The sequence below is a fragment of the Myotis yumanensis genome, unplaced genomic scaffold (genome assembly GCF_028538775.1).
Source record: "Myotis yumanensis isolate MYYU_CA2020_CCGP unplaced genomic scaffold, mMyoYum1.0.hap1 SCAF_17, whole genome shotgun sequence".
Lineage (NCBI taxonomy): Eukaryota > Metazoa > Chordata > Mammalia > Chiroptera > Vespertilionidae > Myotis > Myotis yumanensis.
This window is the reverse complement of record NW_027223768.1, coordinates 36527982-36641398: the sequence shown is the minus strand read 5'-3', so window position 1 is coordinate 36641398 and position 113417 is coordinate 36527982. Positions and strand designations below refer to the sequence as shown.

The window sequence follows — 113417 nt, the reverse complement described above, 5'->3', positions numbered from 1 at the left end:
TTCCTTTGAGGACTATTTCCATAAGTGGTTTCTATATCTTCGAGGCCCACTTCACCCCGAGAGCCTCCGTGTATCCATTTTTAAAGAAGGGGATCGGAGCCTTGACTTGTAGCTCTTTCTCTGAAGTGGGGTGGGATATTGAGGGTTCCCAAGAATGGGCCCAGGAGTGCATACTCTGCTTCCTAAGAGAAAGCATGTAGGAGACCCCTGACAAGGTTGCCCCCGCCTCCCCGGGTGGAGGATTTTTGATCAAAAGGCCAGGGTGCGAGAATCTGACCTCGCCTCCCGTACCGCTACCCTCCACGATAAGTCATCACTTAGACTGTTGCAATAGACACCTAGCAGGTTTGTCTACTTCCACTACTGTCCTAGTTAAACATAGGGCAGCTAGGGTGTCCTTTTAAGCTGTAAGTCAGGTCAAAACTTTCAAGCTGCTCATGACACAGTAAGGATCAAAGTGATCACAGTAGCCTGTACCACAGGCTTACAGGATCTGGCACCTATTTCTCTGACTTCTCCCCCGCTGCCTACCTCTACTCTAGCCTTGTTGGCCTTTGGTGTCACTCCAGCGGAAGCATGTTCCAGCCCGGGCTTTTGCACTTGTTTTCTTTTTTTTAAAATATTCATCTAGCCCTAGCCGGTTTGGCTCAGTGGATAGAACCTCCCACTGAAGACTGAAGGGTCCCAGGTTGGATTCCAGTCAAGGGCACATGTCTGGGTTGCGGGCTCCATCCCCAGTAGGGAGCGTGCAGGAGGCAGCCAATCAATGATTCTCTCTCAGCATTGATGTTTCTCTCTCTCCCTCTCCCTTCCTCTCTGAAATCAATAAGAATATATATTTTAAAAAATGTTCATCTAAGATTGTTTTCTTCAGATATTAGAAGTGCAAATGACTTTGATATGTTGTTCTTGTATCCAGCAATCTTGCTAAACTTTCTAATTCTAATAGTTTATTTGTAGATTCCTTTGGGTTTCCACATATACAATTACAGTATACTAATTAAGAACACTGGTTTCATTTCATTTATTTTGGGGCCAAAACCAAGCTTTTCCTCCATCACCCCCACCTCCTACCCCTTTGGCAGTCATCAACTTGTACTCTATAAGTCTTTTTCTGTTTTGTGGTATTTGTTGTTGTTTTTCAGATTCCACATATAAGTGAAATAATATGGTATTTGTCTTTCTCTGACTTATTTCACTTAGCATAATACCCTGTAGGTCCATTCATGTTGTAGCAAATGGCAAAATTTCGTTCTTTTTTATTGCTGAGTAATATTCCATTGTTTGTATACCACATCATCCATTCATCTATTAATGAACACCTAAGTTACCTCCATATTGTGAGTAATGCTCCAGTGAACACAGGTGTGCATATATCTTTTCAAATTGGTCTTTTTGTTTTCTTTGGATAAATTACCCAGAAGTGGAATTGCTGGGTCATATGGTGGCTCTATTTTTAATTTTTTGAGGAATCTCCAAAATGTTCTCCATAGTGACTACACCAAGTTACAATCCTACAACAGATCTTTACTGGACTTGAGCTCTCCACTTAATCTCCACAAATCTCTACTCAAATACTGCCTGAAGCAGCTCTTGACCATTCCAACTAAAATGATACCTTTTACACACACACACAAAGAAAGGAAAATGGTACCCTACACCACCACCCTCCTGTATCCTCTTACTCTGCATTTTTTATTTATAACATTTACAAATATACACTTATTGATTTTTAGGGAGAGAGACCTCAATGGGAAAGAGAAATATCCTGCACAACCACCACCAGGGATTGAGCCCGCAACCCAGGCATGTGCCCTGACCAGGAATCGAACCGGCAACCTTTCCATGCATGGGATGACGTCCAACCAACTGAGTCACACTGGCCAGGGCTTTCATAACATGTTTTTACCTGTAACATTTAACGTATAATTACATATTTTAATCTAAATATATATTAGAATAAAACTCTGTGAGGGCCGGGTCTTTGTCATCTTTGTAACCCAACCATCTATAAGAGTGCTAGAACACAAAGTAACTATCGAATGCACTACCATTCCATTCATTTATTCTATCCAACAACTACTGAATTCCTACTACATGTAAGGTCCTGTTCTAGGTGCTGCGTATTCAAAGAACAGTAAGGAAAGCAACAGAGCATGTAGGAAATTAGTTTAGAGAAACAAGACGGGGGTCAGATGAATTATGGACTTATAGAACCAAGGAAAGGACTTTGGATTTTACCCTAGGAGTGCTAGGAAACCATGGAGGGTTTTGCATAAAAAAGTGACATGATATGATTTATCAATGAAGAAATTTACTTTGGTTGATTTTTTAAGAACTGCCTGCAGGAAGGCGAAATAGAAGCTGAAAGACTAGTTAGGAAGGTATTGCAGGCCTACAAGGCTAGTGTTGCAGTTTAAGTGGTAGGAAGCGGTTGGATTCTGGGTATACTTTGAAGGTGGCAGAAGTGATTTGCTAATAGATTGAATTTGGGGTCCAAGATAAAAAAAAATACATCAGACCGAGCAACAGGATAAATAGCAATGCCAGTTTCTGAGATAGAACTCCTGGGGGTGAGGGCACAGGAGCAGGTTTTTTGGGGAAATACCCAGTTACTATTTTAGATCTCTTAAGCTGGAGATGCCTATTAGATTACAAATGAAACTGCTGAGTAAACAATTATAAACTGAGCTCTCTAATCCTAAGGCACTCCAACTAGTAGTGGTCAGAGAAAAAGGAAATCCATCAAAATGTATTTAAAAGGAGCAGCCAGGAAATAGGAAGAGAGCAAGAGGTCTTATAAACTTTAAAAAATGTTTTAATGAAAAAAAATGTTTTAATGAGTTTAAGGTTGAAAATGACTGAAAATTGCCCAGCCAGTGTGGCTCAGTGGTTGAGCATCAACCTATAACCCAGAAAGTCACAGTTCGATTCCCAGTTAGGGCACATGCCCAGGTTGCAGGTGATCCTCAGTGTGGGGGCATGCAGGAGGTGGCCAATTAATGATTCTCATCATTGATGTTTCTATCTCTGTTGCCCCTCTCCCTTCCTCTCTCTGAAATCAATTTTATATATATACTAGAGGCCCGGTGCACAAAAATTTGCGCACTGGGGGGGGGGGGTCCCTCAGCCCGGCCTGCGCCCATTTGCAGTCCAGGACCCCTTGGGGGATGTCCACCTGTCAACTTAGGCCCACTCCCCTAGGGATCAGCCCTAAGCTTGCAGTTAGACATCCTTCTGGCAGCCAGGGAGCCCTTGGGGGATGTCCGACTAAAGGCTTAGGCCCCCAAGGGAGCTGTGATGAGGAAGCTGGGGTGGCAGAGGAGCCACGCTGTCCCGACCCACCGCCCTGGGTTGGGTCACACACGGGACGCCTGGGCGGGCCGGCAGATCGCTGCTGCCCTGCCCGGCCGCCCCGGGTCAGGTCGCACATGGGACGCCCACCACCCCGGGTCGCAGATAGCAGGCCCAGATGGCGGCAGGGCAGGCGGCATGGCGTTGACCCGCCTTGCCTGCAGTATGCAAATTAGCCACCATCTTTGTTGGCAGTTAATTTTGCATATCGCACTGATTAGCCAATGGGAGGCATAGCAAAGGTACGGTCAATTACCATGTTTGTCTATTATTAGGATATATATAAATTTTTTTTTAAGGAGAATGACTGAAAATTGACCACTGGATTTGGAAATATGAAGGTTAAGACCTTGACAAGAGTGGTTTTAGTGGAGCTATGGAGATAAAAACCTCCTCTTCTGTGATCTGGTTTCTGTGCTCACTGTTTTGGTGGACACCATTGCTACTACCACCAAATTAATTGCTACTATCACCGGATCTTCTCTTTCTTATTTTGGGCTTTCCAATTGCATTTGAGGTTGTGATGACCTGCTCTAAATATTTAATTCCACTGATTTCTGTGACACATATTCCATAGTTCTATTACATTTCTCTGTCCATTTATTTAGTGAGCTTCATTATACATGTTCTTCTAAACTGATCTTATCCATTCCCACAGTATAGACTGTTACCCACATAATGATTCCTAATTATTCATTTCCAACACAGGCTTCTCCTTCAAGGTGTAGACTCACATACTTGATAACCAATGGCACTTTTTAAAAAAGATAGCTTTATTGAGATGAAACTAACATACCATACAATTCACTCACTGAAAGTGTACAACTGAAGGGCTTTTAGTACATTCACAGAAATGTGCAATCACCACCATCAGTTAATTTTCAACCATTTTTATCTCCTTGAAAAGATACTCAGTACACATTAGCTATCACCCCCTAATCTTCCCACCCTCTCTAGTCCTAAGAAACCATTAATCTACTTTGTCTCTATAGATTTCCCTATTCTAGACTTTTCTATGAATGGAATCCTATATAGTCTTTTGTGACTGGCTTCTTTCACTTAGCATAGTTTTCTTTCTTTTTGGTAAAGAATTATAAATTCATTGGATCATCTAGAAATCAGATGGGCTGAGCACCAAAATGGCAGCAGCAGGCCAGAACGACCGGTGGGCAGGAGGCCCAGTGTAGACAGTCCACTGAAGAGTGGGTGAGGCAGTTTACTGGAGACTGAAAGCTGTTAATCATGTCTTGTGAAACAGGTAATGAGAATAATAGGAACACCACCGGGAGGGCAAGAGCCTCAGGGGAGTGCAGGGGAGAGGTAGAGAATGTGCCTAACACTCCAGCCTCTTATTTATTTTCCTGTAAGCTGAAGGTCTGTTTAACATTTTCCACCTCAAGGATTTTTGGCACTGAATTCATTCAAAGAAAAGGGGGCATCAGGTCCCTTCTATAGCTGCTTCCTGCTGGAAGCCAAAAATCCTTGCTCTCTGTCAGAAGGATGATGAAGCCTGAGCACAAAAGGAGGTTGTGATAGTGTCTAGGGTTGGTATTTCCTGAATACAAGTAGGGCTTGTTAACCTGGTAGAAAAAAAAATTGTTTATAAATTTCAGTATTATTGGGGCAAAAGCTAGAACAACAAGAATTATGACAAATGGTCTGGTGGAAGGAAAGAGACATCAGTTTGGAGGGTTGTAGCCAAATACTTAAGAAAACTAGGAAAAGAACTCAGGTCATAGCCAGCCCATGGACTGAAGGGTCCCAGGTTCAATTCTAGTCTAGGGCATGTACCTCACCTCAGTTGGAGTCTCAATCCCTGGCCCCAGGTCAGGGCGTGTGTGGGAGGCAACCAATCAATGTGTCTCTCTCACATCGATGTCTCTCTCCCACTCTCTAAAAATAAATGAAAAAATATCTTTGGATGAGGATTAACAACAACAACAACAACAAAATTTAGGATATAGTTTAGTTTAGTTCATGGGTGAAAAATAAGACTTTGAAGATAATGAACTGAACTAGAGTTTAACATCCAAAACTGCATTTGAGAATGCTTTCGGTGGCACCCAGAGTCCAGGCACATCTTTCTCAGACATGACATACTTAGTAAGAATTGCCATATTCTGGAGGGATCAGGTAGGGAGAAAAATATAAAAGCTTCCATATTGCTTATGAAGGTATAATTTACCAAATTGTTCCAAAATGAGGTTAATTCTCTTAACTTCATTTGTCCTTGGGTGTGGTCAACAAATGGATAATTGCATTTCTGCTATCTGTCTTATTGAATAGATTGATTTAAGCTATTTACCCTCTGGCTGGGGAGGAACAGTGCAAATCATTTACTTTTAAGTGTCCTTGGTTTAGGGAAAATAGGATTTACTAGATGGCTGCAGACTACTCAGCAACTAGATTTTCTAGTTGCAAAATGCTGTTTAACTATCTCAGTTTCCCTATTTTGCTTGTCCTGGCTTACAACTTTCACAAACTTTTTTCTTTATTTTTAAAAAATATATTTTTATTGACTTCAGAGAGCAAGAGAGAGAGATAAAAACATAAATGATAAGACAGAATTATTGATCGGCTGCCTCTTGTACACCCCACACCAGGAATCAAGCCCACAACCCAGTATATGCCCTGACCGGGAATTGAACCATGACCTCCTGGTTCACAGGTCGACACTGAACCATTGAGCCACACTTTAGAATTCACTTTCTTTTTTCCTTCGAAATGCATCTCCATTCCTCATACCTTCTGTTACTAAAACCATACAATTTTTCCAATTTAATTAGAATTCTGAACTCTTAGAAACCTTAATTTTCCAATGATAAACAAAGAGTAAACAACCAGCATTTCTTAGATTGACGTTTATGAACACTCTAAATTTCAAAGAACACATCTTCAACAAAGTACAAGACATTACATTAACAATTACAAATCTACTTTATAGATTTTCTGTGACAAAAGCTAAAATCAGGTGAACTTAGAATTTTTTGAAATATGTAGATGTTTATCATTTAACCCAGCAATGGTCCAAAGTTTTTAAGTTGCCAAAGACTGGAAATTATGTACAGGCATATGAGGTTGGAGAAAGGTGGAAGAGAGGCGGGGAACAGCCTGTTTTAGGGCTACAGTTTCCAGGCCTCCTGGATTTAAAACAGCAACATTTTCCCTTAGAGCAGCGGTTCTCAACCTGTGGGTCGTGACCCCTTTGGGGGTCGAACAACCCTTTCACAGGGGTCGCCTAAGACCATCAGAAAACACATATATAATTACATATTGTTTTTGTGATTAATCACTATACTTTAATTATGTTCAACCTATAACAATGAAATTGGGGGTCACCACAACATGAGGAACTATATTAAAGGGTCGCGGCATTAGGAAGGTTGAGAACCACTGCCTTAGAGATTAGCATGCTAAAGGGTTATACTGAGTTTTGCTTCTGATAATAGCAGGACTATTAAGCATTTGCAGTTTTGTTTACTTTTTTTAATTCTCACCTGAGGATATGTTTCCATTGGTTTTTAGGAAGAGTAGAAGAGAAAGGGAAAGACAGAGAAACATCGATGTGAGAGAAACACATTGATTGGTTGCCTCCTGCACGAGCCCCGACCAAGGCCCAGGCCAGGGAGGAGCCTGCAATCGAGATACATGCCCTTGATCAGAATTGAACCCGGGACCTCTTGGTCTGCAGGCCTAAGCTTTATCCACTGAGCCAAACTGGTTAGGGCACCATTTGCAGTTTTGCTGTAAAGAAAGTTGTTCTTTAGCAAGAATGTAGGGGAGAGAAGACAAAATCAGGGTTTCTCGTGGTTTTAGGGGCCTGGAGGTGGAAAGGAAGAGGGAGGCTTTAGAGCTGGGGGTGGGAGTCAGGGGGAGTAAGGCCAAGGCTGAAAAGAACAGTCGAGGGAACTTAGGGTGATAGAGGTACACAATTTAGAGAGAATACCCCTCCCTAGGACGGGGGGCGGAAGGGAGCTTTGAGTGGAGAAGCAGGATTTGATAAGTAGAGCAGGTGTGACACAGAGGACGACTATGGAGTATGAAAAAGACCTGGACGTAGGGGATCTCTGACCATTTCCCATTGCGGTGAAAGGAACTAAGTCCCGAAGAATATTAAAATCGAACCATCGAATGTTCCATTCTCAGGCCACGGTGAATCACTGTCTAATTTATACTGTGGCCAGGCAGCATCACAACAGAAGAGAAGGCGCTTTGGCTGGACCTCCGTGGAAAGGCCGAGGTTAAGATCCCAGAGGAGTGTTTGCGGGGGAGGGGGGGGATGGAAAAAGAATTATTCATGGTGTAAATTAGGAAAGGAGGTAAGAGGAAGACAGTTGGATCTGTGTGGCAGGCGTCCCGACAACGAAGACTGTGGGACCTGGTCCCAGCACTGAGGCTGGACAGGAGAGGATTTCTGACCTTTGTTTGAGATAGAAAACGGCAAATCAGAAATCCTGAAGGGTGATCTAATTGTTACTTGCAGAAGATGAAACGAGCTGGTGTTGAGTGCAGGTCAGCAATGGGAAGGAGAGGTTCCCGATCGATCAATCAATAGGGGCATCCTCCTTGGCTGGTTTGTGAGGGCCCGTAAGGGAGAGAGGCCTAATTGGGGTTGACCTTGTCACCAGAGTAGGTAGGATTTGGAGGGAAGCCCAGGTAGAGCTGCCACTGTCTACCGCTCTCCAAGTAACAGACTCAGGGTGACTGAAGCTGGAACAATGGCTCCCTTTCCCCTTGGAAACCTCCTGGGTTTTGGCACCAATGGAGGTAGGCACAAAGCTGAAAGTGGTAAAGAATTATACATTTACTAGAACATCTGGAAACCAGATAGGCTGAGCCCAAAAATGGCACCAGCAGGCTTACCATAGTTTTCAAGGTTCACCCATATTGTAGTATGTATCAGTACTTCATTCCTTTTTGTTTTTATTAATTCTCAACAGAGGATATTTTTCCATTGATTTTTAGAGTGGAAGAGAGGGAGGGAAGGAAGAGAGAGAAAAAGAGAGAGAGAGAGGGAGGGAGGGAAAGCATCCATGTGAGAGGGACACATTGACTGGTTGCCTCCCAAATGCGCCTGTACCCGGGGCCAGAGACAGAACCTGCAACCTAGAACTGGCAACCCTTTGGTTTGTGGGCCAACCCCTGAACACACTGGCCAGAGCTCATTTCTTTTTTAATATGTTTTTTATTGACTTCAGAGAGGAAGGGAGAGGGAGAGATAGAAACATCAATGATGAGAGAGAATCATTGATCAGCTGCCTCCTGCACTCCCCCTACTGGGGTGACCAAGCTCACAACCTGTGCATGTGCCCTTGACCAGAATTGAATCTGGGACCCTTCAGTCCGCAGGCCGATGCTCTATCCACTGACCCAAACCAGCTAGGGCTCATTCCTTTTAAATAACCAAACTAGAGGCTCGGTGCACAAAATTCGAGCATGGGTAGAGTCCTTAGGCCTGGGCGGCAATCAGGGCCGATCTGTGGGGTGACTGGCGGGGCAATAGGGGGACACCTACTGGCACCCGCCTTGGCTGGCCTGGGGCCTGTGTGCAGCTCCTGTGTTGAGCATCTGCCCCCTGGTGGCCAGTGTGTGTCATAGCAACCGGTTGTTCTGCCGTTCAGTCGATTTGCATATTAAGCTTTTATTATATAGGACTAGAGGCCCGATGCACAAAGATTCATGCAAGAATGGGCCTTCCTTCCCCTGGCTGCCGGCACTGCCTTTGCTCTGTCCAGAGCCGCCTTTCTGCCTTCGCTCCAGCTCAGAGTTGCTTTCTGCCTTCATTCCAGTCTGGAGCTGCCTTTCCGCCTTCCCACGCTGCCCAGAGGCCTGGAGCAGCTGGGGCGGTGCGGAACGCAAGCATCCCACCCCGACCCCGGCCGCTGGGCACCTGCAATTGCAAATTAACTCGCCCTCTTTGTTGGGTTAGTTTGCATACTCATGCCTGATTGGCTGGTGGGCGTTGCAAAGGTACAGTCAATTTGAATCCTTTTATTAGTATAGATATTCCATTGAATGGATATACCATATTTTGTTTCTCCATTTGTCTGTTGATAAACATTTGGGTTGTTTCCACCTTTTGGCTCTTATGAATGCTGGTATAAACATGCATGTTCATGTTTCTGTGTGGACATGTTTCATTTCATTTCTCTTGGGTATATTCCCAGGAATGGAATTGCTGGGTCACGATTAACTGTTTTTAGTCATCTGAGGTATTGACAGTCTGTTTTTCAAAGCCGTCATATCATTTTACAGTTCACACCAGCAATGTATGAGGGCTCCAATTCTCCCCATCCTTGCTAATACTTGATATTTGACTTTTTAGTTCTAGACATCCTAGTGGGTCTGAAGTGGTTATGTCATTGTGGTTTTGATTTGCAATACCCTGATGACTAGCAACGTCAAGCTTCTCTTCATGTGTTTATTGAACATTCCTATCTTCTTTGGAGAAATGCCTACCAGCTCCTTTGCTTTTTTTGTCAGGTTATTTGTCTTTTTTTATATACATGGTCTTTGGTTGATTGCCTCCCACCCACCCACCCTCCCCTGCCTTCTCTCTTAATTAATGAGTTGTAAATTTTTTATATATTCTGGATACAAGTCCTTTTTCAGATAGAATTTGCAAATGTTTTCTCCCATTCTGTGGGTTGTCCTTTCACTTTTTTATGGTGTCCTTTGAAGGACAAAACTTTTTAATTTTGATGAAGTCCAATTTTTTCTCTTGTTGCTCATGCTTTTGATGTAATATTTAAGAACCCTTAGTCAAATCCAAAGTTATGAAGGTTTTACCCCTGTTTTCTTCTAAGGGCTTTATGGTTTTATTACTTTTAGGCCTTTGATCTATTTTGAGTTAATTTTTGTGTATGGTGCAAGGGAAGGACTGAACTCATTCCTTTGCATGGTTCTATATCCAGTTGCCCCAGAACCATTTGTTGAAGACATTCTTTTGCCCAATGGATGGTTTCGACACCCTTGTCAAAAATTATTTCACTATAGATGTATGGGGCTTTATCTGGGCTCTTAATTCTATTCCATTGGTATCTATGTCTATTCTTACACCAGTACCACACTGTTTTGATTACCATTGCTGTGTAGTGAGGTATTTTATTTTATTGTTGATTCTATTACAGATGCCCCCATTTTCTCCCCTTGGCCCCCTCCACCCAGCCCTCACACCTCTGAGGGAGTGAGTTTTGAAACTAGAAAGTGTGAGTCTCCTTCTTTATTCTTCTTTTTCAGGATTGTTTTCTTGTTGTGATTCCATATGAATTTTAGAATTAGCTACTCAATTTCCACAAAGAAGTCAGCTGGGATTCTGATAGGGATTGCATCAAATCTGAAGATTGTTTAGGGAATACTGCCATTTTAACAATGTTAAGGCTTTTGCTCCATAAACATGAGATTTTTTTTTACATTTTAGATTTTTCCCTCTTTCAAAAAAGTTTTGTAGTTTTCACATTATCATTCTGCACATCTTTTGTTAAATTTATTCCTAAGTATTCTCTTTCCTTGTTTTCTTTTTGATGCTATTGTGACTAGAATTGTTTTCCTTTTTTTTTTTCTTTCTGGGAGGAGAGGGGGAGGAGATAGAACTGTTTTCTTAATTTCATTTTTGGATTATCTATCGCAAATGTATAGAAATATGATTGATTTTTGTATATTGATCTTATGTCCTGCAATTCTGCTGAGCTCATTGTTTTTGTGCCTTTCTGTAATCCTCACCCGAGGATATTTTTTCCAGTGATTTTTCGAGAGAGTGGAAGGGTGGAAGGAGAGGGAGAGAAACATTGGTGAGAGAGACAAATGGATTGGTTGCCTCCTGTACCCACCCCTGTTGTGGCTAGAGAACCTGCAACCAAGGTACACTGGATGGGGCTGCTGAGAAGTAGTAGTCCACATTTGGTTTGCCCTAACATATCAAGCCAACCCATCCATGAACCAGACCTGGATGTGTTTCCTCCTCAGTCAGATGGTTGAAGAATTCTTATGCTGCCCTAAGTATGAACTAAGAGAAAGGTATCAGTGCAATAAATGTAGGTAATATGGAGATCTGGAAACGCTTGTTCAATTTAACTTACTTGTGCCACTAAGTTTGCTTGGGCTTCTCCCTCAACTGTAATTTCCACCGTAAGATGGATTGCTATTGTATCCACCCAATCTTATGGCTTGGCAGGACAACCAGCTGGTTGGTTATATGGGTAACTGGTCACAGCCACTTTCTATTTTGTGATCAGGCACTGAGTCTCTATCAGAACCTAGAAGTATGCCAGGAGATACTTTAAAAATCCTATATAATAAAAGGCTAATATGCAAATAGACCGAACAGCAGAACTGATAACTATGACGTGTGCTGACCACCAGGGGGACATGTGCAGAACACGGCAGGTGTTGGCCACGGCAGGATGGTGGAGCGGGGCCGCCAGACCAAGGCAGAGCACCGGTCGCTGTCATCAGGGCGAGCCTCTGGTGGTTACTGAAAATTCTTTGCTCCCGCGCATCATGGTCCTGCCTGGCGCTCGCACCTGATGCCGGTGCCAGAGCTACTGCTCGAACCCACTGCCAGCACCGGCCCTGCTCACACCTGCAGCCAGTGCCCGGTGCTGGTCCCGATCACTCGGCGCCATCAGCAGGTGCGAGCAGCAGTTGCCGGCCTTAATCGCCCCTGAGGGCTTATCCACCTGCTCCTGAGGGGCAATTGGAGAAGCAGCTGGCACTGCTCGCACCCACTGTTGGCGCTGGCCCCAATCACTCTGTGGGTGGGAGTGAGGCTGCCGGCAGACAGGGGACACAGCACGGAGGCCTGCCACTGTGCCTACCACAGCCTCGCGGCCCAGTTCCTTTCAAGGTGCACAAATTCCTGCACTGGGCCCCTAGTGTGTGTGTATGCATATATATATACACACACACACACATACACATACATACATACACACACACACACACACACACACACACACACACACACTAGAGGCCCGGTGCATGGGAGCAGGGGGTCCCTCAGCCTGGCCTGCACCCTCTCCAATCTGAGACCCCTTGGGGCTGCTGGCACCTAACCGCTCACCTGCCTGCTGGCCTGATCTCCCTAACTGCTCTCCCTTGCTGGCCTGATCACCCTAACTGCTCTCCCCTGCCATCCTGATCCTTCTAACTGCTCTCCCCTGCCTGCCTGATCACCTCTAACCGCCTCTGCCTCAGCCCTGCCACCATGGCTTTGTCTGGAAGGTTGTCTGGAAGATGTTCAGTCTAATTAGCCTATTACCTTTTTATTAGTATAGATGTGTGTATGTGTGTGTGTGTGTGTATATATATTGATTTCAGAGAGGAAGGGAGAGGAAGAGATAGAAACATCAATGATGAGAGAGAATCATTGATCAGCTGCCTCCTGCACGCCCCACATTGTGCATCGAGCCCACAACCTGGGTATGTGCCCTGACTGGGAATTGTCACCTCCTGGTTAATAGGTCGATGCTCAACCACCAAGCCACAGGAGCCGGGCAGTAGATACTTTTTAAATGGTGAAACTTTATAACAAATGACATCACCTTACTCCAGAACCCTAGAGGTCTGTACTGGGACTCTCCTATTGTGGATTGCCAGAGAATCCACACAACATCTTTTCGTTCCTCTAGTACTGTGGAATTTTCCAGGTCATATGGTCCTGCTATCATAGCCTGGACTCTTGCATTCCATGTACAGAATATGCTGCCTCCAGAACTCAAAGAGGTCTACTGAGACACTGTGCTTCTTTCCTGGGGTAAAAGACACAAGATGCAGCCCGGCCGGCGTGGCTCAGTGGTTGAGTGTCGGCCTATAAACCAGGAGGTCACGGTCTGATTCCTGATCAGGGCATATGCCTGGGTTGCAGGCTTGATCCCCAGTGGGGGGCATACAGGAGGCAGCTGATCAAAGGTTCTCTTTCATCACTGATGTTTCTATCTCTCCTTTCCTTTCTGAAATAAAAAAAATACATATTTTTTAAAAAAGACACATGATGCAGTAACTTATCTTTTACTTTGGAGATGTTTCAGAATGCTGGACTCAAAAACCTAATATGCAGGGCCCTAAACTTTTTGTACGGTTTATCTCCCACTCATTAGAGTGTGTATCTCACCAAGGAATTCCTTATGACGAGATGCTACAGGAACTCATGTTTGTATTAATTAGCCTATGGTAAAATTTTTTCATTATATGGTTATTTTATTTAAAGTCACTAAACCTATCAATGTCATTAAATGCAGCCTAGAACCTAGGCAAGGTATTGTGACATTTCATTGAAGTTACTGACCTCTGCAATCTGTCCATCAACTTTTGGTCTCTCTTAATTATATAAAAATCAATATCCTTCCTGGCTGCCCATCTATCTGGTCTGTAGGACCACCCATGTTCCATTACCCAACTCCGCTTGGACTGTGCTGCCCAATGGAACTTCACCTACCCTGCCTCTGAGAATTAAAGTTGCCATTTGGCCTCTGCTATGCCAGAGTCCTGTCATCCCCACTGCTTTGAGGGAAACCAAATCTTAAATAACACCCCCCTCCCATCAGCTTCTAACAGAGATAACCACTTCTAAACTTCTCAAAGATGTTGGTGACCACTTTGTTAGTGCCTTTCCTTTATAAAAATTAGTCAGCTGGTAGGTTTTCCAGTGTAATAAACACTCATTCCTATATGCCCACTTCCTCTAAGCCTTTGGTAATTTCTCATGTGGTCTGTCATCTTGACTTCATTTACTGTGGGCCATCGTTTCTCCCCAGCTCCCCAAAGCCATCTCAGCAGCTTATTATAAGTATTTTCTGGGGAACTTGCCGGGATGTTCCAGAGTCACAGCAAAGTATCCCCATTATCACAAATTCTATATGAATTTGATTCTTAATTCTGAAACGATCCAAACCACCATGAACTTCTAACATACAGAAAGGGGCGTACAAAGGGCACCTCCTTCAAAGTTTGGGAGCAGCATAAACACTTTGCATTTAGCTTAAACCCAAGCTCAAGAATCGAACCGTGACCTCCTGGCTCATAGGTCAACCACTGAGCCATGACGGCTAGGCATGGCTATTTTTAAGTAACAGAAAAGGCAGGCTAGGAAAATACTAGCTGTCCTTACAGTGACACATCTTGCTGAAGGAAAAAGTTTACTGGGGGCACCTTCACCTAGGAGAGACCTCTAGAGCTACTAAGAGACTGGGGCAGGCCCAGCGCAATGCTACTCAAAGGTGGTTCGAAGACATATTGGTCTGCGAACTTTTTTTTATACCATTCTGTGACATGATGAGTTAGATTTTGGGTGTTTAGAAACTTTTAGCATTTTGACATTGTTGTGATATTCAAGTGTATGAGCAGTGGACTTATTCTGATAAATGAGGTCTGATCAGTTTTGTGTTGTCAAACTTTTGTGGTGGGGAACACTGAGTGTGAATTGCACACTTGTCATGGGCAACAGGAACACATACTGGTGGTATGAAGAACTGGATATTTATAAAACAAAAAACCAGTTTGAGAGGACTGCTCCATCCTTTCCAAAGTCTTACAATAATTCCAGCAGTGTTTTTAGAACGGAGAGTCAATTTGTTCATGATCAATCAAAGTAAAAATGAAAATAAATGGCTTGAGAACAAACTAAAGCAGATGAGGGCATAGGCTTCGATTCCTGGAGTAAGCCCTGGCTGACCCAGCAAAAAGCGAGAATTTATAAAAGAAAATTGGCAGCAGAGTTGGCACACAGTTCAATGGCCGGACTCTTTGGTCTTCCCTCTCTCCTTCCTATCCTCATCCAGTTTTTGGCTGGAGCTATAAGAAGAGAATTTGGGTCATTTAGGTCCATCATCACAAGTCTGTCTACACTTTTCTCTTCTCTTGCAGAGCACAGGAATCTCAGATTCCACCTGGGCTCTTCCACACTCTGATTAGGAACAGTAGTTAGACTTTCCCCAAAAGCCTGTGACCTCAAGAACATTTCCTTCCTTGGCAATACCATAGAACATGTGAGATCTGATGGGCTGAAAGGCTTACCCCATGGCAAGTGACTGAGACGGTGAACGTGAACCTGCTTTGGTAGTTATTTTCTGAGGGCGGAGCCAGGACAGCCAGCCGGTCTCACCAGATTATCCACCAATTATCCAGCTAAGGTCCATAGATCCACTAGCTCCCGTAGGAGGGGAAGGTCCGCTCAAAGAAAAATAATTTAGACGACACATTAACAAAAGTAATGTGAAATGTTAAAATCAATACAAATGAAAGGGCTTCCGATTGAAATACTCAGAGGACGTGAGGAAAGGTCATCCCGTCTCCTTTGCCAAATGAGGTACAGATTGAGCTGGGGAAGTGGGGAGGGCGGGCAGAACACAGCCCTGCAATGTTATGTGGAACTCCTCTGCGAACATTACTCACACTCCGTGCAAAAGCTGAGGAGGACCAGAAAAAGACCTGGATGAAAAACACCCCTCACTTAAAATATTTATTAGCCTGGAAAAAGGACCCAGGCTGCATCCCAACTTTTCCCAAACCACTTCCCGAATCAAGCCACAGGACTCAAAGGAGTTGTTTCAAATAAGCCAAAATGTATCTGGGGAAGAACAGTCATTCATTCCCTAGACCTGACATTACAATTACATGTGTTTGCCGGGGGGGGCGGGGGATACAGTGAGAATGGTAGGTGGACTAGATGAGGGAGGGGAAACAGGATGGGCCCTTCTTTGTCACAGTTTGGGCTCAGAGAAGGGCTGAGATAAACTGGTATTTTTGAAAGAGGGGAGATAAAAGGAGAGGCAAAGGAAGGTCCAGGGCTGGTTCACCCTGACCACATAGCATTGTCGAAACGGTAGCAACTTGAGGTGCTGGAACAGGGATTTGAGGACTCAGCACCTGGAGAGAGGAGAATCCCAAGGCTTCTTTTTCAACCCCACTGTGAACAGAGGCAAAGCCTCCACCTCCTTTCCCTTCGGAGAATTCAGAAAGGTCTGCCCGAAGGCAAGAGGGCATGGTGACAGACCTATAGCTCCAGCCCAGGCTAAGTTTCTCCCCATTCATTTCCAAAGGCCCTGCTCAAGAGAACTACTGAATAGAGTACCAAGATTCTGTCCCTGCTCCCCAGGTCCAAGAAAGGGGAGTGGAGACAAGGCACAAAGACCCTGGGTACAACGGTGAACATCAATGTGACCAAATATAACAAGGGATGCCTTCCTTCACCTGGTAGGTAGCTGGGCCTTTGCTAGCAGCAGAAACCACCATCAAAAGGGCTCACAGAAATGGCCTGCAGAACAGGCCTTATTCCTAGAAAGTCAGGGGAAAAGCCCCAGTTGGTATGGCACCATCTTGGATGGGATGACAGAGGGCGGCGGGCAGACCACTCCCGCGACAACACTCCTGCCTCAGCTCCCAGTGGTTCTCCAGACGTTCCCCATGGCTGGCAATCAGGGAGGAAACGCGTTGTGTTTCACATGATCAGACACTGTTCGCCGTTGGCACCTGGTGGGCCTGACAGATTGAGGGCATCCAGGTCAAAGTTGAGGCCAGGAGGCTGAAGAGAGATGAAGGGACTCCAATAACTGCTCATATTTCAGGTCAGAGCATCTGACAGTCCATCCCCAGGAGCCACAATTATCACCTGAGGTGGAATCACTAAAGGCTAAAGAATTCTGGAAACCTGGGCTCAGATTAAAATCTAGAAGATATACTCACCATCTCCCCAGCCAGCTCTTTTGGAGGATGGCCCAAATCCTGTAGCTGGAAAATAAGGAAAGAGGAACATCAGACAGAGAAAACCCCAGAAGAAGCTAAAAGCAAGAATCTGAGCTGTGGTCTCTCTGCTTTCTCCTGAGGACCACGCTATCTGGCCTCTCTTGTGCTCCCTCTTTCACCTGGGTTTGGCACTGTGGCCTGGGTTCCTTCCCAGATATGTCCTCCACCCAAAACCCCGCCTGACAGCACAATCAGGCAGACAGCAGGAGGAGGCCTCACCTGCTGCATAAGGTCCAGCACCGTCTCAAAACGAGCCTTCTGCGTGGCCTCGCTGTCGGTGGGGGTCTCTGCTTCAAACTGCTCGCATATCTTGCCCATGACGCTGTGCTGTTCCTGATATTTTTCAAACTGTTCTGGCGGTAGAGACTCCCGGTGACCCTGCAACCATTCTGGATACTAAAAAAAGAAAAAACAGGTGGGGAGGAATTAAGTGAATAATGGATAAGGAAGGGCAATAGAATATGAAGAACAATAAAGAACCAAGGAGAGGGGAAGACAAGAGAAGGAAAAGTTAAACAAGCTAATTCAGCATGAGAAATAGCAATGACTCCAACCAATCACCTGGCTATGCTAGCATTTGTCACTTGGAGGATGGTAAACGTTTTCCATGAAGGGACAGACAGCAAATATTTTAGGCTTTAAGGGTCACATATGGTCTCTGTAACATATTTTCCTTTTTGCTTGTTTTGATTTTATATCCTTTAAAAATGTGAAAGTTGGGTCCTAGCCTGTTTGGCTCAGACTAAAGGGTTCCGGGTTCAATTCTGGTCAAGGGAACATACCTCGGTTGTAGACTCGATCCCCAGCCCTGGTTAGGGGGTGTGTGTGAGGCAACCAATCGATGTGTCTCCCTCACACCGATGTTTCTCTGTCTCTCCCTCTCCTTTCACTCTCTCTAAAAATCAAAATACCGGGAGAAACCAAGATGGCGGCATAGGTTAATGCCGGAGTTTGCTGCCTCAAACAACCACTTCAAAAATACAACTAAAAGACAGAACGGACATCACCCAGAACCACAGGAAGGCTGGCTGAGTGGAAATCCTACAACTAGAAGGAAAGAGAAATCCATACCAAGACTCAGAGGAGGCACAGTGCAGAAGTGAAATACTAAGGTGCGGAGTGCATGTGAAGCGGGCCGGCAGCAGAGGGCGCGGTTGTTGTTTTCAATCGGGAGGGAGTTTCAGACTCTGAGCTCCAGATCCGGGCGAGTCTCTAGGGACCCAGACTCAAATGGGAGAAGCGGGACTGTCTGGCTTTGGTCGGAATTCGAACGCAGCTTTCTCTCCTGGGACTCTGAGAGGCAGAGCCCCTGGGGATGGAACTGAGAGCAGCCATAACTGCTTGCTCCGCCAGCACTGTAGAACCCCTGGGGACCCGCCCCGCCCAAGCCCTGCACAGAGGCATTTGCCAGATAGCCTCAGGCAAAGGCTAGATTAGCACCGCCCTAGAGATCCAGCACAGAAGCTCTCCCACTGCAGACACAGCTGACTCTCATAGCCAGTTAGCCTAGAGGTCAATTCACCCCCAGTATTGCCGACAACAATCAAGGCTTAACTACAACAAGACTGTGCACAAAGACCACAAGGGGGTGCACCAAGAAAGCATAAAAAATGCGGAGACAAAGAAACATGACAGAAATGGAGGATATAGAGCTAAAAAACGCACTTTTAAGGTCTTTCAATAATCTTCTAGAAACTGCCAATAAACTTGATGAGAGCCTCAAGAAATCTAATGAGACCCTCGATATTGTGAAAAAGAACCAACTAGAAATTAAGCATACACTGACTGAAATAAAGAATATTATACAGACACCCAACAGCAGACCAGAGGAGTGCAAGAATCAAGTCAAAGATTTGAAATACGAAGAAGCAAAAAACACCCAACCGGAAAAGCAAAATGAAAAAAGAATCCGAAAATACGAAGATAGTGTAAGGAGCCTCTGGAACAGCTTCAAGCGTACAAACATTAGAATTATAGAGGTGCCAGAAGATGAGAAACAGCAAGATATTGAAAACCTATTTGAAGAAAGAATGACAGAAAACTTCCCCCACCTGGTGAAAGAAATGGACTTACAGGTCCAAGAAGCGCAGAGAACCCCAAACAAAAGGAATCCAAAGAGGACCACACCAAGACACATCATAATTAAAATGCCAAGAGCAAAAGACAAAGAGAGAATCTTAAAAGCAGCAAGAGAAAGAGACTCAATTACCTACAAGGGAATACCCATATGACTGTCAGCTGATTTCTCAACAGAAACTTTGCAGGCCAGAAGGGAATGGCAAGAAATATTCAAAGTGATGAATACCAAGAACCTACAACCAAGAGTACTTTATCCAGCAAAGCTATCATCCAGAATTGAAGGTCAGATAAAGAGCTTCACAGATAAGGAAAAGCTAAAGGAGTTCATCACCACTAAACCAGTATTATACTAAATGCTGAAAGGTATCCTTTAAGAAGAGGAAGAAGAAGAAAAAGGTAAAGATACAAATTATGAACAACAAACATGCATCTATCAACAAGTGAAGCTAAGAATCAAGTGAATAAATAATCTGATGTACAGAATGAACTGGTGATTATAATAGAATCAGGGACATAGAAAGGGAATGGACTGACTATTCTTGGGGGGGAAAGGGGAGTGGGAGATGAGGGAAGAGACTGGACAAAAATCGTGCACCTATGGATGAGGACAGTGGGTGGGGAGTGAGGGCGGAGGGTGGGGCGGGAACTGGGAGGAGGGGAGTTATGGGGGGGCAAAAAAGAGGAACAAATGTAATAATCTGAACAATAAAGATTTAATTTTAAAAAAAATCAAAATACCAATGGAAAAATATCCTTGAGTGAGGATTAACACACACACACACACACAAAATTAAAAAAGACAAAACAAAAAGAAGAAAGCTTGCCCTAGCTTGTTTGGCTCAGTGGATAGAGGAGTCGGTGTGGGAACTGAAGGGTCCCCGGTTCGATTATGGTCAAGGGCACATGCCCAGGTTGCGGGCTCAATCCCCAGTAGGGGGTATGCAGGAGGCAGCCGATCAACGATTCTCTCTCATCATGGATGTTTATATCTCTCTCCATCTCTGAAATTAATAAAAATATTTTTTTAAAAAAGAAGAAAGCCCTTTAAGGGCTGTTAACATTAAAAAAAAAAAAGTAAAAGTTGGATGTGATCCACCCAGACCTTAGTTTGCACTATTCATTTCACACTTGATCTATGTTCCTCTATGCAACTGAAAAGCTGCTATTCCTGTATTTTATTTCTTTTTTAAAAAAATATATTTTATTGATTTTTTACAGAGAGGAAGGGAGAGAGATAGAGAGTTAGAAACATCGATGAGAGAGAAACATCGATCAGCTGCCTCCTGCACACCTCCTACTGGGGATCTGCCTGCAACCCAGGTACATGCCCTTGACCGGAATCGAACCTGGGACCTTTCAGTCCGCAGGCCGACGCTCTATCCACTGAGCCAAACCGGTTTTGGCGTATTCCTGTATTTTATTTATTTAATAAAACTATATACTCTTTCACGGCAGCGACCACCATTTACATTGCTCTTAAGTTGTTTTTAGCAAAAAGCCAGTAAATCCTCAGTGAAACCCTGTTAGATAACTAAACATAGAGATGAAACAAGGGGTTGCTCAGACAACTAAAGAATATTAAACCATTTTATAGTAAACTAGAGCTGAAGGATTTCCCTTTCTCCCTTAAATATCCTCAGTATGGTAAAGCTTTATTCTCTTAGAGACACAACTCTCCAACTCTCCCCAATCCAAATAAACAAACATAGGAGAAAGAAACAGATGGGAGTTATATACCCGAGTTTCTCTATCTTTGCAGGCTCTAAGCAGACAAAGTAGCCACAGGAGTTGATACATCGGGGAACAAGGAGGACTAGCAGAAATAGTTCACAAACCTTTTCTGTGATCTCCTTCAGCGATGGGTACAGCACATCCTTGGACAGTAGGTTCTGCATGATACTCTGCATGATGGGGAGGATGTTTCCTTCAGCATCCCCTTCATCCATGCCCAGTCCTTCCATGGCCTTGGTCAGCTCCTCTTCTGACATGCCGGAGTTCTAGAAAGGACAGGAGAGAGGTGAGCAAGTACACTGCCTTCTTGGGATGCTTCCTACCCTTTCAGGTGGGAAAGAACTATTTAAACTTGACTGTAGCAAAACAGTGAGGCAGGGACAGACTAGAGATGATACCCAAGAGTCTGTCTTTGAGACTCTGCTGGTGAAGTGTCTGAGAATGGGCCCCTTGTGGTCCCTTCCTTCCTCCCCCTCACCTGCAGATCAGTGGCATTTTTGGCCAGTCCACTTAGTGTCTCCTTTAGGCAAGAAGTGAATTCTTGTTGGGAAGTTACATCACTACCTAGGAGAGATCAAAAGAGCCATGGTCATTTACGATTTTAACTGTTTGCTTACCTAGACTGACCTGGTTACCAGCTTGGATATGGAGCATTTAGTTGTGAGTCACTAGCACTACCAAATTTTAGGATGCTCTATGGTTATCTTCATAGTCATTTTCACAAATCGACATGGACTGTGCGTTAGTCTGTGCTCCATGATGACACTCAGGATAACAATACCCCTTTGAATCAATCAGTTTCCAATAAAACTTCCCATTATGTTCCACCTATCATACCCCTTTCATCAGCAGGATTCCGATCCCTCCTCCCATCTCCTTATCCACCCCATGGCAGTGGTGTCATGATTGCTACCAACTTCATTAAGAATTCTGGTGGTCTCAAGCAAGGATGACGTAAGAGGTTTGTTCAGGTATTTCCAGTTGTCTGGGCCCCGCCTCACCCACTCTTCCAGCAGCCTCCGAGAGTTTTTGGAACTGCTCCACCAGGTGGGGCTCTTCCTCAGCCAACTCCTTCATTGCCTTCTCGAACTCGGCAGTGGCTTGGGAAGCCAGCTCACTGTCGAACAGTTCCTGGAAAAACTTCTCTTGTGAGGCGAAGAGGGCATCCTGCGGGGGAAGAGTGGCCAAAATGCATCTCTTGGCACTACCCTGCACCTGACCTCCGACGAAAGTCACAGGCAGAGGCTCTGGGAAACACAGTGCGTCCCTCCTACCCATCGCTATTGGGCATTCTAACCACCTCTCTTAAGGAGGACAGCAAGAAAGGCATCTGGCCTCAGAGGGAAAGGTATGGAGTGGTGTTCCCAAATCAATCATGTAAATGTCCTCTTTTCTCAAAGAATTTCCTTGAGATCCACTCCACCTCGAGGTCTGCAAGGGCACTCAGCAATGTGAGGTCAAGGCACCCTCCTCCCACTCCCCTCTGGCCCACAGGGACCTGCCCCACCGCTGCTCAGAGCTGCATACTACCTCCCCGCGCACCCCCCTCCCCCCCCCCCCCCCCCCCGCCCCAGCCCCAAGCAGGTGGAATTTATACTTTGGCAGTGTCTCCTGGCGATCTCTTCTGGGGCCCTGAAGCATCAGGGGCCGAGGTGGTAGGAGGAGGCACTGGGGAGGGTCTGGCCTTATCGAAATCATCAAGAGCACCTTCAGAGACAAGAGACATGGAATGTGTGTTGGGGATGGATGAGAATAGAAGGCTGGGCAAAGCACTGAGAGAACAATCTTTCAAACTGCCAACTTCCCTACTGCCGGAGTCCATTCATTGTCTTCACTAGCTGAGTTTAGACAGAGACCCCCAAAGCTAGTAACCTTTGAAGTCCTAGCAAAGGTCAGAACTGACCACCCAGTTAATCTAGGAACCACCCAGTTAATTTAGGTAATAATAGCTGAAGTATCCCCACCTTAGTTCCCTTAATTCCTCAGATACTTGTGTAGATCCTTGTTGATTATTGTTGATCAGATATTCTGCCTATTTCTGGAAATTGTCTACCAATGAGCTAATCCTTGTGTCCTTCAAACCACCTTACCCTAGGGCTACCCCAGACAAACCTCCTTGCTGAGATCGGTGGAAGTCCCTCTCCTTGAGTTGGACTTGCCTGCCTGGTCCCCCAATATTGCAAAATCATCTCGTGTCTTTTTCTCTCATTTGTTGTGCGGCTCCTCTTTCAGATACCGACCGCGGGACGTGGAAGGAAACACACTCGACACCCTACATACTTCTTTTTTTTGAGTCTCCTTGTTCTGGCCCACTCCTAAGCAAGCCTCCCAATTCTCTCCCCATTATCTAATTTATTGAAAAAAAAAAAAAAAGGGAGGGGGGGGGGAAACACCTTCAAGTAGAACAGGCATCTCTCTCAGAACCTGGAGGAGTGTTGCACAGAAATTCTGCAGGAACACCTCTACCTACAGCGCCTTCCCTGCAAACCCTACACATACATCCAACAGGAGCAGAGAACACAATACCCTCAACCCCCTGCACTCGCTCCGGAGCCCTAAAGGAACTCACCTTTGGCAGGAAAGCAGAAGCCACCCTCCGTCCCACCCACCTTCCCATGGGTCCTGGTACCAGTACACACTGAAGTCCAGGGAAGGGCATCCAACCCTCTCACCCTCCAACCTGGCCCTCCCTGGGCAGAGCTCCGGGACTCCTCTGGCCCCGTCTCTGCAGATGGCCGTGCGCCAAGTCACACAGAGTCACTTGGCACTCGCCACCGTTTGTTCATCCTTCCGCCTGTGGCTGACTGGGCAAGACAAGAACATTCACCTCTGCCCTGCCAGGCCTGTGCCCTCGCTGCCAGTCTGCGCGCCAGGCCCAGGGGGAGCGCCCTGGCCCACTCCGGGCAACACCGAGAGCATGGAGGACACGGCGAGGGAAGGAGACGTCCACCCTCTTTCCCTGAGACCTCCTCATGCTCAGTTTTTCAAAATAATAGGAAAGGAGTCGGCTCCAGCTCTGCCAGGAGGAGGGAACGGGACGGGGTCCGGGGAGAGAGGTGGGAGCCTGGAGGAGGGGCGGGCCCGCCGGGGGTGGCGAGTTGGGGAGCCACCGTGAGCGTTTGCGAGCAGCCCCCGGGGACCCCGAGAACCGACCAATGCAAAGTAGGGGCTTGGGGCCCAGAAACGCCGCCCGCCGGACTACCGTGTCCGCTCCGGCAGGGAGACCAACGGCCAGGGGCTCCCCAGCTCCCGCCGCCGGGGAAGGGGGCCAGGAGATGCTCCTCCGAGTCGCAGTCAGACCCGCCGCCCGCCCCCGTCCGATCCCGGGACGGCCTCCCCGCTCCGCCCCAGCAGCTCGGGTTCGCTCAACGCCCCGAGCGGGTCCTCACGCCGCCGCCGCGCGTCTCCCCGTTGCGGGCTTACTTTCCAGAAGCTCCTCCAACTCCCGGTCCGCGTCGGCCGCGACCCCACAGTCGCCCTCCGCCGCGGCCATCTTGCTGCCTCCGCTGCACCGTCTGGGCTGGGACTCCACACCGCGCGCCCCACCCCTTCCGCCTCTGCGACCAATGGTAAGGCGGGCCCGGGCACAGTCGTCATTTTTAAAGGGACAGAAAGGTGTGGGGTTTGTTTTTCTTTTCAAACCATTTAACTAACAGAAGGGAACTTACTGGGATCTTTTGCTAGGTTTCTTACTGGCCTGCACACTTTCTGACATACTGTGTATTTTACCTATTTATATTGTTTATATTGTCCTCCCTTCCCCTTCGCCTAGGCCTCTCCCTCTGGAATTTCAGCGCCGTGATGGCAAGGATTTTACTCCTGTCTTCACTGCTGTATTCTCACTCCGAGGCGAGGGCCTAACACTTAGTTGGCTCTCCCAGACCTTATATGAGGACCATCTTTATGTGGAATCAAATGGGCATCTCTTGTTTCCTAGTCTCCATGAGAACTGTTACACTAAGGCCTGGGACTTAGAACTCAATGTTGGTTGAATCAATTCAGGCAGGAAAAATTGCTGGGGTCCAACCCCAGCAGGTCCAGGGGTTCCCAAACCGGAGACAGCGTTCAGATCATCAGCATAGCCAGGTTCTCCTTTCATTGTCCTATTACATCTGTATTTGATCCTATAAGCATGCCTCTATAATCACATCATGGTATGTTTTGGGTAACCTTCTATAGTTCCTTGTTTCATTTCCAGTTTCTTATCTGACCTTTGCCAAAAATCCTGTCTCTATCTAGTCCTGTTGATTTTAATCTTGTCTAGGTTAATCTCTGTGTTTCATTATAAGGGCTATTCCAAGGTCACTGCTCTACTGATAAGCTACAAGGAAGTGACTGAAGGAGATTATCCTACCCAGTAAAGGTTATGTCCTCCCAGCCCTGCTGCTTGCCTTCCCTGGACTGCCCTGTGTTGGTGGGTCTCCAGGGGTATAGGCTTTGGTGCTTTCCCTGGTGGGCAGACCCCTGGGAATGTGGGCCCCACAAGTCCCAAATTTATTGCCAACAGTCTTAGTCTAAGTTCTTCATAAGTTGTACATGGTATTTCTGTAACACTAGGGGATCTTACTGATTCATTCCCTTCCTTGGTCCTGTTAATTCCTAACTCCAGGGAAACATCCTCACCTGGGGAAACAACCTTTCTCGGGGAGGTGGTCCTGGTTAAAAAACATAGCGCTAAGGGGGGGGGGGGGCAAACATATGCCATATACACAAGGTCCCTTGAAACATAAACTGTGCAGGTGTTTCTTCCCTGTAGGGACTGTGTCAAGCAGTAAGGGTGGACCAGCTTCTGGCAAATTCCCCCATTTTTATCTTTTAAATGACAGCACGTGTAAATCAGTGACCACCTCTCGGATTGGGTTAAGACTCGGAAGAAGACTTGTTTGTGACTTTGCCAACAGGTCAGTCCCAGGCTTAACCCTATATCGGCTCCCCACAAAAAATATTACCCTGGGACCTTGAACTGAGCAAGAGAGCAATTTGGATGTAGTAATAATAGACCTGCCTTCCCTGACCATTTCCTTTTCTCTGTACAGAACCCAACCGCCAATGGAGGGAATTTGGGGAGGCTCACATAGAGACACTCTAGACAACCCCTCCTCCTCTGGATTGTTCTATTCAGATCCATCAGAACACACACACTGCCCGAGATATAAATCTATTTTAGCATTTAGCGGGCACCTACTGTTGAAGACCCTGCACAGTGGAAGAGATAAATCAGGACCAGCTGTAAAGGAGCTGACTGGGGATTAGGCTGGAGGTAGTACTAGACATACACACAGTAAGAACAGCACAAGGTCTTAAAAGTGTCTTAAAAGAGGTCAGGATTAAGTGCTATAAAGTTTTAAAAAGGAAAAAATCACATTAAAATGAAAAGTCATTTCATGGTTTTTATCATTAGCTTCCCAAACACACCTGAATACTGTTTCAAAGCACCATATGTAGTACATCCTTTTTCCTTTACAAACAGGGCACAGACTTATAAAATCACACCTGTGCACAACTTACTGTATTCTTCCAAGCACAAGTGGGAGACATTCTGAACTAAATTCTAGTCCCAGCTCTCACTAAATCACTTTAAAACCCTTGCCACTCTAGACCTCAGATTACAAATATGCAATAATAAAGTTGGGACAGTTAGGTTCCTTTTCAATTATAATCTTCTCTAATCAAGTCCTCTGATTAACCTAGTTCTCCCCAACACCTGAAACAATTACAGACATTCTCATTCAATTCCAAACTGCCTACATATGTATCTCTAATATGACTATAGTCATATCAAGCACATGATTAAAAAATAATAGGCATTTTTATTGGCTTTTCATTAATGTGGTAATATAAGCATGTTAATAAGGAAAATACTAGATGGTAATTGAGAAAATTATGATGGAGTTGAAAACAAGCATGGATCTTCTTTTGCATTCTTTTTTTTATAATTAAATCTTTATTGTTCAGATTATTACATTGGTTCCTCTTTTTTCCCCCCCATAACTCCCCTCCTCCCAGTTCCCGCCCTACCCTCCGCCCTCACTCCCCACCCACTGTCCTCATCCATAGGTGCATGATTTTTGTCCAGTCTCTTCCCTCATCTCCCACTCCCCTTTCCCCCCCCAAGAATAGTCAGTCCATTCCCTTTCTATGTCCCTGATTCTATTATAATCACCAGTTCATTCTGTACATCAGATGATTTATTCACTTGATTCTTAGCTTCACTTGTTGATAGATGCATGTTTGTTGTTCATAATTTGTATCTTTACCTTTTTCTTCTTCTTCCTCTTCTTAAAGGATACCTTTCAGCATTTAGTATAATACTGGTTTAGTGGTGATGAACTCCTTTAGTTTTTCCTTATCTGTGAAGTTCTTTATCTGACCTTCAATTCTGAATGATAGCTTTGCTGGATAAAGTACTCTTGGTTGTAGGTTCTTGGTATTCAGCACTTTGAATATTTCTTGCCATTCCCTTCTGGCCTGCAAAGTTTCTGTTGAGAAATCAGCTGACAGTCGTATGGGTATTCCCTTGTAGGTAATTGAGTCTCTTTCTCTTGCTGCTTTTAAGATTCTCTCTTTGTCTTTTGCTCTTGGCATTTTAATTATGATGTGTCTTGGTGTGGTCCTCTTTGGATTCCTTTTGTTTGGGGTTCTCTGCGCTTCTTGGACCTGTAAGTCCATTTCTTTCACCAGGTGGGGGAAGTTTTCTGTCATTCTTTCTTCAAATAAGTTTTCAATATCTTGCGGTCTCTCATCTTCTGGCACCTCTATAATTCTAATGTTTGTACGCTTGAAGCTGTCCCAGAGGCTCCTTATACTATCTTCGTATTTTCGGATTCTTTTTTCATTTTGCTTTTCCGGTTGGGTGTTTTATGCTTCTTCGTATTTCAAATCTTTGACTTGATTCTTGCGCTCCTCTGGTCTGCTGTTGGGTGTCTGTATAATATTCTTTATTTCAGTCAGTGTATAGTTAATTTCTAGTTGGTTCTTTTTCACAATATCGAGGGTCTCATTAGATTTCTTGAGGCTCTCATCAAGTTTATTGGCAGTTTCTAGAAGATTATTGAAAGACCTTAAAAGTGCGTTTTTTAGCTTTATATCCTCCATTTCTGTCATGTTTCTTTGTCTCCGCATTTTTTATGCTTTCTTGGTGCACCCCCTTGTGGTCTTTGTGCACAGTCTTGTTGTAGTTAAGCCTTGATTGTTGTCGGCAATACTGGGGGTGAATTGACCTCCAGGCTAACTGGCTATGAGAGTCAGCTGTGTCTGCAGTGGGAGAGCTTCTGTGCTGGATCTCTAGGGCGGTGCTAATCTAGCCTTTGCCTGAGGCTGTCTGGCAAATGCCTCTGTGCAGGGCTTGGGCGGGGCGGGTCCCCAGGGGTTCTACAGTGCTGGCGGAGCAAGCAGTTATGGCTGCTCTCAGATCCGTCCCCAGGGGCTCTGCCTCTCAGAGTCCCGGGAGAGAAAGCTGCATTTGAGTTCCCACCAAGCTTCTCCCATTTGAGTCTGGGTCCCTAGAGACTCGCCCGGATCTGGAGCTCAGAGTCTGAAACTCCCTCCCGATTGAAAACAACAACCGCGCCCTCCGCCACCAGCCCGCTCCACATGCACTCCACATCTTAGTATTTCACTTCCGCACTGTGCCTCCTCTGAGTCTTGGTATGGATTTCTCTTTCCTTCTAATTGTAGGATTTCCACTCAGCCAGCCTTCCTGTGGTTCTGGGTGATGTCCGTTCTGTCTTTTAGTTGTATTTTTGAAGTGGTTGTTCGAGGCAGCAAACTCCGGCGTTAACCTATGCCGCCATCTTGGTTTCTCCTCTTTCGCATTCTTAAACTTGCTTCTGCTTTTCTGTTTTAGTACTGATACTACTATACCTCATCTCAGTATTTACTCACCTCTAGCCTTTCTAATGTATAGTGAACAATGTTGTGAAACAGTAATTCACAGCATTTTTTTTTTATAGCACTCTAGATTAAGGACATAATAGCTCTCCACTGTTTTTGACCAATTTCAAATTCTTGCCTGGTATTCACAATTTTACATTTATCCATTTTGTTTTCCCAATTTCATAAGCTTCAAGAAACATGGATGGAGGCGTGCAGGAGGCAGCCAATCAATGATTCTCTCTCATCAATGATGTTTCTCTCTCTCCCTTCCTCTCTAAAATCAATAAAAAATAAAAAAAAAGAAACATGGATAACTCACTTTTTTTTATATCCCTGAGTTCAGAATAACTCATATGTTTATATGCAGTTAATTTTGTACTTTAATTTTTAAAGTTACAGAAGTCTTTTTGGCCAAAATTTATTACCAACTTGCATATATTTACAGAAAGCATGGTTATAACTTGAGAAAGTGTTACCAAAATAAGGCAGGTTTAGTTTGGGGATACTTTAAGAAAGCAACTCTTAAAGCTAAAAAAATGTAAAGGACTATGCTCTTTTTTAAAAGACAATTTTTAAAAGCTATGCTTTTATTGATTTTAGAGAGGTAGAGGGAGAGATAGAAATATATTTTTTAAAAATATATTTTATTGATTTTTTACAGAGAGGAGGGAGAGGGATAGAGAGTTAGAAACATCAATGAGAGAGAAACATTGATCAGCTGCCTTCTGCACATCCCCCACCGGGGATGTGCCGGCAACCCAGGTACATGCCCTTGACCAGAATCGAACCTGGGACCTTTCAGTCCGCAGGCCGACGCTCTATCCACTGAGCTAAACCGGTTTCGGCGAGATAGAAATATTGATGAGAGAGAAACATTGATCGGTTGCCTCCTGCATGCCCCCCAGTGGGGATCGAGCCCCCAACCTGGGTATGTGCCCTGATCAGGAATTGAACCAGTGACCTCCTGGTGAATGGAATGACACTCAATCCACTGAGCCACACCAGCTGGGCAAAAAGATATATATTTTAATCAAAGACACAGCATGTTATTCTACTCAGTCTTAGCACATAGCAAGCAAAATACTATATCAGCACTGTAATCATCCTAATTTAATATATTTATCTCTAATTAATCTTACATATGTATATTACATGTAAAACATCTAGAACAGTGACAGACATGATAGATGCTCAATAAATACTGGCTGTAATTAACAACAGACACAAGGTTGCAGTCAATAATGGAACAGGGGAGCTATTTGCTTTCTACCATTCTCACAGCAGTTTAATGTATCCTATGAAAAGTGTATGCTTTGTTTTAAACAATGGGTATTTACTACTTTTGTAATTAACCTAGTTCCCCCCTAGTTCTCTTTCCTTATATAAAGTAATTATATAAGGAATGCTATGCTTTGGTGGGCAGCTGCATGGAGAAAGTAGAAACATGAAAGTGTCCAGGAAACAAATGGCAAGCCACAAAACTCTCGTAGTAATTTACTTTATTTAGTGTGAGAAACAACAAATAAGAACAATGATTATAAAAAACAAATCAATAAAAAGTGACATGCATTTTTGGAAAACCAGACAGTTTCTTTTCAGACTTTAAATTTCTGGGCACAGAGAGGGCAACTGCCTGGAAGTTTAAAATGCAGGATGGTTTAGTTTGCTGTGACGGAGTGAAAGATGCTATCTTATTACATCTCACTCCTTTCTAACAAGAAGGATACAAAGGTAGTAGGGAAGAAAAGGATGAACATTGAAGGAATTTACTAAACAAATGTTCACCACTGCATTTTCATTTGTTTCTTGAAAGAGCTAGGCTGGGAAAGCAAGTCCAACTCTGACCACAAGTGTATGATTGAGAGAATGAAAGGTCCTCAGAGACAAAAAATAAAAAAAGTCAAGCTTAGACATTTATTAGCCCTAGAACAAGAGAAAAGAACACTTGTTGGGTGGAGGCTGAGGGGAATATGGTGACTGACCCTATACACACAAAGGGGGCCCTAGCGAAACTGCAGAGGACTGATCCTTAAACCAATCACATCTTTGCCAACCTCTGTCACCTGTGGAAGAGGAAACAGGAAAAAGTTAGGAGTTTGAGAGGTTGAGACGCCTAGCAAGCTTACTTCCTCCACTCTTTCACGAGCACAGAAAAGTGCTTCGTTATTTTTTGTTAGTGTAGTGACTGACAAAGAGTGGGAGAAGCACTAGCTGTTTCCAGTATACTGCCTCAAGGCGGTAGGGGCAAATACAAGAGAAAAAGGACCAATGTGCTTCTTCTCTTTCCCCTTCCCTCAATATCGTGGATGCATTTCTTGAGGACAGTACTTACTGTAGTGACTCTGCAGATTTGACCCTTGAATTCAGGGGAATAGCAGGCCCCACTGAGCGGACATTTTTCCACTGGTTTTCCACGGTAGATGGGCCGGTAAGATGCAGCACAGATGTCGAAAGGGTTGTGCATGTCATAATTAAGTTGGTAGGCATCTGTGGGGTTCTTCTCGCAGGCTGCCAGGATTTTCCGGGTCTAAGAGAGGGAAGGAATATTTTATTTGAGTACTAAAAGCTTCACACAACTCAAATGATCTCATCTTTATGGTTTAGTAGTTTCTTTGGGGCAGGATGAAATTGCACTGAATTCAGAATACAACCTCTGTGCAGGACATGTATGAAGGGGTAATAATGACCATTCCTGTGGTATCAGGCTTTTCCTTCTCAACATCAAAGAAGTTGCCTGGATCTAGACCCATATTCCTCTACCAAGTCTGAGAATTATCAGGGACAGGCCTGAGTTAGAACTGGCTTCCACTGCCCAAGAATGCTTTTGGAGAACACAATGGGACATATATGTGGAGGTTAGTGGTAGTGGTACTGGGAGATCTGGAGCTTAAAGTCAGGCATAGGGTTATTTTCAGGTGCAGTGGAGCTATTCTAGGTTGCCAGTCACTCTCACACTGGTGCCATGTCTGAATAAGTTATTAGTTCAGTTTCCAGGAACAAAAGGAGATACCCATGCCAGTAAGTAAAGGGTCAAATTTTGTGGCTGTTTTTGTTGAGTATCATTCCATGCTTTATTTCAGCAGCAAGGGCCTTGGTCTACTACTCCCTCCATGTAAGGGCAGACCTGGTTCTTTTATGCTCACAGACGGAGTTCCTATCTACCTGTTGAGCCACCTCTGGCTTGGGCCCAAGTTCCAACAGACGTCGAGCAAAGGTGGCAGCTGTTTTAAAGTTCTTGAGCTTGAAGAAGAGGTTGAGGGCTGTCCGCAGCACCAGGATCATGTGCACAGGCTGCAGGTTTGAGTGGGTGAAATAGGCTGCCATCTGGTGGACAGAAAGAGGAACACATGAGAGGCTGATGGTACTGTTGAGATAGGTCATGCATAGTTGGTACACATGCATTTAAAAAAACCACACAAATAAAAACAGGACTGGTAAAAAGCAGGGAAGTCTTCTGCTTCCTAGGTATGGAAGACTGATGAGATGAGGAAGAAGGGTGGAGAAATGCATTCTCTTCTCACAGAAATGGGGCCAAATTTCTCTTACTTCCCAGATTGAGATCTGGGTTCAGACGTAATGGAGGAAGAAGGGAAGGAAACCTCTTTACTGCTCAGAGGGCCACAGATCCTACCTCACAGGTGCGTTTCTGCTGCTCCAGACTCTCCTTGGGCAGCTTCTTCCTTTCTATCTCCATGGACAAACCCACAATGTACTCTCGGCAAATGGTGATGAGCTGCTGGGCCTGAAGCAAGGGGCAAAGGAAGATCATGGTACAGAGGCAGGAATGTGGGGGTGCCCATGACTAGGACAAGTGGGAGACCCCTCCTAACCTCTGCAATCTCCTGTTTATTGTCCACAACAAGGAGCGGCACACTGAGCAAGATGGAACGGAATTTTTCCACGGCCTCTTCGAACTTGCCCACTGTGGTGAGCTGGTAGCACAGTTGCAACCGTTGGATGAGGTCATTAAGTTTCAGGCCCACAGCTGGTACACCATTCTTCAGCCCTGCATCCTTCCTAAAAATGGAAAAGTAGGAAGAAGATAGACAATAATTAGGAGCCCACTGGGACTCAACTACTTTTTCTGGCAACATGATCACTGTGAAAGCAGTAACCAAACCCCATAGAGTGCCAAGCCAAAAATCTTTCCCTATCAGGAAACCCCAGCTTTGGAGAAATTGTGACTGTCCCTGAGGCTACCACCTGAAATATCTAAACCATGTTGGAACAGATAAAAGTCAGGAACAAGGGGCCTTACCAATTGCGATTAGGGTAGCCATACATGGAGGGCAGGCAGGGCAGAGCCTGATAGGTGGTACGGCCTCGGGCGTAGGTCTGCATGAACAGTTGCTTGTAGGGGCCAAACTGAGTTACCCCCACCTGGTCGTGAAGGAGCTGAAATACAGGAAGCAAGAAACATAAGGATGTCTGTCCTACCTACCACTTAAAAACCAATTACCTTGGGCAAGGTACTTAACTTCTCTGTACTCGTTTCCTCATCAGTAAATTACACGTACTTATAGGACCTACCTCATTTGACAATACCTATTAAAGCATTTAGGACAGAGCCTGGCACACAGTGAATAAATGTTAGGTGTTACAGTTGTGGTGGCTGTTATCATTGCTATTGAACACATGCTTAGTGTTCAAAACATGTACCTGCTCATGAAGGGATACTTACTTCACTGACGTGAGCCAGAAAGCAGGCTATAAAATGAGTGGAAGATGGCTGGAAGGACTCACCTAGGAGATTACTAAGCCAAATGGAAAGCAGGTAAGAGGAAGGCCTTATGAGACAAGTTTCCTCAGTCAAGACCAAGGGTTTCCATGGTAAATACATGTCTCTGCCCTTGTGGGTGGGATAATTTCCATTTGGGTAAGGTGAGTCAACCATCTCCCTGGAACTCTGGTTGAGACACACTCAACAAAAGCCCAAGTTACTTTAAGACTTACCCTCATGGCGGTTTCAAAAGATCCTGCCAGGATGTGATCAACTGGAAGCTGAGAGTTATTGCACCAGGTCTAACAAAAAAACAGAAAACCCAAGCCCAGTGAAAGCTTATTCTTACTCTTCCCAAACTATGCTACGCATCAATACTCCTGACACATCAATCAATGATCGCCGCTCAGAAACACTCATCCCCACAGGGCTGTCTCCCTGCTTACCTGAGTTGGGCTGGTTCCCTTGGTTGGGGGCACAAAGAACCCATCCTCAGCCCCACCAGCTGCAGGGGGTATATCCTATGGGAAAAACAGTGAGTGAGTCACTTTTTAAGCCATTCAAGCATTCTGTCCTGATAAATCTTAACAGAGCATGATAGCTGGTTCCCAGTCTCTACTGGAGAGGAGGGATTGTGGTTGTGGGAAAAGACACTCAAAATGGGAGCAGCTTCCCAAGTAACAAAATGATACACCAAAGTGTGCTGACAAAAAGCCTGCTGCCTTTTCATAAGCTGCTGCGGGCACAACCCTGGTTATCTCATTCTTTCTTCTTTCAAATGGGAGATAAAGCATCAAATTAGGAGGGTTTAGATTCCCTTCCTTTTGGGGACCTCAGGACGGGGTGGTGGTGGTGGGGAGGGCAATAAGGCTACTGGCTTCCACAGGGAGAAGAGCGAGAACTTTACAAGGGTAAGAATTCCACATACCAGCTCAGGCGGGAGCTCCAGATCTTCTTCTACCTCCCAGCCACCTCCTTCTTCCTGTCCCTTCCCAAGAGCGTCATCCCCCAAACTGTCTGAAGCCTCCACAAACCCATCTGTAAGAAAAGCCCAAGCTCAGAATAGACCCCAGTAGTGACAAAATCTTAGCCAAAGAAAAGCAAAATGTTGAGATCCTTATTAGTCCATGGTTTGGAACCCTGCAGGACTGCCCACAGCCCATTCCAGGGGGCGCATCTGCTCAGACCAGTCCTAGAATAGTATTCTTACCTTCATCCAGCTGCAGCTCTGCATCCTCTCCCCAGCCCTCAGTACCAACAGTGTCAATGTCAATGTCAGCAGCCAGTGCTCCTCCCTTCCCTGCAGAGGGAAAGGACAAACAGAAGCTGGTTATAGTCAGGCAGGTGTGAGATGTGGCCTCCTCTGCAGGGAGCTGAATCCTTACAAAAGCAGGTGATAAGGTTCTGTCACCTTATTATTTTTGTTCATTATTTATAACTAGAGGCCCGGTGCACAAAAAAATATATAAATTATGCTTTCAGTAGGTTTCATAGAGAGAGGGAACAGAAGAGAGGGAAACAACTAGCCTTCCAGCTACCAAAAACTGCCTCTTAATCATTTTTTTAACTTACCAACCTTTGGTAAAAACTTTAGAATTTCTTACTGAGATCTTTGCCGAGTTATCACTATAGTGTGCACAGGGCATGAGGACATAGGGTTGGTTAGAGGAGCAGAGCTGGGAGCAAAATGCCTAAGGGTGTACTTAAGCTGTAAGTCAGGAGAAATGACTTAGTAGACATATCCAAGAAGACAGGAGGAGAGTTAAGGGTGGGTGTGGTGGCACACATCTGCATATACCCACATGACAGAATTTGAGGTAGCTGAATTTATACTTTTAACATTGTACGTCATGAGTGATAAAATACTCAATGGAGAGTATTACTATATATATGGTAAAACCTAAGGAAATACACCAAAATGCTAGTAGTGGTTGTTAGAAGCACGAACTAAGACATCTCTCTTTTTCCCACCTATTTTCCAAATGTTAAGGATCTCATAACGTTTTTTAGATTTTAAAACACTGTATACCGTAACTCTGGCATCTCAGTGCTCCATGAGGTTTCATACAGAAAAAAAGGACAGATGAAAAGGAGAGGAGAGCCGAAACCGGTTTGGCTCAGTGGATAGAGGGCCTGCGGACTGAAAGGTCCCAGGTTCGATTCCGGTCAAGGGCATGTACCTGGGTTGCGGGCACATCCCCAAGTAGGAGATGTGCAGGAGGCAGCTGATTGATGTTTCTAACTCTCTATCTCTCTCCCTTCCTCTCTGTAAAAAATCAATAAAATATATATTAAAAAAAAAAAAAAAAAGGAGAGGAGAGCCGAAGGTACTCCCCAGGACAGTTCTCCACAAAACAAACAACAACAATATGGGAGCAGTGAGCACTTACCCTTGCTGGCAATGGAGCCTTCAAAGAACCCTTTGGACACAGTCAATAAGGGCCAATTGGTATCCAATGGCATGATAGGTGCAGGTGGCTGGAGCAACTTGGCATTAGGGTCAATATCTGGAATCTGAAAGGTAGAAGATTAAAAGCAAACAACTCTCAGGAATCATGTAGGGGATAGTTACAGACCCTCACATAGGACAGTGACATTTGTAGGTTTAAAATGCCTGGCTGGTGTGGCTTTGTGTCGACCCATGAACCAAGAGATCACGGGTTCGATTCTTGGCCAGGGCACATGCCTGGCTTATAGGCTCAATCCCCAGTAGGGGGAGTGCAGGAGGCAGCCAATGCTTCTATCTCTTTATCCCTCTCCCTCTAAAAAAAAAAAAGAAAGAAAGAAAATCAATAAAAACATATTTTAAATGTCCCAAACCCTGCCTGTGTTTCTCAGTGGTTAGAGCGTTGACGTACACACTGGAGGGTCACGGGTTTGATTTCCGGTCAAGGACACATACCTGAGTTTCAGACTTGCTCCCGGACCCTGGTTGGGGCGCGTGTGGGAGGCAACTAATCGATGTGTTTCTCACATCAGCGTTTCTCTCTTTCGTTCCCCTCCCTTCTACTCTCTCTAAAAATCAATGGAAAAAATATCCTCATTCCTTGGGTGAGGCTTAAAAAAGAACACAAACGCCCCAAGATTGCAGAGTTAATCAGAGACTCATGTAAAGACTCACTGTCTCCTTCTCTGGGTCAAATGTCTCCTTCAGGCTCTCAGCTTCTTCATCTAAGCCATGGGTAGCAGCTGTGAGATAAGCCAGTGACTCTATAGAGAAAACAGACTGTGGTTCAGGTACATCCAAGTGGATGCTGCTGTGGGTAGGCAGACTCAAAGATGCCTCCCCAGTGATCCCTGCCTCCAGGTATTCAAGTCCTTGCATGATCCCATCCCCTTAAGTGTGGGCTGGACTTATTGACTTGCTTCTAATGAATAGAACATCATGGCAGAAGTAATGAGACATCAATCCTGAGATTAGGATACAAATACTGTAACTTCCATCTTGGGTGCCCCCTCTTGTTCACTTGCTCTGAGGGAAGCCAGCTGTCGTGAATTGCACTATGGAGAAGCAGAAAAGTGCCATCTCCCAGCCAATAGCCAGCGGGGACCTGAGGACTGCCCACAGCCATGTAGTGAGCGCAGGAGCGGATCGTCCCCCATGTGAGCCTTGAGATGTCTGCAACCTTGGCCAACACCTTGATTGCAGCCTCATGAGAGACACTAAGCCATGTTGCATATGAAAACAGTCAATGTTTGTCTACCAAGTTTGGGTGCAATTTGTTACATAGCAACAGAAAACTAACACAGTTGCTTATCTTTAAGATCTATCATTAATGTTGATGAGAACCTCGGAATCACTGCTAACTCCTCTGTTAAACACCCTACATCCAGTCCTTCAATAAATCACGTTGATTCTACCTTTATACACTAAAAATCTGACCATTGCTCACCCCTTCACTGCTAGCACATTGGTCCAAACCACAACTTGTACATTTCTTGTTCCCTAACGTATCTCACATGCTAGTACAATACTTGGTATATAGTGACATTTTAAAAATATCCCTGGAATATATAAACAAAAAATAAATGAGCAAAACCTCATTGAATTGAATTAAAAGAATAAAATTCGAATGGCATCTAACCAACTACATTAACTAGGGTGCCTGCTCTAGGATCTTTTACAACTTCTAACTTGTCCATGACTATTAAATATGGTCCTAAGAGTGCTTGAACAGACTGAATATTCTGGCTGTGCCTCCATTTGGCTTTGAAGAAAGTCTCTGAGCGTGGTAGGAGCATACTGTCTCTTCTGAAAAACTGCCAATGAAGGCAAATCCCTCTCTACTACACCAGATAACTCGCCATGAAGAGAAAATACTTCCCAAGGCCCCGAAGGAACAGGGGAGTCTGGGTGGATACTTACTCTGCCCACAGTTCTTCAGGATCCGCACCCGTTCTGACACATCACCCAGGTACAGGGCATTCTGATAATGGCCACTCATGTCCTTTCGGATCTCAGCTGTACCAAGTCAGTAACAGACACCAAGTTAGGTCTTCTCTCTTAAATTCTCTCTCTCCTCTCTAGCTTCCTCCTTCCCCCAAGGACCCCTCTTCCCATCCTTAGTTTCTGGGGCCTCACCAATCTTCATCATCTTGCGAAGTTTCTCTAAGTTGCCAGTGATAAGATAGAGGAAGGAAAGTTTGTCAAAGTTTTTGGTGCGCTGATAACACATTTCCACAATCTGGTGGTTCCCCTGTAGCAAGGCCACTTCTCCCAGCTTTTCCCAGCAGTTCTTGTCATCCAGTGCTTTGGCTGCTTCCAGAGCAATCTAAAGAATCCCCAGGGTCAGAGTTAACAGGATGGGCACTGTGGCTCCAAGCCAGGGACTACCGTCAGTGTTTGCCTCTAAATACACCTCCCAAGGAACTTTCAATCACACCTAACTTGCAGCCTAATTGTACTGAAAATCCTATCAACAAATATAACGCCTATGGAGCCATGGATAGAAGAATTACATCACATTGCCATCAGAAATTTAGTTTTTACACAATTACTTCTTAGCAGATGTTGATTCCATAGAGCCAAATCTTTCTTAGCTATGTTACTAGTATTTCCGACTTGCCAAGTCTGCAGATCCACAGGGGCTTTAGGAAAGACAGAAGAAATAATAAAAGAAGGAAGTTCTAAACGGAAAAATCTACATTCCTAAGCCCTCGCCCCATTTAAAAATAATGCCTACAGACTCTAGGGCCCAACATTTAATGAATACTCTTTCATCTAAGCAGCCAATCAGCAAGTCAAATGTCAAGAAAGTAGATTTTTCTAATCCCATGCTATCTTGCCCCTATTCTAAATGTACTGAATTCAGACTAACTGAGCATAAACAGAAGTGCTGTGGCAGAAGCAGATAGGAAAAAGGAGAAATGGGCAAATAGCAACAGAAAGATGGTTATAGCTAACAACTAAAAAAAAAAAAAAAAAACAACCCCAAATTCTATTATACTTGCTAAAGAAGCATAATAATGCCCAGAATAATGCCTTCCAATGCCACCCTAACCCTTACCTTCTCACATTGTTATGAAGCTTATAACCACATTGTTCTCACCTCAATGTTTCCACACTCTAGTGCCAGACTAAAGCGAGTTTTCTCATCCTTGACAAAATGCAGTGCCACTTCAGGATAGCCCTTCTTCTGGAGATAAGCAATAATAGACTGGCCTACTAGTTTGGCATTTCTTACCATGTGCAGTACCTAGACATTTGGGGTGGGGTAGGGTAGGAAATAGAGATTACTTATAGGAAAAAAGGAATGCTTCCCGCCTCAATACTCCTAGCGTGTTTTCTTCTTTCATACCTCATCATATTTTCTGTTGATCAGGGCCAGCTTGAACTTGAACTCGGTAGGATCAATGGTGAGCACACGAGGACGACACTCCCTATCTAGGCAATATACATTGTTGCCCTTCACCCTTGTGACATAGATGGGTAAATCCAGAGTTCGAATGATCCCATAGTCCCTAAGAGGAGTTAGAGAGTACAACTTTCAGTGAGTGAGGGGGGAAATCCAGCCTATAAAGAAATGGAACAAGCCTAGACACAGCCTTTTGTCTCATTACCCTTTTGTCTAGTGCCATTTGCACAATGGTATAGACGGGAAGTGATTCAAAATAGAGCAGAATTAAATGCCATGCTTATTTATTTTATTCTTTATTATGAAGTGGGAAAGATAGAGCAAATAGTATGATTTTTCTTCATAAACTATTTAGGAGTTAACAGACATGGCAATAGGAATCCGACCTAAAAGTGAACTGAAGTTCTGATATATAATCACTAGGCCACTATGGATAATTAATTTCTTCCTTATAAGGTATAAGAGAAAATAGAAGAGAGATAGATGTGAAGAGGTCTGACACACAAAGAAATGATAAAAAGCATAAAATATTTTAAACTGAATGAAAAGAAAACACAAAATTAAAACTTACAGGTATAACTAACATAATATTTGATGGATAATTTATAATGTTAAATGCATATGCTGTATTAAAGAAATACTAAATGCATATATTAGGAGGAAAACTAAAAATTAATAAGCACCCATCTCAAAAAATTTTTTTTTAAAGTTAAACCAAATAATGTACTTAGAAGAAAATAATAGCCCTAGCTGGTTTTGCTCAGTGGTTAGAGCATCAGCCTGTGAGCTGAAGGGTCCTGGGTTCGATTCCAGTCAAGGGCACATGCCCAGGTTACAGGCTCGATCCCCAGTAGGGGGCGTGCAGGAGGCAGCCGATCAATGATTCTCTCTCATCATTGATGTTTTTTATCTCTCTCCCTCTACCTTCGTCTCTGAAATCAATAAAAATATATTTTTTTAAAAAAAGAAAATAATAAAGCCAAAAGTAGAAATTAAGAAATTGAAAAAATACAATAGAGAAATTTAATAAGGCAAAAGGTGGATAAAACTGATAAAACCTCTTTGAGACTAATTAAGAAAAAAAGAGGTCTGACACACAAAGAAATGATAAAAAGCACAAAATATTTTAAACTGAATGAAAAGAAAAAGTTTACAAAATTAAAACTTACAGGTATAATTAACATAATATTTGATGGATAATTTATAGTGTTAAAGATACTGAGTCCCCTATACCTCAAACCATACACAAAAATAAACTTCAGGTAGATGGACCTACCTATAAAAGACAAAACTACAAGAGAATAAAAAGAATACCTTTATGATCTTGGCGTCAATAAAGAGTTTTTAAATAGGATAAAAAGTGCAATACCCATACAGGGTAAGATTCACAGATTCAACTGCATTAGGAACTTCTGCTCATTACTAGTAAAAGTTATCATAATGAGAGTCAAAAGACATGCCACAGAATGGGAGGAGATACTGATATCTGTAATACATAACCCCGACAAAAGACTGATACTCAAATACAGTTGACCTTTGAACAACACCCGTTTGAATTACGCAGGTCTAGTTACACAGATATTTTCAATAAATACTGTAAATGTATTTTCTCCTCCTTGATTTTTTTAAATAAAATTTTTTCTCTAATTTACTTTATTAAAGACTACAGTATATCATACATATAACATACAAAATATGTGGTTGGGAATCGAAGATGGCGGCATAGGTAAACACCAGAGATTGCCGCCGTAAACAACCACTTCAAAAATACAACTAAAAGTCGGAACGGACATCAACCAGAACCACAGGAAGGCTGGCTGAGGAGAGACTCTTCAACTAGAAGCAAAAACAACAGCATTCCGACGCTCAGAGGAGGCGTAGTGTGGAAAATTTAAAGGTACGGTGGTGCGGTGGTGAGGTGGTGCGCGCGCAAAGCGGGCTGGAGGCTGAGGGCGTGGTTGTCGTTTTCAATCAGGAGTGAGTCTCAGACTCTGGGCTACAGATCTGGGCGAGTCTCTAGGGACCCAGACTCAAACGGGAGAAGCGGGACTGTCTGGCTACGGCCCCTCCGAGGTTTGCAGCGGTTGTGGGGACAGAGAGGCAAAGCCCCTGGGGACGGACTGAGAGCGGCCATAGCGGCTCCCTCCCCCAGCCCTGTTGAGCCCGCCCCGCCCAGGCCCTGCGCACAGCCATTTGCCAATTGCCTCAGGCAAAGGCTGGATTAGCGCCTCCCCAGAAGACAGACGTTTTCCGCTCAGCTGATTCCTACAGCCAGTCGGCCTGGTGGTCAAATCCCTCTAGTGTTAACTACAACAATTAAGGCTTGGCTAGAACAAGACTGCGCACAGAGACCACAAGGGGGTGCACCAAGAAAGCATAAAAGATGCGGAGACAAAAAAACATGACAGAAATGGAGGATATGGAGCTAAGAATCGCAATTTTGAGGGCTTGCCATAAATTTGTGCAGAGCCTCACGAAAACTAATGAGACCCTCGATGCTACGATAAAGAAATTAGAAAGTAAGCATACACGGACTGAAATAAAGAATATTATACCCAATAGCAGACCAGAGGAGCTCAAGAATCAAACCAAAGATTCGACAAAAAACACCCAATTGGAAAAGCAAAATGAAAAAAGAATCCTAAAGTGTGAAGATAGTGTAAGGAGCCTCTGGGACAGCTTTAAGCGGACTAATATCAGAATTATTGGAGTGCCAGAAGATGAGAGACAGCAAGATATTGAAAACCTATTTCAAGAAATAATGGCAGAAAACTTCCCCCACCTGGAGAAAGAAATGGACTTACAGGTTCAAGAAGCGCAGAGAACCCCAAACAAAAGGAATCCAAAGAGGACCACACCAAGACACATCATCATTAAAATGCCAAGAGCAAAAGACAAAGAGAAAATCTTAAAAGCAGCAAGAGAAAGAGGCTCAATTACCTACAAGGGAATACCCATACGACTGTCAGCTGATTTCTCAACAGAAACTTTGCAGGCCAGAAGGGAATGGCAAGAAATATTCAAAGTGCTGAATACCAAGAACCTACAACCAAGATTACTTTATCCAGCAAAGCTATCATTCAGAATTGAAGGTCAGATAAAGAGCTTCACAGACAAGGAAAAGCTAAAGGAGTTCACCACCGCCAAACCAGTATTATATGAAATGCTGAAAGGTATCCTTTAAGAAGAGGAAGAAGAATAAAAAGGTAAAGATACAAATTATGAACAACAAATATGCATCTATCAACAAATGAATCTAAGAATCAAGTGAATAAATAACCTGATGTACAGAATGAACTGCTGATTATAATAGAATCAGGGACATAGAAAGGGAATGGACTGACTATTCTTGGGGGGAAAAGGGGTGTGGGAGATGCGGGAAGTGACTGGACAAAAATCATGCACCTATGGATGAACACAGTGGGTGGGGAGTGAGGGTGGAGGGTGGGGTGGGAGCTGGAAGGAGGGGAGTTATGGGGGGGAAAAAGAGGAACAAATGTAATAATCTGAACAATAAAGATTTAAAAAAAAAAAACATACAAAATATGTGTTAATCAACTTATTTACATTATCAGTAAGACTTCTTGTTAACAGTAGGCTATTACTGGTAGTAGTTAAGTTTTTGGAAAATCAAAAGCAAGGAATTTCAACTTCGTGGGGGGTGGTGCCCCTAGCCACAGCTTTCAAAGGTCAAGTGTATATAAAGAACGCCTACAAATGATCAAGGATAACTCATTAAAAAGAAGAAAAAAGGACGTGAATGGAATTCAAAGAAGAGGAAATCCTGATGGATGGCCAAATGAAAAGTTGCTTAATCTTATTAGGAACCAGAGAATAGCAAAGTAAAATTATAATGAGATATTGTTACACACCCACCAGATAAACAAAAATCAGTCTGACAAAGGAAGGTGTTGGCCAAGATGACAAGCAAGGAAACTTTTATAGTACAACCACTTTGGAAAGCAATTTCATATTACCTAGTAAATGTAAAGATATGCATACTCTATGACCCAGCAGTGTTTGCTCTGGGTAGACACCTAAGAGAAATATATGTGCATATGCACCAGAAACATGTAAAAGAATATTTAAAAGAACATTGTCCCATAATGGCCCAAAACTAGATATCACTCAAATATTTCTCTAGAGCAGAACTGATAAAATGTGGTATAATAATATAACAGAATATTATACAACAATGAAAATAAATAATATTAGAGCTACATCATGGATGAATGAATCTTAAACAAAATATTGAACAAAGCAAAATATGAAATAATATATTCAGTATGATTTTATTTACATGATGTTCAAAACCAGGAAAAATTAAGTCATATTATTTTAAGACACAAACTGAGTGGTAAAAATCACAAAGAAAAGCAAAGAAGAAGTTACCATAAGAGTCAGAATAATGTTATCTTTGGGTGGAGAATGAAGGGGGTTGTCATCAATAATGACCATGTGGCAAAGGGCTCCTGGGATGTCAGAACTGTTCTATTTCTTGACTTGGGCAGCAGTTGTACAGATGTTTACATAACTATTTGCTATTCTCTCTCTATAAAATTTGTATAATTTTCTATATTTGTGTCGTATTTCACAATTCTAAAAGAGAATGTTCGGATGCCCCTAGCACATGTATGTCTAATATGTTAGACAAAACTTTTCCATGAAGAAAGTTCAGGGAGGAGTTCAGTTATATCTCTTGAGACAGGACAGTGATTTCAAGAAGCCACCTTCTCCCAATCTGTATCTTAGATAAGTAACTTACCCAGTGGTGACAGCATATTTGATGTGGTTGCTTGTGGTATAGATAAATACCCCACTCTCATCCCAGGCCCCACTCTTGACACGAATGTTCTCATGAATGTTACACAGAGCTTCCAGTTTGCGGTTACAGATCACAATGGCTGTAAGAGGCAAAGGGGATGAGTGCTCTGCCAGATAGGGTGAGTGGGCTTGCAGGGATAGGGAGGGAAGGACTGGTTTCCACATCAGGGTGGATATAATGCAGACTTACCATGTTTGGCCAGTAGAGCTACATGGGACATGTCTGCTGACCAGATAACATATTTCACCTTGGAAATCTTCACAGATGCCAGAGTTCTGGGACCGAAAAAGAAGGGCAAACATGAGTACACCTGATTCCTTTGTCCCAGGTTAAGACCTACCTTCTTCCCATCTCCAAATTAATGTAAACTTCAATTTCTTAAAGAGTACCAAAGAGACATTCTCTGTATTGTAGCTTAGTGACTTAAACATTTTAGCTCACATTGTACACTTCCTCTTTCTTTAACTCTCTCATTAATGTAATAATACATGGCCTTATTTCCATTATTAGGGATTTGTATATGTCTGTTTTTACCACTTGACTATAAGCCCCTTCAAGTACAGAAACTGCACTTTTCATCCCTGAATCCTTAGCATTCTACATCCCAAGAGCATTCTTTGTTCAGGTTCTAAAAATAAATAAGCCCCTTATTATAATGTTATGCATATGTACAGGATGGAGAGTCACACAGGAGAAACACAGCTTGGAACTGTAGCCCAAGAAGTGATCAAGCCAAGAGGCAAACACACGTGGGGGAAAAAGCTCCCACTAAAGATGTCTACTCTCCCCCACTACACGCCTGTCTGTTAGGGGCACCCGACACGTTACCGCTTCTGCTGCACGTCAAAGAGGGTGATGGACTCTGCGTCTCGAAGCAGGAGGTTGCCTGTGCCAGCGTAAAAGATCTCGTCACAGTTGGGCACCTGAACCTTTTTGGTGATTTCATTCTTTAGATTCTTGATCAGAAGCTGAAATGACAGTTAGAGGGGGCTTAAGAGAAGTGTGTGTATATAAAATGACAACAGCTGACAATGCCCCTCGGCCATTGTTTCTTAGCTTCAATAAACGAGGCTTTGTGTGTTTTTTCCTGTCCAGGTTAATCAGCAGTCTTGGTAGACCCTCCAACCAAGATCCTCTCCAAGGGCCCTGATAGCTTTTTTTATTTTCTGTTTTATGTTTTTTTTTTTCAACTGAAATATCCTGAGAAGTCCAAAAAAGTCTTAATTATAAAGCCCAATAAAGTCTTCCTCAGTCAACCAAAGAAAGAGAACAACAGTGCTTCTGGGCTTAAATTTGTTAAATATTTTCTTGAGAGAGCTTTGTTTATATTGTTTAGGGCCTATGACATTTTAAGTACCAATGGAGGCAGTAGGATAAGGTCAGCTCCTCATCTAGACCACCTTTTTCAAATTTGATGTTGTCAAGGGTGACTTTAGCTTGGTTCTTAAGCCCAGGGCCACAGTAACCCAATCAAATCAATTTTAAGTCCATTTTTCCACAGGGGGATTGGGATAGGGCTAAGGATAGAGGTAGAGCTGATACACAAGGATTACAGCTGCTTACGGGAGAGTAAGGGGAAGGGGGGGGGAGGAAGGATGCTCTTTATTCTGCAATACAAAAGCCACTGCTATCATACTCCCCAAATTAGGTTCCCCTTTTAGTCTTGACTCACCGAGTGCATCCGATCTAGGACAGCAAACCGATTTCGAGCAACCCAAACAGCTGTCAGGCCCGAGGATCGTTTCCCTTCAGGAGCTGAGAAGAACAAAACCAAAGGGCGGGAGCATGTGGTGAGCCACTGGCAGGTGACAGAGTCAGGTGCCATGGAGCTGCCAGTCTGGCTGCCATGTTGGCTTTGCCAGTTCAGCTGCTTCATAACTAATTCAGCCATAACCGGGGGCTGTTGTCAGTGACTTTCTCCCACCAGTCCCCTCCAAACTCCAACCTCTACCCCTGCCAAGCCTCTTTTCTCTAGGCCAAGTGACTGCATTTCAGCCAACACCATGTACTGGCAGAAGGACTGCCCATCTTGGGAGGCAGCACACTCCATCAAGCTAATGAGCAGGGCCGCGCCGGCCAAGCTGTTGGCACACTGCAAGCAGCCTGCCAGTGTCATAGGACCTCCTATCTCCACAAGCTGCAGTGGAGACAGAGCCTCCTCCCCAGGATGCAGCTGCTCTGCTGCTTTTAACATGCAAATGCAGACCTCCTCCTAGAGCAGAGCGGGGCAGAGCACTCCAACAACATCTATGCTGGGCAGTGCTTAGCACCAAGTTGTTGCTCCAAAGACTTCTCATTACTCTGAAGAAAGTTACAAAATGTTCCCCAGTTCCCAAACATTTCACTGGCTGATTAGAATTCTGCAGGGCACTCCACTCTCTGGAAAACTTCAAGAAAGATACACCAAGGAGTGTGCAGCAATATTCTCTGATCTATTAGTATCAGCAGAAAACTGGACAGAATGTGCTGGCCAGCCTTTGTACATCTCTGGCGCCTGGAGGGAGGGAGTCGGGGGGAGACAGGCTCTTTACAAAACTAATTCTTACAAAACTAATTCTTAGGACAGCTTAAGCTCTCACTTTCTAGGAGCCAGGGAACCTCACTATCCAGGCTTTCGGTCTTCTTCCTCTCAGCTGCCTACCACTGGAATGCACCTTTACTTCTTTACTAATTATCATCTCCCTCAAAAGATGGAGAAGAGAAAATAAAAGTGGCAAGACAAACTAAGGTATCTTAAACTCAATTCATTGTAAACACATGGCTGCGGGGGGGGGGGGGGAGGGGGGTGGTGGGGGGGAGCAAGGGCTGAGTAGGGAGGGATCAAATCACAAAACTCAGTCAAAAATGGCTTAACTGATTAATTTATAGAAGAGACTTTGCTTTATTAATACCAAAGACATATAGGCTTTTTCTTTTCTTGCCATAACCACAATAAGAACAGAGCTAGAAAAATATTTCTCAGAATTTGTTGATGGGGTCTCAACTACCATGAAAGTATGCTAGTACAAGTGGGGACCCGAGGAATAAACCTGACCTATAAAACAACCGGAGGAAGTGCACTGACAGGAGCATTAGAAAGACTCAAATCTATTCTGACAATGTTTTGTCAGCAAGTTCTAATAGTAAGGACACCAACAAGATATGGTGGTGATGGAAGAGGTAGGCAGGGTCTCAGCTGGATCCTGGAATCCCTGGTGGAATGTGGGGCTGTTAGCAGCCTCATCTTTTTGACAAGCAAAAGGAAGCAAAGCGGATCTGGATGTGGATGGGGAGCATAAATCCCTAGTCCCAGGATGAGACATTGCAAGATTGGAACCACATTTTAAATAAATGAAATTTCCAGGGTGAAAGTCATATCAGCTGGCAATAAACTAGGATGACATGCTGTGCTGAAAGAGAATATGGAGAGTTTCTAATAACCAAATTATAAAATATATATATCTAGCTGGAGTAATAAAATGGAAGAGGAACATGAATATTTCACACCATGGTCGCCTGTGATGCAATTGTTAGTGCCACCTGCCACAGCCCTGAGTGATGTGGCCACAGCCCGAGGATGGAATGTGAAAAATTCAAAGAGGAGGGATGATGTGGGAGGGGAGAGCTGAAAGTAGAGTTGGGGAATAAAGAGAACACATACCATCAGGATTCTGAGAGTCAGCATCCTTGGGGATGGTGTATAGGTCATAGGTACTATTCTCTAAATTGCTGGCTCTCTGTAGAAAGAGAAGATTAAACTATTAGTAAGCGGCACCCAAGATATTAGTTTATTCTGACAGAGAAAACAGTATGAATACACAGACAACAACATGAAACTATACTTTTCTCATCCTTCACCCCAATGGCATTTGAATATCTCCATAGCTAAAACTTACAGGGCTTGTTGCCAAATAACTCAGCATTCCTGTCACTTTATTTTTCTTTTATCCTCCAAAGATGCAGATATTACTTGAATGAAAAGAAGGACTGCTCTCTATTCCACAAATTAATAGACTAAGACCCCAATATTCCAGTGCCCCAACTAAGTATACTCATCAACTTAAAAGTGTATCTGAAGGGAAAAAAAGACATAAAAGACTTTAAAGAAAATTGCCAGGAGGAAGATATGGGACTGTTAGATATTGAAAAATAACTGTAGCCTGGCAGGTGTGGCTCAAGTGGTGGAGTGTTGACCTATGAACCAAGAGGTCATGGTTTGATTCCCGGTCAGGGCACATGCCCGGGTTACGGGCTTGGGCTCGATCTCCAGTGGGGGACATACAGGAGGCAGCCACGCAATGATTCTCTCTCATCATTGATGCTTCTATCTCTCTCTCTCCATCTCTCTTCCTCTCTGAAATCAATAAAAATATTTTTTTTTTAAAAAAAGAAGAAAAAGGACTGGATTAGACACTCGAAGTCATATTGGGAAAGACAGGTCTCATTTTTTTAACTTGGCAACCAGGACGCGAAAATTAGAATATCATTTCTTTTTTGAATTGTATGGCAAGAAATGAGGATGATTCTACTTGATGACCCTGAAGACAACCGCACTGAGAGGAACTCCTCTCAAAGTCAGCTCTATTATTTTCACGCAAATGGAGGGATCAAAATAAGCATCTCTCTTCCCTAAGGTATAACCTTAAACATTCTCTCAAATTATTTTTAAGGGTCTGGGTCATTCATTTTGATGCTCCATACAGTTTAGAAGGCATCAGTTAGCCTTATGAAAGATAGTTCACAAACCCTTAACATGTTTATGACAACTGAAGCCTACTTGGTTTGAGCCTCTGTTTTGGGATAGTCCTCTCAAAACTTCTAAGAATACATTAGAGATTCCTATGGCACAAGAAAGAGACCTATGGGAAATGGGGAGGCCCCAGGAGCACTCAATGGTTACTTACTGTACACAGTAGGACAGCATTTTCTGCTGGATTGTATGACATATTGAACACTGGAAACTTGGAACCACTAGAAATATATAGAGAAAATAGGAAAGAGGCATAAGGATAGAAGGAAGAAAAGAATTATTCCCACACCTCTTACTTACCTAATCTTTACACATATACTGTCACTTTTATAATCAGGAATAAAAGTAAATAAATGGTGCATCTATTCCCTTCCTTCTCTTAAGGTTTGGGGACTTCCCTATCTCAGCTTTGAGCAAACAGTATTTTAAAAAAAGCAAACCCTACTACAAGTCAAATTATTCAACAGAAGTCAGGGTTAGCACTACTGTAATAAATAGGATTGGTTTTCCTTGAATACAAATTCCAACACATAATTGCAGTGGACACCACAGAGTAACATGTGATTTGTCTCTGGTTAATTTCTCCTGTTCCTATAAACCCATCTTTTTATGGTAGTCATGCTAGAGGGTCGTTATCAAGCCCTCATGCCAAAGTTTGCCACCATGAATGTTTCAGCGTGATGATGCAGCTGGTTCTTAAAGAGGACTGTTCCTTTTGCCAGGCACCCCAGAAGTTATTGTATTTTCAGAGTTAAAGAGTTTCCAGAGACATATATCTAGTTTAGAGTTGCATGTATTTTGCTAGAAAGCAAAGAAGAGTTATAGATATGCCAAATAAAGGCAACAAGGCCTGTCATCAAATTGGGCTACTCTCTACCAGGAAGCTTTCTCCTGTTTGCAAGAGACCTGGCAAAGTGTGGCAGTATGATTTCCTGCCCACAGGGTCACTAGCATTCTCAACAGGGGAACTCCCATTCCCCAAATGGCTATCTCCTTGTCCATCATGCTCTTGGGGTTGAAACTGAACAGTCTCAGCCAATGGGGGTTCAATCTGTGACAGAAGATGAGATCCAAAACGTTGTTAAAAGGACCGAGTTCGGTGTGAAGTGAAGAAACAAGTCTGATTTACCTCCGCAACTGCATCACAGCTACATCTTTAGAGCTGTTGAAATCCAACTGACGTAAGAACCGGTCCTTGACATAATGCAGCATATTGCCGTGAACAGCATAGGCTGGCCTTTCCCGTTCTAGTTTAAACACAATCATGCCACCATCATGGCCTGGGGCACAGAGAGAAGAGAGGAAATAATTAGCTGAAGGCAAGAAGGAAAGCTGGAAACAGGAGATATACGAAGATAAGGATTATATATGTATGCTAAAAACAAAGATAAGACATCTAAATGCATGTTATTTGCCTAAATTATCATGATTCTTGGACTTTTTATTCAAACAAATTTCTGTGAATCCTTTTCTGATACATAAGTCCTTACCTAACATGGTTGATAGGTTTTGCAACTTTAAGCAAAACGATGTATAATGAAACCAACTTTATCATAAGGTAATTGCTATAAAGAAAAGTTAAGTTCCTACAGCATTTTAACATTATAATAAAATGCTGAACAAAATGATATTGTTTTTATTTGAGGACCTGCAGTATTTTCTCACACTGTTACATTTAGACATGCCTTCTTGTGCTCTCTTAACACTTTGTGCAAACCTCCATATAGCACTCACCCTACACTGTAATTGTGTATGTCTACCATCCCCATGATGCTATGAGCTTCCTGAGGGGTGGAATTACAATAACTTCCATCCTTCCCCAGTCTTAGCTTATAATCCTATATAATAAAAGCCTAATATGCAAATCGACTGAATGGGGGACCAACCAGTCATTATGACGCGCACTGACCACCAGGGGGCAGACGCTCAAAGCAGGAGCTGCCCGCAGGCCCCAGGCCAGCCAAGGTGGGTGCCAACGGGCCCCCTGCCCCCATCACCCTGCCAGTTGCCCCACAGATCGGCCCTGATCTCTGGCTAGGCCTAGGGACCCTACCCATGCATGAATTTCATGCGCTGGGCCTCTAGTAAGAACATAAACATATTTGCTGAACAAAGAGATGCTAGTTTTGAAAGCCTTTGTGGTTTTGTTCTAGACAAATGTTTTGCTTTTTTCCTACTGGCATCATCCATCTCTTAGAGAAACCTTCAACTTTTGCCCTACAGTCTACTCTCCACGAATAAGCCAGATTGTGTCACTTCCAATGGCTTTCCCTTCAGAGTAACATGCACAGTCTGGCCTGGTCTTACTTCCTATACTTAGCCCCTTACTCACTGTGCCCCTATTGGCATGTTCTTCAAACATGCTCAGCATCCCTTACATCATGGTCTTTGGTAATCCCCACACTCATTCCTCTCTTTCTTCCTTACTTTTGCTTAACTTTCCTCAAAGCTTTTTCACTATATATTGTTATGGTCTAGCTCTCTTCACTGCAAATAAAAGTTCCATCAAGTAAGGGACATTGGTTTATGCTATTCCACCAGCACCCACACTAGGGCCTGAAACTAGTATGCTTTTGCTAAATGAATAAAACTCTAAGAAATCCATGTGTCCAGTATTACACTCCTAAGCCTCCTGGAACTAATGGGCTTTACTGTTAAATGGCTCTCGGTAAAGAAAGAACACTGCAAGAATACTACTCCAAGAAGGTATGAAGGAAAAAAGCCTCAACAACATGGCTCTGAGAATTCTATTTCTCCTTGTCACCCTACTATGCATTTACTGGAGACAAAGCTAATGGAGAATCAAACTTTGAACTAAAACAAGGAAGTAAAAGAAAAGATGCGGCCCTTACCTGCTGCAAAGAGGTTAAGGTTGGGGTGGGCAGCTAGGACCCAGAAACGATCATGGTCCCTACGGAAGGTCTGAACTCCAGTTCTAGGAAAATGAAAGATGCACAAAGAAAAATATTAATTTCTGAGGACTCTTCAGCCCATCCTATATAATAAAGAGCTAATATGCTAATTAGACCAGAGGGCAAAATGACCTTCCGGAACGACCAGTAGGCAGGGTTCGGGGCCGCAAGGCAGCTGGGGTTGCTGCAAGGGCCAAGGCGGCAGCCGGGGCTGCTGTGAGGACCGAGGCAACCGGGGCTGCGAGGGCCGAGCCCCTTGCATGAATTTTGTGCATCGGGCCTTTAGTCATATATAAGAGTATTGAGTGGTAAGCCAAAATGTTAATTTAAATCAGTAACAGTATACTAAATATCCTAAGTAAAGGTAGTCATGATAAAATCTACCAACCCCCCCCCCCCCCAAAAAAAACAGGAGGAAACTCCAAACAGACTCTATTATTTTGATATTTCAATTTCTCTCTCTATTTGTCACAATTTTCTACTATACTGCTTTCATTTCATATTTCTTATTTTTCTAGCTACAGAAGAACATGCTTAAATTTAAGAGAAAAAGAATACACATGGAGATTTCTATTTGATAGAACACTTGTAAATGTTGGTTGATCTTTCATAATACAGGAATACCTAGTTTTATCAAGCTTCACTGTATTGTACTTTGCAAATACTGTTTTTAACAAACTGAAGGTTTGTAGCAACCTGGCACCCAGCAAGTCTATTGATGCCATTTTACCAACAGGCTCAGTTGATAGTTAATATAACTTTTATATGCACTGGGAAACCAAAAAAAAAAATTGGTGTTTCTCGTTGTATTGCCATATTTACTTGACTACTGCAGTCTGGAACTGAACCCACATCTCCAAGGTGTGACTGTGTATGATCTGACTTCTTTATATGCTATATGCTGAAGACAATGAGAAACAAACGTAAGTATTCTAATTCAATTTTTAAAAAGAAAGAGGGTAAGAGAAAGGGGCTTCCCCTGGGTTTGATACCACTACATCATAATCCCCTTACCGTTTAGACATGTCCCAGACTCGGATACTCTTGTCCTCGGAATTACTAAGGATCAATTCTTGACGAGGGTGGAAGACAGCACAAGACACGTTGTTGTAATGGCCCCGGCAGGTATCAACCTCCCATGCCTTTGATTCTGAAGGACCAAAAAAAAGAGGTCATCTGGGATTTGGAATTATGACATCCTCTAATCAAATGCTAAGGTATACTACAAAGTGTAAAATTAGCAACTTCTTTTTAATAGGGCAATTCTCTTCATTTAAGCCTCTGAATCTTAACATATTTAATTGTTCTTATAGTTTGACCCTCTTATCAGTTATAGCACATTTTCTCCATTATTATTTATTCCCTTACCCTGTTTTACTTGTCACTAGCTGTCATTAGAAAATAAATATAAGCTCTGTATGGCAGGAGTTTTATCTGTTTTAGTCACCATTGTATCTCTAGAGCCTTAAAAAATGTGGGATATAAAACTGGAACACAGACACAGGCAACAGTATGGTGGTTACCAGATGAAAGGGGTGTGGGGTAGTAAAGGGTAAAGGGAGCCAAATATAAGGTGATGGAAGATGATGTGACTTTGGGTGGTAGGCACACAATGCAATATACAAATCATGTACCACAGAAATCTACACTTGAAACCTATATAATCTTATTAACCAATGTCAGACCAATAAATTTAACTTAAAACTAAACATTTGTTGAATGAATTCACTGTGTTCATACACTTCAAAATCAGTATGCCATCACAAGAAAACAGGGAATGAGGAAATTTTTATGCTCCTGGGATTAGCATAACCATCTAAGGCAGTGGTTCTCAACCTGTGGGTTGCGACCCCTTTGGGGGTTGAACGACCCTTTCACAGGGGTCGCCTAAGACCATCGGAAAACACATATATAATTACATATTGTTTTTGTGATTAATCACTATGCTTTAATTATGTTCAATTTGTAACAATGAAATTGGGGGTCACCACAACATGAGGAACTGTATAAAGGGTCGTGGCATTAGGAAGGTTGAGAACCACTGATCTAAGGTAAGAAAATAGGTCTCTAAGTCCAGAAGACCTGGCTACATCACCTTGCTGGCCAGCAATCAATTTTTAAAAATGTATTTTTATTGATTTCAGAGAGAGGAAGGTAGAGGGATTGAGAGATAGATATATCAATGAGAGAGAAACATCAATCAACTGCCTACTTCACGTCCCCTAACTGGGGATCAAGTGCGCTGACTGGTAATTGAACCATGACCTTCTGGTTCATGGGTCGAACTCAAACACTGAGCCACACCAGCCTGGCCAGCAAGCAATTTTTTAATCATGGTAATACCATCACTGTTCACTAACCATTCATGCGCCAGATCTTCACCTGACGGTCATCTGCTCCAGATACAATAAGGGGCATAGTGGGGTGGAAGGCAGCCCAGTTTACTCCACGATCATGACCCTGTGGAAAAAACAAGGAAAGAAGTGGTTCTTCTAAAACAGCTTTATGTCCATTACTCAAAGCAAACTAATGAACCATGCTGATGGTTATAAAATGTTTCTCTGATTTTTATTCTTCATATGAAAAGACTAAAGGGACTATTACTATATCAATCTATCCAATATTATCCCCAAATTCTAATGAGAATTCTTCTATTCCCATATTCAGCTTCATTTGCATTTGTGATGTATTGCCTTGTTTTATTACCTGTCTATTTATAAATTTCAACTAACTATAGCATCTCAAGAATAAAGACCAATTTTATAACTTAACTAGAGGCCCGGTGCACGGATTCATGCACCAATGGGATCCCTCGGTCTGGCCTGCAGGGATAGGGCCGAAACCAGCTCTCCAACATCCCCTGAGGGGTCCCAGATTGTGAGGGCGGTTCTTGGGTGACACACCCCAGAATCGGGCTCCCTCCTCTCTGGTTCCAGGTTCGTCACCCAAGAACCACAGTTGCCAAGTGACCGCAGCTTGGCAGCTCCTACTTTGAGCATCTGCCCCCTGGTGGTCAGTGTACATCATAGCTACTGGCGGGTTGGCCAGTCGCTTAGGGTTTTATATATATGTAGATGAAAAATTCTCAAAGTATAGTTAGAAAATTGGATAATAATCAAGATCCTTTTAGGAAATCTGCAAGATCAAAACTATTTTCATAATAACACTAAGATATTATTTGCCTTTTCATTCCTATTCTATCTTAAATGTAATTTTCCAGTTACATGCATATGATGCCATTGCTTTGATAGCTAATGGAATGTGTACTTATATATTTTATATTTTATAAGTTCCTGGTTTAATTTCAAATATGGTAAAAATTGACATCTATAACTTACATTAACAGACTATTTGGGGTCAATAAGTTTTCAGAGTATAAGAAAGTTTTCAGCCCAGCCGGTGTGGCTCATGGTTGAGCGTCAACCCATGAACCAAGAGTTCACTGGTTCAATTCCTGGTCAGGGTACATGCCTGGGTTACAGGGTTGATCCCCAGTAAGCGGCTTGCAGGAGGCAGCCGACTGATGATGTTTCTATCTCTCTATCCCTCACTCTTCCTCTCTCTCTAAAAAAATCAATAAAAACATTTAAAAAATACCTTCAGATCACAAAGTTTAAGTGCTACTTATTTTTTTTAAAATATATTTTATTGATTTCAGTGAGGAAGGGAGGGGGAGAGAGAGATAGAAACATCAATGATGAGAGAGAATCACTGATCAGCTACCTCCTACATGCCCCCTACTGGGGATTGAGCTCGCAACCTGGGCATATGCCATGACAGGGAATCAAACCATGACCTCTTGGTTCATAGGCTGATGCTCAACCACTGAGCCACGCTGGCCAGACAAGTGCTGCTGATTTTAAGATATATTATATCCTATTTATATAGTTGTACTCTGAATTGTGACATAATCATAAATAAGGTAGTTTCAAAATAGCAGCATTTTTGAGAGATACAGTGTGGTGGAAAGTACGTGTGTTTTGGAATCAGACAGATCCAAGTTTAAATCTATTTATTAAATAACCATGGACTTTGCCAAAACCGGTTTGGCTCAGTGGATAGAGCGTCGGCCTGCGGACCGAAGGGTCCCAGGTTCGATTCCGGTTAGGGGCATGTACCTGGGTTGCAGGCACATCCCCAATGGGAGATGTGCAGGAGGCAGCTGATCGATGTTTCTCTCTCATCAATGTTTCTGGCTCTCTATCTCTCTCCCTTCCTCTCTGTAAAAAATCAATAAAATATATTAAAAAACAAACAAACAAAAAAAAAAACCATGGACTTTGGAAAACTGCTTAGTTTTTCTAAATTTCCATTTTTAAATCTTATTTCAGCAAAATTCTTGGATCTCAATAACTCTGATTAAATCCACCACCACCACCACCACCAACCCGTCCTCCCTTACGAGAGAATGGGCTTTGCTTTGGGATGGTAAAGGAGCCTATGACAGCTCTCTCCCTCTTTGCACTGTTTTTATAAGGTAACATAATTCTCCCTTACGTGGCATGTAAGCTTCATTTCTGATGGCTCACCTACTATTCTATTTCCAGTGCCTCAAAACAGTGCTCAGTAGTTAATAAGCACTGCATAAACCTTTGTTGAAGGAATGAACACATGAATGACACACTGTCACTGTTTCCCTGGAAAACAGCCCATACCCAGTGATGGCTGTAAAGAGAAGTACCTCCAGTACATGCTTCACCACTGCATCCGTAGTTCCAAACAGATCAACCCCAGTAATTCCTCTCACATCCGACTCCACTGCGCCAGGGGACAAGTTTTTTTTCCTTAGACCTTTGAAGGGATAAGGAGTGGGATGAAAGATGTAAACATAATGTTACCAAAAAAAGCACAGTAACAGAATCACAGAAGGCAGTGATAGGCTAATTAACATTAACAAAAAGGAAGGGAGAAAGAAATTTAGAGAGACTGAGAAGAGGTACTCAAGAGCTCCCATCTCTTTCTAAAAATGTTCAAAATATTGAAGTACATTCACTGTCTTCTCTTTTGCTCCCTTAACACTGAACAGACCCACTACTGGGATTTCTTCTCAGAGGACAATCCAAACTTCTACCAGTTAAATTCTTCAACAAACCTCACCTCAAGAATTGTCTACTTGAGATAATGCTCATTTCTGTTCTTGAAATGTGGCCTCAAGAGGTAAACATTCAATTTCTACTTTTTCATTTTCAACTCTATGAAAACTATAGCAACTTTTCTTCTTTCATCTCAAAGAATTTTCAAAGAAAAGCCACTGGGGGAGGCTACAGATCAGTGTTTCCCAAACTGGGAGCTTTTAGGCAACTCATAGGGAAGTTCCAAAGGAGTTAAGGAAACTAGACCTATTAAATATAAAACAGCTATTTGGTGGAAGATACTGTAAAACTATAAACTATACAAAAAGTGTACTCATGTCTTCTACCTGCCTCTTGGGCAAGGGGCAAAATAATTCAAACTGTCATGTCCCATTAAGCTCCTACTTAAAAGACTGGTAATAGATCTGAATACATGTACTTTGCCATTAAAACATTTGGAGGCTAGTTTCATTGGGAGGAATTAGCCCATAATTTGAAAACAATGGAAAAAAGACACCAGGATAAAAAGAATCCTATTTGCAGCCATAAAAAGAATGAAATTATGCCATCTGCAACATGATGGATCAAGAGGGTATTGTGTTAAATGAAATAAGTCAGAGAGAAAAGGGGGAAATGCCATGTGATTTCACTTAAATGTGAACTCTAAAAGACAAAAGAAACTAATAATCAGAACAGAAACATACTCATAGATACAGAGACCATTTTCAGGATTTCCACATGGGAGGGAGCTTGTGGGGATGGGTGAAAAAAGTAAAGGGATTAAGAAGTACAAATTGGTAGCTACAGAATAGTCATGGGTATATAACGCACAGCACAGGGAATATAGTCAATAATATTGTAATAACTATGTATGGTGTCAGATGGGTACTAGATTTATTGCAGTAATCACTTAGCTTTATAAATGTCTAATGACTGAAACGAATATAATATTGTACATCACTATAATTGAAAAATAAAATATTAAAAAGAAAAAGAGTCATATTTGTATAGGATCCACATTTATGGCAAAACTACACTTATCTTTAAAAGCTAACTATTTGCATTATAGTCAAAATCAAAATTATAACAATATTACCACCTTACATTTGAAAAGAACTTTGTGGTTTTCAAAGCACTCTAACATATGTTATGTGATTAATAGTTTATAAATGAAATAATAGAACTGGAACTCAAATCATATCTTTTAAAGTATTTTTAGGAGGCAAAGACAAAAATGGAACTACCTGGCATTTGTAGAATAAAAATGAAATCTCTAACATAAAGGGAAAAATAAAAGCTATCACTGAAAATAAAATCTAAATAGTTTTAAGCCTAGATTTTGACACCTGTAGGAAAATATAAACATTTAAGTCCAATGATACTTATCTTCATTGTATCAGAATCATAATCTCTCTTCTATTATAGTGGCATGTAAACATCAGCATTGGAGAAACAAGTGCTTAAAAGGACATGGCAGTTTTAATTATCTTGTCTCCTGTCCAAGATGAGCATTCAGTCAATAGGAAAGGAGAAAGGAAGCCAACGCTTTAAAAAAAAAAAGAAGCACTCTCCCAAAGCTTCATAAATACCTCATCACAGAGGTGCCTCCTGTCACTTATTTCACTTGTCCCTTTAATGGGATCTGTCAACTTTTTCTGAGTATGGAGTATGAAACAGATTGAAAGAAAGATATAAAAGCAGATAGCTGTGAAGATCTTCCCCTCCAATAAGCTTCAACAAACACATGAAAAGGAAAAGCTGTATTACAGAATGAAAGCCTTTGTTGCACTTGCTTGTGATGGTTCAGGGAAAGGGAAGGGTATATACAGACAGATGAATATTTATGGGCAGTGAAAAGATACTTAGAAATATTTGAGCCTTCGACAAGTCACTCACTAGGACTGGACAGATGGAAAATTTCTACAGCAGCTACTCAAATCCAGAGGGAGAAGAGGACACTCTCAGAATGGACCAGTTTGATGCATACCTCCCAGTGGGGACCAGAGGAAGTAGTAAGAACAGAGAGTCGGATGAGGACAGAATAATTTACTAGGACGCTGAAGGTAAGAAAGCAACCTCTCTTCTAAATCTATCTTTAAATTGTAAATACTTATTTTGCCAGGCTAACCCAAAAGACTCAGATTAAGCTAAGCACCATGGGGCACAATTCTCATGGGAGAGGTATCAAGAAGACAGGTTTTCCTTTAAAGATCTGTTTACTTATTGCTTACCTGGCTCAGAGTATCCCCTTTCAGACACTCAGAAAAATTAGAATTCTGAACAGTTCTCTAAATGTGAGGGCATTCATTTCCTGACTCAGAACTAATGTTTCCTCTCCTGGAAATATTAGTTCCAGTCCCTAACAGACCTGAAAGCTAATTCCTCTTCCCGTGTTCAGACTTACTGGAACTCAGGCTAAAATAACTGCTAAAACAGGTAGGCTGCACAGCCAGTGTGGCTCAGTGGTTGAGTGATGCATTAAGAGGTCACAGGTTCGATTCCTGGTCAGGGCACATGTGGGCTCAACCCCCAGTTGGGGGCATGCAGGAGGCAACCAATTGATATTGATGTTCCCCTCTCATCAATGTTTTTTTTCCCTCTCTTCCTCTCCCTCTTTCTTACTCTCTCTCTAAAAGCAATAAAAACATACATGTTTTTTAATAGAGTATGCTTATTTCTGGAAAAGATGCAAAAGTCTAACCCAAAAGCGTCTTCCATTTGGTAAATACCAAAGCATCACTCTGGTTAAGGGGTTTTGGAAATCAGAACGGTTTTGTGTAGAGAAAAACAATTAGGAATAGTTAAGAGAGCTTTAACATTAGTATAGCTGTCAGCACAAACTTTTCAATATCACAGATACTAAAAAGAGCAATTGCAGTGTTATTAAATAGTAACCCATGCACTTAAAACATTCAAGAGCAAGTATAAACCCCAATTGAGGTCATACTCTCTTCTCTGATTTAAGGGCCTTAATTCTGATGCAAAGATGTTCTCTGGCCTACAAAAAGGAAAAAGACTTCTTGCCTTGAGCATTTTATGATCATTAGTGAGAATCCATCCACCTAACAGCCCAAATTGCCTTAGCTAGGCCACAGGGAAACCGCTGTGCTAGTAACAGGTGCATAAACTCTTTGAGCACCATAAGGCCCTTCTCAACCCGGTGCTCTAGGAAAGGATTAAGTCCTAGTGGTCAAAGCATCAATTTATGCACATAACAAATTAACTTTTTATGATCTAGAATGGCATTAGTTACACACCATTCTTGGAAGAACTGAGAAAACAGTCACTCAAAGTATTGGAGTAGCCTTAATTCTCTCAGAACCCCATCTGGGAAAGACTATTCTAAGTAACCACCCCTAATCAGCTGGAACAGCATGAGCTAGGATCCTACCCCATCGAGCTCCTATGTTCTGAGACAGAGAAAGCGCTCTGAATGTGCACATAGTGAAAACCCATAACTAGGTTACTGGGACAGTGAATAATAACCTCCCTGGCACTAGCAGTGAGGAAAGGGTACAGGTTCACAGAGCCTGTGCCTAACTCCTCTTGTGGGCATGGCCGGTCACATCTGAGTATACCTCACAATGCCTAGCCAGTCTGACAAAAACTGCAATGGCAAAAGCCCTAGCTAAAGAGGGTCCTACTGTCCTATCTCCAGTACAATCTTGTATACCACTCCCTTCTAATTCAGAACCTTTGAAAACTGCAAACACCACATGTTGTACAGGTTCTACTCTCCAGCTATCCTCATCTTCCCGGCTTGTTTCTGGGCCACATGAGTCTTAACAGCTATTACAACATTCCAAATGCTGTACCCAGGAATCCAAATTTTCAACTTGCTGTTTCAAATGGCTTTTTGGGACAGCAACTACCATACTGTCTCAGTTCACCAAGCCACAAGAGTTGGGACGTTATCACCTTGACCATACAATACAGAAGGGTGACTCCCTTATGACCAAAAAGAACCAGCAGGACCTATGTGAGGACCTTCCTTTTACAGAATAAAAACAGTGTTTGTTGTCTAGCCATTAACCTTTCAGAGAACCCAATTTCCAAGAATTTTTTTCTTTTTAAAAAAAATATATTTTTATTGATTTCAGAGAGGCAGGGAGAGGGAGAGATAGAAACATCAATGATGAAAATCATTGATCGGCTGGGTCCTGCATGCCCCCCCTGGGGATTGAGCCTGCAACCCGAGCATGTGCCCTCAACCAGAATCGAACCTGGGACCCTTCAGTCTACAGGCCAACGGTCCATCCACTTAGCCAAACCAGTTGGGCTCCAAGAACTTCTAAGGCAACAAACAAATAGAGACGATTCAGCAAGTGGTAAGTAAATTTAACTGGGCCGAAAATCATAGCATTTAGAGTCTCATTTCCCTATTCCAACTCCCAGCAAAGCACTTTCATTTACCCAGCATGCCAATCTCATAGCTACAGTCTTTTCTCTGCATTTAAATTTTCTGGTTAGCCAAGGTACTACCGTCACTCCCCACAGTAAAGCAACTGCAGTTCACTCAGTGCTTCTTGCGCCCTTCCTTCTTCCCCCTACCCAACTTGGGCATGAGGATAAAGGGCCACAGTTGCTGGGTGTTTATACAGAGAGTAGGTTGATTTTATTTTACATGCTTTTGAGTTAACGTTGGAAAACTAATCACAAGCAGTTTCTAAACCAAAAAGGACATGTTGTAAAAGGATAATAAATGTTGGATCAAAATGGAAAAAAAAATTTTTTTCTGGTTAGCAACTTATTGGATCCCCTCCATAAAGTACTAAACATTTATATACTATACAAAATTAAGATATATAAACTGAAAGGAGGGACTATTCCAATTACCCAAAATCTATAAGGTAATTTCTTGTCTTAGAAGTCTGTTATAACATTAAAAGGTATTCTGGACATACCACCTCCTGCCCCACCTCCCCATGATCCTTACACTAGAAAAAATACAAAAGATTTTCCTATTTCTAAATGAGGCCACAAGATTCGAGAGTTCTGTTTCCCTGTAATAATTTATTCCCCAACTTTGTTTTTGTCAAAGATTTTTTTTATTTGAGTAAAGCTTGATTTTTAATCAAATATTGCCAATGATATATAGATTTTAACTAAAACTGATCTAACAAAAAAGTGCAACTTCCTTCAAATTAAATAAATTTTCCAGAGCAAAAACTTTTCTTAGGAAATACCTCTAACATGAAGAACTATGAAAACAGATTTAATATACTCAGAAACAGAGATGCTATTATATGAGAAGAGAATTTATTCTAAATTTTGCTGTTCCAAGCCAACTACCCTATTTTAAGAAATTGCAGTTTTGCACGAGACATAATTAGGTTTTCCTCTGAACTTGGGCAGCTCACCAGAAATATCCCAAACACGCACAGTCTGGTCGAGGCTGGCTGATACAACCAGGTCTTCTGAGGGGTGGAACTGAGCACACATTACATAATGGTTGTGCCCTGTTAAAACACTGTAAGAAGAAGAAGAAAAAAGACAATGCCAAATTAGAGGCAGGAATCACCAGACTCCTACATGTTAAATACCATTCTCTTAATTAAACGGATGCAAATCCAATTACACTTTTTTTGAGGCAAAGATAAGTCAGCCTAACAATTCTAAACTAATAACAATAAGAAGGCCAGCTGTTTTAACAATAGCTCTCTTCTTACCTCTAATGCATTAGTATTTAATATTAATGATTTCAGGAGAACTGAGATGGCACAGCTCTCCTCTAAAAGCCATATTAAAATATCAAAATAAATGAAATCTTAGTAATTCATAGTGGAAATCATCTGTTAATTTTAGTGGAATATCTCTCTTAAGAGGTATCATTTAAAATGGTCCTTTCATCTTCCTTACATCCTGGAAAGCTCAAGGCAAAACAAAGCAAGACAGATGTCTAGACTTTGACTCAGGTTTCACAAGAACAGAAATGAAAACCAGCTAAAAGTTTTGTTCTAAAAACCTAGTTATATGACCTCCTTTCTCTGGTAAGAAATGATCGGAAAATCCAGATCCATATATTACAAGATTGCCTCTATATTTATCATTTCGTACATAAAAGCACCTTACAAATACAATCAGTAGTTAATCAGTAGACGCTGTGCATTAGTGGAGGGGGATGATTATTCTGAAGAGAAGTTGATTATAAAACACTAGGAAGAATGAAGACACGTTTTGAGCCCTCTGTTTCCTGCCTTACCAGACACAGGTTCTAGACTGCCAGTTCCACACTCGGATGGTCTGATCATCTGAGGCGCTCAGAATCCAAGGATATTCCTGAAAGATATTCCAGAGAAAGGGTTTGAACATTAAACGAATATGTTCTTTCAGGCTCCTGCAACCACTTCTCTCTTTGGAGGGAACATTCCATTGTCTAAATTCTCAGCTATATTAGCAAAGGGAGTGCTGATTCTGACTTAATTCAATATAACCCTGAGTGCTTTCTTTTCCAGAATGAAACAAAGGAGGAAGGTCAACACCACAGAGATCCTAGAAGAGTCACTCCAATAACATAATTGTTTTATCAATGTTTGGATTCTTGAGGGGAAAAAAAAATGATTCCTACAAGGAAACTGAAGAATGCTCTAAAACTAGAGGCACATGGATACTTACATGATGGAAAAATGTGGTACGTATGTAGTCTAAGTGCCCCAGCAATGTGAAGAGACAGCGCCGAAGCTTGTAATTCCAAACCTGCAAAGAGAGAAATACAGCAGAGGAATGGGACCTGAGGTTCTTGAGTACCTAAAAGGCTCGGGTTTCTCAATAAGTTTGGATTTACATTAGGGCACTTCTAAATAGGTGGGAACCTTGATAGGTCTTGTTTAAAGTTGGAGGGAAAAGATCAAATAACATGCGAGGAAGGAAAAAAAGGAAGGCTAGGGAAAACCTAAAGCTAAAACTATGAAAAAGGTTCTTCCTTTTTTGAAGGAGAAACCATCTCTATTTAATAACATGAGACAAGATGCTTATCTAAGCTTAACTGGAAGCTCTTCTTTCTATTGTATAATTGTTCTCAGCTTTTATACATACAGATCCCTTAGTACTTTGCTGATTATTTTATACAAGGGTAAAAAAATTTTTAAAAATGGCAGAACAAATACCATGAATCCAAAGGAAACAGTAACATAACATATGGCATCATCTTCTTTTAGACTCTGAACTTGGTGGCAAATGATGCCAATCCATTCACGATCTACACTCATCATGCAAGGAGACTTTAACTCATTACTATGGACAATAACACACTGCTCAGATTCAGATATAAAGTTGATTTAACTACTGAAGTACCAGGCACCAATGAGTACAGCTGAAGAAGACACTAAAATCAGGACCATATATGTAAGGCAGCTCATTCTCTCTAAAAAAGTACAAAAACAGATGCTTTTTGTTTTCTTTTTTAACATTTAATACTTATTTACAGTCTCTCTGGGCCACCTTGTTACTATTCTTCCTTTCAACTTAAATTTTAAAAAATTTTTTTGGTAAATAACAAAATTCAAACAACCCAAAAACATGATTGTTCAAACAAGAATATAAGCTCTGGCCCTGGCCAGTGTGGCTCAATTGGTTGAGAGTCATCCCTCGCGGTGAAAGGTCACGGATTTGATTCCACATCAGGGCACGTGCCCAGGTTGCAGGTTTGGTCCCTAGTCAGGATATGTACAGGAAGCAACCGATCAATGTTTCTTTCTCATTGATGTTTCTCTTTCTCTCTCTCTTTCCCCCTCCCTTCCTCTCTCTCTAAAAATAAATGAAAACATACAAAAAAGAATATAAAGGCAGAATCCTTGTCATTATGCAAAATACTATACCTCTACCATATAATATAGTGACTAGCACTTAGTAGGTGCTCAACAGGTGTGTATAGAACTGAGAAAAAGTAAATAACACATAAGTGAAAGTATCCTAATACCTTCACCTTCATCTCATGAATCATCTATATCAGTGGTTCTCAACCTTCCTAATGCTGTGACCCTTTAATACAGTTCCTCATGTTGTGGTGACCCCCAATTTCATTGTTACAAATTGAACATAATTAAAGCATAGTGATTAATCACAAAAACAATATGTAATTATATATGTGTTTTCCGATGGTCTTAGGCGACCCCTGTGAAAGGGTCGTTCGACCCCCAAAGGGATCACGACCCACAGGTTGAGAACCGCTGATCTATATATAAATATACATGTATACAATAGAGTTGGAGTTTCACACAAAAATTAGGTCATACTGCAAATACTACTCTGTAATTGGACTTTTTTTTCCTCTTATAAAGTTCAGTGCTTTTTTTTTTGTTTTTTGTGTTTGTTTTTTTTAAAGTTCAGTGTTTTAAACTTCCATATATCTAGTTTCAAACTGTCTTGGCTCCTTGATAGTCCTCTATCAAACCCCAGAACTCTGGATCCTTAAGTACCTATAGGATTTGTAGACTCTGATCATTTGCTGGGCTTCCTATCTTACTTTTTGAAAATATGGATACAGCAAACAATAAAATGATCCATAAACATGACTTCTAGATAATCCCCCTTTCATCAGAGAAATATAAATTAAAACCACAGCATGCAGCTAGCTAAGACAATTTCTTTATTCTATTATAGCTTTGAGATATAATTCAAATCTCATACAATCCATCCATTTAAAGTATAGAATTCAATGGTTTTAAGTACATTCATAGTTAGGCAACCATCACCACGATCAATATTAGAACAAAGTATCACTCCCAAAAGAAACTATACTCATTAGCAGTCACTCCCCATTTCTTCCCAACTACTGCCCCCACCAACCCTAGAAAACCACTAATCTACTTTCTGCTTTATAATATGGCCTGTTCTAGACATTTCACATAAGTGGACAGTAACTCCTTTTTTAAAATATTGTTTTGGGCCCTAGCCATTTTGGCTCAGTGGATAGAGTGTCAGCCTGCAGACTGAGGGACCCCAGTTCGATTCTGGTCCGGGACACATGCCCTGGTTGTGGGCTCAATTCCCAGCTGCAGGAAGCAGCTGATAAATGATTCTCTCTGAACATTGATGTTTCTATCTCTCTCTCGCTCTTCCTTTCTAAAATAAATAAAAATATATTTAAAAAATTAAAAAATATTGTTTTGGGAAAACTTTTTTATGAAAGAGTGCAAACTTTGATATTTTAAAAAATACGTTTTTATTGATTTTTAGAGATAGAAACATTGATAAAAGAGAAACATTATCGATCGACTGCCTCCTGCATGCCCCATACTGGGGATCAAACCCGGGTTTGTGCCCTGACTAGAATCGAACCACTGACCTCTTGGTCCATGGGCTGATGCTCAACCACTGAGCCACACCTGGCTTGATTTTTTTTTAATACAGGTTCAAAGTCTCTAGCTGCAGCTTTGGACTTTATCACAGTCAAGCTTCTTCAAATTACCTATATTCTGTATCTGCTTCCTCACTTCACATTAAAATGCTAAGATCACTAATGCTCTGCTAAATACTAATAAGCACTCCAAAGGTTACTTCGTCTTTATCTTATTCTGACCACCTTCTCCTTCCTAAAATTCTATCCTTCCTTGGTATCTAAGAAGCCTTTGCTTCTTCCTTTTGGTTCATCTCTAACCTCTCAAATCATTCTTTCCTGAACTAACTCTAATTCCTCCATCTTTTAAATGAGTTTGTTTTCTCATTCAGTGATTCCTGAGTGATATGTTCTAACTACTTCTGTTCTGGCTCCCTCCTTCATGATGACAACTCCCAAATATATCCCCAGTGCAGACATGCCTTTAGGTACCTCAAACACATCAGAGCCAAGATAGTATTCATTACCCATCTGTGTCCTCCCCAAAATTCCTATGTTGAAATCTAAACGCCTAAGGTAATGGTATTAAAGAGGTGAGGTCTCTGAGAGGTACTTAGGTTATAAGCGTGGGGCCCTCATGAATAGGATTAGTGTCCTTATAAGAGAGACCCCAGAGATCCCATGTGAGTACACAATGAGAAGTCAGCAGTCTGCTTCCTGGAGAGGACCTTCATCAGATCTCAACCATGCTGGCACCCTGACCTTGGACCTCCAGCCTCCAGAACTTTGAGAAATAAATTTCTGTTGTCTATAAGCCACCTAGTCCAAGGTATTTTGTGACAGTAACTCAAACAGACTGAGACACCACCCTTTTCCACTTTAGAAAAGCGTACCTCTTATTTTTCCTTTCCTGGTTAATAGTACATCGTCTACCCAGTGACCTAAACTAGAAACCTGACATGAATAATCTCATTTATTTTCCTTTACCATCCCGCCAATATCCATGCAAAAGACCGATTCATTTCTTGAGCATTCACATCAATCTTTCTCTCCATTTCAAATGCTATTGCCTAAGCTCAGACGCTGTTCTTCTCTCACATGGACTTATACATAAAACAGTCTCCTAACTGGTATCTCTGCCTCCCGTCTTGCCCAATTCATCCAATCTCTTCTTTACATTGCCACCCAAGTAATCTTTTTTTAAAAAAATGTGTTAATCTGGTATCACTCTTCTATACAAACCCCTTTAATGGTTCCTTGTTATCTGTATGACAACCAAACTCCTGAGCATGCAAACTCCATGATCACTTCAATTAAAGTGCTAAGATCACCCCTTTCTCTCATTTTCTCCAGATTTTATCCACACAAAACTAATTATAGTTTCTCAAATGTATCCAGCTATGTCATGCCTTTATGTCTTTGTACCTGAATTGCCCTCCCCTATTTCATTTTGGTTATCTCACTATTGTATTACTCACTAACCCAGCTATTATTTGGATATATATTTATCTCTTCTAATAGAATAAAATCTCCTTATAACCAGAGACCCTGTCTTATTTATTTTTGAATTCCCCAAAAATAAGTGTCTGGTACACAGTAAGCATTCATTAAATGTTGCTGAATAAAGTCAAAATCATGAGCTCTCTATGAGTAAGATGTACTACTGCTTTTTAATCCCTTCCACAATTCCCAAACCCCACATCCTCTGACCTTTACTCCAGTAATGTCAAACCCTCTGTACCTTAATTTTATAGTCATCTCCTCCAGAGACAAACAGTGGCTGCTGCTTATGGAAGTCAATGCCTCGGACTGGACCTGGAGAAGAAGGCAGGCAATATATGTAAAGAGAGCTATGCTTCCTAATCTCCAAGGTGGTTCTTATTCAGGATTTTTCAGTTCTATTCCCTCCACATTATTTAATCTTAAGGAATTAATGTCAAACAAGGCTTAAACTACTCCAGAAGACAATAAATACTTCTATCTCTAACTTCCTCCTATGAACAGTTATCTTACCATCATGTTCATCAAACTTGTCAATGAGGGTGCACATCCGATAGTCCCATAACTGGATGACCCCATTGTGTAAACTGGTCAGGATCCAGGGTCTTTTGGGGTGAAAACTGAGTCCTGGGGGAAAAAGAGAATGGTCCAATGAGCTAAGCCCCAAATGTCACTTCCTGTCAATTCTGATAGAAAAAGGAGCCGAAACCGGTTTGGCTCAGTGGATGGAGCGTCGGCCTGCAGACTGAAGGGTCCCAGGTTTGGTTCCGGTCAGGGGCATGTACCTGGGTTGCGGGCACATCCCCGGTGGGAGATGTGCAGGAGGCGGCTGATCGATGTTTCTCTCTCATGGATGTTTCTGACTCTCTATCTCTCTCCCTTCCTCTCTGTAAAAAATCAATAAAATATATTAAAAAAAAAAAAAAGAAAAGAAAAAGGAACAGCTTTGGTTAATTCTAGGTTCATTTATTCATTCATTGCTAGACATTGTGAATTTATGCTATAAGGTCCTGGATTTTTGTTACATTCCTTTAAATATTGTTGGGCTTTGTTTTATAATGTAGTTAAGTTACTTGGAATCGGTTAACCCTTTTGAGGCTTGCTTTTAAGTTTTATAAAAATTTTTAATTTTTTTTTATTGATTTCAGAGAGGGAGAGGGAGAGATAGAAACATCAATGATGAGAGAGAATCACTGATTAGCTGCCTCCTGCATACCCCACACTGGGGATCGAACCCACAATCTGGGCATGTGCCCCGACCAGGAATTGAACCGTGACCTCCTGGTTCATAGGTCGATGCTCAACCACTAAGCCACACCGACCAGACTGTTTTATTAGCGTGGGTCCACAGTAGCCTTTAGTGTAGGTCTAATCTGACACTACTATTAAGGCAATGCCCTGCTGAGGTCTTTGTGTGATGTCTTGTAGTATTAGGAGGTCTTCCCATCTTGGCTAGTAGGAACACAAACTATTCCCAGCCCTACGTAAGCTTCAGAGAGTTCTGCCTTCTTTTCTCCAGTGGTTCCTTTCCAGGCCTTGGGTCCTTCCCTCACATGCATTAGTACTCAAAGGCCTAACGGGATGCCCTGCAGAACTCAGGTGTTCTCTTAGCACCTCCCTCTTTTCTGGTATTTTGTCCAGCAAATTCTAGCTGTCTTGGCTTCCCTGAACTCTAAACTCTGTCCTCCTCAGTGAGACCACAAGGCTCTGTCCCCGCCCTCCCCTGCAGCCTGGAAACTCTCCCCAGGTAGTAAGCTAAAAGCCATCACAGGACTCATCTTGTTTATTTCCCTTCTATCAAGAATCACTTTCCTGCAGTGGCTGTCATCCAACGTCTGAAATTGTTTTATACATTTTGTTCAGTTGTGCGGTTGTTTAAGGTGGGAAGCTAAACCTGGTCCCTATTACTCCATCATGACTGGAAATGGAAGTTTAAGGAAGTAACAACTGCTAACAGTTTAGAGTGTATCCTTTTCAATTTTTAATGCAGACCATACACTTTATGAAAATGAAGGTAACAGTTTCCCTGCAAACTTCTTTTTAAAAATATATTTTATTGATTTTTTACAGAGAGGAAGGGAGAGGGATAGAGAGAAACATCGGTGAGAGAGAAACATCGATCAGCTGCCTCCCGCACACTCCCCACTGGGGATGTGTCCGCAACCAAGGTACATGCCCTTGACTGGAATCGAACCTGGGACCCTTGAGTCCGCAGGCTGACGCTCTATCCACTGAGCCAAACCGGTTAGGGCCAAACTTCTTTTTAAAAAAAATATATTTTATTGATTTTTACAGAGAGGAAGGGAGAGAGATAGTTAGAAACATCTATGAGAGAGAAACATCGATCAGCTGTCTCCCAAACAACCCCTACTGGGGATCAAGCCCGCAACCAAGGTACATGCCCTTGACCGGAATCGAACCCGGGACCCTTTACTAGTAGTCTGCTGACCAACACTCTATCCACTGAGCCAAACTGGTTAGGGCCAAACTTCTTTTATTAGTTAACTATTTATCATGCGTCTCATTATATTTAAGTACATATAAACAAAACCTCATTTTTTTTAACAACTGCAAGGTACAAATGTGCCATCTTAACATGACTCTAATGATGGGCATTAAAGCTTTTCCCCTTCACTTTTGTTGTATCAGAAAACAGCCAAATTGAGACACTTCCAAATATAGCCTATTTGCATTATTACTGCTTTATAAAGACCTGGAAATGGGATTGATAGATACTATTTGACTACAAAAGACTATATATATATATATATATATATATGGTCATTTTCTAAAAGTACCCATTTTGCACACATTAACCAATATGGGATGTTATCAGTTACTTGTTTTGTTTATTTTACTAATCTAAGACCCAAAAATAAAGTTATTCTCACTTTCTTTTTTACACTTCTTTAATTACTAGTGAGGTGTATAATATTTTCGTTTTATTTTTAAATTTTTTGTCAAGATTTAATTCTGTCTTTTTAAAATTAGTTTGCATTCAATGCTGTTTTGTATTCGTTTTAGGTGTACAGTGAGGTGTATAATATTTTCATTTGTTTATTGAACATTTCTTCTCTAAATTGACTTTTTTTCATTAGTTTGTTCACTTTTTTCCTGTATGATACATAGGAACACTCATGAATGGATATTCACTCTCAAATATTATGACACCTTTCCTTCTCTCCTCCCCTTCCCCCGCTTTCCTTCTCTACTGCCCAATAAAATATTAGGAGCAGAATGGAAAATACAATGATTATAAAGACCCATCTCAACCACCCAGGAATTTTTAATGGTACTCATCGTGATCACATTCTCACAAGATTTAGAAACTGCTCAGCATCTATTCTCACCTCAAAAGCGCCCTCTGGGTTTTGAGCCCGAGTCTATGCCAGGCACTGTAATAAGCACTTTTCACATACTTTCTCATTATTAATTCTGTCTGTACGAGAATGTTAATTATTCACACCTTACAGATGAGGAAAGAGAGACTTAGAAATGTTAAGTAAGGCGCCCCGCGTACTGGATCTTTCGGCATCCGAAGCAAGCCCACCCAACTCCACAGGCTAAGTTCCTACCCACCTTGCCGTGTGGCATCTTACTGAACAGTCAAGATACGTATTTCTCCCAAATTTCAGAAGCCCTTACTTCTCTGCCTTCCCCATCCTAACGTTCTGAGAGACCACCACTACAGTTTCAGCCACCTGCCCTCCAGCCCATCCACTGACACCCAAGCTCTAGGCTTGCCATGTTTAGGAAATAAAGATGCCCAGTTAAATCTGCATTTCAGAGACACCGCGAACAATACAGAAAGGTGTTCACTGTTCATCCGGCAACCTTAGCCAGCTCAGCCTTTGCTGGGGTTACAGGCCTCTATGTCCTGCTTCCAGGTGAGAAATGACAGCCAAGGGAGGCGCTCGGGGTCGAGCGGGTGCGGCCCAGGCCTCCTTAAGAGAGGCGGCCACTGCTCATCTCCGGGGAGGCTACCGACTCGGATACGAACAGACTTGGATACGAAGAGCAGAGGTCGAGACTCGATCGCCCGGGACACTCCCTCCAACACAGTCCTCAAAAAGCCGGCGGGGTTTGCAGGTTCAATTCCCGGTCAGGGCACATACAAGAATCAATCAATGAATGCATACATAAGTGGAATAACACATTATGGCACTCTCTCACTCTCCTTCTCCCACTTCCTCTCTCTCTAAAATCAATCAATCAATAAATAATTAAAATAAAATAAAAAGCCGGCAGGTTGCTGGGCCTTGGGAGCTGGACACGGCCCGGGGTGTGGAAGGGAGAGAACCGGGAAGGGGCCTACAGGTGATCAAACCGCAGGGACATCGCACAAGCAGAACCGGCCGGAGGGCCGCCCGCCGGCCTAACCGCCCTCCCGCCCCCCTTCCTCTGGGTCCGCACCAGGGCCGCTCGGGCCCACACATCGGTCCGCTGTCCCCCGTGACAGCGCCGCCCCGACACCCAGCCCCCCGGCTCCACTACCTTTGACCCGCGCGCTCTTGGTCTCGAATTTGGTTAGCATCCTGCAGGCCTGCGGCTCCCAGGTCCGACCCGCGCCCCGCCACTCCCCGCCGCCCCGCAGTAGCCTCCACGTCAGCCGCCCGCTGCAGCGTCCTCGGCTCCCGGAAGCTCCCGCGGACACGAACTTCCGGTCCCTGCCGCTCCTGGCCACCGAGACGGCGCCAGGGTGGCCTAGAGAGGCCACGGCCGGGCGGAAGGGAGCCGAGGCTTCCGGTCCTCCGAGGCGCAAGATGGCCACGGCTGGGGGCGGCTCCGCGGCTGAGCTGGGAAGTCGGGGTCTTCTTCGCCTGCTGTCTTTCTGCGTCCTCCTGGCAGGTGAGGCCTCCCCGCCCCGAGAGCTCCACTCTGCGAGGAGAACCCTCCGGTCGGCCCAGCCGCGACCGCCGCCGCCGGCCTCCTGGTTCCCGCCGCCCCGCCGTCCTCCCGCCCTGGAAATCCTCTTTCTCTTTCGTTCCCACGACAGAAGTTCCCCTTTCCTGGGACCTGAAGGTCCCCTCTGCCCCGTGCCTCGTCGGGTCGCCCCAGGTCCTCCTGCAGGCCGCCGCCTGGACTCTCACTTGATCCGGATGCCTCCTTTCCCCAGGTCCCCGGCCACCCCACCCACAATCAAGGAGGACAGGTGTCAACTTAGCTTCCTCCCCAAGGCGTTTTAGACGTTTCAAGGTGAAAGCAGCCGTGTTTCGTGGGACAGGGCAGCGCTATTAGGAAACTAGATCCCTCGTTTGTTTCTCTGTTGATTCCACCATCAACCCGCGTCCCTGTGCTTTGCCTCAGTTTGTCTCATCAGTAAAGTGAGACAAAAGGAGGATGTGGGTACTCTTAAGTGCAGACCGTGAAATAATGATTCAAGGGACGTTAGGCATTTATAATGGCATATGGCGTTCTAGGCTGTTAAGCCTTAAAAATGCAAACGTGCCTGTGTATAACCATGACCACGCCTTCCACCAAATCCATATTGGTTCCCAAGATCCCCAGAGGAGAAACTATAGCCGCCCCACACTATGCGCACATAAATCAGCTACTGGTGCTGGATGAGCTGACAGGTGTGTGGCATAGGTTTTCTCCCCATTCTTGTGCGTGTCCTTGCGGTTTGATACACCTGTGGTACGTCTCCCCTCAGGAGGCCCCTGCGGCCAGTTCCCTGTTCTTTCCCTCCTCGCCGGGGACTGTGTCCAGCTCCCAAGGCCCTGTAACTTGTGGGCTTTTTGATGACCCTGTTGTAGGGAGTGTCCCCCGGGGGAATGAGTCTCCACGTTGGCTCTTCGTATCCGTATCCAAGGCGGTAGCTTCTCCGGAGATGAGCAGAAAAGTAGAAGTGTGGTCACCCATGCAACCAGAAGTTGGTACATCTGAGGTTAAATGCCTTTCCTTTGACAAATGAAGTTTTCTCTCTTTGAGCTTCACTGTCCGTTGCTCTATGTAATAAGCACATAGCTGGGTGTCCCGATAATGTGCCCAAGAAGTGAGAAGAGTAGACATTAGTCCTGTTTCAGACAGTATTATATATCCAGGCCATACAGTGAGCTAATGACAAGATGGAGGCTAGTGCTCTCATCTCTCAATTTTTTCTAACACTTTTTATCTTCTGATCAGGCTTGTGTGGGGGAAACTCCGTGGAGAGGAAGATCTACATCCCTTTAAATAAAACAGCTCCCTGCGTCCGTCTGCTCAATGCCACTCATCAGATTGGCTGCCACTGTGAGTTGAGGTTGGGATTTGTGTTTGTGGCTGTGGATATTTCAGTCTGTGGCCTAGATATAAAGATCTAAGTCCTGCTTAGAAGTCTCAGCACACAAATTAAGCTATGTGGGTGGGAGGTGGTAGAGAACCACTTGTCAAACCAGGCAAGATAATTAGGAAGAGCTAACATCTAGAAAGTGCTGCATACTAAACTTCTTAAACATGCATCTCATTTAATCTTCATGACGTAGCTACTATTATTATCTCATTTTACAAGTGATGAAACTGAGACTTAAAGAAGTTGAATAACTTTTTCAAGGTCATCCTGCTATTAAGTGATGAAGCCAGGATTTGAGTCCTGGTGGTCCAGGGTCTAAGCCAGGACTCTTAACCACCCAGTAGGTTAAGTAGACAACTATGCTGTTTTCTAAGGAGAAAGACATTTCATAGTCTATGGAGCCCAGTCATCACTTGCCCTCTGAATGATCTTTTGGGAACCAAAATGGCCTTTTACAGGCAATAAACTATTTGAAGAGAAAGCCATATAATTGCAAGATGAATTAGTAAAGCATTTGAATTTGTCTTCAGGCTTTGTAAATGTGTTCCAAAACAGGGTACTGTGACAACATGGTTACAAAACTATGACAGGGGAAAAAAATTGTGGTCTAAAGGTTGAATCCCAGTTCCCCTTCTGCTTAACCTGCTGTCTTCAGATTTTGTTCTGGGGGTAGTAAGTAGCTCTGTCAGATTGCTTTTCAGGTAAGCAGGAAACAGAATCAGATCTTGGCTCCTTCGTCATCAAATTGGTCACCTTTGAATTTCACTTCTATAAAAACAGTTAGCATATACCTGCACAGAGCTTTAATAGATGTTTATTGATGATGCTGAGTAAGTAGTGTGCTCTCAGCAGTACTGTGATTTCCTGAAGCCTTTCAATTTGGTAGGAGATAAGTGAAACACTTGCTCAAGGCGACAGTTACTACTTTTCTACCCAGTCCTTCCCTGAGCTATACTCCATGCTCACTGTCCCATGTCTCGGCTGCAGGAGGTGCTGGGAGTAGGTTAACTGGTTCCAAATAAAATTTTTGTTGGACTTAGTTCTTAAACTGGTCTGTGGGTAGAAGACAGCCAGCTCCATGGTGGGCTGAGCTTAGACTATCCTGGAGCTGGCTTCCAAGATATTACCTTTGGGAATGAGTCATTCTGCTGCAGGCTCTTAGAGCAGCCCTGTGGGAAGCAGAGCAGTAGCCAAGTGCCAGTGCGGAGAAACGAGCGGGGAGGAGCTGGACTCTGGCCACTTCCTCATTAAGATCTTGTTTCCTTTTCAGCCTACTCATTTGTAAGCCTCCCTTCATCATATCTATATGTATTTAATTAGGGTTGCTAGCAGGATAAAATTAAGGAGAAATGGACCCAGATTTGATTTTTTGATTATAATGCTCTGTTTCTGTTGGACCATTTTAAAGTACTCAAAGGGCATATGTAGGTGGTTTTGTTTTTTTTTTTTTTTTTTTTTAGTTCCTTCTTTTCTATCCTTTTTTCATGTGTCCCCACAGTATGAGATAAATAGTGGAAAAACTTCTCACTGAAGGCCCGGAGAAAATAAGCAAGTTACTTAAGACTACATAGTCACTCACTGGAACCCAGGTTAGAATCCAGGTGTTTGAAGTTCAGTGTCATAGCTTGTCTTCTTCCTCTAACCCACTTAAGGCCCACCAGTGAGGAGACTGTTCAGGAGACCTCAGAGTTCTTGATGAACTTTACCTAAAACTGGCCAAAAGCAAGTAAAGCTGCTCTCAAACGGGGCAAAGGAATGAAGGTCTAGAGAAGCTACTGAGGCCAATGGATTCCACACATGTTTTCACAAAGGAAGATTTGGTGGCAGAACAATGCACTAGAGATTTAGAGCCTGCCATTTTCTGGAGAAAATACGGTTTGAACACTTTATGTCTGCTGTCCTAGAATCTTGTATATTTGGCTAAATGAGGTTGAAGGAAGAAAGCAAGAAAATGAGTAGACTTCCTGGGCTCTTTTGTTCTCCATCCCCTCCTGATAGTCCTCAGGTGGAACGGGGCCTTTCAGCTCTTAGTTCAAGTCTAGACGTGGTTGTATCAACCCAGATGTCTTGTAACATGTTTGGGGATAGATGATCTGCACAGTCTCATCAAAGTCAGAATTGTCAACTGTGAGAGCTTTAACTTGAGCCATTCTGTCCTGGCAGCTTCCATTAGCGGGGACACGGGGGTCATCCACGTAGTGGAGAAAGAAGAGGACCTGCAGTGGGTGCTGACTGATGGCCCCAACCCCCCTTACATGGTTCTGCTGGAGGGCACGCTCTTTACCAGGTAAAAACATGTGTCTGCTGGAGACTGCATGCAGAGAGATTCAGGGCAGTCCTCACACTGAGTGACAACTTCCCTTGGCTTTCCTGGTCTGGTCAGGACAGGGGGTGGGGTGCTCCTTACAAGGAAAGGTCACTGTCAACAGGAATTATCTCGGTGACCTTGTAAGTAGAACTCTAGTGAGTAAGGACCCCAGGGAGGAAGGAGGGGTGCCCAGGGTCACACAAACACAGGGTAGATGAGATTGAGTCCTGAGCTCAGATTGGGTCATGGACCTCTCAGAAGTTAGAGGCTGAAAAGGCAAAAAGTGAGTCAACAAGTTTGATTCCCCTAATTCCCATTTGTTTCCATCCCGGGGGGGCAGGATATTGGGCTGCCTGATGAGCTTCCTGTCTTCCTTCCTGTCATTCCCTCCTGTTAGGAAGGTGATGGAGAAGCTGAAGGGGAGCACCAGTCGAATTGCTGGTCTCGCAGTGTCCTTGGCCAAGCCCAGTCCCGCCGCAGGCTTTTCTCCTAGCGTGCAGTGTCCCAACGATGGGTTTGGTAAGAGCCCGAAGGATCTTCGGAGCCTGCTGTCACCCAGAGCTCACTGTTGCATCAGTCTTGTGTCTTTTTGTGTGTGGAGGGGTGGGGGGGGTGGAGTAACCTGTGTGTAGCGTGAGCAACTGACACCCAAACAGAATATAGTGTTTCTTGCTCTTTGCCTTTCATCCCTTCCCCCTCCTGCTTCCCCTTCTTCCACTGACCTTCCATTCTTGCTTCTTGTCACATGCTCAGACCCCTACTTGGCCAGCCTAGGGCTCCCTGATACCAGTGCCTGTTTCATTGTGGGTGGTGACAGGTTGATGCTTGCTTCTTTCGGTTCCCCTCTTTTGGAACTCTTAGTCCCGACCCTGTAATATCTGAGCCTTCGCTGGTCCTTAAGTGCTTGTGTCCCAACATCCTATGCCCCCTCCTCCTCCTCAGGCCTTTACTCCAACTCCTATGGGCCAGAGTTTGCGCACTGCAGGGACATGCAGTGGAACTACCTGGGTGATGGCTTGGCTTATGAAGACTTTAGTTTCCCCATCTTTCTTCTTGAAGATGAAAATGAAACCAACGTCATCAAGCAGGTAACGACTCTGCCAGCTCCCAGCAATTCCAGGGAGGAAGAGGCTTTCTTAGGCTCTCCTCTTGTTTGGAGGGACTCTCATTCCACTAGTGCTCCCTCTGAAAGACATTTGCTTCAAGAAGAGCCAGGAAATTTATTTTTCTTACATTCCCCTCCCATTTCTCTCCCGCCTTTCCTGCATTAAGGGGTTTAGACTGGAAGAAAATGTAAAGGATATTTAATATGAAACAAGGTATAAAGCCCTGGTTAAGAACCCTTAGTATGATCAAAAGAGCATTGGACTAGGAATTGAGAGATTCCATTCAGTAATGTCTGAAGTTCTTTTCAGCTCTAATATCCTCTAATTCTAGTCTAGCTTCTTCATTTTATCACACAGAGCAGTTAGATTCATCCAAAGTTACATGGTCAGAAGATATCCAAGCTGACTTGAATTTGACGTTAGATTTCCGGTCCAGGGTTCCTTACATCAAATCACATTAAAACAGTGGCTGATGCAGGTCATTTGATGCAGGTTAATTTCATCTGCTCCCAACTAAGCCATTGAGACTGTGCCCCTTCACAACTCTCAGTGAGTTTTTCTCTGACCTTATAGATCCTGCGGTTGCACCGGACAACTGTAACTCCAGGACAGGCGTGGGAGTGGCTTCAGGATAGAGCTGGGCCTTCCCCTTTCCGGGAAGTATGGGCGGGACTCCCAGCCAGCTGCCTCAGTGGGTCCCTCTCCCCTTCTAGTGCTATCGAGATCACAACCTGAGCCAGAACGGCTCCGCACCCGTCTTCCCGCTCTGTGCCATGCAGCTCTTCTCACACATGCACGCGGTCCTCAGCACTGTCACCTGCATGCGGCGCAGCTCTATCCAGAGCACCTTTAGCATCAACCCAGGTAGGACAGGACCGAGGCATGCTGGGTGTACTGGGTGGAGGTGAGGCACCAGCATGTTGGGAGGCCTGCGGGGGAGGAGTGGGCACAGGCAGCGAGCACTGGTGGGAGAAGTAGGAACCATTCTCAACAGTCATACCTTGTCCCTAAAGTGGACAGTGGCAGAGAAACCAACGTGGAGCAGTGGAGAGAGAGAAGGTGACAGGCCATGGGGCACTGGTCTGAGGAGCCTCCCATACCTGCTGTTGTTTACCTGTAAGACCCTGACACCAGCTGATGTCTCACTGTCTGTGTCCTGCTCAGAAATCGTTTGTGACCCCCTGTCCGACTACAACGTCTGGAGCATGCTTAAGCCTATAAATACATCTGGGACATTGGAGCCTGATGACAAGGTTGTGGTTGTTGCCACCCAGGTGAGCGCTGGCCCCTGAGCAAGGTGGGCAGGGCTGGCACAGGAAGGGCAGGCAGGCCTCGGTTTCGCATGGCAGGTTTCAGAGTTGCTACGGGGGGAGCCTCCAATGGAGAGGGACCTGGGCTGGGAGACTCGCTTCGGCACATGAGTGTGCACTTGACTGAAACAGGAGCGGGGCTGGGCCTGGTCCTCATTTCCATGTTCAAAGTGTACCTCCCTGCCTTCTCCGCTGGACCCAGCTGGACAGTCGTTCCTTTTTCTGGAATGTGGCCCCAGGGGCTGAGAGTGCTGTCGCCTCCTTCGTCACCCAGCTGTCTGCAGCTGAAGCTTTGTACAAGGCGCCCGACGTCACCACCCTGCCCCGCAACGTCATGTTTGTCTTCTTCCAGGGGGTAAGGGCTCTGCTTGAGTGAGATGGCCAGGAGTGGGGGTGGGGGAGAAAGGTGGGAGTGGCCACCATTTGGGGAAGATCTCAATACCTAAGTTGTTATTCAGCAGAGAGCTTCTGGGTGTGCCTACAAGTATCTCCCCTTGAGAGACCCCTATTTAAGGAGGGCTCTGCATCCTGACCTGGAAGTGGTGTACTGCCCACCCGCCCTCCCCCACTGATTCCATCTACTAGAGGCATTCTCCTACTTTTATTCCCTGTGCCTCTTTACTGTCACCTCCACTCAGGAGCCCTGAGGCTCCTGACTCACACCCCCATCCCCGCCCCAGCCTGGCCCTGGACTAAGGAACAGCAGCTGTGGCTGAGTTGGTGGAAATATGGAAGGGGCAAGAAGTAGCACATAGCAGCTGATGTTTGCCTCCGGCCTTACTGAGGCTTCTCTACTCTTTTTTAGGCTCAAAAAATCATGTGATACATACATGTGGGGGAGAGTCATAGCAGGGAAGCGGGGTAAGGAGGAGGAAAGCCACATGATTGCAAAAGCTAGCCTGCAGCTGAGATGCCATGAGACAGTGGCCTGATCTAGCCTCATGAGAGCTCTGATCTAGTCTCAAGGAGCCTGGGCTGCCCTAACCCTTGGAAATCCCTCTGTTCCCTTCCCCACCCATCTCTACCCCTCAGGAAACGTTTGACTACATTGGCAGCTCGAGAATGGTCTATGATATGGAGAGGGGCAAGTTCCCTGTGCAGTTAGAGAACATCGACTCGTTCGTGGAGCTGAGACAGGTGTGCAGCATGTGTCCTCGCCCCTTCCTTTCTACTTAAAGTCCCTCCTCGTTTGTTCTGTTGTCCTCACTGCAGGTATCACCTCCTCTTCTCTTGAATTCTCTTTTGATCCCACTCCTTTCTCCCACAACGGCAGACTGATTATAAGTGTTGCTTCTTCATCCTTCCCCCAGGTGGCCTTACGAGAGTCACTAGAGCTTTGGATGCACACAGATCCCGTGTCTCAGAAAAATAAGTCCGTACAGAGCCAGGTAACCTGAGCATCTCTCCCCTCACTTCTATTTTCAACAGCTCAGAATATGGGCACCTCCTTGCCCTGGCCCTCTCCCCAACAGCCCCCCAGGCCTGGGAGACAGGACCTGCAGCTGGGTGTTGGTTAAAGGGTGAACACCACGGCTGCTACAGCTCCCCAGCAGGAGCCATGAGCTCAGCTCCTGTCACTGGTTCCATGGGGCAGTTGTTCTCTGATCATTTGGCGCCTTGCAGCCATTGCTGCCCATTGAGGACAGGGTAGTGACTGGCTCCCTTCTCTCATTGCTGCCCCCCAGGTCCAGTTGTCCAGGCCATGCTGCCCCATTCCTGTCATGTCAGACTCCCAACCCAGAACGTCCTCCACTTTCCTCACTACTTGTTCAAGCTCCTACTTCCTCTCAGCGCCCAGCCATAGGCCTCTTTTTTCCATGAGGTCTCTTCCTGCCGTTGCAGCTTTAGCGTTATCTCTGCTCTGAGCTTCTACAGCCCTTACCACCTGGATTCCCTGTTTTGTATTATTATTTGTCCCTGCAGTTCTGCACAACAAATAAGCGAAGCTTTTACTGAGGATAAGACAGAGTTCTGAAGACAGTAGGGTTTACCTGTAAATATGAAAAACACAGGCCTCTCCCTCATTAGGCCATAATTTTAAAAGGATGGTAGGAGTTGCAGGAGATTCAGGAGGCCATGATCCCAAAATGCTTGAGGAATTTAGATCTAGGAGGGCTTAAGGCAACTCCCCAAGCTGGAGGCTTGAAGTAGGATGCATTTCAGGTCTAAAAGGCCTCCCGCTTGCCTCTCCCCAGCCTCCCCTGAGTTAACCCCCCCACCCTACCCCACCCCCAGGTGGAGCACCTCCTGACCACACTGGAGGAGAGTGGTGCCGGCGTCCCTACCGTCATGCTCCGGAGGCTGAACCAGTCCCAGCCTCTCCCACCGTCTTCTCTGCAGCGATTTCTTCGCGCTCGAAACATCTCTGGTGTTGTGCTCACTGACCATGCTACTGTCTTCCATAACCGGTAAGAGGGACCTAGCGTGCATCCTCTTCCTTCTCAGAGAGTCTGTGCTGCAGTCAGGGGTCCAGAGAGAGAGATGTCTTCTGTGTCGAGAAAGATCACTGCTCCCCCCTCTCCCCACACCACCTCTCCAAAGCCACCCTTCGTGTTCTTTGTTCAGTGGCCGACTTCTATGTAACCTGGTCCCCTCATTTGACTTGATGTTCATCTTGAAAACAATCTTCCCCTTAGCCCTTTCCTGCTCAGTCGTCCTTGCTTATGATTCCACTTCCTCCAAGCTCTCTGGGGGCCTGACTTCCCCAGGGCTGCCGGCAGAAGGCATCATCTCAAGAGCGCTGGTATGATGAGGGGGCTCCCGAGGTGTAGGACGGAGAGCTGTCCCTGTCTGGGGCCCACCCGGGGCTGCCGCAGACCATACTCTGAAATGCCACATGTTCTTGCCGTGTGGTGCAGTGTGAGGGTATAGTGTCCCCTACAGGTGAGGGAGCTCCAGAAATAAGGGGTGAGGCCTGTTAGTCACCTCTCTCCTGGTCCTAGACACCTCCAGACTGCCTCTAACTTGAGCCCTGGGCGGGCGGAGAACTTCTAACTCAGGCTGAACGGCTAACCCCTCAGGTTCTCCCACCACAACCAAGTAGCAGCTTCTCCTTTAGTTTGGACAGCGGCCGTTCTGGTGCATTCAGTCAATTCTCCCAGTGTCATCCATACCACTTTGGGGTGAGGGCTGATTCATCATTTGAACACATTTTGGGCTTATGTGGCTGCCTTGATTCTGTGTGGGACGGGCATTCATGGATGGTAAAGGCTGGGAGCTCTCTTAGCCTTGCTTCTAAGGTCTGTCTCCTGGGGGCTCCCCAAGGAGCGTCAGAGTGGTTTGACCCAGTGTCGTGTTCATATCTGTGAACAGATGTGCTGCTCCCCTCTGCTGCAGCCCCCCTCAGTGTACATGTTCGCTGGAACAGTCCCACAGTCGCTCTGATGATGCGCGGCAGGCTTCACCGGAAGTCACTTTAGCCATCCTCCTCTACCTCCACCACATGCCGTAGAAGTGTCTCTGTGTTTAAAGATCTCTTGGGGAGGAGATTCCTGCATTCTGATTTCATTCACCTTTTCTGCCTCATCTGTCAGAAAACTTTGTATTTAACGAACTGCTGCCACCCCCACTCCTACCTCCCCTTTCTCCACACCTTCTTCAGTGTGGGATCCTAATCTCTCTGTCCTTCCTGGATGGTGAAAAATGAAATACCACGTTGCTGCATCAGGGGCATTTGAGGGAGGGAGGGGCTGAGTGTAGCCAAGGCTCGTGTTGGCTTTCCCGGCAGCTACTACCATAGCGTTTACGACACTGCTGAGAACATCAATGTGAGCTACCCTGGACAGCAGAGCCCTGAAGAGGACCTGGACTTTGTGACAGACACTGCCAAGGTAGCACTGGCCCGGGCTGGGTGGGAGCAGGGGACACAGTGCCGTGGTTAGAACGGTACTGTTTGGGGTTAGAAGAGGTGGGCCATTCAGCCTCCCTTCTCGCCTACGACAGGCCCTTGCAGATGTGGCCACGGTGCTGGGACGTGCACTGTACCAGCTTGCGGGAGGAACCAACTTCAGGGACACTATTCAGGCCGATCCCCACACAGTAAGAACACGTGGGCCCTGGCTCCTCTCTGTCCATCTGTGCAGCAGGCTGCCCCAGCCTTTGTGTCCCTTGCCTGGTCTCCCACACCTGGGAATTCTGCAGGCCTGTCCGTGCCTGTACGAGTCCCAATTGGGCCTCATGAGCCAGCCACTGTACTCCCCAACCCAGAGTCTCTCTGGCCAGCCTGGGTTCTGTCTCATGACTTGACCTCCACTGCTCACTCTGTCCCTGGGCTCCGTGTCACCGAGCTCTCTCTTCTCCCTGCCCCCTCCTAGGTTACCCGCCTGCTCTATGGCTTCCTGGTCAGAGCCAACAACTCGTGGTTCCAGTCGATCCTTCGGCAGGACCTGCGGTCCTACTTGGGTGAGCACCTGGTGTGGGAATGGGAACCAGCCAGGGGAAGGGAGAGAGAAAAAGCCATCATTTTGCTTTAATCTTGACTTTTTTTTCTTCTTTTTCCTCTCTTCTCTCCCCTCCACCTTCCCTTGTCTCCCTTTCTTTCTGTTTCTCTTCTCTTCTCTGGCTCTGGCCAATCCTGGGCTCTTCCTGTCTCTGCCCATCTGCCCTGCGCCTTCTGTCCACCAAATCCCCCTTCCCTGTGGCATCCGATCAGGTGACCAGGGGCCTCTTCAGCATTACATCGCTGTCTCCAGCCCCACCAACACCACCTACGTTGTGCAGTATGCCTTGGCAAATTTGACTGGCAAGGTCGTCGATCTTACCCGAGAGCAGTGCCAGGATCCAAGTAAAGTGCCCAGTGAAAACAAGGATGTGAGTGGTATGGTGTCGGAGGTGCCCCGAGGGTCCCTTTCCCTTGGGAAATTGGAGGATCTCCTAGGCCCAGTTGGACCCATGGGCTTGGGATGGAGAGGGGAGGGATGCAGCCCTTTGAACGTGGGTGTTGAACGGGCAGTAGCCTAAGTGGAAAGGGCCATCTAAAGGGTGAAGGGAGGGAGTGAGAAAGGAGCGCTTCAGCCCCTGCTCTGGCCTGTCTTCCTGCAGCTGTATGAGTACATGTGGGTTCAGGGCCCCCTCAACTCCAATGGGACAGAGCGGCTCCCCTACTGTGTGCGTTCCACGGCCCGACTGGTCAGGGCCGTGTCTCCTGCCTTTGAACTCGGGCAGTGGGGCTCCACTGAGTACTCTACCTGGACCGAGAGCCGCTGGAAAGACATCCGTGCCCGGATATTCCTCATAGCCAGCAAAGAGCTCGAGGTGAGATGGGAAGAGGTGGTGGCAGAGATCTGTGTTACCCCTTCATCTCCCGTTCGCCCAGATTTGCCACAAAACCTACTACGAATCTGTCCCTTGTCCGCTCGGATGCCCCATTAGGAAGCTTGTCTTCACCGAGAGGGTGGTTCTGTGTTCTTGTTGGAGCCGTGCTCTCAGGGAGGCCCAAGGAGACACTCCTAGCCCTGTGTCCCAAGGTAGTCCTTCCCGGGAGGAGGCAGTCAGTATTAACGAGTGCCTGAAACAAGTCAGTCAGGTGTATCATTGCCACGAGAGAATCGAAGTCATGGGCCCTGCCTTCAAGGTGCTTAACGTCTACGTAATACAAGACAGAAGCAAGAACAGAGGGACCTCACTGCTCTTTTAAAAAGGGGAGACTATGTCTCCAGCCTGCGGAGATGTTGCTCTGATTGTTCAGTACTTGGTGCTTAGAGCCAGCTCCAGGAATCCGATGTCCTGGCTCCCAGCCCCAAGCAATTACCCCAAACTGCACTGAGATCATCTGAACGCATTGTCTCCCCTGCAGCTCATCACCCTGGCCGTGGGCTTTGGCGTCCTTGTCTGCTCTCTCGTCATCACCTACTGCATCAATGCCAAAGCTGATGTCCTCTTCATTGCTCCCCGGGAGCCGGGTTCTGTGTCTTTCTGAGGAGAACCCCAGCTTCTCCCGCCAGCTCTGTGGTTCATTCCTAGATCAGTTGTCCTGCTGGGACAGAAACCACTAGTGTGTCACTGGACCCTCCCTGAGCCTGGCTCAGGCTGGGATGAACATAAAGAAGTGGAACTGCGAGAAAGAGACAGAGAGAAACACATCCTCCCCCCACCCCACCCCCAGCTCCCCTTCCAGTCTTCCCTTTCCCGTTTCTTCTTTCTCCCGCCAGATTCGGGATGACAGACAGCAGCTTCTTGCTCCTGTTTAAGTCCTCGCCATCCACCCTAACTTACCCTCCTTCAGCATCCCTCCTCTACTCTGTCCACCCTGCCCTGGACCTCCCTCTACTCCCCACCCCACCTGTACCTCTCCACCTTCCTGGCCAGGAAGAATGGCAAGAGTTGAATGCCAGGAACAATACCAGGATGCCCTGAGGAGGAGGACGGGACCTGTGGGGTGGGTGTGCTGCGGGGTGGCCATCCCACCTCCAGCCCACAGTGCTCAGTTGTCATTTTTTTAAGCTGTAATGTCTGTTTTTGTTTTCTTTTCCTGTGTGTGTGTCTGTGTGTGTGTGTGTGTGTGGTGTATGTAAATATATAAATAATGGATTTCATTAAAATAGATTATCCACACGACCTGTTATGTGTCCCAGGCTCCCTTGTTCTGGGAATGGGACTGGGACCTGGAAGTCATGAAGTTGTTACCAGGTGCTCTCCCCTGGGTCTGGGGCATGGGGAGGAAGGCCCTGTCACCACCAGCTGGAGTCCTGGAAGCAGGGCTCCTTCCGGAGCCTGGTTCTGTCTCACACGGACAGTGTTAGCAGACTTTCTCCCCACCTTTGTATTTGACAACCATTTCTTTTTTAAAGATATTTTTATTAATTTCAGAGAGGAAGGAAGAGGGAGAGAAACATCAGTGATGAGAGAATCATTGATCAGCTGCCTCCTGCACGCCCCCTACTGGGGATCAAGCCTGCAACTGGGCATGTGCCCTGACCAGGAATCAAACCATAACCTCCTGGTTCATAGGTTAATGCTCAACCACTGAACCACACTGGCTGGGCCGACAGCCATTTCTCTATTCACTTTGGGATCCTGGAGGGTCCAGAGATGAAGGGAATACAGCCCTGGAGTAGCTCCCAGATGGGTGAGGGGAGAGACAGACACTCCCGAAGAGGTGTGGCCCAGAGTGCCGGGTGGACACAGTGGGGCTGGGGCAGTGTGGTGGCATTTAGGAAGGCTGCACAGAGGAGGAGCACGTGTGTGATTTAGATTCACCGCTGTGGAAGCAGAGCCAAGAGAAAACGCCGGTCACATTCGGGAATGGTGAGCTACTCAGTGCCCAGGCCCCAAGGGTCAGCAGGAGCGGCTGGGCCAGGCAGAGAGGGCCCTGGCGTGGCCTGCCAGGGAGCAAGGCTTTCTATTGACGGTGGGCATTTTGCAGATCAAAGCGAGTGGTTTGGGACTCTGGAGACACTTGTTCCCTGGGTCTTCGCGGAGGCAGGATGCTGTGTGTGGCAGCACAGCCAAGTGATGGGCAGTGGCTGAGTCAGCCGAGGGGGAAGAGCTGGCAGGAGGGGCTGGAGCCAGCCTCCTCCCCTCACCAGGTCAAGAGGCTGTCTCCCACATAGGGGGTGGGGGTGGGGGGCCTGCAGAGATGGAAAAGAGCTGGCCGTTTTCAGAATCCCAAACCCTCCTCTTAGTTTCCTGATCGGGATGTTTACCTTCTCTAATCCTGCTGAGAGGAGGCAGTTTTCCTCCAAGTTCCCTCAGGGATGTGTGTGGGGTTCTGGGCAATGGAAATGCACGCTATCTTCCCCCCACACACACACACTCCTCCCAGGCTGAGCTGGAGAAGCCGGGCTGCGCTGGCGGGGAGCTGAGCGCAGCTGCCGCTGCTTCTGGGCTGGCTCCGAACCTCCCTCAGCCAACAGGTTCCCAGCGGACAGTGCCGCTTCCTCTTCCTGCTGTGGCTTCAGGGAGCAGGGAAGTAATTGGGTACCAGTGAGGGGGCTGAGCAGAGGGCGGGCAGGAACGAAGGTACAAGCTGCAGGGCCTTCAATATTCAGTCTCTGCCTTGGGAAGAATCCTCAACAAAGCTTCTGCCTATCATGCTGTCCCACCCCCCCCCCCCCCACCCTCTCCCCATCCCAAAGATACAGAACCAAAAGGCTGGATCGCTCTGTGGCTCTTGGGGAGCCCAGCTCCTTGGAAGGGGCACAGGCCCTCTGACCCACTGGGGCTGCCTTTCTGAGACTGGTCTGGCTCCTCACCAGGTACCTTGTGACCTGGAGACCCCGTGGGACTGGCTGGCAGCATCTTGGGGCCACGGAGTTTCCTTCCCTTCCTGCTCCTTCCCATCAGTGGCTCACACTGCGGCTTCTCTTGCACCCACCCTCTGCTGAAAGCCAGGACCCAGCCTCTCTCTCTCTTGTGACTCCTCGTCCCTCAGCCCTGATGGCTTTCCCTCTGTCTCCCACGCCTTGCCCACTGCTCCTAAGGGCCCGTCCTGGGGGAGATTTTTCATCCAGAGTCCGGTGTTCTGCCCCGAGATCCTGCCTTATTCAATAGGACTTGGTTTCTTCCCAGGACCGTATAATAAGACCGTAGAAGTTACGTGCAGGGTCTAACTTATTTGACAGCTGGGGGAACAGTGGCCCTGAGGAGTGATGTGGCTTATATCTGCACTGGCAGCCGTGGCAGTAATAAACTCAGAGCATGGCTGTGGGTGAGGCACTGCCCCAGCCTTGTAAAAGGGCACGGGAGAGGCCGCCTTCCCTCAGAGACTGGAGCCCCGAAGTCTAGATGGCAGGAAGGGACATGACGCTAGACGAAACCACCGGTGGCAGCCGCACGTGCTCCTGGCAAAGCGAAACCAGTGCTGTATACAGCCTATGGCGTCCGGAGGATGGAGGCTTTGCTTTGGGTGGGGCCGGTCAGGAGGGGCTTTCCACGGTGGGCAGGGGCCAGGAGCAGCTTTTCCAGTTGCCCTGATGCCCTGTGACTTTGTTACGGGCCCTCCCCCTCTTCGGGCCCCAGCGCGCTCATCTATGCAGCAGGAGTCGGAGCTCTCTGAGGCCAGTCCCTCTGCTGGCGCTGATGTCTGCGTCTGTGTGGCCCCCTTCCTCCCTTTCATCTTAAACAACTCAGGGCAGGGCTGATTTGAAAGGCGGATAATTCATGCACTTTCGAAGGTATTGGGGTCAGTCTAGAGAGGGAGGCCTGAAAGGCGGATAATTCATGCACTTTCGAAGGTATTGGGGTCAGTCTAGAGAGGGAGGCCTGCGGGCACTTACTGTCCTCCCACCCAGACACAGTAAAATGTGGGGCGATTGTGGCCCGATGCACAGAGAACAGGCCTGTCACTCGCATCCCGTCTGCACAAGAAGCTTGGCCGGAGTTGCTGACAGTTGAGCTTGGGAAGCGGAGACCTTTGTAAGGTCCGGGTCTGAAAGGGCCTCAGGTCGGATGGGAGGGAGCTCCCACCGCCTGCGTGAAGTGGAGAAGAGAAGCCGTAGCCCATTCCCAGGCAGGGAAGCGAGCAGGAGTGCAGGGGGCATCTCAGGAGGCCTGAGAGGGTGACGCAACTGTGAGTAAATGTTGTCAGCCTCTGGCCCAGGCTGGCTGGCTGCTCAGGGGCTGGGGGCTAGGACCCTAGAGTCCTCACTCTCCCTGCTCTCCCATCCACTGAGGGGAAATTAGAGAAACTAGAGGAAAGGGAGGCAAAACAGAGGCAGGAGGTGGGGGCGGGGGAGAGACAAAGAAGTAATGGGATATAGGAGGTGGGGACACCTAGTAGGGCTGAAGGAGGAGAGGGAGCCTGGGAGAGCTGGAGGGAAGGAGCCTGAGGGGAGAGAGGCCAGGTGGGTGTGGCTGGGAGGGGAGTGGGCCCTGAGCTGGTGGTGACAGATGGGTGGACACAAAGAAGAGAGCTTCAGGGAAGACAGATGGATGGGGGAGGGAAGCGGCTGTGGGGGGGCAGTGGTCGGAGGTCATAATAAGATGGGAGATGGGCTCTGAACTGAGGAGAGGTGAGTGGAGAGGAAAGAAGAAAGGGGAGGCTGCCTTAAGAGACAAAGGCTTCAAGGCAAGGGGCCGGGGCAAGAGAGGGCTCGGGCTCAGGGCTGAGGTGGGGGCTTCCAGCCAGGCTGGCGGCAGAGACTGACAGATTGTGCAGTTAGCCAGAGTGGAGACCCGCTGTCACCTTCCAGAGGCCCAGGGAGGTGGAGGCAGAGGAAGACAGACGAGACCGAGTGGGAGCAGGCAAGGAAAGACCCTCAAAGATGCAAGAAGATTCAAGACTCGCAGCCGCTCCCAGGAACTCAAGTGCTTCTTCCTGTTCTCCTTTCCCCATGACCCCGAGCACAGCACCCAGCTACTGGCCCCTCCCCGAGGGTCAGGCAGTGTGGCACAGCAAGGGTTAACGCTGTCTGCTCTCCTTGCCAGCGCTCGCCTGCTTGGGTCCCCAGGGCTCCCCACATATGTCACTGTCTCTCCTGCCAAGCCCACTGCTTCCAAACTCCTCGGCCCCCCGCCCACCCTCAAGGACCAGGCCTGGGCCCCAGGGTCTTCCCTACACACCAACCTTTCTTCCCAACAGCCTACCTTGAAGCCTGTGTGGAGATAAAAGGAGATTGTACTGCCCTGCACAGTGGTTAGAGCATCAGCCGCGCACCAAAGGGTCGCGGGTTCAATTCCCCATCAAGAGCACGTACCTGAGTTGCATGTTCTATCCCCAGCCTCAGTTGGGGTGCATGCAGGAGGCAACGAATCAATATGTCTCTCTCACATCCATGTTTCACTCCCTCTCTCAAACCCCCCCCCCCCACTCTCTCTAAAATCAAGAAAAAATATCCTTGGGTGAGTTTTAACAACAACAACAAAAGGTTGTGCTAAGCTAAAAAAGAACACCTACAAAATGCAAAATACCAATAACCATAGAGCCATCAGCACCCCCCATCTGCAGGCCCTGCTCCTGCCCTTACAGCACTGACCCCCACACAGGGCTGGGGCTCTCCTTTCCGCTCAGCCAGGGCTGCCGGCAACCTGAGCTGACACCCGAGCCTCCCAGCCTCCCAGCCTCCCGCAATCATGCCCCATACACATGTGTAGAAACCTCTTGCCACCTTCAGATCACTGTGCACAGGTGGAAAAGCACGTCACAATTTACCTGGCGCTGCACGTTACAACTTTCCCATGTGTTGTCTGAAAAGAGCCCTATGTGAAAAGCAACATCGTCCCCACTTCACAGATGACAAAAGTAGACTCAGTCAAGGTTAAAGGACTTGCTCAAGGTCACCAGGACTTGGACCCAGGTTTACTGACCCCGAGTTTAGTACAATTAGTGGTTCTTCCCACCACTCCATGCTTTATCACACACTATGCTCTTCAGCTACCCCCTGAGAGGCAAACACTGAATCCCTGAGTGACGACTGTTGGGGGCCCCAGAGTGCAGGATCCTGAGATGACAGAGGCAAAGGAGTAGTGGTGAGAGCATGCTCAGAACCCCCCTTTACCAGCAAACCTCTACTTGCACTGGGGAGAGCATGGCTTACTTATTTCAAGGCTGGAGGTTGCAGGGTCGAAGGATTGGAGCTAAAGGGCCTGAAACGAGGGAGTCTGGTACAGGGAGCTGGCTCCTCCCTTCTCCACACCACCCTTCCCTGCTGCCGTCCCCTTCGGCTACTAGGCTCTCGAGGTTCTGCTTCGGTCTCCCTCAATGTCTTACCCTTTGGGATCAGTAACAGTCCCTCATCTCCACAGTTCTGTTTATTGGGTCTCCCCACCTTGTCTCTGGTCTGGGGTACTTCTTCACAACTATCTGGGCTCTGCCTCTCCCATGCTTTCTGTCTCTGCCCTGTCTTGGGGCTTCCTCAGGCCTCTTTCCCAGGATCAGCATCTGTCCATCCCTGAACATCGGTGTTTCTCCCAGGTCCGTGTCCCCATAACGGTCTCCTCTTTTCAGCATCTCGCCATGCCCCTGCCCCACTCATATCTTGTACATCTGAGCCTCCCATAAAGCCTTGGCAACCTGGCAACTGTGCTCCCATCCCCTATTTTCTTTTAATCTCCGTTGCCCCCATGTATCCATCTCCCTGTGACAAGTCTTCTCCATGTCTGCTACCCAATGACTATTTGCCCTTCTCTCCCTCTCTCTCTCTCTCTCTCTCTCTCTCTCTCTCAGTCTCGGTCTCTTATGTCTCTCCCCTCATTTCATCTGCTTCCTTTCATCTTCCATTTGTCTGTATCCCTCCTCTCCCTCATGGCACATTCGCCTGAGACTCTCGGTCTCCCAGTTTCTTGGATGGGCTAGAGGGCAGGGGGTGGGGGAGGTAGAATTGTTGTTGCTGGGGGCTCATTAGGTAGAGATTGGTTTTTAATCAGCACCATGGCAATGATGATGCAAGAACCGAGATGCCACCTGATCCCCTGCCCCCTCAACCCCCCTCCTCAAGCCTCCTTTCCCCTCCAGCTCAGCCCATCTGCTGGTGCCTGGGCACCTGTCTGGGCCTGCCCAGGTGGGAGTTGGCACCTCCCAGACCTGGGGGTGGGAAGCGGTGGGGGAGCTTGGGGAGGACTCCCCGTAGGGAATGCCTCGCCCTGGAGAAAGCCCAGAAAAGGTTGATCAGCGAGGGAAATGGCAAATGCCTCCAATAGCCTAAACGTGGGGTGTGGCCCTACTAAGGTCCAGGCTGATCACTTGCATTATCTTGCTTAATCTCCATGGCAACCTAAGAAGCGGCTAGAATTAACCCCATTCTACAGGAAAGGACAAGTTGATGTTACTCGTCGGAGGCCACACAGCTGGTAGGGGTCTCTTCACTGTAGCACGCTGTTTCTGCAGTCCCCCAGCCATGGTTGCTTTTGGACCCTCGCAGAGGTTCAGCGAAGACATTCAACAGCTGAGTGGGGCAGAGAACTTCAGATACGGACACCTAGCACCTCCTGTGCTTCCCTAGGTCCCAGCTCCTGCCACTCCACAACACATGCACACACACACACACACACACACACACACCACACCACACCACACACACACAAACACACACACACACACACACACACACACGCAGGCTTGGAGGCAGCTCAGCTATTGATAGGAACTTAATCAGTGCCCATTTGCATATAATTTTGTATCTAGTTTTCTTACTGCTCATTAGATACTCCAGCAAACGTGAAGTCTGCCCGGGCTGCCCTGCCCTCCTACCCCAGAGTCGTTCACATGCTGCGTTTTCCTCTCTCCTCCACGTTGCTCTATTTAGCCGACTTTCCTCCGAAGAGCACCTTTTTCCCAGGGGGTCAGGTTGGGATGGGCAGCCTAGAAAAACGCCTACGGGGATCTGTGTCAGGAATGTGATCCTGCCGCCCCAGGTGATGGGGTGGGTGGAAGAATGAGGGCTGGGATAAGAAGGGGGGGTGATTGAGTTCCACAGGGATGAGGGCAGGGCCTGGAAAGCAGCCACAGGCAGCGTGGCAAGGGGGCGGTGGTCCCAGTTTTGGAGAAGGAGAGCTTGGTGAGGGCAAGGACTCTCGCGCTCTCTGCTGCATCTTAGTGCTGTGCTGGCCACTGTGCTTTTCGAGACTTCCCTGTTAGTGCCAGCGGAGCCTTCTTTCCAGGACAGAAGAGACACGGGGAGGAGCTGTCAAAGTCATGCAGGGACTTAGACTGAGACCATGGCACTAACATTGAGCTTGCTGAGGGACTCTGTCCCTGCTGCCTCTTCTGAGAGGCTCAGGGGCTCTCTGGGCTCCTGCCCTGGCTCTCGCCCCAGCCCCACCCCTTCCCCAGCTCTCCATTTCTTGCTTATGAAATATGCATGGAGAACAGATGTCCCTGCTCCCCTACTGCCTGCCCCCCGCACCACCCCCAGGGCCAGCCCCCAATCCCCAGCTCCCAGGGTTAGGGGGGTTCCCAGGTCCTTCTGCCAATGGCTGCCTGGCCTGTCTGTTTAATATTGATGAGGGGGGAGCCTGGGCCAGCCAATGGAGAGCTGGGGGTGTGTGTGTGTATCTCCATATATACACACACAGGGCTGGGTCAGCTCAGGTGTGTATGTGTCTGTGAGTGTGTGTGAGCGTGTGTGTGAGTACTGGTGGCCCCAGTACCTGGTCGAGCCCACCCCTTCCTCCTGGTCCTATAGCCCCACTATGTGTGCCCCTCTCATCTGCCCTGGAGCCTGCGCAGCCATGCCACGCTGCCCCCGAGAGCTCTAGAAAGCTGGTCACTAACTTTGCAGACGGATGAGCTCTGAGCAGCCAGAGGAGACTGGGGCTGTCAACGCTGCCCCTGTCCTGCCAGCTTGGATCCCCTCAAAGGGTCCTCCTAGGTAAAGGGGGGACCGTGGGCTGGGGAGGGGTGGGCGTGTCCCTCCCCCTCTGGCTCCAGTCCCCTCCCAGAGCCTCCCTCTAGTTCTCTCTCTAGTGTGTTGTGTCTTCCCACCCTGCACCTCCCTCTTCCCACTCCTCCTCTCTGATTCGGCGCCTACCTGTTCTCAGTGGGGTTGGGGATGGCCGGAGTGGGGCAGGAAGTCTTGTCCTGGATGCTTGGCAACGCTGCCGTCCTTGATCCTCGGAGCCTGGAAATGTGAGACCGGAAATGGATTTGGGGGTGAGGACTCGATGGGGAAATAGAAGCTGCTGCCGGGACTGGAGCTGGGGAGGAGAGTGGGCCAGGTGGACATGGGGCAGGGGGCAGGCTGGGAGCAGACAGAGGGGGAGGGAGGGCATGGCAAGGCGATCAGGGTGCAGGAACATGGAGACAGAGAGAGGATGGGGCTGTGATAGATGTGTTGCGATCCCACAGCTGGACTCCTGAAGCACGGGGGTGGGGAGTTGGGCAACTGAGCATGTGCCGGGAGATGGTGATTGTGGGGCCTCCCCCACTATTGCCACCCCCTCTTGTTCCTTTGGACCCCAGAAGATGGAGTGTGTTCTACATTTCAGGACTAACTACCTTCTGTTTTGTGTTATTGTTGTGTGTGTATGTGCCAGTCAAATGATGACCTTGCACCCCCCCCACCCCCCGCCAGCTTAGTAACTATTTGTCAACTACACTTGAGCCTGTCTTCTGTTCAGTGGGGTGGGCAAGCTCGGGGGTGCCTGACCCCTGGAGAGTGTCTGTCAGGCAGGAGAACCGAGGCTGATGAGGAAGGAGGATGGTGACCGTGAGGGAGCTGAGCTCACAGTGAGTGGTCCACTGTGCCCGCTTAACACCCCTTAAAGGAGAGCCCTTTCCCCAGCCTTCCCAGGCCGTATTCCTGCTGCCCTGCCCTGCCCTCCTCTGACCCCAGGGACAGCAAACCTTAGCTAAGCTTCATCATGGTGGCCCCACGAAGCTGTCCTCATCCTCTTCTGTGGGCCACGTCTGAACTGACCTGGGGCTGTGGGAGCTGATTATGTTCCCTTTCTCCAATCTTCCTTGCAGGGGAAGGTCTGAGGCTGTTGAGGTCAGAGCTAGAGGAAAGAGCTGGTTCTGAGTAGGGGGAGCATGGCCAGAGGAGATGCCATCCCCTGATTCTAGTGGACCCGGTGCAGGGCCTGCTGTCCGCGGTGGTGCGTTTGGGAGTGGGGTGTGGGCTGGGAGCCACTGAGCTGGGGCAGCTGTGCCGAGCTCCATATGTCCCAGGCCACTCTACAATGGGCAATCTGCGTGTTTATCCCAGCCCCCTCTCCGCCCCCACCCCTCCTACACACACACACACACACACACACACACACCCACATGGAGGGAGAGGGGCCCCGCGAGGGAGGGGATCACAGGGCCGAGGCTTGCAGTTCTCTCGCTGGTAAAAGTTTAGAGTCACAGCCAACCTCTCTTGGACCTATAGCTTCAGTGTTGCTCAGTTTTTTTTTCTTTTTTCTTTTTTCTCATTATTATTTTTTAAAATTGTTGTGGTAAAAAACACACCATGCAAGTTACCATGTTAGGTGTGCAGTTCAGTCGTGTTAAGTATAGTCACATGGCTGTGAAACAGAGCTCCAGAAATTTTCATTTTGCAAATCGGAAGCTCTGTGCCCGTGGAACAGCACCTCCCCTCCTGCCTCCCCCCAGCCCCCGGTAACCACCGTTGTACTTTATGTTTTTGTGAAAATGACTACTTAGATACTTTATTTAAGTGGAATCATACAGTGTTTTCCTTTTTTAATCCTCACACCCAAGGACATGCTTAGAGAGAGACAGAGAGAGAGAGAAAGGGAGAGAGGGGAGAGAGAGGAGAGAGAGGCGGGAGAGAGAGGAGAGAGAGAGAGAGAAAGAGAGAGAGAGAGAGAGAAACATCAATCTGTTGTCTCCCCACACGCACCCCAACGGGGGCTGGGGATTGAACCCGCAACCCAGGTATGTGCCCTGACCGGGAATTGAACCAGCAACCTTTCTGTGCACTGGTCGACAACTTTCAACCAACTGAGCCACTCTGGCCAGGCTACAATATGTCTTTTTGTGACTGGTTTCTTTCACTTAGCATCATGTCCTCAAGATGCATCTATGTGGTAGCGTGTGACAGGCCTTTCTTCCTTTTTAAGGCTGAATGCTCTTTCGCTGTATGTATATGCCACTCTTTCCTAGTCATCTGTAGGTGGACGTTTGGTTGCTCCCATATCTTGGCAGCTGTGAATAATGCTGTAAGGAACATTGGAAGGCAGATACTCACCTCTTCACGATCCTGGTTTCAATGATTTTTTTTCCTGATTTCAATTCATTTGGATATATATCTCTATACTGTTTTCAATAGTGGTTGCATCATTGTACAATCCCCCTAACAGGATGCAAGGGCCCCAACTTCTCCACATCCTCACACTTGTTCTTTTCTGTGTTTTTCAGAGCATCCACCCTAATGGGTGTGAGGTGATATCTCATTGTGGTTTTGATTTGCATTTCTCTAATGGCTAAACATGTTGGATTTCTTTGCATATATTTGTTGGTTATTTGTATATCACCTTCGAAGAAATGTTTATTCAAGTCCTTTGCCTATGTATTAACCAAGTTCTTTGATCTTTTGTTGTTAGAGGGGCAGTTCTTTATAATATTCTGGATTTTAACCCCTTATCCAATAGATGATTTTTAAAAATGGTCTCCCGTTCCGTGGGTTGCCTTTTCACTCTGTTGACTGTGTCCTCTGATGCACAAAAGTTTTTAATTTTAAGTCCTACTTGTCTAGTTTTGCTTTTGTTGCCCGTGCTTTGGGCGTCACATCTAAGAAATCATTGCCAAGTCCGATGTCATGAAACATTTTCCCTTTCTTCTAGGAGCTCTGCAGTTTTAGGTCTCACACTGAGATCTTTAATCCCTTTCTCAGGTTAATCCTGCCCCATGTCCTCCTCATCCCTTCTCCTCCTTCCCCATTGCTCACTTTCTGGATTCTCTCCCTTCTTACCATCTTTCCTCCTGTTCCTTTAACAACACGTCCACCTGCCTATCGCTCCTGCTGTCCCCCTACCCTACACCTCCCCTTTGCTTCTGCCCTTCCTCCCGCACACTTAGATACTTCCCCTCTCCCAGTCCATCTCAAACCTTCCTGATGCCCTCCTCACCTCTGAGCTGTCCCTCCTTCCTTCCTCCCCACCAATGTCCTCTTCTCTGTTTCAGGCTCCCACCTGGAACCCTGGCCATGGACTCCTGAAGCGGTTCTGCCTTCTCTAGCTCAGTGGCAGACCCCACCACCCAAGGCCCTTCCTGCCTCTCCCACAACCAGCTCTCAGGCTCCCAGAGAGAGGGGTGGGAGGGGATCCTGGTCTCACGGGGCAGGGGGCATCCATCATGATGCTCAACTCAGACGCCATGGAGCTGGACCTGCCTCCCGCCCACTCGGAGCCGGAGTCAGGCTTCAGTGACTACGGGGGCGGGGCGGGCCCTGACGGGGCTGGGCCTCGGGGGCCGGGAGGGGGCCAGGCCCGGGGCCTGGAGCCAGGAGAGGCCGGCAGGAAAGACCTGCAGCACTTGAGCCGGGAGGAACGGCGGCGCAGGCGCAGGGCCACAGCCAAGTACCGCACGGCCCACGCCACGCGGGAGAGGATCCGCGTGGAGGCCTTCAACCTGGCCTTCGCTGAGCTGCGCAAGCTGCTGCCCACGCTGCCCCCGGACAAGAAGCTCTCCAAGATTGAGATCCTGCGCCTGGCCATCTGCTACATTTCCTACCTGAACCACGTGCTGGATGTCTGAAGGCGGCCGGGGCGCACCCCTCCCCGGGCCCCCCCAGGTCCCTTCTCCTGGCCCACTGACTAGACCAGACACCTCTCTCCTGAGCCCTGTGCCCTGGCATGGAGCCCTCCAGGCCTGGGGTAGGGGATGATGTCCCCACAGGGCTGCTCTGGGGCACCTTCTCAGTGTGTGGTTGGGCCCCAGCTGTTAGAAGTGTCAGTGGGGAGGGGCGGCCAGTGTCCAGTCCTTGTTGGATTTACTAAGCTCACCACACATTGCGTCCCCCTAGCTCTCTCAAGGGCTGCTCCCTCTTCTATCCCAGGTACAGATTTCCAGAGACCCAGACCCTCCCCCCCCCCCCCCCCCCCACCCCCCCCACCCAATATCCTCTTTCCACCCTGTTCCAGCCCTCCTGCCTATGGTAGGGAGGGAACATCGGAACAGGAAGGGGTGGGCTTCTTCCTCCGAGATCTCAGTCTAGATGGGCAGAGGGGCCTGCGGAGATGACGTCATCTCGGTGGCGGGGAGTCCCAGTAGCTGACATTGGGGGGAAGGTCTTCCTGTTTTTTATCTTGTTCCTGAGGATGCTGGCCTTGATCTTACTTGGTAGAGAGTGCCTTGCCCTCTCTGAGCTATTTGCTTCCCTTCCTTGGCCCCTCCCACTCCCACCTTCCTAGTTTTCTCCCTCCCTGGGTGCAGAGCTAGAGAAAGGCCAGCCTGGATCTTGGGGCAGGGGATGATGTCCCCAAACTCACCCCAGGGAATGGGTGGGCCAGAGCTCACCTCTGCTTCCTGCATCCCAGCCCACCACGAAAATGTGCAAACCACATCAGGTCCTCCCTGGGGTGCAGAGGCTGTCTCCTCATGGCCCTCTGGGAATGCTCAGCTCTCCTGGTCCTAGGGCCTGTTTATCATCCCCCGCCCCCCTTCCTTAAACTGCCTTCAGCAAGGGAAGTGACCCTCACCCACCCCACCTCCAGCGCTCTGCCCCCACCCCCCCTGTAACTGAGCCCCACGTGCTCACCGGAGCCTGGGGTCAGCAGTAGAACAAGGGCCCTAGGATCTGTGCAAAAGCAAGGAGCTCACTGCACTCAGCATGCTCCTCCCTCGCACCAAACTGCTAGCTCTACAAGGATATTTATTTATGTATTTATTTATTCATCTATTTATTTACTTATTTATTTATAAATATTACTATTTATTGCCAAGTTGTGCACTTTGGGGTAGGGTGAGGAGGTTCCTGGAAGCCCTGGCCAGGTCTCTCTTGCTTCTTTCCTGATTATCCCTTTCCCTTTCGTGCTTCTTCTGCAACTGCAGGTGTGTGTGGGGATCCCCTTTGCTCATGACACCCCATATTCCTCCTCAGATCCATCTGTCTGTCACCCTAGTCCTCTGGGATGGTGCCCCTCCCCCAGCTCTAGGGTTCCCAGTTCCTTCCTCAGCTCCCTCCATTCCCAGACAACCCCACCCTGTCCCAGCGGCCTCTTTTCTCTCTCCAGCCTTCCCCCAATCCCTCCCTGTCCCCTAGTACCCCCAAGAGTGGGCCCTAGGGGTCTGTGTCCTATGTCCTGTTGCATTTCCGATTTCATACAAAAGGAAAATTAAAGTGACCTCGTTCTACCACCAGGCATGGCTTGGATCATTTGAATAGGCTGGGAAGTTGGCCTGCAGGTTATGGTAGGGTGGGCACAGTGGGTTCCAGGCCTTGACGGCCCTTCTAATGGGGCCTTGAGAGCGCGGTCTGGTGGGTAAATGAGGAGAGGAAGAAGAAGGGGTCACAGAGTAAGGAGGTGCAGAGGAAGGTGTAACACACAGGTCCCAGACCTCCCCACCCAAAGCCTCATGGACCCCCATGTTGGGCACTCATCGAGCGACACTTTCTGATCTCTCTGATGTGCTTTTGCTCCTGCTCCCAATGGGTCTGAGAAGGAGCTGAGTGTCCCCATGGAACCCAAGTTCAATATGTATCGTGGGTCCTGGAAAAGCCATGGCATGAAACACTGCCTTCCCTGGTGTTGTCTCTAAATTGGGTCAAAATTCCTTGCAATCTCAGTTCTTGGCTCATGTTGTATCCCCCACCTCAGGATACTGGGGAGAACACAATGGACCAAGACTAAGAGAGTAATACGGAGGACTACCAGAGGAATCCTGGGAGGCACCCGAAATCAACTTCTAGCTGAGGAAACTAACCCCCAGAGAGGAGGAGGGCTTTGCCCAAGGTCACACAGCTACTTGTGGGCAGAGATAAAATTCAAACCCAGTCCTCTATATTCTATACCCCAGGCCCCTCTGCCTCCCTGAAATGACAGGTGGCACTTGATGGACCCCGTATCTTAATGGAACATTGACAAACTAGAGAGTATTCAGAGTTGTGTGGTCAAGAAGGCTAAAGGCCTGGAGACCTCACAGGAGGAATAGTTAAAAAACTGAGGATATGTGTCTTTACAAAAGTAGATTTAGGGGCAACATGCTACCCATCTTCAAATATTGAAAACCAACAAGCAAACAAACAGAAAAGAAACAAAAGCAGACATTCAGTGTGGTCCCAGGAGTCAGAACCAGGACCAGTAGGTGACAGTTACAGGAGACAGATTTTACTGCAAGAAAAACTGCTGCACTTGGAAGAAAAACTGCCCCGCCATGGAAGGACCAGTCTCCAGGAGGAGGGCTCCAGTGGGCAGGCAGTGATACCCCCGAGCACATTCCTGCCTACATGGTTGTCAAGATCCTTTTCAAACGTGAGATCACCTGAGAAGGCTGAAGGCAGGCCGTGGGAGGGGAATTCTAAGGTGTCCTCCATTGCTGTAGGGCGCCATTTTCATCTGTGATGAGCTCAGGATGAATGGCATCAGCAGCAAGAAGGGTCTGAGTTAGACTTCAAGAGGAGAGTTGATATCTTTCCTTCCCCATCTGAGTTGGACTGACATGTGCTCTGCCCAGAACATGACAAGAGGGAAGCCAGAGAGACTGAGAGGACTACAGGGGCAAGAGTGGGAAGGGAGCACAGAAAGCATTGCATCCGACACCTTTGTCTTTTTAAAAAATATATATATTTTATTGATTTTTCACAGAGAGGAAGGGAGAGGGATAGAGAGCTGGAAACATTGATGAGAGAGAAACACCGATCAGCTGCCTCCTGCACACCCCGTACTGGGAATGTGCCCGCAACGAAGGTACATGCCCTTGACCGGAATCGAACCTGTGACCCTTGAGTCCGCAGGCCGACACTCTAACCACTGAGCCAAACCAGCTAGGGCCCAACACCTTTGTCTTAAAGGCAGGTTACTGCTATCCACAAGGCTCATGGGACTCACACACGATGGCGGGCTGGGACTAGAACCTGGTTCTTCCGTTCCTGGCCCTGAGTGCTTTGTGCCTCCCCCTGCACAGCAACCATAGTCCCCTGAGCTCCCTTCCCCCCTCACTCTTCATTCTGCCAGGCTGGAAAGCAGAAGGGGTTACAGGCCCCCTCCTTAGGGATCCCTGAGGGCCTGGGGGTGGTAAGAGGTGGCAGCTGCAGCTGTTCTACTGCTAGCTCCGAATTTCTTCAGATAATCAATTGGCCTCGCTGTTGTTGGGCTCTGAAGGACGGGGCTAGGAAGGAGGTGGGAAGTGAGAGGGGGAAGAGAGAGGGGGAAGGGAGAGGGACCAGGCGCTGGGAGAGGACTGTCAGGGAGATGAAGTCCCAGGCTGAGGGAGAAGGGGAAAGACAGCTCTGGGGCCAGCAGACCAAGAGAAGGGAGGAAGGGAATGCTAGAAGAGCAGGCCCTCTTCTTGGGGCCCTCGTTTCACATCCTCCAAAACCCAGCAAGGGTGAGGGCCACTGGGGTGAGGCAGGGGCGGTTTGGGGCACCAGGCAAGGAGGGCTTTGGCCCCTCCCCCCTCCCTTCCTCTTCCAGCCCCTTCTCATCAGGTCATACCCCTTGCAGCTGTCCGCACCCTCTTCCATCCCTGGCTACTGCAGGCCCTGGCCCTCCAGTCCTGTCTGTCATAATTGCTCCTCTCTGCCCTCCTTCTCAGCAACCCCCACCCCCAGTGCCAGAGCAGACAGCAGGGCCTCTGGGATTTGAGAATGGGGTGGTGGGGGGGGGACTCTTAGCCACTCCTTCCCCTCTCTCCTTACACACACACACACACACACACACACACACACACACACGTTGTGTAGGCTGCCAGGCAGATGGCCCCTTTGTGCCCACACAATGGAGGCCCTGCCCGTGCCCTCTTCCTCGGTTCACCCAGCTTCCTTCCTTCTCTGTCCCCATCCAGTGTCCACCTTCTTAGCCTTCTCTCCCTCTATCAGGGGTGGGGAACGCCCAGCCTAAGGGCTAGATAAGTCCTGTGAAATCATGGGGTCTGGCCCTACCAAGGCCAGACTAATTAGCCAGGCTAATTTTGAAGTCGATGATTTTGTATGGCCCATGAATGATGGTATAAATACCCAAATGGCCCTGAGCAGGAAAAAGGCTCCCCACCCTTGCAGGTGAAAGGCTCCTTTTATTGCCCCCTTCCTTCATCTTTCTGCCTTTTCCTTGCGTCCTCAGATCTGCCTGTTCGAGGATAGTGAGCAGGAGAAAGACGCTAACAGGAGGGTCACAGCCCTCGAGTGCTAGTTTGGGGAGAGAAGGCCAGAAGCCTTGAGGGAGTGGGGAGGAGGGAGGCAGTGTGGCGGGCGGCCAGCAGCAGCTACAGCAACATCGCACTAGAGCAGTGGTTCTCAACCTTCTGGCCCTTTAAATACAGTTCCTCATGTTGTGACCCAACCATAAAATTATTTTCGCTGCTACCTCATAACTGTAATGTTGCTACTGTTATGAATCGTCATGTAAATATCTGATATGCAGGATGGTCTTAGGCGACCCCTGTGAAAGGGTCGTTCGACTGCCAAAGGGGTCACGACCCACAGGTTGAGAACCGCTGCACTAGCGGGTGAGTGATAGCTGGCACACCTGCAGACAGGGCACCTGCGTGGGACTGGGCTCCACACTCGCCTTTCCTCTTGGTGCCACAATGAGCAAACCTCATACCGCCCTGGGACTCAAACCCCTCGTTTGTGAACCGAGGAAGATGATAAGACCCGCCTCATGGGGTGTCGGGAGGATTGAGTGATTTCATCCTGGCGGTGCTCAGCGCAATGAGTGTTCACCAAGTGGGACCTCAGGGGCAGCAAGTCGCAGGGCCAGCCTGTCCTGCTGTCCAGCTGGTGAGCTGCACAAGGTGCTGGGCCAGGGCAGTGAAGGGGCCTGACATCCGTACCTTCTCCAACAGACCAGTTGTGCACTAGCGAGGATGCATGTCCCCCCGAGAGGTGGCCCTCGCCTGGAGCCCCTCATGTGGGGTCCTGAGCATCAGTCACAAGTCCAACGGAAAGTTCACGAGTCCTGAACACCTTGGGAACCTAGGAAGTGGGAGGGGACAAGAAGCTATGGGAGCACCAGAGGGGAAGGTCCCGCAGTTCAGTGTTCTCTGGAAAGTTGTGAAGAACCAAACTATGAAATCTGCTAAACTGAGGATGGACAAACTACAGCTGAGGAGACATATGAGTGCTGGAAAAATAGAAAAGGAGGGAGACCTGGGTGGGAGATGTGATCAGAAAGTCCTATTGATCCAAGGACTCTGGTCCTTGCTCTGCCTCCAGGTTCTGTGAGCCTGGTCCGATTATTGCTTGTTGGACACTGCCCCCTGCTGGCCACACACACAGAGACTTTCTCACTCTTACCCCTTTCTGGCTGGGAGCTGCTAAGAAACCTAAAGAGAAGGCCCTCTGGGGATGGAGGGTGAAGGAGATGTAGGGGAACCTGTCACCCAGAGTTTTTGTGGGAGATTTCTTGAAGGTGAATGAGGGCTGATTGCTGACTTGGGGTAACTAGAGACCAGAATTCATAGGTGTCCATTTACATATGTTAACGGCCTATAATTTTCAGATTGATTTTTTCCCCTACCTTTGTCCATTTCATTTGGGGTGTGTGTGTGTGTGTTCTATTTCTGGAGATGCTTGCCTCATTCTGTGGTTGCTGTGTGTGCCTACATCAGTGTGTTGTTTTTGTGTCCTTTTTTACGTAGGAATCTGAGTGACAGCTGTCACGCTGGAAACTTTCATTTTCTCTCCCCCTAAAAGCTCTTTCCTTCCCTCTAGGTTTCACTTCTGCCTCCCAAGGCTATTTACAAGGTACAGCCCTGGGCTGGCTTCTGCCCCTCTCTGGCCACTCTAAGCTCAGAGCCTTGCTTCGCTCTGACCTGGGACTCTTGGACCTCCCCAGAAGGGCCTCCAGCTTGGTTCCCAAGTGAAGCAAGAGGAGACGGAGGGCCCTGAGATAAGAGCCTCTTTGTTACTGTCCTCCCTTTTATCCTTCCTGGCACTTAAACCCCAGCTCTCTCCTTTCAGAGCCTTGTAGCTGCCTCCTTCATTACTCAGCCCCAGTTCAGTCAATGCACTATGCATTCATTGAGTAGCCAGTGTGTGGCTACTGTTTTAGGTTCCAGGCACTGTTCTAGGTTCTGAAGTGCAGACCCAGGCTCTCCTCACCATCTACTGGGAGGTGGTAGGCGGACCCAGACATGTAAATGCATTACTTTTTTTGACAGTGAATAGCACACACAAGGAATAGAAGTCATGCACGGAAGGGAAGATAAACTCGGAGGGAGTGCTGATGAGGGAGGGAGCAGGCAAAACCCGAGTTGGGCTGTGAAGAACAATAGCGCTTTGCCCTGGCTGGGGAGCTCCATTGTCCTGATACACCAAGGTTGCGGGTTTGATCCCTGGTCAGGGCACAAAAAGAATCAACCAATGAATGAATAAATAAGTGGAACAATAAATCGATGTCTAGCTCTCTCTCACTAAAATCAATAAATTAACAAACAAAAAAAGAAGGTTGATAGGAGTTTGCCAGGTCTGCAAAGGTGCTTGCAGAGAATTCTGTGGAGTGCTATTAAGACCCTCCTTCCCAAATTCCCTCCTTCACTGGACAGGGGCACTCCCATCCTCAGCTGCAGGAGTGTGGGCTCACAGCGAACCATCTCAGCTTGAGATTCCCTGCGGGATTACCAGAGGCCTCTGCTGCCGTTGCATTGCATTTCAGCTTTCCTCTCTGTTTAATCCAGCTTCTGCACACTTAGCGAATGTCCCCAGGAGCCTGCCAAAGACCACTCTCCTGCATATAATCTCAGAGTGCAAGAATCCCAAGGAACCCTACACAGGAGTGTGATACTCCAGGTAGAAGGCACTGTAGGGATGAAAGCCTGGAGGCCCAAGGAGGCTCGGTGAGCAAGCGAGCACTGTAAGCAGTTTGATACTGTTAGGACATAAATGCAGGAGGCTGATGGGGTAGGAAAGTGAGGGAGAATGGCCCAAGAGGTAAGCACGTGGAGAATGGTCGGGAGAAGCATTGTATGCTATGCTAGGAGCTTGCACTTTGCCACACAGTGATGGGAAGCCAGTGGTTCTTCTTCAATAGAGTAGATGAACACCAACAGGTTTACATGTGAGAACTGTCACTTTAAGGGCAGTTCCGAAGATAGACAAGTGAAGGTAAGATCTGCACAGGGGACAGTTTTAGGAAGCCATTGCAAGGTCACCCGAGAGAAGGAAAGATTCTGTCCAGGCAGAGGCAGTGAGAATGGAGAAAAGAGGACAGATTTAGGAAAACTATCTCTTTATTATTTTTTAAGAATATGTTTTTATTGATTTCAGCGAGAAAGGGAGAGAGAGATAGAAACATCAGTGATGAGAGAGAATCATTGGTTGCCTGCCTCCTGCACACCCCCTACTGGGGATTGAACCCGCAACCCTGGCATGTGCCCTTGACCGGAATCAAACTGAGAACCTTCAGCCAACACTCTATCCACTGAGTTAGGGCAGGAAAGCTATTTAACTGGGTTTAGCAATTGATTAAACATAGTAGGCTAGAAGAGAACTCCCAGGTTTCTGACGTGAAAGCCTGAATAAACAGGGAGGCCACATTCCAAAATAGACAATATAGGAGGAGAAAGGGTCTGGGGAATTGTAGGGGTGATGGCAGCAGTGGTGACGTCATAAGAGCTGGGTGAGAACGGTTGTTCTTTCCTGTGAGGCTGTCCAGAAGGAAGCTGGCTCTCCAGGTTTGAGATGAAGAGTTGGGCCTCTCTACTAGGACTTTCCCAGGAATTTCCCCATTTCCCCAAACCGGACTCCTCACTTCCTCCTCCCCCAGCCCCGCTTTTCCCTTGGTGTCCCTCACCTGAGCACACAGCATCATCAGCATCCAACTACCCTGCCTGTCCCACTTTTCTTTCCCTTGCTCTCACCTCCAATCCATCATCATCATCTATTTATTTTGCTTCTAAATGTGACTTGGAACCATTTCTGTATTTCCATCTGTAGACTCCTGATTTCCTTCGCTGGCACTGTTGCAGTTGCTGAGCTGGTCTCCCTGATTCCTGGTTAAGCACCCTTAAATCGGCCCTCCAGACGGCCATCAGAATAACCCTCCCAAAATGCAAATTCGATCAGGACAGTTCTTTACTGAAGTTCTTTTATTGGCTCCCCTTTCTAGAATAAAATCCAAATTCCTCAACATGGGTAAAGGTTCCTTTATGGTGCAGCTCCAGCCCATCCTTCCAGCCCCACCTTTTATCAAGATGCAGATCTCCTCCAGGACACGTCCTGAGTTGGTGTGCCCTCCGATACCCTCTTGCTTGGCTACTCCTGGCCCCCTTAGCTTTCTTTGAATTCTACTGAAATCATCGAGTTTCAGTGTGACCAGGGACGAGTTACTTAAAAATCTCTGAGCGTCTGTTTCCTCATCAGAGACAAAATATGTACAGGGGCGTGCATTTAAAATTGCACTGTAGCCCTGGCCTGTGTGGCTCAGTTGGTTGGGTATCATCCTTTGCACCAGAAGGTTGCCGGTTGGATTCCAAGTCAAGGGCATATGCCAGGGCTGAAGGCTTGATCCCAGGTAGGGGCGTGCAGGAGGCAGCCAATCAATGTTGTGCTCTCACATTGATGTTTCTCTCTCTCCTCCTTTCCTCTCTCTCTCAAAATCAATAAATGATTCTTTAAAAAAAGTAAAAATAATAAAATAAAATTGTATTATATATTTACTGTTAGACTTTGTTTACCTTAATATGTGCTGCCCCTTGCTTTCCTTTAAAAATACATTATAAACATCTTTTTATATCTGCATAAGTGGACTAACTTCACTTTTTAAACTTTTGCATAGGACGTATGTATTGTAACTTATATAACCACCCTCCTGCTGATGAACATTTAAATTAATTCCAATCTTTTGTTACTAGCAATGCTGCAGGGCACATCATTCTATGCATATATTTGTACACTTATGTGAGCATTTTTGGAGGATATATACTTAGAAAAAGAATTGTTGGATTAAAGAGAACGTGCATTTAAAATTTTGATAGGCACTTCCAAAATGCGCTCTAAATGGTCTTTATCAAAATACACTATTTCCAACCACACATTTCTACACACCCTTTATAGCAATGGATATCAGCATTAGTTTTAAATTTTTCTCCAATTTGATGGGCAAAGAAAAAAACCCAAAATTTTTAATAAGAATTTTTCTTATTATTTGAGGTTGACTATAATAATAGTATATGCTTATTATATGTTTGTATTTCTTCTGTGAATTGTATATTCATGCCTCTGGTCTATTGAAAAAAATTGTTTCATTTATTCTATTTTTACTTTATGCAGTACTTTTTCTTTTAAAATTGTGGTTTATTTGAAGTAAAACAAAAGTGTTTTTCATCTTCACAAAGTTCAGCTACTATGATTAATACTATGTGGCACATTAAATAATTGGACCATGCTTCCCTTTTAAAAAATATTTTTATTGATTTCAGAGAGGAAGGGAGAGGGAGAGAGAAATAGAAACATCAATGATGAGAGAGAATCATTGATCGGCTGCCTCCTGCACACCCCACACTGGGGATCGAGCCTGCAAGCCAGGCATGTGCCCTGACCAGGTATCAAACCATGACCTCCTGGTTCATAGGTCGATGCTCAACCACTGAGCAACACAGGCCAGGATTTATTTATTTTTTAAATCTTTATTTTTGAAAGTATTACATATACTTCCCCCCCACCCCCACCCAATGACCCCTTCTAAGCCACCCCCTGCTCCAGGCCTTCACCACCCTATTATTGTGTCCACGGGTTATGCATATATGCATACAAATTCTTTGGGTGATCTCTTCCCACCCACCTACCCATCCCCAGCTTTCCTCTGAGTTTCGACAGTCTGTTCCATGCTTCTATGTCTCTGGATCGATTTTGTTAATCAGTTTATTTTATTCACTAAATTCTACACATGAGTGAGATCATGTGATACTTGTCTTTCTCTGACTGGCTCATTTCACTTAGCATAATACTCTCCAGGTCCCTCCATGCTGTCTCAAAGGGTAATAAATCCTTCTTCTTCTTCTTTTTTTACTGCTGCACAGTATTCCCTGGTGTAAATGTACCACAGCTTTTTTATCCACTCATCTACTGATGAGCACTTGGGCTGTTTCCAGATCTTAGCTATGTAAATTGTGCTGCTATGAACACAGGGGTGTATACTTTCTGATTGGCATTTTGGGTTTCTTACAATATATTCCTAGTAGTGGTATTGCTGGGTCCAATGGCAGTTCCAGATTTAATTTTTTGAGGGAACTCCATACTGTTTTCCATAATGGCTGCACCAGTCTGCATTCCCACCAGCAGTGAACCAGGGTTTCCTTTTCTCCACATGCTCGCCAGCACGTGTCATTTGTTGATTTGTTGATGGTAGTTATTCTGACAGGTGTGAGGTGATGTCTGAGATTTTGCTGCCTATGGTTTCTTTTAGGATTTTTATGGTTTCGCGGCTTACATTTAAGTCTTTTATCCACTTTGAGTTTATTCTTGTGTATGGCGTAAGTAGGTGGTCTAGTCATGCTTGCCTTTTGTTGCTTCACCTTTTCTCACCCCTGATCCTGATTTCCTTGCCACCCTTCCCGGAGCCATCTACTCTTTTATTTAGTGCACATCTTTGAATCTCTTTTTAATTTGTTTATTTACACACACACACACACACACACACACACACATCCATGAGCAATAAATTATACCATTTTGCTTGTTTTACATTTCAGGATAACATTGTGATGTACATCTCATTTTGTTTCTTTTCCTTTTTACTAAATATTGTGTTTTAAGATTATGTTATGCTTTAATACATGAGATTGAATTTAAAGCATAGTATGTGGTGAATTAGTTCAGTTTTATCTATATATACCATATGTTCATTTCACTCTGTATTTATCATGTAAGATTTCCCCCAATTCTTTGCTGCAATGAGGATCCTTGAATATGTCATTTTATATATCCTTTGCAGCGTTATTTTGTTGTCTGCTTTCACCACTCTTATTCAACATAGTACTGGAAGTCCTAGCCACAATAGTCAGACAAGAATAATAATAAAAGGCATCCAAATTAGAAAGGAAGAAGTAGCACTGTCATTATTTGCATATGGCATGATATTGTACCCAGAAAACCCTAAAGACCCCACCTAGATCTAATAAATGAATTTGGCAAAGTAGCAGAATACAAAATTAACATCCAGAAGTCAATAGCATTTGTATACACCAATAATAAACTCTCAGAAAGAGAAACTAAAATAAAATATCCCATTTATCATTGTAACAAATAAAAACCCAGGATAACTGGAAATAAACATAACCAAGGAAGTAAACAACCTATATTCAGAAAACTATAGGACATTGAAAAAATGAAACAGAGGAAGATACAAACAAGTGGAAGCATATACCATGTTCATGGGTTGGAAGATTTAACATCATTAACATGTCCATACAACCCTAAGCAATCTATAGATTCAATGCAATCCTTACTAAAATACCATCAGCATCTTTCATAGATATAGAACAAATATTCCAAAAATTTATATGGAGCCAAAAAAGACCCTGAATAGCTGCAGCAATCTTGAGAAAGAAGAACAAAGTTGGAGGAATCACAATACCAGATATCAAACTATACTATAAAGCCACTATAATAAAAATAGGTTGGCGCCGTAACCGGTTTGGCTCAGTGGATAGAGCGTCAGCCTGCTGACTGAAAGGTCCCCGGTTCGATTCCGGTCAAGGGCATGTACCTTGGTTGCGGGCACATCCCCAGTGGGAGGTGTGCAGGAGGCAGCTGATCGGTGTTTCTCTCTCACCGATGTTTCTAACTCTTTATCTCTCTCCCTTCCTCTCTGTAAAATCAATAAGATATATTTTAAAAAAATAGGTTGGTACTGGCAGTAGAACAGAACAGAAATTGACCCATTCCATTATGGCCAATTAATATTTGACAAAGGAGGCAAGAGCATATAATGGAGTAAGGACAGTCTTGTCAATAAATGGTGTTGGAAAAATTTGACAGATTCATGCAGGAAAAAAAAAGGAAAGAAACTAGACTACCAACTTACACTGTACACAAGAATAAACTCAAAAAGGATAAAATACTTAAATGCAAACTAAATAGCTTTTGCCCAGCAAAATAAACCATCCTCAAAATGTAAAGGGGACCCACTGTATGGTAGAACTTTTTCGCCAATGATACATTTGATAAAGGGTTAATTTCCAAAATATAGGGTGTCCCCCAAAATGTATACACACAACGACTGTAGATTCTATTATATTTTGAAAATGAAACATAGTTTAATAAACCCTGCCTTTATAAGTATTCAAAGTGTGTATACATTTTTGGGGACACTCTGTATATAAATAATTCATACAACTCAACAAAAGGAAGACAAACAACCCAATTTTAAAATGGGCAAAGGGCCGAAACCGGTTTGGCTCAGTGGATAGAGCGTCGGCCTGCGGACTGAAAGGTCCCAGGTTCTATTCCGGTCAAGGCCATGTACCTTGGTTGCAGGCATATCCCCAGTAGGAGATGTGCAGGAGGCAGCTGATTGATGTTTCTCTCTCATCGATGTTTCTAACTCTCTATCTCTCTCCCTTCCTCTCTGTAAAAAAAAAAAAATCAATAAAATATGTTTAAAATGGGCCAAGGACCTTAAATAGACATTTCTTCAAAGAGGACATACAGATGGCCAATAGACCTATAAAAAAAATGCTCAACGTCACTAATCATCAGAAAGATACAGATCAAAACTACAATGAGGTATCACCTCATACCTGTCAGAATGGCTACCATCAATAAAACAATAAACAACAAGTGCTGGTGAGGATGTGGGGACAAGGGAACCCTAGTACACTGCTGGTGGGCATGCAGACTGGTGCAGCCATTATGGAAAACAGTATGGAGTTTCCTCAAAATATTAAAAAATGAAACTGCCACTTGGCCCAGCAATCCCACTTCTGGGAATATATCCTAAAAACCCTGAAACACCAATTAGAAAGTATGCATGCACCCCTATGTTCATAGCAGTGTTATTTATAATAGCTAAGATCTGAAAACAGCCCAAGTGCCCATCAGTAGATGAGTGAATAAAAAAGCTGTTGTACATTTACACAATGGAATACTATGCAGCAGTAAAAAATAAGAATCTCTTACCCGTGAGACAGCATGGTTGGACAGCATGGAGATTATTATGCTAAGATAAAAAAGCCAGTCAGCGAAAGATAAATAACACATGATCTCACTTATTCGTGGAATCTATGAACAAAATAAACTGATGAACGAAATAGGTCCAGAGACATGGAAGCATGGAACAGACTGATAGATCTCGGAGGGAAAGAAGGGGTGGGAAGAGGTTAACCAAAGAACTTACATATGCATAGCCCATGGACACAGACAATAGTGCAGTGAAGACCTGGGGTGGGGTAGGGACCAGGTGGAGGGGGAGAAAGTGTGGTAAAAGGGAAACATCTGTAGTCCTCTTAACAATAAAAATAAACTTAAAGAATAAAAAATAATAAAATATGGTAAGAGAGGTCCAGAGAAAGAATTGGGATTTCAGAGAAGGGAGAGATGAGATCAAAATGGTGGTTTCAGAAATGGCTTAAGAGAGAACATACCATTTGACGTGGACCTTGAAGTATTTTGGGTAAGGGTGATGGTGAATGGAAGGCACACTGCATAGAGGGAGCAGGATAAATAGATGGGATGGAAGCAGGAAATATGTGCTTGGTTGAGGGACTAATAGAGTGTCCAGAGGGTCTAGGGAAGAATGGAGGAGAAGATGTGGAAGGTCCTTGTGCTATTGTCAGCTTTCTGTAAACATCCTCACCCTAATGGCCTGTAGACATGTGATGTTACAGAAAACCAGAGAAAAACCAAGCAACACTTAGAGAAATGGAGTTACACTGTTTTATTACGCCGGTGGGCTCAGAGGAACATGTCTGTCTCTCAAATTCTGAGCACCAGCAACAAGCAGGAGTTTTCTTTTTATAGAAGAGTCCTATGTATGCGTAGTAGATATCTCTCAGGAAGCCTGTGGTCTTGAGCACAACATAATTCTATTCAATTAAAAAAAAAAACACCTGGGCCTGGCCGGTTTGGCTCAGTGGATAGAGCATCGGCCTGTGGACTGAAGGGGCCCAGGTTCGATTCTGGTCAAGGGCACATGACTGGGTTTTGGGCTTAACCCCAGTAGGGGGTGTGCAGGAGGCAGCCGACCAATGATTCTCTCTCATCATTGATGTTCTATCTTTCTCTCTCTCTCTGCCTTTTTGAAATCAATAAAAATATATTAAAAAACAAAAAAAACACACACAAAAAAAACACCTGGCATGAGAGTATGGGAGTATCAGTCCCTTACATTAGAAGAGTAGCCTACAAGGTCAGACAGCTAAGCTTATCTTTCCTATTATTCAGGTAAGCTAAAAAGCAAAGTTAAGTTACAGAATAAGGGACCGTCTAAAAATAGGAGAGTTGACTCACAGAACAAGGGACTATCCAAAAAGCAGAGAATTTCAAATAGCAGTTTTACAAAATAGAGGTTACTTTTCTTCAGGTTGACACTACAGTTTGGTTTTACGTCTCTGGGAAGGCTCCAAATATGGGGAAAGTTCAACTTAAAGTGTTACAGGAAGGATTCGCTTTTTAGCCTTCTCACTAAGACACCCGTCAAAGCAAACAGGTGATTTGCCCTTCAAACCTACTCTCCCTCAGGAGCCCTAACTTTATGTGTGGCATCACCATCTTCCTTGAGATCTATGCAGAAGACTTTGAGTCATCTCATATGCCGCTTTGTTTCTTAACTCTGTCACCTGCAGGCCGCCTCTCAAATTTGCACTTTCTTTTCTATGCCCCTCATCTTGGATCCTGCTCACTCACTCTCTCACCCTCTCAACTTTTGCATTAGCCTTGTCACTGATCTCTCCATTTCTAGACTCTTCTGCCCTCAAACCATCCCTCACTCAGTCACCAGCTCCCTGTGTCCCCTGAAAATGGGTGTGAAATTCTATATGCATTTTTCTGGAGGGAGCTTATAGCTTTCATCAAAGTCTCAAAGAGAGCCACAGTCCACAAAAAGCTAAGAGCCACGGCTCTGTGCCTTTATTTCTTTTAAAAAAATATATCTCTTCCAGTCTCAAAATGCTATTATTTTATTATTTATAAGCAGATTCCTTTAATATCAGATATTCTACGGTGCATCTCCTCTCAGTCTCTTCTCCTCTCTTCTGTTTCACAAGACAAACATTTACTGTTGTACGCCATTCACTGAGCCAATTTCTGGATCTAGAAAGATAAATAAAGCATTGTTCGTTCCATTGCAGAAGCTCACAGACCAGCTGGGCAGACGTATGTAAATAAGAAATTACCATACAATGTCATTAAAATTGCAGATCTCTGGGAGCACAAAGAAGGCTGGGGGTGGGGGCATAATCTATCTTGGCTTCAAAAAGTTAGGGCAGTGATGGCGAACCTATGACACCTGTGACACTCGAACTCATTTTTTTGGTTGATTTTTCTTTGTTAAATGGCATTTAAATATATAAAATAAATATAAAAAATATAAGTCTTGCCCTAGCTGGCTTGGCACAGTGGATAGAGCATCGGCCTGTGGACTGAAGGGTCCCAGGTTCGATTCCGACCAAGGGCACATGCCTGGGTTGTGGGCTCCATCCCCAGTGTGGGGTGTGCAGGAGGCAGCCAATCAATGATTCTCTCTCATCATTGATGTTTCTATCTCTCTCCTTCTCCCTTCCTCTCTGAAATCAATAAAGAAATATATGTTTTTTAAAAAATGTAAGTCTTTGTTTTACTATGGTTGCAAATATCAAAAAAATTTCTATATGTGACAAGGCACCAGAGTTAAGTTAGGGTTTTTCAAAATGCTGACACGCCGAGCTCAAAAGATTCGCCATCATTGAAAAGAGACCACAGCTAACTCTTAAAGGATGAACAGAACTTTCTAGGCAGAGAAGGAGGGTGATGACATTTCAGGCAAAGAAAACACCACATGAAGGCAGAGACAGTAATAGAGCCCTAAGTCAGCAGAACAACCCGTAGATGAGCACAGTTTGCATGTGTGCTGAGTGCTCGGACTTTGAATGCACAGGGCGTAACAGAAGATGAGGCTGGAGGGGAAAGTGAGTCAGGTACCGGAAGTCCTTTTATCCAGCATCAAGAAGTTTTGGGTTTATCTTGTAGACAGAGGGGAGCCATTGAATTGTTTTAGGCAAGAGAGTGACAGTCTGATTATTCCTTCAGAACAGAAAGATAGATTGGGAAGGAATGATGCAAGTTAGGAAGCGGAAAAT

The 113417-nt window shown here is 45.6% G+C and overlaps 4 protein-coding genes across 4 annotated transcripts; 2 read left to right on the top strand and 2 right to left on the bottom strand.

Annotated features, from left to right (window-relative positions):
* Nucleotides 1–15797: 15797 nt before the first annotated feature.
* PEX19 (peroxisomal biogenesis factor 19) lies at nt 15798–24432 on the bottom strand. Its single transcript, XM_070397429.1, has 8 exons — nt 24328–24432; nt 22502–22611; nt 21906–22071; nt 21383–21468; nt 21009–21170; nt 17314–17490; nt 17035–17079; nt 15798–16873 (listed from the first exon to the last, which is right to left on the bottom strand). Exons 1-8 carry the CDS (start codon nt 24395–24397, stop codon nt 16790–16792), a joined length of 900 nt encoding a protein of 299 aa, XP_070253530.1. The 5' UTR covers nt 24398–24432; the 3' UTR covers nt 15798–16789.
* A 5831-nt stretch (nt 24433–30263) lies between these two features.
* COPA (COPI coat complex subunit alpha) lies at nt 30264–72271 on the bottom strand. Its single transcript, XM_070397443.1, has 33 exons — nt 72164–72271; nt 68183–68296; nt 67911–67984; nt 63508–63588; nt 63095–63171; nt 62253–62362; nt 56502–56611; nt 54181–54280; nt 52835–52970; nt 51761–51843; nt 50038–50188; nt 49063–49129; nt 47820–47895; nt 45852–45934; nt 45008–45147; nt 44369–44454; nt 44120–44258; nt 39298–39460; nt 39049–39195; nt 38082–38271; nt 37866–37961; nt 36621–36709; nt 35890–36013; nt 34710–34799; nt 34428–34537; nt 33946–34020; nt 33733–33801; nt 33038–33174; nt 32610–32796; nt 32411–32521; nt 31942–32103; nt 31112–31306; nt 30264–30842 (listed from the first exon to the last, which is right to left on the bottom strand). The coding sequence occupies exons 1-33, from the start codon at nt 72201–72203 to the stop codon at nt 30783–30785; spliced, it is 3672 nt and encodes a 1223-aa protein (XP_070253544.1). The 5' UTR covers nt 72204–72271; the 3' UTR covers nt 30264–30782.
* Nucleotides 72272–72404: 133 nt separating this feature from the next.
* NCSTN (nicastrin) lies at nt 72405–85219 on the top strand. The gene is made up of 17 exons (XM_070396173.1): nt 72405–72517; nt 73796–73900; nt 76104–76227; nt 76646–76767; nt 77191–77336; nt 78068–78218; nt 78519–78628; nt 78867–79019; nt 79697–79801; nt 79975–80052; nt 80900–81072; nt 82392–82494; nt 82607–82702; nt 82978–83065; nt 83316–83473; nt 83705–83917; nt 84459–85219. The coding sequence occupies exons 1-17, from the start codon at nt 72433–72435 to the stop codon at nt 84579–84581; spliced, it is 2133 nt and encodes a 710-aa protein (XP_070252274.1). The 5' UTR covers nt 72405–72432; the 3' UTR covers nt 84582–85219.
* An 11119-nt stretch (nt 85220–96338) lies between these two features.
* NHLH1 (nescient helix-loop-helix 1) lies at nt 96339–96740 on the top strand. Its single transcript, XM_070397041.1, has one exon. It carries the CDS (start codon nt 96339–96341, stop codon nt 96738–96740), a length of 402 nt encoding a protein of 133 aa, XP_070253142.1.
* Nucleotides 96741–113417: the final 16677 nt, after the last annotated feature.

Coding starts and splice junctions, on each gene's coding strand:
- PEX19 (XM_070397429.1), bottom strand. CDS start 24,397: ATGGCCGCGGCGGAGGGCGACTGTGGGGTCGCGGCCGACGCGGACCGG. Junction 22,072..22,501: donor CGCCAGGAGACACTGCCAAA/GTATAAATTCCA, acceptor CTTCCCCCGCAG/GATGCCCTCTTCGCCTCACA. Junction 16,874..17,034: donor AAGAGCTGGCTGGGGAGATG/GTGAGTATATCT, acceptor ATCTCTCTTCAG/CCTCCTGGCCTCAACTTTGA.
- COPA (XM_070397443.1), bottom strand. CDS start 72,203: ATGCTAACCAAATTCGAGACCAAGAGCGCGCGGGTCAAAG. Junction 32,522..32,609: donor ATAAACAGGAGATTGCAGAG/GTTAGGAGGGGT, acceptor CCCTTGCTTCAG/GCCCAGCAGCTCATCACCAT. Junction 30,843..31,111: donor AAATCTGCAGAGTCACTACA/GTAAGTACTGTC, acceptor CCTCTTCCACAG/GTGACAGAGGTTGGCAAAGA.
- NCSTN (XM_070396173.1), top strand. CDS start 72,433: ATGGCCACGGCTGGGGGCGGCTCCGCGGCTGAGCTGGGAAGTCGGGGT. Junction 79,802..79,974: donor CGTTCGTGGAGCTGAGACAG/GTGTGCAGCATG, acceptor TCCTTCCCCCAG/GTGGCCTTACGAGAGTCACT. Junction 83,066..83,315: donor GGACCTGCGGTCCTACTTGG/GTGAGCACCTGG, acceptor GCATCCGATCAG/GTGACCAGGGGCCTCTTCAG.
- NHLH1 (XM_070397041.1), top strand. CDS start 96,339: ATGATGCTCAACTCAGACGCCATGGAGCTGGACCTGCCTCCCGCCCAC.